Genomic DNA, 113,689 nt, shown 5'->3' with positions numbered 1-113,689 from the left:
TCATCCAATCAGAAAATGCTTCACCTTTACTGAGCAAATGCAAACAATCCCAGAATGGCACCAGTGCTGAGTGGGCAGCTTCCTGTGTTCTTCTTTATAGGCTTTAAAGAATAAGTACAGGTTAATCCAACATTTCATATTCCTGATATGTGCCTGGTGTACCATGTACAAATTGTGTCCTGTTCTCTTTGTATTGCTTCCTTTCTGTGAAATCCCTGGTGCTCCTACCATCGCTCTGCTTTTCTATTATAAATTGACCACACTAGGAAAGAAACAGCATGGTCAGTTTTCTAGCTGTCCTGGGAACTCAGCCTGCTCTCCTCAAATGACGCGACTTCTGCTTACACACTCCCCCTCTGCACAGCCATTCACTGGGAAGATCAGTGTGATGCTGTTTCTCCTCCTCCAGCTCTCTGAGCTGCTTATGCAGCTAAGAACAGAGATTATGCGATCACTTATAAAAAAAAAGGGAAACTATTTATTTATAATGTTTTCTTTTTATATGTATACACAGATGTTATATTTTTAATTTCAATATTAAACTGAATAAGTTGTTTTACAAAGTAAGGGTTTATATATTCTTTAAGAATGCCACTCAAAGCTTTCTGAAAGATTTGCTTTTAAAATTTTGTTATGCACATTGCTCTTGAAAAAGCTGAATCCCTTGGGTACCAGACCTATGATTTCTCATTGGTTTCTGGGTTCAACACCTGCTGCAGACGTTAAGGCCTCTTCACACTTATATTTTAAAATTTCACAGTACTTTGTAGGTACATGTGAAACTGCACTCAAAGGAGGAGATTTACTAAAATGGGTGCACACAGAATCTGGTGCAGTTGTGCATAGTACCCAAGTAGCCTCTTTATTGTCAAAACTTAAAGTGTTACTAAACCCAGGACCCTGCATTTACTATATCTGGTCTCTGTAGTAAATATACACTGCTAAATACATTTTCTCATCAGCAGTATATAGCAGTCTTGTGACTTCTATCAGTGTCTGGCTGAGCACTGGTTAAAGCTTTGTAGGAGAAGCTTTCATTCTCCTCTGACTGTCCTATGAGACCGCATGCCCCTGACCCTCTGTTTGGACAGAGCTGTCTGGCCCTGTGCTAATCACATACACCCTCTCTAGCAATACACACCAAACAGCATGTGCAGAGTGCCTCCAAGGCTCTGTTCTATCAGCAGATGGATTGGGGACAGTAAAAGAAGGGGAGGATCAGAGAAGACAGGATCAAACAGACTTTTTACACAATGCATAGGATTACCCCTAATATTCTACAGTGACTTTAACAAGCATGCTTTACTGCATATGCAGACTGATTTTACTGTTGTGGGTTTAGTAACACTTTAATTAAACAAGCTGAAGTTAGAAGCTGATTGGTTAATATGCACAACTACACCAGATTCTGTGTGCACCAGTATTAGTAACTCCCCCCAAAATTTATTTTGAGATCTTTGAGATATACAACTCGTGTCCCTGTATGCAAGGATGGCTTCATAGGATGCTGCAAGAAAAAGGATCCACCCTAAAACAGGAGACCTGGGGCACCAGCTTAAAGGCAGGATTAAGTTAACCACTTGCAGACCGGACCATTTTGCTGGTCAAAGACCAGACCACTTTTTGCGATTCGGCACTGCGTCGCTTTAACTGACAATTGTGCGGTCGTGCGACGTGGCTCCCAAACAAAATTGACGTCCTTTTTTCCCCACAAATAGAGCTTTCTTTTGGTGGTATTTGATCACCTCTGCGATTTTTATTTTTTGCGCTATAAACAAAAATAGAGCGACAATTTTGAAAAAAACGCATTATTTTTTACTTTTTGTTATAATAAATATCCCCCAAAAATATATAAAAAAACATTTTTTTCCCTCAGTTTAGGCAGATACGTATTCTTCTACATATTTTTGGTAAAAAAAATCGCAATAAGCGATTATTGATTGGTTTGCGCAAAAGTTATAGCGTTTACAAAATAGGGATAGTTTTATAGCATTTTTATTAATAATTTTTTATTATTTTTTTTTTTACTAGTATTGGCGGCGATCTGCGATTTTTATTGTGACTGCGACATTGTGGGGGACCCATCAGACATTTTTGACACATTTTTGGGACCATTGTCATTTATACAGTAATCACTGCTATATAAATGCAGTGATTCCTGTGTAAATGACACTGGCAGTGAAAGGGTTAACCAGTGGGTGGCAGTGTAGGGGTTAAGTGTTCCTAGGGGTGTGTTACTAACTGTGGGGGGGTTGGGCTTTCATTTAGTGTACACTGATCTCTGCTCCAATCACATGGAGCAGAGATCAGCATCACTAGTTGCTAGGCAGAATGGAGAAATGTTGTTTATACGGCCGCTTCGTGAGACGATCGCGGGGATGCCCGCGGCGATCGAGTCCGCGGGTCCCGCGACCGGACTCACGGGGGTCCCGACCAGCGTGGGAGCGCGCCGCCGGCGGCGCGCTCCCGATGGCAGGGCGGCATCGAATATTGGACGTACCTGTACGCCAATATGCCTGCCCGTGCCATTCTGTCGACGTACATCGTCGTGCGCTGGTCGGGAAGTGGTTAAAGAAGCTGTTTATTCAGTAAATGATTAAGGGTGCACTCACAATGGGCACGGTTGAATTAAATGGTGCCCAAGTTCAATTGTCCCCCCACCTTTCTTCTCTACTGGTCTGCACTCATACTCGGCTGTAAGTGTTCCCAGGCACACTTACATCATCACCTTTGCCAACCAGACCAAATAACTATACCAAATAATTACAGCAGAAAGCTACGTTTCGGAGCCATGCAGGACCTCTTGATCAGGCATGTCACATGCCCGATGAAGGGGTCCTGCGTGGCTCCAAAACATGGCTTTCTGCTGTAATTATGTGATCGCTGACTAAAGTTTTGAACCCAATTTTGCAGATCCTGGTGTGCTGGGGGACATTACTTCCTTTGACGTTGTCTGTGACCTGTGAGTGTTCCAGAAGATTAAAGGGAGGGAGTGGGAGGGGAGATCTTTCGCTTAAGTCGCCTAGTCAGCCAGAGCGGAAGTAGGAGCGGGTACCTGTCAAAACTAGGTACCTATTCCCCCACTCCCCAAAACAATTAAATGCCAAATGTAGCATAGAAAGGGGGAGAGGGGTTGCTTACAGCAGAACTTCCCCTTTTGGGTGGAGCTCCGCTTTAAATACTAATAATTTGTCAACTATGCAACAAATGTTCCAAGGCATTATTAACTTATATTTTGTACAGTTCCACAAACAAACTTTCTGTATGTTAAAGTGGTATTCTAGATTTTGTCAAAATCATAAATAAATAAATATCATAAATAAAATCTGATCATCATACTAATAAATAAATGTACATGAGGACCTACCTTACTAGTACTCTAATTATTGTTACAAAACCATATACAGGAAACTGCATCAACAATTCTTTTAAAATTGTGATATTTCAATACAATATGTCATTTTTGACTATTTTAATATATGCTTCTTTTCTGGCCTGTGCAGTCCGATACTCTTTTCTGAATAAATAAATGCAATTTAAGTAGCCTAAGTCTATATTGCTTGCATATTTGTGTAAAATGATTTTGAACTATTATGTGCGAGAATACCCACTCAATCCAAGAATGAATAAAATATCTGTGTCAGCAAATCTGAAATCTCTCTGTTAAGAGTTAATACTCCTAGTATGGTGCAAATGTTCAAATGTTGGCTGCAATCTGAGTGACTAATGTCCCCTAAGGGTCATGGACTGTGATCTCCTCCTCCCCTGCCCCTTCCTTTGACCTTTGGACAATTCTTTGTTCCTGTCTGCAATGTTACCCCTGATCAGACTGTGCACATATAACAGCAGCACCTTGCAAGCTTGACTTCATTTGAGAACTACCAACCAAGCAGGTGCAAGGCATATTGGACCTGCAACATGTCACGAATATACCAGCAGGGGGCTCTCTTCATCCAGATTGTACTTCTTTTCTCCAGCACTTATTGTGTGAGTATGAATATTTTTCTATAGGAGAAAAGCATATAATAAATAAATGCAATTAGAAAATCAGGAAATACATTAATATAACTTAGGTTAAAACCAAATTTAAATATATATTTTTAGTACAATTTATTGTAAATATACCAATACTAAGAAATTATGTAACAGATACAACAGAAAGAAAACAATGATAGATTACGTATATTAAATGTAATATATTAAAATGTCATTATTATTATATTTTTATTATTATTTGTCTTTTTTTTTTTTTTTTTTACAGCAATACAATTTACAACCAAACAGGGACAACTGTTGCATTTTAGATGAACGATTTGTAAGTATTCTTTACTATGTCTTCCCTAAGAATTTTAGAGCTTGGAACAACATTATCTTACAGATCTTTTTAATTGTAGGGGGAATACTGTCCAACTACATGTGGAGTCTCAGACTTCTTAGGCAGATATCAGTCAGAAGTTGACACAGAACTGCAATACCTCGAAGGACTGATAGGCAGAATCACTAATTACACCTCAGACACGACAGTAATTGTAGAGGACATACGGCTAATTGGGAGCAAGCCCGTAACATCTCCACAAAGTAAGCATTAGTACATTTAAAGTACATTTGTGTGCATACACAAGTTCATTTCATTTTTTGATATATCACTGAAAGAGTTAGGTGCATGTGTACAAATGTCAACTTTTGTTTTTCAGTTACTGAAAATCCAACTCAGAAATCCAGAAATATGTTGGATGATATTTCAAGATATGAACAGACAATTGTGCAGAATGAACAGAGCATACAGTGAGTGTTCCTGTGTTAATGATATGTTTGAATTTTTAATATAGTATATATATTTACACTATATTGTCAAAAGTATTGGAATGCCTGCCTTTACACACATATAAACTTTAATAGCATCCCAGTCTTAGTCTGTAGGGTTCAATATTGAGTTGTCCCACCCTGTCCAGCTATAACAGCTTTAATTCTTCTGGGAAGGCTGGCCACAAGGTTTAGGAGTGTGTCTATGGGAATGTTTATCCATTCTTCCAGAAGCGCGTTTGTGAGGTCAGGCACTGATGGATGAGTCTGTCTCAGCTCTAATTCATCCCAAAGGTGTTTTATCAGGTTGAGGTCAAGACTCTGTGCAGGCCAGTCAAGTTCTCCCACCCCAAACTCGCTCATCCATGTCTTTATTGAAGTGCTTTCCGCACTGTTGTGCAGTCATGTTGGAACAGGAAGGGGCCAACCCCAAATTGTTTCCACGAAGTTGGAAGCATGAAATTGTCCTAAAAGTCTTGGTATGCGTATGCCTTAGGAGCTCTCTTCACTGGAACTAAGGGGCCAAGCCCAACCCCTGAAAAATAACTCCACACCATAATCCTGATTTCAACCCGATAGAACCTTTGGGATGAATTAGAGCGCAGACTGTGAGCCAGGCTTTCTCGTTCAACATCAGTGCCTGACCTCACAAATGTGCTTCTGGAAGAGTGGTCAAATGTTCCTATGCCTTGTGGACAGCCTTCCCAGAAGAGTTGAAGCTGTCATAGCTGCAAAGGGTGGGCCAACTCAATATTGAACCCTACAGACTAAGACTAGGATGGCAGTAAAGTTCATGTGTGTGTAAAGGCAGGCATCCCAATACTTCCCAATACTTAAAACAAAATAGTATATATATATATATATATATATATATATATATATATATATATATATATATTATATTATATTATATTATATTTTTTGTATATTTTAGTATTCCTAATTTTATTGTTGATCAATGCAAGGATTCAGTAATATCATGTTTTATTTAGTCTTGTAAAGTCTAGTCTAGTGCACTTGTAAAATATGTTTTCAAGAGAAATATATTTAATTTTCAGGTACCATTCAGGCCTGGAAAATGTACTGATAGCCTAAGTAAAAAAGGATAAAAAAAATAAATCTGTATGTTGCATAGTTGAGCATTTTTCCTTATATGATCGATCAAATAATACAGAGATACTAGTTTTTCCAATTCACTTCATTTTGTCTCAAGTATGAATCATTCTCATTCATTGGGTTGATTTATTAAAGAGAATATAGAATATAATGTTCCCTTGGCTTAGAGAATATGGTGAAGCTGTTTTTACTTTGAGAACCCAATCATGTGCATGGGAGCTGAAAAAACAGAATTTGTGCTTGCACACAATTAGATGTTGAAATAGACATAGATCTTTTTTATTTACTAAGCTAACTGAATATTTACTCTGCAAAGCGAATATCCTTTAATTCTTTCAGTAAATCAACTGGATTTTGACCCACTGGTAGTATTAAAGTCCTTGTAGCAAAGTGAACTAGAGCTGATCTTTAAGGATGAGGTATTTTCAACCACCTCAATTTAATAAAAATAATAATACATGTATTATATTTATTGTGCTTGGTGGCATCACCAAAAGGCATTTCATCACTCTGGACAGAAATAAGATATGGTGCTAGATATTTCCCAGTCGTGGAACTAAAAAAATTACATTATTTTACATTAATAAAAAAAATAAGGCATATTCAAATTAATTGTATAAAAGCTGCAAGGAGCAATAGACTAGTATTCGTGTAACTAAAACTTTTTTTTTTTTTAGTTTTAGATACAATAGAAAAAGATTAGAACCCCCAGTAAAGTTTCTATTGCTTGGAAGAACATCCACCCAGCACCTTTAATTTTCCTGCCTTGCGGAACCAAAGACAAAAAAGGGTCACCACAAGAAAACAAAACAAATAGTAGATCTCACATGTTTACTGAAATCTTAGTAGCAAAAGGAAGCTTATATAGTAAAACACCAGTGTTTTTTGCTACATGTGTTAATTTTAGGTGCCAAGATCACAGCAAAAATGTGAGATTTTCTATTTTTGGTGTGCTAGCATATTTTGGTCTTGATTGCTGTCTGTGTCCTTGCTGGGTATATCTATTCTCTCCTTTTGTCCTGCTAGCCATTGTTACGGGGACAGAAGTAAATGGGAAATCCACAATTGTCATAAGAAAAAAGATGCAAATAAATATTTCAAAGAGGACACCCATTTCCTTTAATTACCTGTTACATCTCTGGGACAGAAAGTGAATGGAAATTTCCCCAGCAGAACACAGCTTACCAAAAAGATAAACCTGCAAGGGGTTTAGTTCTTCTCTGCTGTATCTAAAACATAAAAACGGGAGGTTTATGTGATAAGGCAATGGAGAAAAAAACAAATCAGACTTCAACTTACTACGGTCAGGTTGTTCAAAATGCTGCTAGGGGGTTGAATTTTGTGTTGCCTTAAAAAAATAAAAAAATAATAATTGATCCAAATCATCAGTGTGATACCGTGGGACAGGTCCCCATAGAGACCTAAATGCCTTGTTGACTATCTTTGCTGTAAGGCAAGGGAGTCACCGACATCTGGTGAGTGTGGTGTGTAGCCATTACAGCATGTGGTGGAATATGCAAAGGGATTAAATACTGCACTAAAGACTTTTTTTGCACTTTTATTGCACTACTGTATGTCACTTTATTTCTAATTTCTTGTCCCCAATGTGCAATATTTACTACTGATGTTTACAGTTTATCAATTGTAGCCCATATCAGCATATTTCTATGGTATAGCAAGCGCTGCCTGAGATTAATATTGATTAACCACTTGCTGGATATAATAGACAGCAGCTGCATAAATTAGTACCATTCAGGCGTGGGTATTTTTTCAACTTTTTTTGTGTGTTTTATGTTTTTTTTACATTTTTTATATCTATATATTTTTAGTATAGTGTAATTAGTAATGTCTATGTTTTTTAAACATTGAGGCTCTGCTTTCTGCTTTAGCCTAGTGCGACTTGTCATGCAATTTGACAGGTCCAAATCACATGACAAGCCGCACCTATCAGTGGAACTAATCAAATCAGCACGACTTACGACTTTGCGGTGCTGCGTCGATTCGAAAAAGATTCCTGCACTATTTTTTGCGATTTCAGGTGCGACTTGCATGAAGTCACACAGATGTCAGCCAAGTCACACCTGAAGTCGCGCTGACCTGCGGCTTTGAAATTGTGCAACTTCAAGTGAAGTTGCGTGATTTTAAAGTCAGATTCAATGTGAATGGGGGCATATAGTGCTACACATTAGGGTTGCGCTAATAAAGAAGTAGAGGCTCCTTTAGCAAAATGAATGTTAGTGAATAAAATGATACAGTGTTTATTCAATCACGTCCAAGCTAATTTCAAAACAAGATTTTTTTTTTTTTTACTACCACATGGTTGGGTATTCATAGTGAGCACATCTTCTCCCTATTTTTTACTTTGCAAAGAAAAACATTCACTTTGCCAAGAGAACAACCTCAACTCCTTTAGTACATCATCCCTAGTGTCTTCAATAGGACCTGTTTCACTAATACTGTATATTGGATTGCAGTTTCTGGTGAAAAACTCAGCTTTTGGGCCAATTGATCTTCATTATGTTATTCAAGTCAATTGAAAAAAATTCTAATGTGTGAAACACAACACACATCAAATGAATACACACCAAGAACACATGATCTCGTATATGGGGTGAACCCCGGCCTTACAAATAATTTCTTCTTTAGGATAGAGTACAGAAGCATCTCTTAGTAGTCATAATACAATCTCTATGGGAACGCTCAGACTGATGCAGCTTGTGCATCCATTAAACCTGTTGTGAATGAATATATCAGAACAATGTCATGGTCACTATGAAGCTCCCTTGAGAAAAGCTCTCTTGAAAAAAGAGAGAGTATATATTAAGAACATCATTGCTCTGTGCAACATGAAAATAGGATGAAACTCTGTATAAACAATACCTAAAAAAAAATGTAAAGCTGATATTTTTTTGATTTTGTTATAGATACCTGCAAGATTTACTAACTAGCAACACAGAAAAAATTGCCCTATTAAAACAGAAGATTGGAAACTTGGAAGTACAATGCCAGCAGCCATGCAAAGACAATGTTCAAATCCAGGAAATAACAGGAAAAGGTATGTATTCATTTTATAAAAGCATGTTGACACATGAATAGCATACAAGCAAGCTTATAATTTCCTCTACTTTGTTACTTTTTAACCACTTCAGCCCCAGAAGATTTGGCTGCTCAATGGCAAGGCCATTTTTTGAGAAACGGCACTGTGACGCTTTAACTGACAATTGCCCGGTCGTGCAACGCTGTACCCAAACAAAACCGATGTTCTCTTTTTCACACAAATAGAGCTTTCTTTTGGTGGTATTTGATCATCTCTGCGGTTTTTATTTTTTGTGCTATAGACAAAAAAATTCGCGAAAATTTTGAAAAAAACACAATATTTTGCACTTTTAGCTATAATAAATATCCCCAATTTTTTTTATAAAAGCCATTTTTTACCTCAGTTTAGGTCAATATGTATTCTTCTACATATTTTTGGTAATAAAAATCGCAATAAGCATATAATGATTGGTTTGCGCAAAAGTTAAAAATAGTGTCTGCAAAATAGGGGATAGATTTATGGCAGTTTTATTCATTCTTATTTTTTTACTAGTAATGGCAGTGATCTGCAATTCTTATCAGGACTGTGACATTATGGCGGACAGTTCGGTCACTTTTGACACATTTTTGGAACCATTGACAATTATACAGTGATCAGTGCTATAAAAATGCACTGATTACTGTGTAATTGTTACTGTCAGGGAAGGCGTTAACACTAGGGGGCGATCAAGGGGTTAACTGTGTTCCCTAGTGTGTGTTCTAACTGTAGGGGGATGGGACTGACCAGAGGAGATGACAGATTGCAGATAGTAGGAACTCACGATCTGCCTCTCCTCTTCTCACAGAACATGGATTTGTGTGTTTACACAAACACGTCCCTGTTCTGGCTCTTGTGCCCGCGCTGGCGCAAAGCTGGAGGTCATCGTGGCTGCTGGCCACCTGCATGGGCACCCCTGCAGTGCAGCGGCTTCCGCGTGCCTCCGGCAGCATCTGTGCACCTGCTATCCCACTTAAAGGAGCCAATGTATTGCTACTACGGCTTGCAGGATCGTACCAACCTGCCTCAGTATAATGACGGTGGCTGGACAACAAGCGCTTAATGCATCTTCACTTTATGCTATGGTTAAGGTAACTTGAAAGCAGAGAGTAGCAATTATATCATGGGAAGAAGGCTGCTCCGTCCCTGATACACTAGACAAATATATCTCCCATGGGACTTTGTTGCAGCAATAGAAATCACACAATTACTAATTGGTGTATAAAAAATAGACAGTGGAGCCCATGCTGTCAACCCATGCTTTGTGGCTTTATAGGGGATTGCTCTTCTTTTGCTGTGGTTGTCTACCGTCCAGCTTTGAACATATATTTTGTGGCCTCTTACTCCTCCATTAGTGAATGTGAGCAAGCCGCCTCTGTTGCCTTCTCCTTGATAACCATTGATCTTCTGTGGGGCTTGAGGTCTGAGTGGGGCTGAGACCTGTGTGGTGAGCCATTACCTGTTGTCTGGACATCCAGTCATGTTCATATCTTTGATTGCTTCCACTTCCGTATCCCCTGATGAAGACTTTATATAAGTTGAAATGCGTTGGGTTGACTTGGTGTATATGCAATTTATTTCAATAATTTCACATATATATGTCTGCAGTATATGTATATTGTTGAAATGGTATAGGATCAGGATGTGAAATTTCTAGACCGGCCAATTTTAAACCTGTTCAATTTCTATTTTTTATACACCAAATTGTAATTGTGTGATGTCTATTGCTTCAACTAAATATTTAAAACTTATGCTGGCCATACACTATTAGATTTTCAGACTAATGTTTGAATGTCCTTCAAATTCTCTCATCGCGATCAAACTTCGACTTGACCCTACTAACAATTTGGAAATGGAACAAACATTCCTTAAACAAACGTATATTTAATTAACATGTAATGAAAATGTAAACTTTTAATTTTTAAAAAAAGTTTCATGTTAATGGGGTGGGGGGGACCAAGAATGGCAAATATAAGTAGAATGACCTTCAATTTTAATCCAGGTGGATGAGAAGAGATAATAGACAAATGCAGTGTATTATGGCTACTGTTTCAGCAATATTGCAAGCTAGAAGATTTTATTGATAAAGAAATGTCTTTTGCTCCCCAGATTGCCAAGAAGTTGCAAACAAAGGAGCACGTGTCAGTGGTCTCTACTACATTAAGCCTCTTAAAGCCAAACAACAATTCCTGGTTTATTGTGAAATTGATTCATCTGGCTTAGGATGGACTGTTATACAAAGGGTGAGTGAAAGCATAATGTAGCTTTTGTGAAGTAGTTCTCCTCTTTCAACAAGTACATGGAAAAACATTTCGCTTGGAAACAATGTATAACAATAGGTGTCATATCACTTGAACCCCCATTGTTCTGTTTATATTGCTCTATTTCTGGGGTCAGTATGTACTTATGTTCAACTGAGAACACACTCATTTTTTTGAAAAAATATATTAAAATGATCTATCAAAGTGTTTAAGTGAACCTAGCAACTGTCTGCTGTGGACTTATGCTGTGGACACATTAATGAACATATGGAAATGCACATTTTTTTTTCACATTAAGCTTAGGATATTCAACCCTGTCATGTTTCATAACAAATCTTTTTTCTTCTTTTCTTAGAGGCTTGATGGTAGTGTGGACTTCAACAAGAACTGGGTCCAGTACAAAGAAGGATTTGGATACTTATCTCCAACAGACACAACAGAGTTTTGGTTGGGAAATGAGAAGACACACCTTCTAAGTACACAGAGTACAATTCCATATGTTCTCCGGATAGAGGTGGAAGACTGGACTGGTCAGAAAAGGTAATCTTAGCTGACAACATATTTTTTCTGGGGATTAAATCCAGATAAAAGACATAAAAACAACAACAAAAATTATATAAAATATATATTTCTAAAAGCTGCTATCTCTATAAATGGCAATAGCCTATACCGATCGATGAGAATAAAGCTTTAAGCATCTAGGAAAGATAAGACTACATTTTTTTGATAAAAAATAAAACTGCCACCATTTTAGTAATCTGTAAAAAGCCATATAGAGTAAATTCTGTGATTAACTAAAATCAATAATTTTTTTGATGTTATAATAGATTAGAAAATACATTTACATGAACTGAAACATACTGATATGAATTATCTTTCCTTTGTCTATCTAGCACAGCCGATTATGCCACGTTCAAACTGGGTGCTGAGAAGGACAATTACAGGCTAACCTATGCTTACTTCATTGGTGGTGATGCTGGAGATGCCTTTGATGGATTTGATTTTGGAGATGACCCCAGTGACAAGTTCTTTACTTCTCACAATGGCATGCAGTTCAGTACATATGACAAAGATAATGATAAATTTGAAGGAAACTGTGCGGAACAAGATGGCTCTGGCTGGTGGATGAACAGATGCCATGCTGGCCACCTCAACGGCAAATATTATCAAGGTAAGGATAACTTAAGAAACAGTTGTTGTGGATAGGTTGGTTTACTATTCAGCTTCTTACATCTGTCTCCCTAACAAAGATGAAAATTCTGCCCTAAATTCATGCTAGTAGAACTAATTGGCGGTTGTTGGAAACACCTTTGGTTGCATTGACAGAATATGAAGGCTGCTATTACTGACCTCTCCTTTCATGCTTTCTAACTTACTGACTTGAAGTAAGTATGCACATCAGGAGTTCTAAATTAACTCTGAAATTATAATATGCATGCTTGTTCCAGGTAAGTAACACTGAAAGAACTGTTAGGGACAGGCAAACAATTAGTATTTTTAGAAGGAGGTCAGCATTGGTAGGCCGCATATTTCTGTTAATACAGGTATCCTTAAAGTGGTTCTAAAGGCAGAAGTTTTTTTTACTTTAATACTTTCTATGCATTAAGGTGGCTCTCCCGGGTCTCCCGCTCCTCATTGGCTCCTGCTGCTGTCAATTACAGCCAGTGAGCCAAAGAGGAGAGAGCGGGGGGCGGGGCTGAGCCATGTTCTGTGCGTGAATGAACAATGTCCATTCACAAGAGCATGGCTCGGAAGTGAGCCTGCTCAAGTGCATCTATAGCAAGAGGCTAGCTAATGGGGGTCACTCTGCAGGGGGGAGGAGTCAGGGACACAAATAAAAAAGGTTCTGGGCTGCTCTGTGCAAAGACATTGCACAGAGTAGATATTTTCTTTTAATCGCAACCCTTAGAATCACTTTAAATGTGTACCTGCACTTTTGGTGCAGTTATACTTTTTTTTAACGTCCCTCCACCCCAAGCATCCCTCTTTGGTATTATCATACTCACTTCTTCTTGATCCTGTGAGATATCAGCATGTGGCTTTGTCAGTACAGCACAGCTGCTCTCTATAAATGCACTGTGCACTCCAGTTTAATCCTATGGAGGCCCCTGGCATGAAAACTTTTATTCCATACCAACAAGAAAAGTTCAGATTGCATTAGTAGGCCTGGCTTAGAAGACAAGCTGCTGTGCGGCACTGAAAAAGGCACACAGATGATATTTTGCTGAATTGGTGTAGTTAGACTTTAAACACTGGAGTTTCTGGAGGGTGCATTGTCCTAGTGTTACCATAGCTTGCTAAAGAGTCATTGAAGATCTGTGTGTTTTGACATCCGGTTCCCATCAGGAAGCCTATACGTTTTACGAAGTAAGGTATCAAAGTGCAAAAAGTATATAGGTAATTGTTTGTAATTTAGTTATTTCTTCTCCAGTAAATATACAGTATGTATCCAGATTATGTATAATATTACTTGTTTACGTTGTTCAGTCTCAGTGGCTGTATAAAATTAAACTGTTCCATAACTGTGTTTATATGGTGTTCCTTTACAGGTGGTACTTACAGTGAAGCTGACGCTCAACCTGCTGGCTATGACAATGGTATCATTTGGGTAACATGGCGGACCCGCTGGTATTCAATGAAGAAAACCTCAATGAAAATCATTCCCTTTAACCGATATGGAACAGATGGTGGACAGCAGTTTGTATCTAAGGGATCTAAGGTCGGGTCTGAAGGCCGAGGAGATATATAATATTGTAAAACACTGACATTTACAACACCCCACCTTGACCTTGTATCTACAGTCTATATTATTCTTCAGACTTCATGTTTTGCAGTTAACTATGTTTACAATAAAATACCCAAAGTATGTGAAGATATGCTTCATTTTGACACAACTGTGCGGATTGAGTCATGGAAAATTCAGACAAGTTTAATGTAAAATATTGTATGTTTGTGTTTGAGACAAAACCACTAAGAAAAATCCATACACATTGGCATTTATTTAAAAATGTATTTCCCTTCAAGCAGTTTTAGAAACTCAATAAATGCAGTACACATTATTTTTTTTACAACAGCTGAACATATTGTTTGAATTGTTTGAATAAAGTTTCTCTACCTAAATATAATCCAAGATGGACATCTGGCTGGCAGATGTAACACAACAAACTTTTCCCAATGACATTTATTTAACTTTTAAAAATTAAAATGTAAAGTGTAATAACAACATCCAAACATACTGCAGCTTAATTCTCCATCATATCTGTTTGATAGAAAATTAGGCAATAGGGGAGATTTACAAAGGGTTGCACTTATCATTTTTTTTTCATTCCTGTGAATTTGTTTTGCGTTCTTAGGAAACTACAGAGTATCTACAGTTTTTTTTCTCTTATATTTGTAGAATCTCTCGTAGCTATTAGGTGGTACATGTACAGATGATTAAGCAATTTGTACATAATTTACATAGATGACTCCTGTTTGAAATTACTGGGTAGAGATGTTAATACCTACAGAAACTATTAGTACATCAAGGCTGAAACATTTTAATTTGCCAAGCAATACTTTTATACTGACTATTATGACAGGAAGGGCTATTTTATATCTGATATGCAGATAGGTGCCTTATACATGGCAGGAAAACATTATTTTGGCAGCTAGTTAACAGCACTTAGTTGGTAATGACTATATATCCAACACTTAGTAATTAAGGTTTGATCATACAATGATATAATGAGGCACTACATGCAGGTAGCTTTGACCAATTGTATTATAGCTAACAAATGACTGACATTTTACGGGGCCTCCTAATGCTCAAACCTTTCCTATTATATAATTTTCTTGTACAATTTTCCTTTAGACTTACCAAAACCATATCATATGAGGTCATACCTAAACACTTTCAATTTGTATTTAGTCAGGGAAGCCCTTGCACTACATGGTTGAAGGTAAATTTAAAGGAAATTGAATACGAAAATTGTATAATGTATGACCAGTTTAAATCTGAAAAAGTCAGTTTTGAAAACCATGTGCCCACTCTATTTTCTCCAGCATGTGCATATGTTGCTTTATGTATTTTTATTTAACGTGCATCTTTAGCCAGTTTTTTTTGTTTTGGATTGAGTAGGGAAAGATTAAAAGTCCTGACAGTTTTTTTTTTCTATCTGCATACCATTGGTGAACTTTCCCTTTACTTCCTGTCCCAGAGACACAACAGGACATTAGGACATTTCCCTGTCATACAGTTTAGCCCCATTGGAAGATTTCCTTTTCACCTCTTGTTTTTGGGACAAATCTTAAATTTTGGATTTAACTTCTCTTCCTCAATAGTCACTGGTACAACTAGAAAAGTAAACCACACCTTTGGGAACACATTTTATTATATTCATGTATCACTGCAATCAGTTGTGATACTTTATAAGATTTAGGAGCTAGCTATGCAAGAATTTTGTAATGTGTTATTGGTAGATTTACTTCAACTGCCATATGTTACATACTATGTTTATGTGTTCCCAGAGTGGGGTTTTTGTTCTTTTCGTGGTATGGTGTATTAATTATTATTTTCTCTCATTGTAGGCTGGAGACATATAAACTGACAAATTTTAAAAAAAGCACAAGATTTGTGGGATGCGGAACATGCCAGATTTTTGCAGTCTAAACTTGCACTATGTTAAATAGGAAAACAAAACACATTAAATAACATATTAAATCCAAAATACAGTCTCAATATTTTATTCAAAAGAAAATGATTTGTGTTTTGCTATTTAACCTTTCCATCCTCTTTATGCTTCTTACCTACACGTTTTGCATAAAGACCAAAAGTCAACTACAAGTCATCTTCTGAAATGATCTGCCCTTGGTTCCTATATATAAACCTTTGTGAAGCATGGTAATTCCTGAACTGAGAAAGGTGTTTGTGGTGTAAGGTGTACCCAAAGGGACCATATCTCTAGATCATCATCTTAACTACTTAATCTAGAATGGGATTTTTTTAGGGGGGCAAATGTGAGTCAAAGACCATATATTAAAACCACACAGATATACAGTACTGAACTTTATTGCAAACATATAAGAATCAATAAAAAACATGCCATTGCCATTTCATACTTTTAATTTGTAAACAGAAATAGCATACACAAGTACATTTAAAGCTTGTCTCAAAGACACCACTGCTATTTATGGATGTGCTTATAATCTCTATCAATATACTTTACATCACATAATAAAATAACTATTGTTCCCTAACAAGTCCAGTCCATATGTGGTTTGCAGAGTGAGTGGCTGTATACTTGACATCTATCGCTATCTGCTTCCTCAAAAGGTCGAATTAAACAAAATCATAACATTTAATGTAGACGTAATTCATGCAATGATCATATAATGTGAAAGACTAAAGCCTTGTACACACGATTGGATATTCCGGCGGGAAATGTGTGATGACAGACTGTTGGCTGAAAAATCCGACTGTTTGTACTCACCATCGGACAATTGTCGGATTTTCCACGGACAAATGTTGGATAGCAGATTTTAAAACTTTCCGTGGACAAATGTCTGTTGTTGGATTTTCCCAACGTGCGTACACAAGTCCGTCGGACAAAAATCCAAAGTACAAACACGCATGCTCAGAACCAAGGACGAACCAGAAGCGGTCGGTCTTGTAAACTAGCGTTCTTAATGGAGAATTAACATTTGTGATGTGGCAAATTATGAAATCTCAAAATGCAGCGAACAATTCTCTTCTTCTCTAATGGAATAATAATTAAGCTGCTTTGCTGGTGATACTGATGGAGTTTTTGCAGACGAATTTTCAAAGGCTTTTTTTTCCTAGTGATATCAAGAATAATATTATTATGCTTTTTTTTTTTTGGGGGCAAGTTACCACAACACTATTATCCTGTAGTTTTTAAGATCAAAAATACAATTATGTTGGTGTCCCTTGTCAATTTTACATGTAACTGCCTACTTCCAAGCTGTCATTTGAAGTAAAACACATAGCCAAGTATTATTCGCCACAATTTTTTTATTGTGCACTAAAAAAAGAAAACAAATAATATTAGACATGCTATCTGCCAATAGAACTTAACCAAAAAGTGCATCCTATGCATCCAAAGATATAGAAAATATGACAAATAAAATCATTATTGTTAAACCAAAAAAAAAAATAAAAGCCTCATGCATGTGTCCTGCTTCTTAATATAGGGCAGTGATGGAGAACCTTGGCACCCCAGATGTTTTGGAACTACATTTCCCATGATGCTAATGCACTCTGCAGTGTAGTTGAGCATCATGGGAAATGTAGTTCCAAAAACATCTGGGGTGCCAAGGTTCACCATCACTGATATAGGGGGTCAACAATGCTAAGAGTTGGTGAAAGCAGGGGTCCGTCATCCGGAGATAATTCCAAAAATCATCTGGATTATTCTCTTGGAGCTCCCGCAGCAATGGCATATGACATAATTTGTCACGATTAATAAAGCAACCAATTTTTGGTCCAAGAAATCCTCCTCCTGTTCCTGGACTGGACTTGGGTCAAAGCAATAACTCCAAGGCTAATAATAAATAACATGTTATCTCCTCCGATTCTGCAACATGTCTGGTTGACGAACAGCCATTCAGAAACTAACTGAAAAGCGCAAACTGAAAAGCGCAAAGTGAAAAGCACGAAATGAAAAGCGCTAAATGAAAAGCGTGAATCAACACTCACCAAACTTCTACTAACACGAAATTAGCAGAAGGAGCCCAAAGGGTGGCGTTAAAGAGCTGAAACCATGTAGAATGTCACTATGTTCGTGTTTGTTGGCCGACAATTCCTTGCTGTTTGTATGCAAGACAAGTTTGGGCCAAAGCCCTTTGGACAAAAGTCCACGGTTTTGTTGGTGGAAAATCCGATCATGTGTACGTGGTTTTACACAAAGCGTAAAAACAAACTACAATGTAATGTAGCTAATTGGGACTTAAACACTGGATCTGAACGCTATTACATGTTAGATTTCTGGGATAGTTATACAAGTAAAGCCGCGCCTATGGAATAGGTCTTGATCAGCAGGAATATGTATAGGTATTAATTTATACCTGTGACCTTGTGTTATATATACTTTTTTATTGGTTACAATTCTTCTATCTAATTTTTGTCTTATTAAAAAATTAAGTATAGGCTTTCTTTATTTTATGAGGTTGCTGCCACCCTAATATGCGAAGGCTGCACTAAACAACCTGCATTAATGGAATGATTCTTGATTAAAGGTTATTGGCGCTACCTCCACCCAGTTAATTCCAATAGCACTCTTTGCTTACTCAAACCTTTTATGTCTATCTATCACCTTAACGTGTCCCCAGGGACTATGTGCATTAAACCCGTATTCCGTATTTTATCTCAACAACACCCCATATATCCAACACCTAAAACTCAAGGCAAAAACTGATTACACCCCACTTTATATCACCTAAGTGAAATAGTGCCACTATAGTTTCATTAAGAATCTCCAATCAAAAAGGTATACATACAAGAAATCAAAATAAAATAAAATAAAATAAAATAAAAAGTGATTGGTAGAGGCCTCTGCCGTGAAAAAGCCTAACTTCAAACAAAAAGCCAAAGAATACAGAAAAAAAACAAAAAATACAGAAAAAAACAGAAAAAAACACAGGAGAAAAGGGGGAGAAAAGAACCCCCAACAGTTTTAGTGTTTACCAGTGCCAAACCTCTTCCTAATTGGGGAAGAAAACTATCATATACATTCTTTGTGCTAGTTATTACATATTAAATACACCAGATCTCCTTATATTAATAAGTGTAAAAGGAGGAAGCACAAGGCTTCCTCATGCAAAAATATCCCAAAAAATTTTTTATACAATAAACAAAAAATCAAAAAAAGACAAAATATGCGAAAAGTCCAGTTATATCCGGTGGTCTATACACCAATCCACGAGCATGTGAGAGTGTGAAAGGGTCAAGTGAGCCCAATATATGTCAAAAATAAGCAGTATAAATATCAGTCCACATTGAGTCTTCTATAACCGTATCAATGCAATTACGCCTCTTCAGAATACAGGAAAGGTGACTTTCGTGAGATTGCCTGCGCTTTATTAGTGACTTTCGTGCTCGTTCCCCCTCAAGGATCCCCACTCACCAGATCCATTCACCCCCTAGGGGGTTAAACGCCTGTAATCTGTATCCTGTTTGTCCGAAGATTCCACCATCCAGTTATATCTCCAATAGGTCCTTCTCAAGGTCTTTTAAAGAGATGCAGGTAAGTCCTTATATCCAATAGTGATTTCCTCAAATAGAAGAGAATACCCTCATGGTGTAGTATTTTTGATTATAATTGGGAAAGAAGGGAGAACAATCTGATATTCTTCTTTAAAAAGCAGGTATTTTTAGTTATGTAGAAATTTTAGGAGGCTAATTTCCACTTAAAAATATTTTATTACAAAAAATATTTTATTGCAAAAAAACCTTTATACAACACTCTGTGCAGAAAAAAGGGGGTTTTTTTATGCAAGATGCAGTCTAACAGTCCATGCATCAGCATACACCGTATATAACTTGTGTTATACGGCTCAAAAAGATGTAATGTAACAACCCTTTTTCAGCAAAAAAAGAGACAATATAAAATATAAAAATAAATAAAAAGTAAAAAGAACAGATGCAATATAAAGCACTGATTCCGGAATGCAAAAAAGGATTTTCTTTATATATGTACCAAAAGTTCACCAATTATGAAAAAAATAAATAAATAAAAATCAAAAATGAAAAAACAGAATCTCCTACGGTCCTTTACATAAGTCTGCAGAGTATCTGCACTTAATCCCAAAGAGCCCTATTCCCCCAGTGCTACAGTCCCCTTACTACAGTGGGGTTAAATGATGGTCTCCTCTGGGGGCCGTTTATCAGGCTTAGTTTGGGTTAGGAATGGAGCTCCGTAGGTTAAAAAACCAAAAAGGAAAAACGTTAATGTTAAAAGAAATTTTCAGAAAGTTTATCGGGCTTGTTCCCACTAACTTCAGCCCAAATATTCAACTCGCCGGTCCGTCGTAGAGACAATTCCCCTGAACGCGCGGCGTGCGTTCCAGGCTGCGTTCCAGCGGATCCAGGCGCACCGGAAGTGACGTGTGTGCGTAATGACAGCGTGGGGATCCTTGAGGGGGAACGAGCACGAAAGTCACTAATAAAGCGCAGGCAATCTCACGAAAGTCACCTTTCCTGTATTCTGAAGAGGCGTAATTGCATTGATACGGTTATAGAAGACTCAATGTGGACTGATATTTATACTGCTTATTTTTGACATATATTGGGCTCACTTGACCCTTTCACACTCTCACATGCTCGTGGATTGGTGTATAGACCACCGGATATAACTGGACTTTTCGCATATTTTGTCTTTTTTTGATTTTTTGTTTATTGTATAAAAAAAATTTTTGGATATTTTTGCATGAGGAAACCTTGTGCTTCCTCCTTTTACACTTATTAATATAAGGAGATCTGGTGTATTTAATATGTAATAACTAGCACAAAGAATGTATATGATAGTTTTCTTCCCCAATTAGGAAGAGGTTTGGCACTGGTAAACACTAAAACTGTTGGGGGTTCTTTTCTCCCCCTTTTCTCCTGTGTTTTTTTCTGTTTTTTTCTGTATTTTTTGTTTTTTTTCTGTATTCTTTGGCTTTTTGTTTGAAGTTAGGCTTTTTCACGGCAGAGGCCTCTACCAATCACTTTTTATTTTATTTTATTTTATTTTATTTTGATTTCTTGTATGTATACCTTTTTGATTGGAGATTCTTAATGAAACTATAGTGGCACTATTTCACTTAGGTGATATAAAGTGGGGTGTAATCAGTTTTTGCCTTGAGTTTTAGGTGTTGGATATATGGGGTGTTGTTGAGATAAAATACGGAATACGGGTTTAATGCACATAGTCCCTGGGGACACGTTAAGGTGATAGATAGACATAAAAGGTTTGAGTAAGCAAAGAGTGCTATTGGAATTAACTGGGTGGAGGTAGCGCCAATAACCTTTAATCAAGAATCATTACATGTTAGATTTCTGCCTGCCACAGTGAACAGTAGAGATGGGCAAATGGTTCGGGCCAAACTTTCGTTGTTCAGACATTCAACGAACATCCGAACAAATGGGTAATTCGACCGTTTGTTTGCCCCCCCCTCGAACTGACCATAATGCATTGCGGCACTGAACAGTGCATTGCAAGCCCTGATTGGCTGAAGCAGTGAAAGCTTCAGCCAATCAAGGCACAGAGCACTGTCAGAGTCATTATTGGACACTGTCATCATGACTTTATCCAATCATGGCTCATTCCCGCCCCACAGTATAAAAGTATTCTTTCAATGGCAGCCATTTTCAGTGTTATTTTGGCGTGGAGAGATAGAACAGGGATCTGTTCAGTGCTATTAGAGTGTGTTCTATACTGTGCTATTTTGGGTCAATTGTCAGTGTAGAATATTAGTTTAGTGTCAGTCTAGGGATAGTGTGAGTGTAGTGAGGAGGACCATCATCAGCTTTGCATAGTGTGCAGCTAGAGTAGGGGCAGCTCAGATAGTTTCAGTGCGGTGTAGTGAGACCATGTCAGTAATCTTTACATTAGTGTATAGCTAGAGTAGGGACAGTTCAGATAGCGTCAGTGTAGTGATGGTTGAACACTGTCTATTTGAATGCGTTACTGCCAGTTTAACACCATATAGTTCTGTGTGCATTACTGCCAGTTTAACGCCATACAGTTTTGTGTGTTACTGCATTTTTAACTCCATTTACTTCTGTGTGCGTTACTGTAAGTTTAATGCCATTTCTTCTGTGTGCGTTACTGCAAGTTTAATGCCATATAGTTCTGTGCGTCACTGTACGTTTCCCGCATTATATTGCAGTATATTATAGTGTGCCTGTTGAGTGCATCTGTGTAATGTGAGTACTCAAATTAAAGTGCACCAAACACCACTTTACATTGATTAAAGTGCATCTACGTACAGATTTCCACTTCTTCTTTACATTTGCTTATAAGCACCGCTCCCTCCCTCCCAATAATGTCTGGGAGGACAACAAGGAGTGTCAGATGTTCCCTTGGCACTGTAAGGGGGCCAGCAACAAATATGTCCACAGGCAAAGGTGGACGTGGTGGTCAGTCCTCAGGCAGGGCATAATTTCATCTGTTTAGTGCGTTTGTCCGTGCTATCCAGCCGCAGCATACAGAGGAGGTGGTGGACTGGCTTACTAAACCTTCCTCATCCTCCTCATCTTCTGTCATGCAAGCAGAGACAGGTGTGCAGTCCCCTGAAGTGGTCAGAGTGGATAAACTTGCCTCCTTGTCCACATCTATTCCTGCCATAGCCCCAACATCAGCCATGGAGGAGTCAGAGGAGTTATTTGATCACAGCATCAGCCACTTGCTCCTTGATGATGCTCAGCCATTACTGGATTCAAATGTTGGTTCTGAGGTAGAGGATGACAGGAACACGAGCCTAGAGAGAGGGGAGAACACTAGTAGACAAATTGGCATTAATGTTCCCCCAGCCGCAGCGTATTATATTTGGAAGAAAGTATATTATATGTGTACAACCCTATATACTGTACACCTATACCAGTCCTTAAAAGGACCTTTGTGGACCTAATAGTAATAGCTAGCTAGTGATTAAACTGACTGTCCCTCCCTGCTGCACACAGCGTCCTGTCCCTCCCTGCACTGACAAAAGACAGGCTACTGCAATCACCAACAAGGCAGTGCACTGAACCCGATTGTCACGTACCTTACAGCGGAGTCAGACTGTTGAGGGTGGCCTCTTGCACGGTTCCGGTTTCCACACCCCTGGAGGTGGTAACAGGGAGCGTGAAGACAGCGAAAGGGTGCAGGTGACTGCAGGTGGAAGTTGAAGACCTGGAGACGCTGGGTCCTCACGGAGGAAGAGGTGTAGGTTGATCACGGAGGTAGACAGCAGAAGCTCAGCAGGTATACAGGAAACACTGCACGTCTGGAACAAGCGAGGTCGGCAACTGGCAGGCAATGCGGTACAGGAACGAGAGGCAGGTGCATAGTCAAGGACGAGCAGGGGTCTGGTAACGTGCTAGCAATGAGGTACAAAATCAGGAAGCAAGTCAAAGTCATAAGTCCAAGCCGAGGTCAGTAGTAGTCCAGGAGATCGTAACAAGGAGTATCCAAAGGAATGGGTATCAGGAACAAGGTCACAGGAACAAGATCACAGGAACAACGATCAGGTGTCTTAGGAGTAGCTGAAGACGATCCAGCACTGGTATCAGGCCAGGATCCCGTTTATATAGGGAAAAGTGTGCCAGGATTGGTGGAACATATGTTCAGTTTGCGCGGGTGCCTCCGCGTGTTTGGATTGGCATACGTCCACGTGTTCGGATTAGCGTGCGTCCGTTCGTTCTGGAACTCGTACGCCTCTGACGGGGACACTGCGCATGGCGCCTAGAACGAAGATGAACCGCTGCTATACGGGGACGGGCATTCACACGGTGAGTTCCCTGACAGGGCCCCCCCTTAAGGGCAGCCTCCGGGTGCCCCTTTGAACCCACCTTTGAGAGCGATGAAAAGCCCGTATGAGCCTCTGGGCATGAATATTCGCTTCGGGTTCCCAGGAATTCTCTTCAGGACCAAAGCCTTTCCATTTGATCAAGTATTGGTTTTGTCCTTGACGTTTCCTGTAATCCAAAATGGCTTTGATCTCGAACTTCCTTCTCCCCATCTATCAATACAGCTTCTGGAGGGCCTAACTCCCGATCTGGAAAGGAATTGGGTACATCAGGCTTAAGTAGAGAAGTATGGAATACAGGATGGATTTTGAATGAGCCGGGAAGTTCAAGTTCATAGGCCACTGAATAAATTTTCTTTTTGATTGGAAAAGGTCCCAAATATCTGGGTCCCAATTTTTTAGAGGGGCATGCCAGTTTCAGGTTTGCGGTTGAAAGCCATGCACGATCACCGACCTTTAAGTCCAACTCCCCCCTTCTTTTCTTGTCAAAAAATCTTTTATTGTCTTCCTGTGCCTTGGAAATGGTTTCTTTAAGTACCTGATTGTTGGTAGCAAAGAAATTTAGCCTATCCTGGATGGCTGGTACAAGAGAATCCAGTATAGATGTTGGCAGAAAAGAAGGATGAAAACCATAATTAGAATAGAATGGTGACTGGTTTGTGGCAGAGTGAGTAGAATTATTGAATGCAAATTCTGCCAAGGGTAATAATGAGGCCCAATCCTCCTGGGAAAAGGAAGTGAAACAACGTAAATACTGCTCCAACGTCTGATTAGTACGTTCGGTCTGCCCGTTTGTTTGGGGATGACAGGCTGAAAAAAATGTAATTTGATACCCAGAGCTTCACACAATGACTTCCAGAATTTTGACGTGAACTGGACTCCACGGTCAGAGACAATATCACTGGGAATTCCATGGAGCCTAACAATTTCTTTAATGAATATTCTGGCTGTCTCAGTTGCAGATGAAGTTCCCTTCATGGGAATGAAGTGTGCCATTTTGGAAAAACCATCCACCACCACAAAGATAGAGAAAAATCCTTCAGATGGAGGGAACTCAACAATAAAGTCCATTGCAATTTTATCCCATGGTCTTTCAGGGATGGGTAATGGTCTCAACAATCCCCAGGCTTTATTCTTGCTACTTTTATTCTGGAGACAGGTTGGACAAGAGCTGACATAGTTCCTACAGTCCTTTACAAGATTTGGGCACCAGAAGTGTCTTTGAACTAAATTCATAGTCTTGTGACCCCCAAAGTGACCTGCCAGGGGATAGTCATGACAAGCCTGTAGAACAGAGGTGCAGAGATTTTGAGGGATGAATAGTTTATCTCCTTGCCAGAGGAGACCATCTTTCTCTTGGAGGTTAGTATCTGGAGAGACTGATGCTCCTCGGGACGACTGACGAACCTGTGATAGAAAACTAGTTTGTGTTAGTAAAAAGTTTCCAGCTTGCAGAATAGTGTCCGGAGGGGATGAGGCTTCAGTTTCTGTGAACATACGGGATAATGCATCAGGTTTACTGTTCTTGGATCCTGGTCTGTAGGTTATATGGAAACTAAAGCGGGAGAAGAAAAGAGCCCGTCTTGCTTGCCGGGGCCTGAGGCGTTTGGCCGCTCTGAGGTATTCCAGATTTTTATGATCTGTGTAGATCAATATTGGATGTGTTGCCCCCTCCAGGAGATACCGCCATTCTTCTAAGGTCAATTTGATTGCCAGAAGTTCCCGATCTCCCTCATCATAGTTCCTTTCCGACGCACCTAGTTTTTTGGAAAAGAAAGCTACAGGGTGCATTAATGACTTAGGCCCTTGGCGTTGGGACAGAATGGCGCCTACAGCATTCTCTGAAGCATCCACTTCCAGAGTGTAAGGTAAAGTAGGGTCAGGATGTTTAAGTATTGGGGCAGATGTGAATAGTCCTTTCAGTTTATCGAATGCAGCTTGAGCTGCAACAGTCCATTAAAACCGGTTTTGTTTGCTGGTGAGTTGAGTGATAGGCGCTATAACACTGGAAAAGTTTCTGATAAATTTCCTGTAGAAATTGGAGAATCCAATGAAGCGGTGTACCCCTTTCTTGTCAGTTGGAGGTGGCCAGGACAAAATGGCTGAAACCTTCTGAGGATCCATTTCTACTCCCTCAGTTGATATCACCAGGCCGAGGAAGTGAATGGTCTGACGTTCGAACTCACACTTCTCGGCTTTAGCATAGAGCCCGTTTTGTCTTAGTCTGAGAAGAACCTGTTTTACATGGTCACGATGGGTTTCTAGAGAGTTTGAAAATACCAAGATATCATCCAAATAAACAATTACGAACAAATCCAAAAAGTCCCTGAAAATATCATTAACAAAATGCTGAAAAGTAGCTGGTGCGTTGCAGAGTCCGAATGGCATGACCAGGTACTCAAAGTGGCCAAAGCGTGTCCAAAAAGCCGTTTTCCATTCGTCCCCTTCACGGATTCTGATCAAATTATAGGCCCCTCGTAAATCCAGCTTTGTAAATATTTTCGCTGATCGAAGTCTCTGGAATAATTCCGGAATCAATGGAAGGGGATAGCGATTTTTAATAGTCACCTTATTCAAATCCCTGTAATCGACACACGGGCGGAGCGAATGGTCCTTCTTTTCAACAAAGAATATTCCAGCACCAGATGGAGAAGAGGAATGTCGGATAAACCCTTTCTTGAGATTCTCATCAATATATTCTTTGAGGACCAGAATTTCAGGTTCCGATAAGGGAAATATCCTTCCGAAAGGGATTTCAGCTCCTGGCAATAATTTGATTGGGCAATCGTAGACCCGATGAGGAGGGAGAGTATCCGCCTTTCGTTTGTCAAAAACGTCTAGGAAACTATGATATGTGGTTGGGACCAGTCTCTGGGCCTCAGATGTAGGGCTTGAACAGGCAATGACTGGGACCAGGTGGTGTGAGATCTTGAAGCAATTCTGGAGGCAGTAAGTGGACTGAAAAACCACCTCACCAGTCACCCAGTTTATTAGGGGATTATGAGCTTGTAACCAGGGCATTCCCAAAATGATTGGGAATAGTGGTGAAGAAATGACATCCAGGCGGAGTAATTCTTGATGATCGGATAGGATGTTGGCGGACAGTGGTTGGGTCTCATGGGTAATGGGGCCCGATCTGATGTTTGATCCATCCGCTAACCATATGGAGAGTTGACGTTGCTTGGGTATCAAGGGAATATTGTGTTGCAGAACGAGAGCATGATCAATATAGCAGCTACAGGCGCCAGAATCAACTATAGCTTGAACCTGGAGTGTTCCTTCTGGAAGCTGTAAGGAAAGGGGATGAGCAATATGAATTGATTTTGTCAAAGGTAATGTATTGGTTTCAAGAGATGAGTTTTTGAACTTACGGATCTTATTTGGACACGTATTTGCATAATGACCAGCTTCCCCACAATAGAGACAGAGATTGTTCTGGCGTCGGCGTTGCTTTTCTTCCGGAGATAACGGTGAACGAAGCAATCCTATTTGCATTGGCTCTGGAGCTTCGGAAGTGGTAGCCGGTGTGGGAATGGGAGGATGATTCGGGACCTTAGGTAACATCCATGTGGGACGGATCTGGCCAATTCTCTCAGATCTTCGTTCCCTGAGACGGCGATCGATTTGAATTGATACTTGTATTAGGTCCTCCAAGGAACTGGGAACTCCGATACGGGCCAACTCATCTTTTAGTGGCTCGGAAAGTCCAATGCGGAACTGGTAACGTAGGGCGGCGTCATTCCATTGAGAATCAGAACTCCACCGCCTGAAGTCCGTTACATAATCCTCCACGGGTCTGCAACCCTGCTGTAGAGCATGGAGACTGGCCTCAGCAGTTGTGGCACGCTGAGGGTCAATATATAATTTAACCATCTCGTTCAAGAAAGAGTCCATTGTATCAAGCAGAGGGCTGGCCTTTTCTAATAGGCGGTGGGCCCAGGTTTGAGGTTCCCCCTGAAGCAAGGAGACGATGAATCCCACCTTTGTGTTCTCCAAGGAGAAGGTACGAGGCTGTAGCAGAAAATATAATTGACATGCATTTCGGAAAGCACGGAAAACCTCTCTGGAGTGGGAACTCGAGGCTCGGGGGGTGGCACCACTACTGCAGGTACAGATGCTGAAGTTGCCGGACTGGCGGACCGTGATGCTGTGGCCCCTTGGGAAGCAGTGGTGCATGGTGTTAATGACTCCACTCTCTGCTCAAGTTGGTGATAACCATCTTGCAGGCCCTGTACTGCCTGGGTAAGGGCAGAGATCTGTTGGCACAAGGCTTTCAAAGGTGAGGCCCCCCTGTCGGACTCCATTTTTCTGGCTGGATCGTACTGTCACGTACCTTACAGTGGAGTCAGACTGTTGAGGGTGGCCTCTTGCACGGTTCCGATCTCCACACCCCTGGAGGTGGTAACAGGGAGCGTGAAGACAGCGAAAGGGTGCAGGTTCCTGCAGATGGAAGTTGAAGACCTGGAGACGCTGGGTCCTCACGGAGGAAGAGGTGTAGGTTTATCACGGAGGTAGACAGCGGAAGCTCAGCAGGTATACAGGAAACACTGCGCGTCTGGAACAAGCGAGGTCAGCAACTGGCAGGCAATGCGGTACAGGAACGAGAGGCAGGTGCGTAGTCAAGGACGAGCAAGGGTCTGGTAGCATGCTAGCAATGAGGTACAAAATCAGGAAGCAAGCCAAAGTCGTAAGTCCAAGCCGAGGTCAGTAGTAGTCCAGGAGATCGTAACAAGGAGTATCCAAAGGAATGGGTATCAGGAACAAGGTCACAGGAACAAGATCACAGGAACAACGATCAGGTGTCTCAGGAGTAGCTGAAGAAGATCCAGCACTGGTATCAGGCCAGGATCCCGTTTATATAGGGAGAAGTGTGCCAGGATTGGTGAAAGTGGCCGTCCGTGCGTGAGTACGTACATACGTTCAGTTTGCGCGGGTGCCTCCGCGTGTTCGGATTGGTGTACGTCCATGTGTTCGGATTAGCGTGCGTCCATTCGTTCCGGAACTCGTACGCCTCTGACGGGGACACCGCGCATGGCGCCTAGAACGAAGATGAACCGCTGCTATACGGGGACGGGCATTCAAACGGTGAGTTCCCTGACACCTATATACTGTACACCTATACCAGTCCTTAAAAGGACCTTTGTGGACCAAGTAGCTAGTGATTTGCAGACTGTACCTCAGTCCCTACACTGATAAAGTTATACAAGTATTATGGCGCTCATAAAAACACTCAACCGCCTATCACTATTTTTCACTTAATAAACACAATATTTAAAAAACATATTTAAAAGGCATAATGATAATGCTTGCCAGTAATAATGCTATAGGTACAATCAGCACAAGAGGGGGAATGGAAAGGGACGGGGGGAATGGGAGTGAAAGGGGCGGAAGTAAGGAGAGGACCCCTTCCTTAACTAGGTCTAAAATCCGACAGGTCCCTCCTTGCTGCACACAGCATCCTGTCCCTCCCTGCACTGACAAAAGACAGGCTGCTGCAATCACCAACACAGCAGTGCACTGAACCCTATATACTGTACACCTATACCAGTCCTTAAAAGGACCTTTGTGGACCTAATAGTAATAGCTAGGGATTGAACTGACTGTCCCTGCTGCACACAGCGTCCTGTCCCTCCCTGCACTGACAAAAGACAGGCTGCTGCAATCACCAGCACAGCAGTGCACTCAACCGTATATACTGTACTACACCTATACCATACCAGTCCTTAAAAGGACTTTTGTGGACCTAATAGCTAGCGGTTTGTGTCACTACAGTCTCTCCCTGCTCCACACAGCTTTCTGTCCCTACACTGAAATAAGACAGAATGTAAAATGGCCACCAGATCAGGTCTATTTATAAGGTAGGGGGAATGTCCAATTGTCCATGTGCTGAAATGTCTCAATTGGCTGTCCTGTACCCCATGATGGATGTGTAATCATGGGTCAAAGTTCTTTCACACTGTAAACACATATGTCCGCCGGGCGAACAGCGGCAATAGTCTGCCGATCAGGCGAATCGCGAACACGCAAAATTCGCTGCAAAACCACCGCCGGGCGAACAGTTCAGCCATCCCTAATTATTAATACCGGATTACTAACTGTTTCGTAGTCTGTCCAAAACTAGAAAAAAAAAACATTTGGGCTAAACTTGTTCCGTTCTCCCACTAATCGATGCAGCAAGTAGGATCACAACATACTCCGTCCTCCATATACTTTGAATGCCTGCCGAATGTCCATGCCCCTTGCCATACGGCAGGCATTTAAAATATACGGATTGTGTTGTGATCCGACTTGCTGCATCGATTAGTGGGAGAACGGAACAAGTAGTGGATGAGACGCTACCAGCTGGCACACTACCCTGGGTCTGCCATGACCACTATATATCGCTTTATCAGCGTGTGAAGTTTGTGATTTATTCACCTTGGCTTGTTTTGATTTTACACATGTGAGTGCAATTGTGTGAGTTTTAATAAATGTGCAGTGCTATATCACACTATTGGAAGCGCTTTTCTCTTACATGTGTAACAACTAACACTTGAGGAAAAGGGATTGTGTCAGTCACGATTGCTACCTGGAGCTCCAATTGAAGCCCTGATAAGCGTGGTTAGAAGCAAATCATGCCAAACACGAGAGTGGGAGGCAAATGCAGCTGGTGAGTGCAAGTCCTAAGTGGGAGTGGAATCACAATCACTGAGGTGTGGTGGATGTGCACAAGGACAAAACTAATTTTCGACAACATTCATCAAATCACTTGAGTGTTTATGAACTTTATGGACACTTATTATTTTTATTTTTAAATAAATTTTTAAATTTTATAATTATTTTAGTTTTTTTTCACATTCTTCACAGAAAGTGTGTTGCTCTTGTCTTTTGCTTTGGTTGTGTTGGCTTTTGATGTCTCTTGAGTTTTATCTCTATCACTTAATATGATATGAGGCATTTTTAAGTTTAAGAGACTTAGCGAATGTTTTGAAAGATCATTTGTTGCACATTATTTAGGTGATATATAGGAGGTCACTGTGCATGTACTACACTATTGATTTGGCCACATTAAAGTGCCGCTATTTATTCCCTTGTTTCAAGAGGTATAAATTCAGATAGATGTTTGTTGTGTTGTAGGCGGCTGCCTTAGTTTTAGTTTTTCACTTTTCACATATCTATAAGCGCAGTGGTGGTAACACGAGTTGGAGGGCAAGTGAATCATCAGTTTTGCAAAATCTAAAACATGCTTGGTTATATGCTTGGATTCTTTCACAGGATTTTGCCATGATCATACAAAGCAGAGTGCAGCTCCAGTGATACATTCTATGTTAGTGGGCCTACTTTCCTACCAAATGGGTTTGTAACAGACCACTAGGATCATATAGAAATTTTGACTTTTTGTAACTGGGCTCATGGTTTAGTATGCCTCAAGCAAGACAGATATTAATCACTTCAATACAGGGCACTTTCGCCCCCTTCCTTCCCAGCCCAATTTTCAGCTTTCATCGCTCTAGCGCTTTCAGTGACAATTGCGCGGTCGTGCTACACTGTACCCAAATGACATTTTTATCATTTTGTTCGCACAAATAGAGCTTTATTTTGGTGGTATTTATTCACGGCTCTGTTTTTTTTTTTTTTTGCAATATAAGCGCAAAAAAAGTGGAAATTTGGAAAAAAAACAATATTTTCTTTTTTCTATTTTAAAAGAAATCCAATAAAATCAAATTTTGTCATAAATTTAAGCCAAAATGTATTCTGCTACATGTTTTTGGTAAAAAAAATTCCGTTAAGTGTATAATAATTGGTTTGTGTGATCACGGACATATGTACGCAAATGATCATGTACATATGTGTGCAGGTGATCACGTACATATGTGTGCAGATAATCATTGAGACATGTGATTTTAGTGGGACATATGTGGGGGACATGTTTTTATTATTAGGGACATGTGTTTTTATTATTTGGGGACATGTGTGTTTTTTGGGACATATGTGGGGACTGTGTTTATACTGTGTGGTGTGTTGTGTGTTTACACTAGACTGGTGATCAGTGAGTAAAAAGCTGTAAAAAACAGCTCATACTCACTGATCATCAGCCAGCTGCAGCGATCTGCTCTCCTCTCCTCAGCGATGACTTCTGTGTGAGGAGAGGAGGAGCCGATTGCCTAGCAACCGGCTGTTTGTTTACACCACATGACGGCCGTGATTGGACACGGCCGTCATGTGATCAGGAGGGATAATCTCAGAGCCCTCCTGCCGATCTGAGATGCGCCGTGTCCGGGTGACACGAGCACATCAGGATCGCGCCGCTGCGCAGGCACGCGTGCGCGATCCCGCTCCTTCTGAAGGACGTTCCGAAGGTCAGAAGTAGACGGCTCCCACCCGGCCGTATATGCGCATTGGCCGGGTGGGAAGTGGTTAAGCAATCTATTCTGGGATAGGGAAAGCAGTGAGCATGTTTGCCCCATACCTGGAAGCTGTATATTTCTCAGCATATTGGGGTACATTGATGTACGAGGAAGGAACCCGAATTAGGAAGCAGTGCTAGGGGCACCTGCTATTCAGCTTGGCATTGTGGAGTGACATTTTGGTGGAGTGGGATTATTAAAGTTGTTCCGAAATTCTTCTCAGGGTAAGTGCGTTACCCCTTCAAGGAGTCCCTACTAAAGAAGTGGACTTCCCCTCCTGTTGTGGACCCTCCCATCTCTAGGTTGAATAAGGCAACCCTGATACTCGTGGAGGAGTCCTCTTCCTTTATAGAGGTTGTAAACTGCAGAAAAAAAAAAAAAAACCTTGCAAGATAAAGGCATAATATGCTAGTATGTATTGCATACTAGCACATTATGAAATACTGACCTTAGAGCAAAACCCCCTCAGCGGCGCCCAGTCACCGCTGAGAGAGCTGACATCTTCTCCTGTCCTTTCTTCCGGGATCACGCTGCCAGTGGCCATAGCCACGGTGACAGCACTCCCGGGCATATCCGTGGGAGCCCTCAGTTCTGACAAGAAGCTCTGAAGTTCCAGCATGGTACGCCGGACCTTCAGAGTGCATGCACCGCTGATGTCTGCAGCTGCATGCAGGGTGAATATCTTCTAAACTGTGTAGGTTTAGAAGGTATTCATATTACCTACAGGTAAGCCTTTTAATAGGCTTACCTGTAGGTAAAAATAACAAATTGGGATTTACAACCGCTTTAAGGATTCTGTGTTAAAGCGGGAGTCCACCGGGACTCCGCGTTTTTTTTTTTTTAAAAGCCAGCAGCTACAAATACTGCAGCTGCTGACTTTTAAAATAGTGACACTTACCTGTCCAGCGCGCCCGCGATGTCGGCACCCGAAGCCGATCTCTAGATCGGTACTCGGGTGCTGCCGCCGCCATCTTGGGTATGGGAATCAGGAAATGGAGCCTTTCGGCTTCATTTCCCGGTTCCATACTGCGCATGCGCGAGTAGCGCTGCGCAATAAGGACGGTTCCCTCTGCCTCTGGGATCTGTGTGTTTCCCAGCAGGCAGCGGGGCATTTGCGGAAGGGGGCGGGCACTTGCAGAAAGGGGCGTAATCTACGCCCCTTTCCGCAGAGAGCTATCCCGGAAGTGGGTGCAGTTACCTGGATTATCCAGGTAACTGCACCCCCCTCCCCCCTGAAAGGTGCCAATTGTGGCGCCGGAGGGGGGGAGGATTCCGATGAGCGGAAGGTCCATTTTAGGGTGGACCTCCGCTTTAAAGTTATTGCCCACACAATGTCTATTATTGCTGGTTTCGCTCTGCGTTTGGTTTTCACCACAGCTTTTGTGACTTACATGCTTACGGAATGGGTCAAGCTCTTATGCCAAGGTTTGGGTAAAGAGCAGGTGTCACTGGTTTATGTGGAACTGACAGATCAGTTGGTTCAGGGCCTCAAGTACGTGTGTGATGCGTTCTTGGATGCAAAATCATACTTGGGGGCACACCCTAAAAATGCATTTACATTCAAGATGGTGCTGCTATAACAAACAGTACAAAATAGATTACAGCGCACACATACAAAAATTACATTTAAATCATGCAAGGCTATTTAAAAACACCTGAACATATTAAAAAAATATAGGGATTTGGTCACACTATGTGGTTATATAGGGCTAAGGCCACTTACTGCGTCAAAGTACCCCATTATCAGTGGGTCCTACATTAGTAATAGAATGAAAGATCCTGTGTCTCAACCATGGGAGACAAAGTACTCTTTATGGAAGAACTGAAGATGGTGCTGCTATAAGACCAACAAACAGTATAAAATAGATTACAGTTCACACATACTTAATGTGATTGTAGCCGTATCTTCCAAATGAGATTCCTCTTTTTGCATCTTGAGAGAAAGAAGATGTCACTGTTGACCTGTGTTTCCTTTGTGATCAGGTTGGTAACTGCTTCTACATGCTGCCCAGGATTCACAAGCCAGGAAATCCAGGCAGACCCATTATAACAGGTATGAATACACTTACCGAACATATCTCAGGCCTTGTAGAAAAACATGTTAAAACCTTTAGTCATGAACACTGCGAGTTTCCTACAAGACACCACTGATTTTTCTGAACAAGCTTAACAATATACAACAATTACCTCCAAATACACTTATAGTAACCATGGATGTAGAATCTCTGTACAGTAACATCCCTCACAAGGATGGGTTGACGGCATGTCACAGATTCTTATCATCCTCACCAAACCAAAAATACATTGCTGAGGATGTGACACAGTTTATCGAATTCATTCTTACACACAACTACTTCACTTTCAATAATGACATCTATCTCCAGTGTATGGGTACTGCTATGGGTAGCAAAATGGCACCCCAATATGCAAACTTATTTATGGCTGACCTGGAGGACACATTTCTGAACAGCATACAACAAAAGCCATACAGATATTATCGCTATATTGATGATATCTTCATGATATGGACTGAAGGTGAAGAAAATCTAAACCAATTCTTCTCATTGATCAACACTTTTCACCCATCTATTAAACTAAAAATAGATTATTCAAACACACATGTCAACTTCCTACAGTATACACTACAGTATACATCAGAGATCACAAGCTTCACATGTCGATATACAGAAAACCGACTGACCGAGGCAGCTATCTTCACAGTTCCAGTTTTCACCCGCAACACACTAAACGGGCCATCATACACAGCCAGGCCATCAGATGCCACCAAATTTGTTCAGACCCAGAAGACAGAGATAAACATCTCAGAACACTGGCAGACTCCTTCCACAAGAAAGGTTACAAAGAGAAAACCATCAACAACAGCATAAACACAGCCTTGAAAACCCAAAGAGAAAATCTCCTCCAATACACAGAGAAAAAAAACAAATAACCGAGTACCTCTAGTCACCACATACAACCCAACACTAGAAGGGATCAAAAAGATAATCAAAGATTTACAACCCATTATAACAGAGGATGAAACTCTGAAAAGAATATTCCAACAACCCCCATTACTGGCTTTCAGACAACCCCCCAACCTCAGACACAAACTAATCAGCAGGAAACTTTGCTCTGATTATGAAGTCACAAATAATGAAAGCAAACCCTGCAATAAAAAGCACTGCAAACTATGCAACCAGATCAATCTATCCAAAAATGTCACACACACAAAAGGGACCTTCAATATCATGGGATCTTACAACTGTACCTCCAGCAATGTTGTGTACCTCATCCAATGCAAAAGGTGCAGCAAAGGATCTTATGTTGGTGAAACAGGACAGAAGTTGCAAACAAGGATGAATTTACACAGACTTACCATCAAGGAACATAAAGAAGACAGTTTATGCACACCTGTCGGACATCACTTCTCACAACCGGACCACACTATAGAAGACCTCAATGTTTTAGTTCTTAAAGGGAATTTCAGAACTATCCAGGAAAGGAAAACCTTTGAACTAAGAACGATAATTCTTTTTGACACAAACAATAATGGCCTGAATTTAGATATAGGTTTCCTTACCCATTATACTAAAGTTTTACAACCCCCTCTGTGACTAGCACCCCCCCCCCCCTCCACTCCATAGCTCTCCCTCTATCTTATCTCACTAACTCTTCTGTGATCTTTATTGCCATTGATTTGTATGTTTTTTTTTGTGTTTTTTTTTCTCTCCTTTCCCTCAGAGGTGTTTTTACATTCTGCTTAAAAATGTGTAAATCAGTACTGCTTGGACCTTGAAGAGGGGGACATACCCCGAAAGCTTGTACTGAAAAATTGTATGTTAGTGCAAATAAAAAAAGTATCACGGATAGTACTTAATTTTCTCAGTTCACACATACAAAAATTACATTTAAATCCTGCAAGGCTATTTAAAAACACCTGAACTTATTCAAAAAATATGGGGATTTGGTCACACTATATGGTCATATAGTGCTAAGGCCACTTACTGCATCAAAGTATCCCATTATCAGTGGGTCCTACACTAGTATTAGAATGAAAGATCTCAGCTGGGGTGCTTTGTAGACTCCTTTGGCTCAAGTGTTGGGCTGCAGACCAGACATCGAAGAAGGCCCTAGTGGACCTGCCCTTCTAGGGTGAACAGCTTTTTGGTGCTACCCTAGATAACATCATAAAGAATTCTACCAGTGGGAAGAGCACTCTTCTTCCACAGGCTAAAAAAGTGAAAGAACCACGCCTCAAACAAGGTCCTACTTTTCTCGGTTTTTCGTCCTCATGGCTCAGTGAAGAAGGGTTCTAAGTCCTTCAAGTCTTCCATGCGGCTCTGGTCTCACAAGCCCGCTAAGCCAATGGACAAGCTATCCTCAGCATGAAGGTTTGCCCCCACTCATTTCCAGGGTAGGGGGCCACCTTTGCTAGTTTGTGGACCCATGGACCTCCCTCATCACCGACAGCTGGGTCCACAAGGTGGTTTCTTTCCTATCCACCGGAGAAATTCTTTACCTGCAATCTTTGCCTCTCTCCAGCTTGCCTGCAGGCCTTTTACAGGGTGGTGCAGGACCTATTACTCCAGGGGGTGATTGCCCTGGTTCCAGGACCTGGAGAGGTTTTGGGGTTGTACTCCAACTTATTTACAGTTCTGAAGCAAGAGGAGGTTCATCCAGTCTTGAACCTCAAGGCCCTTAACTGCTTCATTAAGGTGCAAAAATTCAAAATGAAGTCCATCCATTTGGTGCTGGCATCTCTTCATCAGGGAGATTTCCTGAACACCTTAAACATCAAAGATGAATATCTGCATGCTCTCATTTGTGCCGGGAACCAATGCTTATTATGCTTTGCGGTCAAGCGTGTATATTACAAATCTATGGCACTCTCCCTTGGTTTGCCATCCACTCCTTGTGTTTTTACCAAGGTGCTGGCTCTAGTCCTGGTGTTGCTGAGACAGCAGGTGATTGGTTATCTGAACAAGCTTCTCCTTTGAGCCGAGTCCCATTCTGCACTGTTAAACAAAGTGCTGATCATTATACACATGTTGTAGGACTTTGGATAGGTCCTGAACTTTAAGAAGTCGGCTCTGACCTCGACCAGTGGCTAGAATATCTGAACTCTCAACTCGGCTCAGGTCAAAGTGCTACTTTCGTTGGACAATCTCTGGAAGACTGGCTATTCAGCTGCTACTGTCCATGTTTTCCTGCAATTCTGCATGCAGGTTCTGGGCCTCATGGTGTCCACTGCAGTTCCACATGAGGAGTCTGCAGAAGAAAATCCTCTGCAAGTGGGACAAGTCTTCACTGTCGGCTGACCCAGGGATCAGAGCTTCCCTGGTTTAGTGGCTCTGGTATCCCTCACTTCTGGCCAGGAAGTCCTTTCTTCTGCTGCTCTAAATGGTGGTCTTTACAGATGGTTAGCTCGGGGCCACTGGACACCAGAGGGGTTTCCGATTGCACAACGGAAAATTTAGTTTAGTTTCGGTTCGTTGTCATTCGTAAAATACATCATTTCGTTCTATTATATTCATTATGTTACGTTAATACGTTTTCGGATAATTCGTTATTATTCGTAGAGTGTCAAATTCATTCGTTCGTATTCATTGAAATTCGATATTTATGTATGTATAGACATTCGTGATAATGATTCGTAGTTTGGAAAGTCGTTTGTTTATTGAATCTTTTAACACACACAATGAAAACGTCTCTTCTCCTCGGCTCAAATACAATACAACACCCTTCTAGTTCTCAGGAATGCACTTTGCCAGTAATCCAACCTCCGGCACAAAATTAATTAGCTGATTGGACTATAAGATTTATTTTGAGCTGACCTTTTGTTTAATTCGATCTTTAAAGAATTACCAAATTCATTCAAATTCATTCGAATTCATTCATTATATTTATTTCGTATTCGTTGTTATTCGTTATTTTTTTATTCGGACATTCGGATGCATCCGAATGTCCGAAAGATGCAAAATTCGGCCGAATTTCGATTCTTTACGAAACGAATTGAACAAGCCTATTTCCAATATCAATTAATGTTCTGGAGCTGCAGGCAATCAGACTTTGTCTGCAGCAGTGGACAGACCTTTTTCATGGGTGCCCAGTCAAGATTCAGTCAGACAATGCCACGGTGATGGCCTATGTCAACCAATAGGGGGACACGATATGGGCAGCAGCTGTGCTGGAAGTTTTCAGAATCCTTTGGTGGGCATAGCTTAATGTACCAGTGCTCTCTGCCATGTACATTCAAGGCATAGAAAACTGTCAGGTGGATTACCTGAGTCGTCAGACGCTGGATTAGGGAGAGTGGTCGCTACACCCGAAAGTGTTTTGTCAACTTTGTCTATGGTAAGGCACACCAGATGTAGATCTCTTGGCCTCCTTTCTCAACAGGAAAGCCCCAGTGTTTTTATCGTGGATAAGGGATCCCCTGGTGGATGCGTTGGATGCCTTGGTGGCACCATGCAGCCACTATAGCCTCATTTATACTTTCCATTCTCTCAAGCCCCTCCCTCGTCTGCTCCACAGGATGAAGGTCGAAAGAATCCTGATCATTCTGGGGACCCCGGATTGGCCTTGCTGACCATGGTACACTGGCGTGGTATGGCTGGACAAGGATGTCCCTTGGCGGTTGCCTCTACTGGAAGATCTTCTGTCCCAAATGCTAATATTCCACCCTGCTTTACTGTTGCTGGCTTTGACATTATAGTTATTGAAAGCCAGGTCCTGAGAGACAGAGGGTTGTCAGACTCAGTGATTCCTACCATGCTGAAGGTCCATAAATCTACCTCACGGAAGATCTATCATCACACTTGGAAGAGGTGGGGTGTTGAGCACAAGTTTGCTTTGAGTATTGTCAAGGGTCAGGTTTCTGTCCTGGCAGTCTTTTTTCAAGGTCCGCTGGCCATGCACTTTTTTGATTCATACCTTTATCCAAGGGATGTGTCTTATAGCACCCCCTGTGCATTCTCCATTGTCACTGTGAGAGCTGAACCTGGTTCTTTTGGTTCTTCAGAAGCCTCCCTTTGAGAACATTAAGGAGATTCTTTTGCTTACGCTCTCTCAAAAAGTTGCCTTTATGGTCGTGGCCATTTCCGCACGCAGCATGTCACATTTTGTAGCTTTGTCATGTGAGTCTCCTTATTTGTGATTCAGGATGGTCTGTGACCTTTTCCAGTACCTTTTCTTGGTGGATCAGGCAAATGGTGGTTCAGGCTTATGCCATTGAGGGTCGGGCTTCTCCCTTCCCCGTTATAGGATACTGTACCTGGGGGATTAGTGCCTCTTGAGCATAAGGCATCATTGTCTCAAGTTTGCAAGGCAGCCATCTGGTCGTCTGTACATACCTTTACCAAATTTTACAATGTTGATGTTTTTGCATCTTTGGATGCTACCTTTGTCTGCAACAATTTGCAGGCGGCTGTTTGAGGTTCCTAGTTTCCCTTGTGGAGGTTCCTTATAGGTGGGCTACCTTTTTTTTGCTGTCTTTTTTTTTGTATGTGGGTCTTGTTTTGGTTTTCCCATGCCTCTTTGGGACACTGCTTTGGGACATCTCTGTGGTCAAGAATGAAAAGAAGTTGTGTCCATCAATAAACGTAAGAGAAAACTTGATTTTTTTTGTTACTCACTATCAAATCCCTTTCTCTGAGTTCATTGACAGACCCAGCACCCACCCTTCCTTGGATTCAATTTTTTTCTTGTGCTGCTTTGTGATTTACTGTTTGCCTATAGCAGAGAGGGGGCTTAGGGACTGCCCATAGATGGTGCTGTGTTTTTTTCTGCCAAGTGTCCTACTCCTGCAGATAGCGCTATAACCCTGTGGCCATGAATGAAGAGAAGCTGTGTCTGTCAATGAACTCAGAGAAATGGATTTTATGGTGAGGGACAAAAAATCTTGTTTTTATCTTAGATCAATCTTTTAGCTGACTAGAAAAAAAAACACTGGTTTAATCTACATCTGTCACAATGAACAATATTACTGTTTCGTTTTGGGAAACCTAAACACCCATTTACCAACAGAATTTATAGAATACATGACAATATTGAATCCATCTATGGCTGGCTTTAGGTACAATGGGATACAAGTCATATTTAATTAGTATTAACATGTGCCACCATTATGCTACCATCATCAGTCTAAAGCATGGGCAAAAATACAGGAGAGATCCAATAATTCCTACTGTGAGGATTATTTACTAAAGAACCTGTGACTGTTTTCAATTGGTTTCTATGTAGAAGTGAGCCTCATTTTGCACTTTCCAGCTTTAGTAAATAAACCCCATTGTGTACTTAAAAGTGGGGTATGCCTGTGCAATGTGTGTCTGCACAATAGTCTCCACTAGAGGCATATGTGACAGGGTAACAGCACTGAAGTATAACTGAGGGACAGTTATCACTCCGGAATAGGGATGAGCCGAACACCCCCCGGTTCGGTTCGCACCAGAACTTTCGAACGGACCCCAAATTCGTACGAACGTTAGAACCCCATTGAAGTCTATGGGACTCGAACGTTCGAAATTAAAAGTGCTAATTTTAATGGCTAATATGCAAGATACTGTCCTAAAAAGGGTTTGGGGACCTGGCTCCTGCCCCAGGGGACATGGGTCAATGCCTAAAATGTTTTTAAAATGGCCGTTTGGCGGGAGCACTGATTTTAATGACGATTAAAGTGAAAAAAAAGTGAAATATTCCTTTAAATATGGTGCCTGGGGGGTGTCTGTAGGATGCCTGTGAAGTGCCACGTGTTTGCCGTGTTTAGAACAGTCCCTGCACAAAATGACATTAAACGGAAATAACACCATTTAAAACTGCTTGCGGTTTTAATGTTATATCTGGTTCCTGCAATATGGTTGAAAATCATTGAGAAAAATGGCATGGGTAGGCCTCCCTGCCCATTACCAGCCTATTTGGGTCTTGTACGCATATTAAGGGGAACCCTGTACCCATAATGCGCATCCTAAATGCGTGTGGCCCCCAGGCCCTATATACTCAGAACAGCAGTATGCAGGCGGTGCAAACAAGACAGGGACTGTGTAGGTTTGTTGTGTTAAGTTGAATCTGTTTGTAATTTTCAACTGATACATTTTTAAAGTGTAGCTCCAGTCAAAGAAACTATTTTTAAGCTTTTTGGAAAACATAGGGAAAGGTTATCACCCCTGTATAATTTGTTTTGTCGTCCATCTTTTTTCACCTCACTTGCTGTTGTCTCCTTCCGTTTGCAAGTAGGAGATTTTTGTAAGTTGGATGTTTGAAAGTAGGGGCCTGCCCTATATGCTCTGCAGAAATGGCGGAACAAGGTGTTGGTTTTGCCACAACATTGTAAGCCCTCAAAATGACTCTTGGTGGGCGCTGGAGCGCCCTGCTGTGAACGATTATATCAAGAATTGTAATTACATGCCATTGTTGAACAGTGGTAGAAAAATTTACCTTTGGTGGTTGTGGTGCTGGTGCCACAACACTATAAGTCCTCACCGTTACTCTGGGTGGGCACAGGAAGGGGCCCTCCTGTGAAATATTATATCAAGAATTGTAATTACATGTCCCTGTTAAACAGGGGCAGAAAAATTTGGCCTTAGGCACTGGTGCTGGTGCCACCACACTGCAACCTCTCCCATATACTCTAGTTTTATTGCAGGAATTAGCCCTGCTGCAAAGCATTGCATCAAAAATTGTACTTAAACGCCCCTGTTAAACAGGGGCAGAAAAATTGGGCCTTAGGCACTGGTGCTGGTGCCACCACACTGCAACCTCTGCCATATACTCTAGTTTTATTGCAGGAATTAGCCCTGCTGCAAAGCATTGCATCAAAAATTGTAATTAAACGCCCCTGTTAAACAGGGGCAGAAAAATTGGGCCTTAGGCACTGGTGCTGGTGCCACCACACTGCAACCTCTTCCATATACTCTAGTTTTATTGCAGGAATTAGCCCTGCTGCAAAGCATTGCATCAAAAATTGTAATTAAACACCCCTGTTAAACAGGGGCAGAAAAATTGGGCCTTAGGCACTGGTGCTGGTGCCACCACACTGCAACCTCTGCCATATACTCTTGTTTTATTGCAGGAATTAGCCCTGCTGCAAAGCATTGCATCAAAAATTTTACTTAAACGCCCCTGTTAAACAGGGGCAGAAAAATTGGGCCTTAGGCACTGGTGCTGGTGCCACCACACTGCAACCTCTGCCATATACTCTTGTTTTATTGCAGGAATTAGCCCTGCTGCAAAGCATTGCATCAAAAATTGTACTTAAACGCCCCTGTTAAACAGGGGCAGAAAAATTGGGCCTTAGGCATCACCCAGAACCAGAAATGTTCTTCCAACATATCAGCGGAGGAGGAAGAGGATAGACAATCAACATAACAGGACAGTCACTCAGCATCAGCATAGGCAGTCTTGAAGGGATGTGATATTTCAAAACAAATTATTCTGTTACATCAGCTTCAGGTGCTTGGTAGCTGTGGGTGATCCAAGACTGATTCATCTTGATGAAGGTCAGTCGATCAACTGATTCGGTGGACAGGCGCACCCTGTGATCGGTAACAAAGCCACCAGCAGCACTGAAGGTGCGTTCCGAAAGAACGCTGGATGCAGGACAGGCCAGTAGCTCAATTGCATACTGTGCAAGCTCTGGCCAGTGATCCATCCTCAAGACCCAGTAAGCCAGAGGATTTTCGGTGGGAAAGGTGTCCAAGTCTGACCTTGCCCCTAGGTATTCCTGCACCATGTAAATCAGACGCTGGCGATGGGTGCTGGAACCGATCATACCTTGGGGCTGCGGATTAAAAAATTGTCTGAAAGCATCAGTCAGACGGCCACCTTCTCCACCGCTCCTTCTGACCGATGCCTCAGCAACACGTTGTCCAGGACCAGGAGTTTGTAACCTCCCAGTCTCTGGGAACGCGTTGCACAGACCTTTCTGCAAGGCCTCCCGGAGATGTCTCATCCTCTGCTCCCTCTGCGATGGCAAGATAAGGTCGGCAACCTTACCCTTGTACCGTGGATCAAGGAGAGTGGCCAGCCAGTAATGGTCCCTCTCCTTGATCCGAAGAATACGAGGATCCTTCCGCAGGCTTTGCAGGATCAGGGAGGCCATGCAGCGTAGGTTAGCTGAGGCATTCAGTCCGGAGTCCTCTGGGTCACTAAGGACAACATGATCCGCAGCTACCTCCTCCCAGCCAAGTACAAGTCCACGTGTTTCTTGGGACTGTAAATCATCCCTACAAGACTGCTGCTGCTGCTGCTGCTAAGTGCCAGCCTCCACCTCCATGCTGACACAATCATCCTCCTCCTCCTCTTCCTCCTCCTCATTCTCTTCCTGTGTGATGGGTGGCACAGCAGGAACACTGTCTGGATAAAGGGGGCCTTGAGAGGCAAGGAAGTCCTCCTCTTCCTGCCTCTGTTCTGCCTCAAGTGCCCTGTCCATTATTCCACGCAGCGTATGCTCCAAGAGGTGGACAAGAGGTACAGTGTCACTGATGCATGCACTGTCACTGCTCACCATCCTTGTGGCCTCCTCAAATGGTGACAGGACAGTGCATGCATCCCTGATCATGCCCCACTGGCGTGGTGAGAAAAAACCGAGCTCCCCTGACCCTGTTCTGGTGCCGTAGTCGCACAGGTACTCATTGATGGCCCTCTGCTGCGTGTGCAGCCGCTGCAGCATGGCCAACGTTGAGTTCCATCTGGTGGGCATGTCACATATAAGGCGGTTCTTGGGCAGGTTCAACTCCTTTTGGAGTTCAGCCAGCCGAGCACAGGCATTAAATGATCGGCGGAAATGCACACAGACTTTCCTGGCCTGCTTCAGGACATCCTGTAAGCCGGGGTACCTGCTCAAGAACCGCTGCACCACCAGGTTAAGGACGTGAGCTACACAGGGCACATGGGTCAGTTGTCCCTGTCGGAGGGTGGAGAGGAGGTTGGTGCCATTGTCACAAACCACCATTCCTGGCTTAAGCTGGCGTGGCGTCAACCACCTCTCGGCCTGCCCCTGCAGAGCTGACAAAACATCCGCCCCAGTGTGGCTCCTGTCCCCCAAACATACCAGCGCAAGCAAGGCATGGCATCGTTTTGCCTGCGTACTTGCGTAGCCCCTGGAACGCCTACGAAGCACCGCTGGTTCTGAGGACAGAGCACTGGAAGAGGCCATGGAGGAAGAAGAAGAGGAGGGGGTGGAGGAGAGAGGTGTGTCACAACCAATAGTAGCATTTTGGAGGCGTGGTGGCGGAACAACCTCCAACACTACTGCACCTTGTCCTGCATCCTTCCCAGCTGCCAGAAGAGTGACCCAATGGGCCGTGAAAGACAGGTAACGTCCCTGTCCATGCCTGCTGGACCATGAGTCAGCGGTAATATGCACCTTACCGCTGACCGCCCTGTCCAGCGAGGCAAGGACATTGCCTTCCACATGCCGGTAGAGAGCCGGAATCGCCTTCTGTGAGAAAAAGTGGCGTTTGGGGACCTGCCACTGAGGAACCGCACATTGTACAAACTCACGGAAGGGGGCAGAGTCTACCAACTGAAAAGGCAGCAGTTGAAGTGCTAGCAATTTAACCAAGCTAGCATTCAACCGCTGGGCATGTGGATGGCTGGGAGTGAACTTCTTTCGCCGGTCCAGCAGCTGGGGCAGGGACATTTGCCTGCTATAATCGGACGTGGGTGTACCGCGAGCAGAGTTCCCGGAAGCACTTGGCTGTGACACACCTAATTCTACACCTTCATTCCTCTCAGAGCAGGTTTCAGAGAGGACTGAAGGTCTAGTGGGGTTGGAGATGCCAGCTGATGAGGAGCAAGGAGAGGTCCGCTTTGTTCTTTGGTGTGGGTCTTTGAGGTTCGCTTGCCAACGAGCTGCATGGCAGGTCAACATATGTCTGGTCAAGCATGTGGTGCCCAAGCGGATGATGTTTTGGCCACGCGAGATACGCTTGAGACATATGTTGCAAATAGCAGCGGTGCGATCTGATGCACTCGTCTCAAAAAAGGCCCACACCAAAGAACTTTTAGAATAACGTGCAGAGGCAGCGCCCTGCACAGGCGGAGCTCTGCTGTGTGATTCAGTCGGTGTGCTGCCCCTAAGCTGGCCCCCGGAGGGCATCCTGCCTCGTTGGACATGTGCCTCCTCCTCCTCTTCCTCCTCCTCCTCTCTCCTTCCAGGCACCCACGTGGAGTCAGTGCCCTCATCATCCCCTCCCTCTTCATCGCTGTAGCAAACCTGGCAGTATGCTGCAGCTTGTGGAACATGACTGCCAGATTGCTTTCCTTCTTGAGCATCCCCTCTCTCTGCGCTCACGCTACTGCCTTCCTCTAGCTGAGTGTCATCATCAGAGCCCACAAAACACTGGGCATCCTCCTGGAGCATGTACCCAACACTGTGCTCAAAGAGTTCAGGAGACTCCTCAGGAGGACGTGGTGGGTCTAGGGAAGGAGTCACTGATGATGACATTGAGAGGAGGGAAGACGATGCATTGGCAGCTGCTTTGCTAGTACCCTGAGCCTGGGTGAGAGAGGATGAGGAGGATGAAGAGGGCTTGGTCATCCACTCTACCAAGTCGTTGGCATGTTGCGGCTCAACATGTCCAGCTGCCGAAAAGAAGGACAAGCCTGTCCCATGGCCACGTGCTGATGACAATGCACCGCGTCCACGACCAGCACTGTTGTCTCTAGACACAGAGCCTGCTTGCCCTCTTTTATCGGCCTGCGCCTGTCTGCCTCTCCTTGCTGGCCTTCCAGACATGGTAATGGCCTGAAGGGAGTTGGGTAAAAAAGCAGTTGGGTAGTGTATATTGTGCTAGAGGCACACAACACCCACTAACTCCTGCAGATGCCTTTATTATAGAACACCAGAGATAAAGGGGTATATACAGATGTATACTGTGCTGTGCTGGAGGCACACACAACTTCCAATAACTCCTGCAGATGGCAAGTGGGCTCAAATAGAGAACAGCTATGTAGGTGGATATAGCGGTATGCACTGGGTACAGAGCACGCAGACAGCACGCACAAGCTCCTAACACTACTGACTGCAAGCTCTATTATAAAAGATAGATCACTAGCTATATAGGTGAGGTGAATATAGTGGTGTATACTGCGGTCAGGGCACGCAGACAACAACCACTACACAACAGCAAGATCGAAAATCGGCTGAAAACGATCGGTGTGTACTGTGTTGAAGGTACACAGAACACCCACTAACTGCTTCAGACGCCAACACACTACACTAGGCCGCCGCGCTGGCGGCCTTTTATAGTGTGGGGCGTGCACTACACAGCCTGAGCTATGATTGGCCACAGGCATCCTGCCTGTGGCCAATCATGGCTCTCCTCGCTGCTGCCGCTGCGATTGGCCAAGCATGCGGGGTCACAGTGCATGCTTGGCCAATCATGAGCCAGCAATGCACTGCGCCATCGCAGTGCATTGTGGGCCGTGAGCGCCACACGAATTTGGCGCGAACGGACCAAAATATTCGGACTTCGCCGAACGGACGAACAGCTGATGTTCGAGTCGAACGTATGTTCGACTCGAACACGAAGCTCATCCCTACTCCGGAAGTATCTAAACAAGGACCTTTATGGCAGGATAAAATGATTGAAAAATTATTTTAGATTGCATTCATGTTAACCCCTCCATAGAATTTTAGTGGATGGGTTTACATACTGGGAGATGATTACTAAAGCTGGTGCATAGAGAACCTGGTGCAGCTGTACACAGTAACCAATCAGATTCTAACTTCAGCATGTTCAATTAAGCTTTGACAATACAACCTAGTAGTTTATTGGTTACTATGCACAGCTGCACCAGATTCTGTGTTCACCAGTTTTAGTAAATGACCCCTTGTTTATTTTAGGCCGGGTTCACACCGCTGCGATGCGGGAACGCCGCGAATCCGCGGCGTTTTCCCGCATCGCATGACTCCCGCCGGCAGTTCACACTGCCCTATGCGGACGGCTGGGAGTGTCAATGATATGTTAATGACACCCCCAGATCCGTCCGCATATCGCAGTGCGATCTGCCGACTCGCACAGGAATCGGATCGCATGGTGTGAACCCCCATGCGATCCGATTCTGTTGCGGACCAAAAAAAGGGTCCCGTGCGAGTTTGCTGCGGGAGCGATGCGAATTCAGCCATACTATCTGTATGGCTGTACTCGCATCGCTACGGAGATCGGATGTGATTTGCAGTGCGAATCACATCCGGATCTCCCCCCCGCAGCAGTGTGAACCCAGCCTTAATTCAGTATTTTGAGGTTTACTTGAAAATAGAAACCCATATAAAATACCAGCTGTCATTTTTCTATAAGTTCCAATAAAGTCTTATACTTTTTACATATTAGCCTCTGGTCTGTAATAGTGGCACCACCAAAGCACACTGAGTGCATTTTCTTTTGATCCCGATAAATATTTAGTGAAATAGTAAATAATTATATACATATATATATTATGTATTAAAATATTATATACATATTATAATATTTAGTGTTTAGTTTTATGTATTTTTCTGCTGTACCTGTATTTTTTAAAGCTGTAATGGTTTTTAACAATTATTTGACAATTAATTTTGGCTTAATATTATAAATTGCTCAGTATTGTAATCTGTTGTTTATTTTATCATTCGTACAAGGTACATGACAACATTTCGTTACCAGAAATGGCATGAATCTGAAATATTGAGAACATGGTAATCTGTGGGAGGATTTTACCGTAAAATGTTACATTACAAGGTACCCTGGACATTAATGTTCTTGTCTTCCCACTTGTTTGTCTCTGTCCTCCCACACAGCACATCTTAGTATTTTCATCATGGGGTCTAAGAACATCAGGTTATCTCACAGAACCTTGGATAAATTTGCTCAATGACTTGAGCAATACTGACCTGGACAGTAACATCAGGCCTGTGCAAAGGTCTTATTAGCTCAGTAAACAAAACATGGTCTAATGATTGACCCTATGCTGGTAGCCAGGCTTAAAAAGCACATCTAGTGACTTTAGCCTCACTATAGTTTTCGCTCGGCCAAAGAAAAAAGATGCTGAGAGCAACACTTGTGACCTTGTTGCTCTGCCTCGCAAGCACCGCATGGGTATGAAATATTCCATTATCTGCAATCTACATTATTTTCCTGCCTGAATTTTTTACAAGTTTCTTCACTGAATCTCTGTATGTTTTACTTAGTTTAAAAACTTATATTGATGCATAAGGTAATATAGGTTTGTACTTTTATTGGTAGTTACAATTATATTATATTTACGTTATATATTAGTTAAAGTGTTCCTGTTCCTCTCCCCTCCTCTTGTCTATACTGCATATCATGTATAAAAAAAGATCTGTGTACTTGCCAACAGAAAATGGCATAAGGATGCCATTTTTAATCCTGTCTGGTGTGGTCACATGATCCTGAAGCTCCGAAACCTCTGTATCAGTAAGTGGCTTGCTACATGGGAGAGGAGGAAGCGAACAACAGCTGGGCCTATGGGTGACGTCACGGCTCCCTATAGTGACTACAGGGTGTTGGGCCATTATTAAAACAGAAAAAAATTTCTTTAAGGTGATGTTTGCTTTGTTTTATTTTAGGCATAATATTTATAAACATATTGGGTTGATTTACTAAAGGAAAATATACTGTTCACTTTGCAAGGGAAGATGCACATTGCAAAGGAATTTTCCCTACAGCTTATTGAATAAGGTGAAGCTTTGGTGACTTCTATCCTGCAATCACGTGCAAGCAAAATAATTTTTTTTTTTATATTTTCCTTGCACATGGTTGGGTATTCTTTGCAAAGTGTTATTTTTACCGCATTCACTAAGCTCCTGGGGAATGTCCCTTGCAAAATACACCTTACCTTGCAATGCAGACAGCCTGTTTACTTTTATTAAATCAACTTCATTGAAACTGCAAGACACATTTTATGGCTTTGTGTGCAAATGAGTGGTTCTTAGATTCAGTATTGTATCATTCTTCATTAAAAGGAAGGGGGGGGGGGTGTATTTTGTCATAATAATAACTGCTTGTAATGGTTGTAAACTTTTCTATGCAGACTTCAATATCTCATAGTTGGTCCAAACCATAGCAAGGCTTTTTCTAAGTTTGTATCCATAGATGACAGTTCTGGCCTGGGGTATGCCTGTGGCACTGTGCACAGGCAAGGTCTGTCTACATATGGGGCGCAGAGAAGAGACTGAAGAGAAGACTTGTTGAGCACCTCAATTTTCCACTCTTCATAGTACACTTTATGGAAATTAATGTCACTGACTTGGATACACACGTTACAATCTTCTTTAGATTAACCACTTGTGTAGTGCAGGGTCCTTAAAACAAATCCATTTAGTTTATATGCAGTCAGATAATTTCAACCAATACATATGTTAGTAAATCTAAATAGGTTGTGCATTCAAAATTGGAACGTGTGAGGCCAGCCAAAGGTGGAAATGATGTGTATAAATTTGGTCACTCATAACGATTGCCAAATCTGTTGAATGCCTATACTGTGGGTTAGGCAACAAAAATAGACATGTTACCCAGCACCTATATGACTACATCATCCGTTCCGATCATTTCATATCAGAAGATATCAGTCATCCTCAAAAGTCAGGGTCAGTCCATACACAGGCCAACTACCAACAGTGCCTAAGGATACTTGTTGGATGGATTGGTAAGGGTGCTTGTTTGATAACTGGTTACCCCTTTATTAGATTTAAGACTTAAAGTAAAAATAAGGCAAAACACTTTTCCATTTAGGATAGATTAAGGAAGGGTTATAACACCCTGTTTTCATCAGGACTCGTGTCCCTGTTGGAAGATTTCCTTTTTATTCCTATTCTGGAACAACTCAATATTTGTGTATTTCCTTCACTTTTGTTGATATAGGTAAATATGACAAATAGAGAGGATGAATCTCCCTAACAGGGCACAGATAGCGATAAAAAGAAAAAAGATGTTTTAATCACTTTCCACTCTATTCAAAACTAAAAAAAAAGATTTGTTTATTTCAATGAAAAAATGGTGTGGGGGGGGGGGGGGGGGGGTGTTACCAGAAGACCTGTTTGCAATCCTAAAACCTATATCTGTGTTCATTGCCCTCTGTTTAAAGTATATGCCTATCCAAAACTAGTTTTTAATAGAGTAGGGAAGGATAAACACACCTGCCGATTTTGGATATCCTATTGGGAAATTCACCCTATGATTGTACTGGGTAATCTTGCCACTAAGATAAAAGGCGATGGTATACCCAGATTTTTACTTTTGCCATCAGAACAAGACGTGAGGGTAAATCTTCACATTTCTACACTCGTTCTGGTTACAGCTTTCTTAGAGTAGAATTTTGCCTGCTTGGAATACATTTCTTCTCACTTGACAGGAAGTGAAAAGAAATCTCTATAATAGAACTCAGACAGTAAAATGCAAACTTATAAGTGTTTTAAGTCTTCCTTTCTCTATCCAAAACTGAAAAGGTTTTTTGCAATACATACTATGCTATGTACAGGCATACTCCACTTTTAAGTATGCAATGGGGTTTATTTACTAAAGCTGAAAAGTGCAAAATCAGTCTCACTTCTGCATAGAAACCAATGAGCTTCCAGGTTTTATTACCAAAGCTTAATTGAACAAGCTGGGGTTAGAACCTCATTGGTTTCTATGCAGAAGTGAGCCTGATTTTGCACTTTCCAGCTTTAGTAAATAAACCCCATTATGTACTTAAAAGTGGGGGTATGCCTGTATACAGTGAATTATAAAAAGGTCCAATTACTTTGTGTAAGAATTGGGATTATGACTGTGCAGTCTTAAACTTGTAAAAAGTCTTAAATCATGATAAACTATTTATATTTGTGTCCTTATAATACGCTCTTTTTATTTAGTCTGGGTATGTTTATAATTGCAACATAACTTCATATGTTAGCACACAAAAAACATAGTAATAAACATGGTAATTTACGTTTTAACCACTTAGTACTTTATCACATTACTACTAAATTGATGCCCACTATATTTATCAGAGTTAGCTTAGATAAGCTTGGTCTTATCTGGTCATCTTTAGAGTCTCCAAAACATATAATATATAGCATTTCTAAAGTTAAGAATGTGTTTGTTTAGTATTTTGGTTAGAGTAGGGTAGAGTTAAAACTGATACAGGCATACCCCACTTTTAAGTACACAATGGGGTTTATTTACTAAAGCTGGAAAATGCAAAATCAGGCTCACTTCTGCATAGAAACCAATTAGCTTCCTGCAGAAGACATCCATCGGAGCTGGAAAGCGACCACGAGTCATGCGACTGGCCTGAAGACAGCTCAGAATCAATATTTAGAACACTTGTTTTTTAAAACTACTGACATAGTGTGCTATGCCAGCCTCTAATAGAGGGGTTGGCATAGTCTTATAAATACAGGTTCACAAACACTTTAAGATAAAATAAACCTTCTGCCTTTACAACTACTTTAAAGGAACCCTGACTTTATACTACAGTTTTCAGATCAAGCTGTACATGTAAAAGAAGAGATGGAATACTATCCTCCCCTGCTTTCCTGCACCACTGAAGTCTGGTCAATGTATCTCCATGGTTCCCCACATTTCTCATTGGTTCCTTCTGTTGACCCCATAACACTGCAGGAGACAGTGGTGACATGAAAGTCAACAGAAGAAACCAGTGAGAACTTCATTGGAAGCAGCAGAAGAGGTGCTTATTTTTACTCTTCTTTTACAGGTACAATTTGCCTTGAAAACTATAGTATAGGGACAGAGTTTCTTTGAAGGAAACTTGTGTTGAGAAAAAAAATGTAGCCAAAGCTTAATTGAACAAGCTGAAGTTAGAAGCCGATTGGCTACTATACACAGCTGCACCAGATTTTGCACTCTCCAGTTTTGGTAAATCAACCCCATGGCGTTGATGCTTTTGGATAAATCAGCCAGTACTCTTTAAATATAAATACAGCTAATAAGACTGCCATGGTTATGAACGGTTTTAAGATTACTTCAAATATGTTTAATGATCTTTATATTTGTTCAATAAATAGACAGCGGAGGATTTTGAAGATGCCGGTGCTACTGGTCGTGGCCCCAGAATTTTGGAACAGAAAGCTGCTGCTGGCTGCAAGCAAGAGAAAAACTGGCCTGTGTGTTCAGATGAGGATTGGGTAAGTAAGCAATGTTTTATAGGCATAGCCTTTGTTCCAGCAGTTACTATATTCCTACATACACCACATAATGCACGGTACTTCAGAATATACTCCCTAACCTTAATGAATAACTAATTTTGATAAAGGTATATGTAAACATAAGTAGGTAAGTGGCAAATTATGTATAGCAAAATGCACATTCAGGTTTCTTGAAAAAAACAAAAACAATCCCCTCTGCTCATGGCTCTGTTGATGCTAGGTGTTCAAGCAATGTGTATACTCTGTGTCAGAGCTTACACAGGGTTAATACTTTCTTGACAGTGTCCATGCATGTACAGGTACAAGTATTGCATCCTGGAAAGAAGGGTTGGAGATCACTTGCTCCACATATCCAGAGCTACAGGGTGTTCTCTGAGGACTCTGAGGATGCAAGGGTCATGAGTATCAGTTTGTGGGTGGGTAGTTTGTTTCATAAAGAGAGCCTGTCAGTGTACCCTAAATCAGCCTTAGAACCAACAAAATAGCAATGCCTAAGGTGGGGGCATGATTAATTGTTATGAGACAAGGCAAACAGCCCTCCAAGAATCTAGTGAAGAATATGGACCCATTCACACCTGAGCATTTTGTAGCTTGAAGCCTGAAGCTACAAAACGCTGGGGGGGGGGGGGGAATCTATTATTCTCAATGGAGATGGTTCACATCTCCACTCCAAGTCTCCTGAAGCCGAGTGCCTGAAGCTCAAACAAGTTCTGGACCCTTTTTTGTCACTCAAATCGGGCAGATTTGGGTGTTTTTTTCTTTTTACATTGGTGACCTTTTGCCCTGCACAAAATCGCAGCCAAATGCGGTAAAAAAAAACTCAGAAAAATCACTGTAAAAACGCAGCCAAAACCATCGCAAAATCGCAGTAAAATCACACGATTTTCTGACTGAAAACGCTATATTCAGGTATGAATGGGGCCTAAGAGGCAAAATCAGGAGACCAATAACTAATTAGCTGTAACTAAGAAAATATTCCAGCGCATTCTTTTTCTATTGGGTGCTCTTTTTTAACTTTGAGATTTGTGTTCTTTTCATTATTGAAAAGAGTAGTACTGAGGTACAAACAGTATATTACAATAGTACAAATACAGGGAGCTATGAGTTGTAACGAACTTCCTTTCTTTGTTTTGGGCTTGAGAATTTGCATGTGAATGTCTGCATTATGCTGACATCCATGCTGTATTAAAATGTCAATTTTGCTAGCCACAGACTGCCCATTTGATGGATCAAATTTCAGCCCGTACAGCAGTGACCGGCTGAATTTCAATCTATCTATGACCAGTCTTATTTGACAAACGTTGATATAGCAATCGATGTCTGTCATGCAGGACTGGTGGAAGACTTTTATCAACCAGTGGCTTACAGCCAATGGACTGCATCCATTGATTATCGTGTTCTGACAGCAGAGGGGTCCCACTGTCAGAACACAATTTCACAGCAGGAAGGATTCCTCTATCCACATAGTATGTGTAGATGGGGGAATCCATTTTTATTTTTCGATCAGACCGTTGGCTGGTAGGACATTTTTTTTATTGTCTATTAGGCATCAAAAAGGCAGTCTAACTGTATTACTGGATATTCTATAACATTAATATTTCATATTACCTGTAGGGCCCCAAATGTCCTTCTGGATGCAGGGTTCAAGGCCTAACTACACAAACTGACAAAGAATTTAGCAAGAGAATTGATGCCATTAAACAGAAACTAAAGGATGGAGAAAGCAACTATAAAAGCATTGACGTCAGAACCAAGGAAACATATGAGCTTGTCAAAGGAAATCTGGTGGCAGCACAACGTATGTATTAATCTCGCAATTTTAGCAGCATTCGGCTTATTGCATGCATGACAGTATATTGTTCCAGGCCATGTTTTGTCAATATAGTTTTTAACACAAAATATGCATTTCTTATGAGTATGTTTTATTTAAAGCTTTGTTGAACCATAAAAAATCCATTAGTGGGAACACAGATTACAATACATAATTTTTTTAATCTCAGGTGCAGTTGCCATTAGCAGTGTTTAGGGAATGTCTAGTAAAGTATCTATCTTCACCTCTGCAACATCTCTAAAATCTGCTCCTTTTTAACTAATGTAACCACCAAGCTCACGCACTTGTTATCTCTCGCCTTGACTATTGCAACTCCCTTCTCATAGGCCTACCTCTCCATAGGCTATCCCTCTTCAGTCTGCCAGACTCCTCTATCTTACCAACCGCTCAATGTCTGCTACCCATCTCCGCCAATCCCTACGGCTTCCGATTGCCCAGCGAAATAAATTCAAAATACTAACCACGACTTACAAAGCCATTCACAACTCTGCCCCGAGCTATATCACCAATCTTGTCTCCACATATCACCCAAACCATTCTCTTCGCTCCTCTAAAGACCCCCTACTCTCAAACTCCCTTGTCTCCTCCTCCCATGCTCGTCTCCAGGACTTTAGGCGATCCCTGAAAACTCATCTCTTCAGGAAGCCTACCACGCCTCCAACTAATCTTTTATTACTTCCATTAGCTCATCCTCCACAGTTAAAATCGTTTGTACCACTTGCCCCACCCTCTTAGATTGTAAGCTTTTATGAGCAGGGCGCCCCTAATCCTCTTATATTTTATTGTATTGCAACTGTACTGTCTCCCTTTTATATTGTAAATCGATGCGTAAACTGTTGGAGCTATATAAATCCTGTATTATAATAATAATATCTAACTATCTATCTATCTATCTATCTATCTATCTATCTATCTATCTATCTATCTATCTATCCTTTCAGTTGACCACAATATCAATTGTTTTGTATTTATTTTCTTTAAAAAAAATTACAGTTATTAAAAAAAAAAAATTCCTGTCTACAAGAACAAGCTTTAAATACACAAATAACAGTGTTTTTTTTATTCTAGCTGATATACAGCATGCCTGATGTGAAACTTTTCTAAATATAAGAGTATTCATTTGAACAGACAGAAAACAAAGACAGTCAGATTGACAATAACCAGGCATTAACAGATTCTTTTAAAATGTGATCTGTTACAAAAAGGAAACAGCTTCCACATCATGGAATGCTTTATTGTAAGCCAGCATGCTTTTGCTCACAGGTTGTGTACTAATCGAAAAAAGTGAAGCTGAGCATATTCAGCTTCCATTCCCTGGAATAGCGTGAGAGTAAAGCTAGGTTCACACTTGTGCACTCACAGACACCGCATGTGATTCGCGCGGCATTGCTGTGCAGATCACATGCAATGTCTATGCGATGCAAATTCAGCCAATCACATCACATTTGCACCAAAATGGTGCAGGACCCTTTTTTTGGTCCTCACTGGAATTGTATCGCATAGGTGTTCGCACCTATACGATCCAATTTCTACACCATTTGACAGTTCGCACTGCGATCTGTGAACTGATCTGGGGGTGTAATTAACTTTACATTGACACCCCCAGGGGTTCACAGATGTCAGTGTGAACCAGTGTGCGATTCAGGTGCGATGCGACAAACGGCACTAAATCGCAGGGTTTCCCGCATCGCACCAGTGTGCTTGTTATTTTAGCATTTAGGGGGCATAGCTAAAAGCATGATTGAGGTAGCAACTGCCACCAGGACCAAAGACCTGGGTGGGCCAGAGTCTCAAACTGATTTATTTCCTAGTACACTACTTCGCATTATCTTTGTATATATTTTTGCTATGTCTGAAACAGTGAGTCTGTTATGTTTTTTTTTTAATTTGACATTTAATGTAATACAGACAGGAACTTATCTATGCCTGTCACTAAAGGCCTGATTTTAAAAAGTCCTTTTTGTATGTTCTTTTGAGGATTCTGGCAAATTACAGTGACAATACATTTTCTGTTTGACATCTTTAGAGACTGATGGTGCATATAACCAGGTTACTGAAAACCTCAGGAGAAAGATTGAGTTCTTGAAAACTACAGTTACCACTCAGATTGACAGAATCAAATTGCTGCAAAAAAACATCAGAAACCAGGTGGTGGAAATGAAGCGCCTTGAGGTAAGAGAGCGGCTGTGTATTGAAGACCCACAAGCTGGTTTATTTAATATGCATCACTTAAGACACGTGGCGCTCTCTAATTGATTGCTCTTTTCCAGGTTGATATTGACATTAAACTCCGTTCTTGCAAAGGATCCTGTGCAAAGGGCGTTGAATATAATGTGGATTATGACAGCTATGAAAATATCCAGAAACAGCTCTTACAAGCCGAATCTACTGATCTGAGACCAAATGTCAATGCTATACCTATGATGAAGATGAGACCAATTAAAGATGAAGTTGTGACTGATTCCCGTTACAAGACACTTGCCCAGCAGAAAGACCAATATCCCATATTCTCTGATATTAGACAATATGCATTTGTACTAGAAGGGAAAAGTAAAGAGGTAAGTGGACAACCAGTGTCCACTTCGGGTGTCTCTGGTAGCACAAAAGTGCAACCCACCCAAACATTTGTTATTTATGAGGATAAAGGTACACCAGTGAAAGTATCTGGGGGAGATAAGACATCTGTCACTGACAGTCGAGTCATTACATGCACAAAAACCATTACTAAGAAAATAGTTCATGGGCCAGATGGACCTAGGGAAGAAGTTTTTGAAACAACAAGTGGAAATGAGTGTGATAAATTAGAAGAGCTAAAGAAAGAAGGAAAGGGTGAGTTTGACGCTGATGGCACATACACTGTGAAAGTAACTGGAAGTGGCAGTACAGGAGGTGCCCACATTCCAAGTTGGGAGGACTTTCTTAGTGGTAAACAGGTCAGTGGTAGCAGCTCTTCTACTGGAAGTTCAACCTCTAAAACTCAGAGTTCATCATCAAAAACTCAAACTTCATTAGCCTTCGGAGAAGATGAATTTGATGATTTTAGCCATACGGACTTTGGTTCTCCTAGTTTCCAGCCAGGTAAAACACAAAGCTCTTCTGGATCCACTACATATTCCAGGACTGTAGTGAGCAGTAGCAGTGGGACCACAAAGGATGGAACTGAGTGGGGTACTAAATACAAGAGTGGACCAGTATTTGAAGATCTCGGTCCAATACAAGTTGACCGCAGTGAAGAAGACGTGCCTGATTTTAGTGCCCGTGGTGTGAGACCAGGAGTGAAAAAAACATCATCTTACACTGGAAGTGGTAAATAAAAGAAAAAGCTACAGTTCTATATAGGCCAAAAACACATAATTCAGCCTTCCAAAACAATGCTACCAGGATAGTTGTAGGGGACTCAAATTATCTATGAAACTCTACGTTGTATAAGGCAAAGATCATAGTTTATTACATGTCACCTAAAAGTTACACTATCTTGCCCAGTATTATCACAGTGTAATTAAAAACATAAAAAATAATATAGTAGCTTTTACATTTTGTCTGCTGCCAATTAGATTGATACATGCCAGTTACATTTACTTATCAAAAAATTGTGTTAGTACACAAGTGCCTTGCAATGCTTTCAGATAAATATTGTCAAACAGAAAATAAGTTTAGGAGAACATAATTTCTTTAATTTTCCATCATCCTGGCAAACTTAGCAATGTGCAATAATAATCAAAATATGAATCCTAGCAAACAAGATAAAACTGCGTTTCTTTTTAGACTGTGCCGATATCCTCCAGAAACACAGTTCTGGTGGCAAAAGTGGCATTTTCAAAATCAAGCCAGAGGGATCTCAAACAGAGCTGTCAGTGTATTGTGACCAAGACACCCTGCTAGGAGGATGGCTTTTGATTCAACAGAGAGAAGATGGATCTGTGAATTTTAACAGGACATGGCAAGACTACAAGCATGGATTTGGATCTGTGGATGCAAATGGGAAGGGAGAACTTTGGTTGGGAAATAAATACATACACATGCTGAGCCAGAATGAGACAATTCTCAGGGTTGAGCTAGAGGACTGGTCTGGCAAGCAGGCTTTTGCGGAATATATCTTTCGCTTAGGGTCAGAATCAGAGGGGTTTTCTCTTCATGCTAGTAGTTATGAAGGTTCGGCAGGGGATGCTCTCACAGAAGGCTCTAAAGAAGACAGTGAAAACACCTCTCATGATAAAATGAAGTTTAGCACATATGATAGGGACAATGACAAATGGGAGGAGAATTGTGCAGAAATGTATGGAGGGGGGTGGTGGTACAATAACTGCCAAGCTGCCAATCTGAATGGGATTTACTATACTGGTGGTCAATATGATCCTAGGAATAATGTCCCCTTTGAGATTGAGAATGGAGTTGTTTGGTTGTCTTTCAAGCCAGATGATTATTCTCTAAAAACTGTGAAAATGAAAATACGGCCTGTGGAAACTGCATAATCATATTTTTTGTATAGTACTGCACTCCCCAAAATATTACTGTATTATGTGTTTTTTTAATATACTTGGCTTAATGTATAGACACTGTAACTGAGAAGAAAACTAAATGACTTACATTGACATGCCGTTGTTGTGTTTTTGTTATTACACTATGTCACACTGGTTCTTTTTCATGTAAGTAGTGCTTAACAAGTTGAAATAGTTAATTGTACAGCTCAATAAAATCAACACACTGGGGTTTATTTACTAAAACGGAACAGTGCAAAATCTGGTACCACTCTGCATAGAAACCAATCAGCTTCCAGGTTTTACTTCCAAAGCTTTATTGAACAAGCAGAAGTTAAAAGCTGATTGGCTACCATGCACAGCTGCATCAAATTCTGAGTGCCCCAGTTTTAGTAAATCTACCCCATGCTCTCATACAAGGTCCGCACTAGATCATTCATGATATAACATAATCACAAATTAACTTATTTATCACTGTCTGAAGAAAACGTGTTCTTGTTTCTCATAGTCCACCCTATCCTATCAGCCTTCAATTAATCTTATCAGGTTCTATGGGTGACGAGAATCACACTTTTTTCAAATACACTGATAAACAAAGTTCAGTTGGGATTGCATATAAAAAGCACCAGATACAAAAATGTGATGTTGTCTATAGCAACTAATCAAATGACAATAATATTTTGCTAGTAATATATAATTTTTTTTCTAACCCATTTTCTTACTGGTATAAATGATGCCAGTATTTTCCTTTAAACTCATTTTTATGTACATGCTACATCAGTTAGTCTTACTTACAGCCAAAGTGTGTAACCCAGTTAACCTGTAAGGTATCCCTTCACTGTAGTTAAATCACTAGATGATCAGTGTTGATTGGTTGCTTTGCAATAATTTTTAATGTACAGAGTAACCCTACATATTTGTTAGTACCTAGATATCTTTTTATTCTTCACAAACTACCAATAAACAAGTAATAACCAAATAGTAAAAGCACAGCAGACAGTTGGATCAGTACATATCTCTACATGTTAATAAGCACATTCTGAAAAAGGCAGAAAAGTGACCCAAACTCCTCTTATTAGCAGGTTACCAACTGCCCAAATGGGTGTAGGGTACAAGGCCTGATTACCAAATTTGAAAAAGAGTTTGTCATTCGAATGGAAACTGCAAAACAATCCTTGGTGACAAGTAACCCCCAACACATTATAATCTTTTCTGAAATAAAACATCTCCATGAAGTTGTACAGAGAAACATGCTTAAGGATCAAGGCAAGTACACACCGTTAATCTGACTTCGCAAAGATTAAATTGCTTCTACATAGCTAACCCCTTATAAACATAAACCATTAACATGATCACAAATGTTCCAACCTGGTTATACAATTTATGTGCAACCTTATATGGATTTACCAACAACTATCTAGGGCCAGGTCCTACCTAAACAATCCAATCAGTTTATTTTAAATCAGTTAGGCACACATACTATATAGTTATTGGTAAATCTAATAGAGATCGTATAGATTAAATAATAGCCTGATGAGATATACAATTGCAGGCAGTAGTTTTGTTAAGTGAGTCAGTTTTAAGAGAAATGATAAAATTCATGAACTATGCTTTAGTCCACACAATGAAAACCTCCAACAGTTATAGGGGAATAAAACACAAGTATATTCAGGTCTGGGGAAAGCTCATAAAAGGCCAAGTCATAGGTCTGCAAAATGGAATGGAGTTGCCAAGGGCCTATTAGCATTGTTGTCGCATTTATTTTTAATTCTAAGTGTATATAAGGAAAACAAAAATAAAACATATACAGTAAATCACTACAATAGATGCATATTTAGCTTTGTACGGATCCTGGCAGAGATGCATTCAACCCCTAATTTGTGTTGTGTGCCTTAAGAAGCAACAAATGATATCAGCCCTGCCCAGTTGTCTTTTGACAAACTACAAAACACTTCCCCTTCTCTTCATCTCAATTTGAAGAACTGTTTTTTAGTTCATGAGAAAACCAGGGAGGGCTGACAATTAGAGAAAATAGAACACAGGACAGCTCTGGATTTTCTGGCACTGTTTTTTTTTTGCACTTCTTGTACAGATATAACAAAACCCTTTCAAATCTATGTTTAAGAAGTCAAAAGATAGCAAATAAGAGAAGTACATTGTTAGGGTTTATTATTATTATTATTATTATTATTATTATTATTATATGCGATTTATATAGCGCCAACAGTTTACGCGGGGCTTTACAATGTATAGGGGGGACAACACAATTACAGTACAGTTCAAAACAAAAGGTACAGGAGGGCCCTGCTCGTAGATCTTACATTCTAAGCCCTTGTACACACAGTTGGACATTCCGACGGAAAAGGTCTGATTGGACCATGTTGTCGGATAATCCGACCATGTGTGGGCTCCATCGGACTGTTTCCATCGGAATATCTGACCGACAAAGTTTTAGAGCTGGGCTATAAAATTTTCTGACAACATGATCCGATCGGACTTTGTCTGATCGTTTGTAGAGAATTCCGATCGGACAAAGTGCCATGCATGCTCAGATAAAATTCCTAGACTAAAGCTATTGGCTACTAGCCCAAACGTAGTCTTATCGTAATGAAATAAAGTCATCACGTTACGAACGATTGGATTTTCCGACAACTTTGTCCGACCGTGTGTATGCAACACAAGTTTCGGACAAAATCCGACGGATTTTGTTGTCGGGATGTCCGACCGTGTGTACAAGGGCTTAAGGGAGGGGGTGGTGGTACAAAAGGTAATATCTGCAGAGAATGATTTGATGGGGGTGGCTCTGGGACAGTTGTTAGGTGGGTGTGGGATAGGCTTCCCTGAATAAATTGTTAGGGTTTACATACACTTTAAGACAACATGGATGAAATAAGAATGGCCTAATATTTCCATGCACGAGGTTCAAGTTACAAATCTTTAAAACATGGATATTTATTTTAACCATGTTAAAGCAATTTTCAAATATCACTGGGCTCAGTTAAAAGTATCCTTACCTTGGTGTGTTAATGAATTTAGCCTATGGAGATTAAATATATTTTATACAAAGTACGGTGTACCCACAAAAATCTATGGCCACAGGGTGCCAGAGTAAAATAACTGAGCACACATAAAAATAGCATGCCATGTTTAATCAATGCCTTTTGGCATAGAAGGACATTGCAGAAGTAAAATATCTAGCATATTCATCTATGATACTCTGTGTTTTCTTTCTTCTTCTTTCTTTCCTTTTCCATCACATACTCATAAAAATGGTGATGAGTATGTCAGGGAAAAAGCAATATGTTTATGCAGAATAAATAAAAGCATACAATGGCTTAGTCAATAGGACAAATATTGATGTGCCATGAGCAGTAAATAATAACAACTATTAACATTCATTTATGGCAGGGGTGCGCAAACTTTTGAAGAGTATAGGCCAGTTAAGTGATTTGGTAACCAGTCACAGGCCACAATTAACTATGGGGTTTTAATGCTCCCAAACCGCAAATGTAAACAAGCCCTTACTGTTCTGAGCCCCCTATTAGGCTGCTTTCACACTGATGTGCTGCAGGTTAAACGCACAAGGTGTGCAGCACAGTGCAAATGTGGCTTTCCTGCAGGTTAGCTGCACTGAACCATAGAATTCACAAAAAATTGCAGAAAGCTCACCAAACCCAAAGCAAATAATAGAATTAAAATAGAATAGGATAGATATAATAGAAGACTATGGCTCAGTGCAGCTAATCCGCAGGAAAGCCACAGTTGCACTGCGCTGAATCTGTGGATCAGTATGAAAGCAGCCTAATAACCCTTTTTTTTATAAATGCTAATATGCCCATTGCAAAAGTTCAGTGTGTGAACTTTTGCAATGGGCATATTAGCATTTATAAAAAAAAAGTTCAGTGTGTGTGATAATATACTGACCTTTTATGCTGTTTTATTACGAAAGCTTAATTGAACAATCTGGAGTTAGAAGCTCATTGGTTTCTATGAAGAAGTGAGTCTGATTTTTCACTTCCCAGCCTTAGTAAAGAAAACCTCATTGTGTACTTAAAAGTGGGGTATGCCAGTATTGCTCTCCAGGCTGCTAGAAAGGTCCCAGGTGAAATGCACTTGGTATCACTCCTCCTGGGACAGCAGCTGGGGGTACAGAGGAAGCAATATTTTATGTGGCTTGTGTTCCCTCTGCGGCCGCCTGTTTCCTCTGCTGCCGGTGCCAGCTTCTTGCACTCTGATGCTCTGGGATGGTGGGTCGGCAACCTGTTGATCTCAGTCTGGGTTTGTTGACCCACCATCCCAAAGCATGGACATGTGTTTCCCTGATTTGAGGTTGTGGGCCACATCAGAAGGTTGTGCACCCCTGATTTATGGTATGCCTACAGCTAACTGATATAGAATGGCCGCTAAAAGTTCCTGCACTTGCACCTAATAATACCTTATTTGGTATCCTATCAAGTGAGCTCAATAGTTTTCAATATAAAAATCCAGCCTTAAGATTAGTATGTCATCCACTCTAATAATGCCAAAGTGAGTAACACAAGAAACCTGACAAAATGGAAATACGGCAGTTGTACAAGCTCAGGATGTCATTCTGACCTTGTCTTCACTGCCTATTGAGTCACTTATTTGGAAGAAACATACAAGACTCAAACCTCTTCAGACCAAACTGGCTGTAGGCTTGTTCCAGGTTTGAGATTTGCAAGAGAGTGAAGCCAAAATGAGGGTGGCAGCCCTGGAGCCTGCGCCTTTAAAAGCTCATCATTCCTCTGCAAAGGCAGCTCCTATATTTCCATATTCACTTTAAATTAGTAAGTGTTTTCCTGCATTGCTGGCTTAAAGTACTGGTGTTCCTGGGATAGAGCTGCTACAAAAATATATATCTCCCACTAGAAAGTCATTTCATATGCCATTTGGATATTGGCTAAGCCGGACCTTGCAATGCACATTTATTTCCAGTTACATTTTTTTTAATAAGGTTAGACAAAGAACTTAATCAAAATATCAATAGGACTTTAAAGCTACAAAACATATTTAAGTTTATATTCTTGACAAATGTTTAAAACGTTATATAAAAGTATTGTATAGGTCAGTGCAGATACATAATTGCCATATTACCATACAACAGTTAAAATATTCTCTTGAAATTCTCACAACACCCCTGCATACTGTAGATAATATAGCCAATATGGATACACTGTACGTATCAATACATTGATGGAATTAATTTGCTTCATTGGAAGATTCATGAAAGGAAGATATGTAGCATGGTAGACAGGAATATCCATACAGTACATATATTACAGAGGGTTGAATTTCCCCTTTCTGTGCTGGAGGGGTGCTGCAGACTGGAATAAGCTGATATGCTGGTAGTTACGGTGAATACATATTGTCTACTGTGCTACATGTTTATGTCTTCCAAAATCTCCTGATGAAGCAAACTAATTGCCTGAGAATTACATGGAGAATTCTCCTCATTGCTCTGCAAGGAATCAGGTTAAAAGAATGTTAAAGTAATGGTTACAACAATATATTGATATTTACTGTATATTGATATAGCTACCTGCTCCCCATTCAGACCTGTAACTATAGCCAGGGCTAGTGCTAGGATTTTTGGCTACTTAGGCAAAGGTGTATTTTACCACCCATCCCATCCTGGCATCCTAAGGTGGCTGCCTAAGCAGCCTTAAGCACCTGGATATGCCCGAAACCACTGCAAACGGTCCTCACTTTTATAAGAGTCTGTGGTTGGGCATCAGTGCGAGTCCCTCTGCTAATCCCTACAGCTGGATCCTTCCTGAATAAAAAAACTTCTTCCCCCTTCCTTTTGACTTATTGTGTTAAACTTCCTCTTGTGTGGGATTCTGACTCCCTTGGGTGCAGATGGAGGTAGGAAGAGGAGGGAGGAGCATTGGTGAATCCCTCTCTGCTGCGATCCAGTAAAGTAATTTGTAAGGCCCCTTTCACAAAGGCCGAATCTACTTGCTCTCCAGTGGATCTGTCCACTGATCCCCCAGATGGAGGAGAATGGGTCCCCTTTTTTTCTTTTTGGGAAATTGTAACGGATTGGAGGTAGTTGGATGTAAATGGACACAAGTCTGTTTCCATCCACTACTCCACTGAGGAGAATGGAGGGTCCAAATAGGTCTGCCTGAAAAATGGACAGGTGGACCCGATCGGACTGATTGTGTAAAGGGGACTTAATGATCATACAGTATAGTGGGGAGTCAGCAGTTGTACTGAGCTCTGGTATATGGAGGTGATATGGATGTATAGTGTGGTATCAGCATTCCTAGTCAGGGATAGATGGTGTATGTTGTTCCTCCTGTCTCCTGATGTATCCCTGTTTAATTCACTCCCCCTCCTGCTCTCCTCCTATGCTGTGTATGCTTGGGGAGCTGTCCCTTGTCTGCCTGGTGTAGAGCACTCTAGCAGGCAAATATTTAGTGTCAGGTGTGAGAAAGAGAGGGGGTGACAGAGATAGAGAGAGTGGGAGTGATAGAGAGAGAGAGGGAGAAGGGGTGACAGAGAGTGATCGAGAGGGGGATGATGGACAGAGAGAGCTAGAGAGCGAAAGAGAGGGTGTGACAGCGAGAGAGTGGTGACAAAGAGAGAGAGAGGGTGACAAAGAAAGAGAAAGAGGGGGCATGACAGAGCGAGAGGGGTGACAGAGAGAGAGAGAGGGGCGTTACAGAGAGGGAACGTGACAGAGAGAGAGAGAGGGGGAGGGTGACAGAGAGAGAGAGGGGGTGACAGAGGGGTGACAGAGAGAGAGGGCAGTGACAGAGAGAAAGCGAGGGGTGACAGAGATAGAGAGAGAGGGGGTAGCAGACAGAGAAAGGGGGGTGACAGAGAGAGAGAGGGAGAGTGACAGAGTGAGGGAGTAACAGAGACAGAGGGGTGACAGAGAGAGGGGCTACAGAGATAGAGAGAGAGATGGGGTAACAGACAGAGAGAGGGGGTAACAGACAGAGAGGGGGGTAATAGAGAGAGAGGGGGATAGAAAGAGTGAGAGAGCAGTGACGGAGAGAGTGAGGGCGGACAGAGAGAGAGGGGGTGACAGACAGAGAGATAGGGGTGACAGAGGGATAGGGGTGATAGAGAGAGAGAGTCACCAACAGAAAGAAGCCTACAAGACAACCTGGAAGTGCTGGAGAAATACAGTGCCACATGGGCATTAACTATCAACTAAACCATTGTGTTCCAAAGGAAGAACACAAAAGAAAACAAATAGAGCCCTTCCTTTACATTAAACAACTGCTCCCTTAATGAAACTTACAGCTATACATACCTCGGCCTAGAAATTAACCAATTAGGAAGTTTCAAGTCAGCCATGGAGGCACTGAAAGACAAGGCATGCAGAAGCCATTAGGAGACAGCTGTACTAATTAAACCTCTGGTCAGAGCCTGGCTTAGAATTTTTTATAGCGTCATCACCCCTTCTTTATGGCAGTGAAGTTTGGGATCCTGTCACCAAGCCAAATGGAACTTCAGTCCAACAGAAATGTTTTCTCCTCAGCCCAGGGAGATACTGCGCAGCTGAGAGTCCCTGACAGTTGCAATCCTAAGCGGGCTGTGTGCCGGGCTTTAGAGGAACTCTGAAGCCAGGGTAGAAAGTCAAAGACAGACCTTGCTGACCCTGTGACAAAGATGGTTTCAGAGATGTGAGTAAACCCAAGCACCCTTCTGGATTAGGGTGTGTCCAGGCATACGCGACACACCCCCTATGCACGCCTATGGCTTCAAAGGAAGTTGATGCTGGAAGATGTGAAGATGTCCTTTAAAGAACAACTTTCACCAAGGCCATCGGTCATTGCCGCAGAATGTGAGACGTTTGTTGTGGTTTACATACAGTATAATTTCAGGATCAAGACACTGCTGTTAAACATTAATGGAATATAACATAATGTAAGCAATACAGTATATATAGTAAAGATGTCTGGAGGTTATTTACAGACCAGTAAAACTAACTGTAACACCATACTGATAAATACAAATGTTTTGTCACATACTGTACCTTTGCTTCCTAGATTTAAATAATTCGATATATTATACAACATATATGCAACAGCGGTATTTTAGTAGTTCCTATTCCTTTTAGACACACTGAAAACATTCGCACATGATGAAAATAAGTTCAGGAGGAAACTGATGCCACTAAAACTAAAGGTGAAGGAGCAAGCAATAAAAATCGAACAATTACTCAGTGAGCTTCAGGATCAGCTTACAGAGATGAAGAGGCTGGAAGTAAGTGTTTTCATTTCTAAAAAGTGGGGTTGTAAACCCTTGCATGCATTAAGGTGAAAAAACTTCTGGCATTGACCGCCCCCCAGCCCTCACCGTTTTACTTACCTGAGCCCTGGCAATTCACCCGGCGGAGACGCACTTTTCCTCTGCCCGGGGTTCTCGGCTCTTGATTGGATACATTCATAGCAGCGCAGCCATTGGCTCCGGCTGCTGTCAATCAAATCCAATGACGTGGGCGCGGCGTCGGGGCCATGTCAGACATTCATGGCTATGGACGCAAATGCTGGTCTTGGGAGCGCTCCTGCAAGGTAACCCCCCCCCCCCCCAGAAAGTGCTTCTGCTAGGGCAGTGATGGTGAACCTTGGCACCCCAGATGTTTTGGAACTACATTTCCCATGATGCTCATACACTCTGCAGTGTTATTGAGCATCATGAGAAATGTAGTTCCAAAACATCTGGGGTGCCAAGGTTCACCATCACTGTCCTGTGGGGTTACCTGATGTGGGGAGGAGCCGGGAGAGCCGCTGAGGGACCCCAGAAGAGGATGTTCGGGCCACTCGAATGCAAAATGAGCTACATAGTGGAGGTAAGTATGATATGTTTGTTATTTAAAAAAAAAACAAGCCTTTACAATCACTTTAAGGACTTGAACATACATACTGTAATTATGCAACTTTAATACACAGGCTTTTTTATATGAGATACATAGTTATATACAACGTGACTAGAACAATAGTGTATAACTTGCGCTATCCAATTGCAATCAATCAGCCATCAGATTACACTGATTTAGGTACAATGTAATCTGATTGGTTTCTAAAGGGTTATGCACTTTGTACAAACTAATCCTAATTTTAAAGGATCAACAACAACAAAAAATAATGTAAGTGGATACGAAATGTAATGATAGAATTTTTACACACGTTTTATTTATAAAAAGATTCCATCTATGTTAAAGGTCAGACCATCAATGGTTTATATGTAAAGGAGAATGTTTTCTTCATAATGGAAACAAGCATTTCACTAAGCCCTTGTACACACGGTCGGAAAATCCGTCAGAATGTGTACTATCGGACCGCGTTGTCGGATAATCCGACCGTGTGTGGTATGCATCGGACTGATTCCGTTGGAATATCCATCGGTCCCAATTTTCCAACATGTTGGAAATATTTTCCGACCAACTGGTTCGATTGGACATACTCCGATCATGTGTAGAGAATTTTGATCGGACCAAGTGCCACTCATGCTCAGATCATATTCCTACATCAAAGATATTGGCTACTAGTCCCATCGTAACGAAATTACGTCATCACGTTCTAAATGATCGGATTTTTCGACAACTTAGTCCGACCGTGTGTATGCAACAGTTTCGGACAAGATCCGACAGGCAAAATCCGATTGACAAAATCCGACGGATTTGGTTGGCAGAATGTCCGACTGTGTGTACAGGGGCTTACAGCTTTGAGTGAAATAACATTTACTAAAAGGTACCAGTGACATGGGACCAGTGTTAATTTTGTCAAATAAAAAATTTTCATTGACTAAATTAACACTATTTTAGTCGACTAATATATGACTAAAATGAAAACAATTTGGATGACTAAAATATGACTAAAACTAAAATGGCATTTTAGTCAAAAGACTATGACTAAAACTAAGTCGAAATTTGACTTAAAAATTAGCACTGCACTACCACATAAGAATAAGTAAGAGCATCTACTAAGCTGCTAAAAGAAAAAAAAAAAATAGGAAAAAGGCTTATCTTATTTTTTTTCTTAATATTTATTGTTGGTAATACATTCAGATGATATATGCAATGGCATTACAGCCAACAAAGTTTACAGTTTGTTTGTTTCTTTTAAATTTAAAGTTGCACTTCTGTTTGGCAAAAAGCAATATTTTTGTTTGTTTATGAAACTTGGTTTTATTTACAAAGACGTAATATATACCACTAAATCTGTGTCTGTAGTGCATGCTCCAACCTTAATACCATAAATAATAACATGTATTTAGATTTTTCACTCCAGGAGTATATAATGAGTTTGGCATTTCTAGAGAAATGCTTAAAAGGTAATTCCACTTTTGTGGGGGAAAAAAATATAGCAAATAAACAAAAAAATATATATCTTATACAATTGTGATACAAGCCATATTGCAAATTGAATGTTATTAAAAATTACTTTTCCTTTTCAATCTGCAGCCGCTGTAATTTTCTGAAAATGCAATGCAATATGGCTACCTGTAGTTGTTCTGTACACAGAATGTGTACTGACCACTCCCCAGAAACATAATTTCCTGCTTGTGTGATTGGCTCACTGATTTTCCCAGAAGTCTGTCTAAGATACAAGTCAGATTTCAGGTACCCCCTGGAACAAAAATGTCATTTTTGGTGAGATACTCCCAATAGGAACACTTCTAAAGGGATGCAGGCCCAGCTGATTTCCTCATTGGTGCTCTGCAGCTGCACAGCTGATTGACAATTATGAAACCACTCCCATTAGACCTACTTAGCACAGAGGCACATAGGAACAAACGGTGATTTCTTCAGAATAACAAAAGGTAGGAATCTGCATCAAAGGTTGTTATAATCCTTGCAGTGTACATAGATCACCCAGAGGGGAATGTTTTTCTCTCTACAAAAGTGGAGTTATGCTTTAAATAATGCATTACAATTTAACTAAACCTATTAGATTTTAATATACTGGAAATTTTAGTTGACTAAAATATGACTAAAACGAAAACAATTTAGGTGACTGAAATACAACTAAAGCCCTATACACACTATCAGTTTTTCTGCTGAGTTTTTCCTTCAGATTTACCAAAACCATATAATATGAGGTCAAACCTTAGGAGTTTCGATGTGTATGCAATCAGGCAGGCCCTTCTACTACATGGTTTTGGTAAATCTGAAGGAAAAACTCAGCAGAAAAACTGATAGTGTGTATGGGGCTTAAAACTAAAATGGTACTTTAGTCAAAAAACTATGACTAAAACTAAATTGAAATTTGATATCAAAATGAACACTGCCTAAGATGGTAGTTGTATTTGTAGGCAATCCAACCACCATTGGCAAGACTATCTGCTGGTTGCCCTACAAACCTTGTACATGATTGTACATGATTGGTTCTATAGGGTCTATAGAAAAGAGCAGGCAAGGATGGGAGGGAGGGATGGGAATCTTAGGATGAGCAGCTGTAACTGGATAAGTTCTTCAACACAGCGTGTGCTCAGGCTGTTTGTTGATATCATGGACATTAGATAGTTGTCTAACCCAATTGTTTTAAAATGTCTCATGCAACTGTTTCTCATTTGGAAGGACTATCCTACCTTCCCAACCAAATCCTCTTACCTTCGTTCCTCCTCAGTTATCCCATTTCGTAGCTTTTTGTATGGGTCCCTATAAAAATTCACTATGGATTGACCCATAATGCTCCATAGTCTGTATAATTGTGGGACAATTTATTTTTTATTTTTCTGCTCCAACCCCTCTTCAGAGAATTATCAAAGGGAGATACAGGACGTATGCCGTGTACACACGACCGGACTTTTCAATGGACTAGGTTCGACGGTCTTCCTTATGGACTTTCAGCAGAGGTCCCATGGACTTTCTGAACGAAACGGACTTGGTCACACACAACCTGACTAAGTCCGTTTGAAAGTCCATTAGTTTTGAACGTGATGACATAAACGTGACTAAACAAGGAAGTTCAATAGCCAGTACCAATAGCTGCCCTTGCGTCATATTTGGTCCGTCGGACTAGCACACAGACGAACGGTTTTCCCGATTTTTTAGTCTGCCGGACTTGAGTCCGTCAGATAGTTTTGAAACATGTTTTATTTCTAGGTCCATCTGACTTTTGGGAAGAAAAAGTCAGCTGGAGCCCACACACGATCGAATTGTCCAACGGTTTCCGGTCTGCCGGACCAAGTCAGCCGGAAAGTCCGATTGTGTGTACGCGGTATTACAGAGAGCTTTTAAGAGTTAATCCAGCGACTATTGATCAGTTACCATGAGATCTTCCCAAAACTGAAAAGTCCACTTTAATGTATAGCGAAATGTATTTAGGATTGTAACTTTAGTTGCCTTCTGACTTATTACTACTAAATATCCCATGGCCAGAAATACTAAAAACCATACACAAATACAGGTATGCTCAAAAGACAACACAGCGTACACTTAATATGATTATGCCTACTGCCTATATGTAACTATGTAACTATGTAAAACCTGTTAAAAACAAATTGCCACATTCACATTTGTGCTTTGCCGTTATATTTTAGGTAGACATTGACATCAAGGTGCGTTCTTGCAAAGGATCATGTAGAGATGTTCAAATTAACATAATAAACTTGGACAACTATGAGAGCTGGAACAAACTTTTGAATACAGTGAAGAATTGTCATCTAGCTGAAGATAAAGGAATGCGTTTTGTTAATCTAACTTTAGCAAATGTCACTGTTACTAGCTTCAATGAACTATTTCCTCTAATGCAAGGAAAGGGTTTGAGCCTCTTTGAAGATATACCTCAGTATATGCTAAAATTAGAAGATGATTATAAAGAGAATGAGAATGCATAGTAGCAATCTCTCCATGTATTTACTTTAAAGCAGTGGTCATCAACCCTGTCCTCAGGGCCCTCTAACAGGCCAGGTTTTATGTGTTACCTTGGGGAGATCCAGACTAGAATACTGGAATCACTGAGCAGCAAATTATATCACTTGTGATGTATTTCAGTTATCTTGCAAACCTGGCCTGTTAGTGGGCCCTGAGGACAGATTTGATGACCACTGCTTTAAAGAGAACCTGTACTTTTCCCACTAGTCAGAGTAAAGGCCCATACACACGATCAGACTTTTTGACAACAAACATGCAAATTAGCTGTTTTAAGGCAACATCCGACCATGTGTACGCTCCATCGGATTAACTTTTTGGTTTTCATCTGACTTTCAGCAACAAAAGTCCAATGGAGCAAAGTCCAATTGTGTGTATAGAAAACGATAGGACTTTTGTACAAAGTACAAACAATACAAGTTCACGGCTGACGCCCTTTGTACAAAAATCCACGGGAAAGTTTGTACAAAGTCCAATCGTGTGTATGAGGCTTAAGAGATTTTCTTTACAGAAGGAAGTGTCAACTGCCTTTACTTATTTTCCATTCACTTCTCCACTGATTCTATCTTGTGCCCTGTGCAATGAAGTTCTCTCTTAGTTTCTACTGAGTCTAATTCTATTGTGCTTACACCTTTTTCTCCCACATGACTACACTCGGAAATGGCAATTGAGCACTCGAGCACCTAGCATTACATTGAGGGGAGGCAGAAGAAGTGTCAGGTGTTCCCATCCAGCCGAAAGTGGTGGGTATTTTCTGGGCTGTGATGGGGAAATTGGGCAGGGAAACAAGTACCGTATATACTCGAGTATAAGCCGAGATTTTCAGCCTCTTTTTTGAGGCTGAAAGTGCCCCCCTCGGCTTATACTCGAGTCATCGCTGTCTGCCCGCTCGATCAGCGTGTCGAGCAGACAGACAGCGGCCATTCTGATTCAAAAGCCGCGCCTCCGGCTCCCCCTTCGCCTGTGATAGGCGGAACACTGAATTTCCCAGCAGCCTGTGTTCCGCCTATCACGGACTTCGTATCATCCTCGTACTACGGACGAGGATGATACGATGTACGTGATAGGCGGAACACAGGCTGCTGGGAAATTCAGTGTTCCGCCTATCACAGGCGAAGGCGGCGGCGCAGCTTTTGAATTTTACAATGGCCGCCGAACGAAGAGGGCACGGGACGGAGGCAAGGCACAGGACGGCACGGCACGGCACGGGACGGGACGGGACGGGACCGGAGGCAAGGCATGGCGGCGAGGCACGGCGGCGAGGCACGGAGGCAAGGAGGCTCGGCACGGGACGGAGGCTCGGGACAAAGGCTCAGGACACAGGTAGGCTGGACACACACACACACACACACACACACACACACACACACACACACACACACACACACAGGGATGGATGGATGGATGGAGACACACACACACAGGGATGGATGGATGGATGGATGGAGACACACACACACAGGGATGGATGGATGGATGGATGGATGGACACACACACACACACAGGGATGGATGGACGGACACACAGGGATGGACGGACACACAGGGATGGACGGACACACAGGGATGGACGGACACACACACAGGGATGGACAGGCATGTCTTACCCTCGGCTTATACACGAGTCAATAAGTTTGCCAGTTTTTTTGGGGGTAAATTGGGGGCCTCGGCTTATATTCGGGTCGGCCTATACTCGAGTATATACGGTAAGAGGAAAGTAAAAGCTTCCAACAAAGCCCTCTAGAAAGTGAAACTGTAATTTTACCTAGTATAAGCAAAGTACAGGTTAACTTTTATTATCTATTTTATTTTAATCCAAAATTAAAGTACAACTAAAGGCTCCTGTATGACAGTCTAAATAAGTACCAAATCCAGTTACTTTGTGATAAACTTCCTTTACCATTCCTGATTGAGCCAAGTCACTGCAGCAGCCTATAGGCTCCCTGAGGGTGGCAACTCTGCTTTTAATTCAGGAACAGTGCAGCATTATTGCCATTTCATCACAGGACGTTGGATTACATGGACTTTCCTGGCATGCGCAACAGGAACTAAGTGCAGATACATGTAAAATGAAGTGCTACAGCACATATGTTCTTTACTGAGAGCCCATAGTTTTACTTTAAGTTTGTGCAACTTGATTCTTGAAGCATATACATATGTACTGTGTTTTCTCTATTTCTATTTACCATATACACACCAAATGTTTGCTAATGAAGGGTCTCAAGTTATATAGTCATAGAGATTCCCGAGGAAAACTAGGCTGCACCTCTGTATTTGGCTGGCAGTCACACATCTGTCAGAGGTATAATGCATCTTTCTGAGAACAGGGTTGTCTGGGCTGTGATAACACTGACATGGTTCTCTTTTGCTGTTAATATCTGAAGTTGCCTTCACTGATAGTTGTCAAATGAAAACTAACACTTGCATTGCCCCAGAGCGATATATTGCATCACTGTAGGATGTGATTGGACCCTGCCTTTATCACCTTTGAGCGTGCACTTTTCCAGGCATCCATGGATTCTGCTGAACATATCCATGAGCACAGCACTACAGTGGCAGTCATTCCTGAATTGGAACATGGAAGAAAAGTGCCCTAAAGTGGCACCCGCTAGGGTTGAAATGCTACAAAATTCTCATCTTGCTTGTTGGGCTTACATTTTGTCTAATACAAAATGATTTAATACTGCACCACATTTCCTCAATATTCATTTTAGCAACCAAAAAAAAACTGTTTGTTGGGGTCTGGCTTATCAAGACGGTTTAGGGCAAGCATATCAAACAGGTGTGTTTTTGGGCCACATGTGGCTCCTGTAGTTCTTTTTTGCAGCCCTCAGTGTCAGGATTTAAATTGAAAGAGGCCCTAACTGATCTCCGGTTACTAAAAGCTACATTTACTTACCTTAGCTGTACCTGAAAGGGATTCCCCACTTTAACCAAAAGAAAAAAAAAGTTTTGGCTTTGGGTTATATTTTATGGACATGCCAGTATTGCAACACTCCTATGTTAACACTCTTTTGACTTAGCACCATCCCTTTAACTCCTACACAAAGCACTGCCTTGCAATAATAAACATATAGGTCAAGCGTAGAAAAATGGCGTTCCTACTTTCTTTTGGTCTCCTTTGAACTGGATTCCCTGACATACATCATCTAGTGAATCTAGTTAATCAAACAACTATAATGAACACATTTACAAAGCAATACTTCCAAGTAAACAATATATCCAGGGATAATACAGCTTTCAAATAAAGAGCTATATGCTGCTCCACAGGTACGGACCAAATGCAGATACTTTGATAAATAAGAATCACTGTATTAACTTTGGACAGACTTTTGACAGACTTCTAAATGCATTTTACATTATTACATATGTTTACAAAGTGATGTTGTTGTTCTCTCTAGTGATGGCACAGTCTGTTTGCCATCCCACGGTGCTGTCTATTTATTCTTCAAAAATATGCAATAAAAAATATTTTAAATGGTTTCTAATTGTGTGTCTTTTCATTTCTAAAGAGAAGTGCTATTGACAAGTTCTAAGTAAATGTATAATACAAATAAAGACACATAGAAATAAAGAGAATCCACAAATTTGCTAAATACTGTAGCCAAGTGTGGTGAGATACACTGGAATGGGTACACTGGGAAAAAAAAACATACACACATATGTACAACTACACAAAATAGTACCATTGACATTATGCATAATATTATTATTATTATACAGGATTTATATAGCGCCAACAGTTTGCACAGCACTTTACAACATGGGGGCAGACAGTACACTTACAATACAAATCAGTACAGGAAGGATCAGAGGGCCCTGCTTATTAGAGCTTACAGTCTAGAAGGGAGGGTCAAGTGGAACAAAAGGTAATAACTATGGGGGGTGAGCTGAAGGAGAAAATGAAAATACAGTTGTTAGGTTTGGGTAGGGTAGACATCTCTGAAGAGAAGGGCTTTCGGGGATCGTCTAAAATAGCTAATAGAGTAGGAGATAAGAGGACAGATTGGGGTAAGGCATTCCATAGGATTGGAGAGGCTTTGGAAAAGTCCTGGAGGCGAGCATGAGAGGAACGAAGAGACTAAGTAGGTTGGTATTTAAAGACTAGGCTAGTGATGTAGCTGGAGGCTAAATTGTGGATGGCTTTGTAAGTAGTTGTTAGTATTTTGAATTTCATTAGTTGGGTGAGCGGAAGCAAGTGGAGGGATTGACAGAGAGGGGTAGCAGACACAGAACGATTGGTAAGGTGAATGAGTCTGGCAGCAGCATTCATGATGGATTGAAGAGGTGATAGACTATGTAGCCAAGGTGAAGGGAGTTGCAGTAGTCGAGGCGAGAGATAACCAGAGAGTGAATTAGGAGCTTTGTTGTGTCATTGGTTAGAAAGGGGTGTATTTTGGAGATGTTCCGGAGGTTTAGGCAGCAAGATTTGGACAGTGATTGGACGTGGTGCTTTAAGGAGAGTTCAGAGTCCAGGACTACACCTAGAACCTTGGCACGCAGGGATGGGCTTAGAGTGGTTCCATCGATTTTAACAGAGAGATCAGAGGAAGGGAAAGGGGCATATGGGGGAGAAAAAATTATAAGTTTGGTTTTGGATAGATTGAGTTTGAGGAAGTGCTGTGACATCCAGACTGATATATCTGATAGTAAATTAGTGATACGTGAGGAGACCAAGGTAGTGAGCTGAAGAGTAGAGAAATAGTTTTGGGTGTCATCAACATAGAGGTGGTATTGGAAGCCATGGGAGGCTATCAGCTGACCCAGGGATGATATGTAGATTTAAAATAGGAGAGGTCCAAGAACAGAACCATGGGGGACCCCAACAGATCAAGGAAAAGGAGAGGAGGAAGCAGAGTTGTATGAAACGCTAAAGTTGCAGTTGGATAAGTAGGGAAAGAACCAGCGAAGAGTACAGTCACAGAGTTTTTTGAGGAGGAGGGGTGGTCAATCATATCAAAGGCAGCAAAGAGGTCCTGGAGTAGGAGTACAGTATAGTGTAGATTGGTTTTGTTTGTTAGTAGATCGTTTGTTAGTTTTAGGAGAGCAGTTTCTATGGAGTGTTGAGGACGTAATCTAGACTGAAGGGGATCAAGAAGGCTATTATCAGCAAGGTGGATGCTCAGTCGGTTGTAAATCAGACATTCAAGGTGTTTAGATAAGAAGGGGAGCAAGGATATGGGGCATAGGTTGTTAAGATTGTATGGGTCCAGTGAGGGCTTTTTAAGTATGGGGCTGACAAGTGCATGTTTTAGAGAGTTGGGGAAGATGCCAGAAGTGAGGGAGGGATTGAAGATGTGGGTTAGAGAGTGTAGCATAGAGCCAGAGTATGAACGTAGCATTTGCGAGGGAACAGGAACCAGAAGGCAGGTGGTAAGGTGGACATTAGCAAGTAGTTTAGTAACCTCGTTTATAGTGGTGGGGTTGAAAGAGGGAAGTAATAATGGTACAGGTGGGCATGAAGTGTAAAGCGTGCAGGGTATCTGAACAGTAGAGAACTCCTTGCGAAATGTATCAATCTGCTGTTTGAAGTGATTGGCGATCTCCTGGGCAGTGAGTGAGTTGGCCGGTGGAGGTGGTGGAGGGCGAAGTAGAGAGTTGAAGGTAGAGGAGAGTTGGCGGGGACAGGATGATCAGTTGCTAATGAGAGTGATAAACTAGGTCTGCTTGGCAGGGAGGAGGCTGGAATTGTATTTTTGGAGGGCAGATAATAATATCAGAACAAATGCAAAGAATGAGATCTTAGGTAACCAATGCAATCATGTATGCTCATGGAATAAGTAAACAAATGAAAGATCAAATTCTGGTCACTAAATAGAGATGGTTTGTTATTCTGTTCTCTTGAGGTCTAAATGTCTACATTGTTATTTACCAAAGAGTTCAATGGACTATGCGTAGGCTGAATCTGCTGAAAAGTGTCCTTGAAACAAGATGGTTTATCTGATATGATTGTGTAAGGAACACGGTATAACAACATCTGCACTCAAAAGCAGAGCTGCTATATGAAATTTAAAATTTGGGGGTAATAATAATAATCATTTCAGTGACACTGCTAATGCAGGAAAAATGTTTTCCTTTTAGTGACACCACCAACCCAAAGGCAGTTTTCCTTTCAGTGACACCACTGATACAGGGACATTTTTAGATTCTAGTGATACCATCATTGCGGGGACATTTTTCCTTTCCAATGATACCACCAATGTAGGGGCATTTGTTCTTTTAAATGACACCACTGACTCATGGACATTTTTGCTTTCAGTGACAATAATAATGCAGGGACATTTTCTCATATTCCAATGACACCACTAACTCAGGGACATTTTTTTTTAAGTGACACCTCAGATTCACGGACATTTTTCCTTTGAATTACACCATCTACTCCAGAGCGGGGGGCGCTCTAATACAATAGGTGTCACTGACTAGATCACCAGGGTAAAAAACAGTGGGGGGATTAACTAAAATCGATGCACACAGAATATGGTTCAGCTCCGCATAGTAACCAATCAGCTTATAGGTTTTATTGTCAAAGCTTAATTGAACAAGCTAAATTTAGTAGCTGATTGGTTGCTATGCACAGCATCATTAGATTCCCAATGTTCCAGTTTTAGAAAATCTCCCCCTAGTGCATCTAAATCTGCTAATCCATCTAACACTCCCTTCCCCCCACATTGACAATGCTAATGTCCAAATGTGCCCCCTGTGAGCCTTCATCCAGAGTGGGGGCACTCTAATACAGGAGGTGTGTTACATGCCAAATTACCAAGTGAAAACAGAGGGAAAAAGCCTAGTAAATGAAAATGAATGCAGTCAGCGCATCTAATAAATGGAAATCAATATATTACATTTTTTGGTTTGCGGTTTAATACCATTTTAAATGGTTTTCTCTCATCCCTGTAACAGATACTTCTGCAAGAGAGCCTGTTATTTTGTTATTTAAAAAAAAAAAACGGACTTACTAACTGGATCTCAAGATGAAAATAAAAGAAAGAAAGTCTAAACAAGGAAACAAATGCACCCATCACATCTAAGAATTTGTAAGCTGCATTCGATTAATGCTTTCTTATGGGTTTAATACCACTTTGATACAGATTTTGACTCCTGTTACTGACCATTTCTTTTTAGTACCGCTTTAATACAGATTTTGACTCCTGTTACTGATCATTTCTACCCCTTTCATACCTCATATCACACAATAACACTTCTATAGCAACTTGAAACTTTAATGTGTATCTGTGGTGAAAATGTAAAATCATATATTCCTTTCCACATTATATGTCATTTATCTCTAGCTTACTCTTATTAATCAAAATGATCTTGAAGTTTGCAAACTGACTTGATGAACCCCTCACATTACTTGCTTGAAATCTATGACGTAGTCTCTATGTTCTGTGAGTAGGCACTGTTGTGTCACAGAATTTAACCCCCCTGGCGGTATTCCCGAGTCTGGCTCGGGGTGGAATTTCAGTAGTACCATAAGCGGTAACCCCGAGCCAGACTCGGGATCGCATTGCAGGATACAGAGAGAGTTACTTAGCTTGTCCCCTGGATCCTGCGATGTCCTCCCCACTGTGTGTGCGAGCCGTCCTCCGCTTGATTCACACAGTGTCCGAGTGCCGCTGAGCTCCATTCCCTGCGACGTTGCGACGCATGGGAGCGGAGATCGGCGCCAAATTCAAAAAAGTAAAAACACACAATACACATACAGTACTGTAATATTACAGATTACAGTACTGTATAAAAAAAATTGCACACCCCCCTTTGTCCCTAGTGTTCTGTGCAGTGCCCTGCATGTAGTTTTATTAGAAATACAGTTTTTTCTGCCTGGAATTTGGAGATTGTCCATAGCAACCAAAAAGTGTACCTTTATGTCAAAAGTGGTTATAGACCAGCTAGAAAACAGCGATAATAAATTATAATCACTTGCAGAATTGAGCGATAGCGATTTGTGGGGAAATTCGTCATCAAACATTAAATCTAATGACAGCGACAATTCTGCAACTGAGCAACTTTCAGTGTTTTTGATTTGATTATATTATTGAATATTTTTTATTATTTTTATATTATTATTTGTTATAATTATTTATATTTATTTATTATATTATAATTTATGATTTTGTGTTTCAAACTGCTATCATACCTGTGATGAGTTATTCCTAAGAATTGCAGGCCTACAATATAAAACGCCAATTTCCATGCAAAATAATTGCACCGCTTTCGGCATCTAAAATCAGAAATAATCATACCGCCAGGGAGGTTAAAGAGCCTACCCACGGAGTCAGTAGAGGAATCAGTACTTGCAGACAGCAGGGCACTGCACATGACATGGTGGGCAGAGCACATTATGTGGTAGAAACCAGCAAAAAACTGTATGACCATCTGAGTGTATTATTATTTCAATGGTGTTCCCAAGTTAAAAACTCACAGTAAATATATCACAACATGTTCCAGTACTAGTTTAAGTTAATTATGTTTCATTAAAATTAGTATTCGTTTAAAGTAGTGATTGCCATGAATATAAGAAATTATTGGAACAGATTATGTTTAAAGCTAAGATGGTATCATGGAAAGAGTATAATGGAGAGTGAGCTTCTTCTACATGTAGCTGAATTAATGTCCGGTAACCCTCCGTGTAATGTCCAATTAATTAAAGAGTCAAGCTGTGTCATGTCCAATTAATTAAATGGATCTAAAGCTGAAAATGTCCTTTTGGTAAGGAGTTTGTATTCCTATCAGATTTTCACTGCTGTTCATTGCTTCATTGTTTTGGTTTTGGTGTATAGAGGGGAAATCTTTCAATATTGGAGAGATTTCTTCTCACTTCCTCTTGTCTCTACAGGTCAGGAAGTGAAGGTGAGATGCAGATAGAAAAAAACTGACAAGGATTTCACCATGTTATGATCCACTCAAAATGAAACACAACTTTTGCTTTTAGGTGAACTTTAATATTACCAAGTGTCACCACATTGCCTTCTTTTTGCATGGCAGCTTACACGGTACATACAATTAATATATATTTGTTTTTCTTCTGAGTTTTAACTCCTAACATAGACCATTGGTCTCAAAACTGTGGCCCATGGACCAGATGCAGCCCTTTTCTTGCCGTTATACAGCCCTTAGGGCACTATTCTTGCCCTGATACAAGTCACTATTTCTCCTACTCACATCAACACCAACCTACTAACATTATTCCTCCCATAGACATCAATGATGGGTTGCTATTTCTAATACCAATGACGGGGTACTATTCCTCATCCTTCTGATCATTGGCATTATGCCATTTATTCTACTCCCACTGACCACCAAGTCTGAGGCATTGGTTACTCCTACTGATGGTGTGGCATTTTCCACTCCCATTGGGCACGCTCCTGGCCCCTAAAAACTCAAGGACTGTAAAGTGGCCCTTTTGTTTAGAAAGTTTGGAGACCACTCATAGACCCATAATTTCTCTCTTTTTTATCTCTCTTTTCTATTTCCAATACATGCACTCGTGCAAATTGGAGTTTGTTGATGTGGCATTCCTTGTGAACATTCATTTTAGGTTTTAGGTTCAAGTTTTAGCTTAGAATTTGCTAAGCAGAAACTGCACAAAGGAATATGCACATACAAAGGCTACCAATTGAATGGACATACATATATATATGGCAAAGGTCAAACCCCTCATACAAAAAAAAACACTTGGGGCATATTCCCTCTACCATCCAGGTCCCCCCAAAGTTCTCCCTCCCCACTGCACACCCAGAGAAACCCATCCCACTCTTATTGCCCTGGAGCTACCCCTCCCCAAAAGATGGCCTTCCTCCCCACCCCACTTAAAACTTTGTTCCCGCCTTCAGGGCCAGACTTACCATTGGGCTTGACTGGGCTCAAGCCCATGGGCCCCACCCCATAAGGGGCCCCATCGAGATACATAGCCGAGTGTACATGGCTCGGCTTCGCTCACAGTCACTCCCAGTCCCACCCTATGATGGACATAACACAGGGATTGAGCGTGACTGTGAGCCGAGCCGAGTACACTCGGCTCCGCTCAGGACTGTGAGAGGACCCGAGAGCCACCGAGATGCACAGGACTCTGTATCTGGGCGGTGCCATTTTTAAACTTCAAGACTGCAAGGGCAAGGCTGCAAATGACACTGGACAAGGCTGCAGATGGACACTGATAAGGCTGCATTGATGGGCATTTAAATGTATTTTTTTTTCCTTAAACTTCCCTCCTAAACTTGGGGTGCGTGTTATACGCCGATAAATACGGTAATGTATAGAAGAGGTAGGGCCTGAAAGTGACTCAAGCCCAGGGGCCCCCACCACCCTAAGTCCTGCCCTGCCCGCCTTGATGAAGTAGTTGTCTGGTCTGTATAGGTTCTCTATGTGTAAATATGTTTGGCCTGTAATACAGTAAATATACCCTCACAACTAAGAGCCTAGTGTCCATGTAAGATGTACCTGATGAATTTGCTGAGGTCTAATTGCTTGCCTTCATTTTTCAATAGCTACATAAAGAGAGCAAATAGGACATGTACCATATAATTAAAGTGATTGTAAAGGCTCATTTAAAAAAAAAAAAAAAAAATAAATGAAACAAATCGGTTATACTTACCTCCTATAATTGACAGCCGTGGGAGCCAATGCCACCGCTGCTGTGTCTCAGCCAATCAGGAGTTTCCTGGATTAGACATTTGCGGACATCGCTGGAGAGAGATGGGGCCCAGGTAAGTAATTAGGGGGTGCTGGGGAGGCTGCTACACACAAAAGTTTTTTTATCTTAATGCATAGAATGCATTAAGACAAAAAAACTTCTGTCTTTATAACTCCTTTAAGTTAAAGGATAAGTTTACTTTTGTAAAAAAAAGTAAGAAATGCACATTTTTTTGCAGGTTAATGCAGGTTAAAAATGTGCATTTATTATATTTTTTTACTAGAAGCCTGCAAAGCATTGTACCCGTCGCGTTCAGCAGATCATGAGTGCAATGCCTGAATCCTGCAGACTGTCAGGGTATTTGTTTGCTTGTATCTCATAAGGGCAGGTACACAATGACAGGAGGGATCAATGAACTACCTATAGCGCTCATCAGCACCCTCGTAGTTCATTGAGAATTTCAAGCCATCAGCGGTATTTCTTGGAGTTCTCCCATTCACAGAACTCTGTAAATGAATGAGGTGGGCAGAGACCTGCACAGCTAAAGTTTTAAAAAAAATGCGACAGCGGTTGTGGGGAGAGGATCCCCAGGCTGCTGTCACAATGGGGAATCTGGAGGGTGCAGGGGCATCTGCAACTTATCTTTTAAAGAACTACGTATGTATTAACCCCCCTGACGGTATTCCCGAGTCTGACTCGGGGTGGATTTTTTATACCAAAAGCGGTATCCCCGAGTCAGACTCGGGACAGCGTCGCTGGATCCAGGAGGAGGTTTCCTTACCTTCTCCTTCGAATCCAGCGATGTCTCCCCGCTGTACGAGCGAGCCGTGCCTCGCTCGATCTATCACATCGGCGATCTCCGTGCCCTGCGAGCGTTGCGACGCACGGGCACGGAGATCGGCGCCAAATTCAAAAAGTGAAATAAACAGTATACATACAGTATAATGTAATCTTACAGATTACATTGCTGTATGTAAATATTTCACATCCCCTTTGTCCCTAGTGGTCTGCCCAGTGTCCTGCATGCAGTTTTATATTGTAAAAACTGTTCTTTATGCCTGGAAACTGGAGATTGTCCATAGCAACCAAAACTGTCACTGTACATCAAAAATGATTTTAGACCAGCTAGAAAACAGCGATAATAAATTAGAATGACTCGCAGAATTGAGCGATAGCGATTTGTGGGGAGATCCGTCATCAAATAGTGAAAAGTAATGACAGTGACAATTCTGCAACTCAGCAAATTTCAGTGTTTTTGATTAGATTACATTATTGAATAATTTTTATTATTGTTATATTATTATTTGGTACAATTATTTATAATTATTTATTATATTATAATTTATGATTTAATTTTTCAAACTTTATCATACCTGGGATGTCTGCTAGACTCTGGTTTGGACAGATTTAAGAGAGTTATTCCTAAGAATTGCAGGACTACAATATAAAACGCCAAATTTTCATGCAAAATAATGGTACCGCTTTTAGCACCTAAAATCCGAAATAATGGTACCGCCAGGGAGGTTAATAGAAGCTCAGATGTTACAGAGTAAATGTTCCATATTTTGCTTCTGGAATTGTTAAAATATGGTTAAGACAATTTTAAAATTGCACCTTCACTCATCCTATAGTTGTAACATCTTTGGTTCTTTCTACAGCTATTATATTCTCTAACTGAAAAGATGGACATGGACATCTTTGACTAGCCAAAGAGTATGATTCACAAGAAGCGCAAGGAGCTTTGGTGCTGATGTTGAAAAGCATACTGGAAAGAAGAACATAGCAGAAGTGGTCAGATAATGGTTCAATCTGTCTGCAGGGAGTTACTGTTCCCACAATGTGATCACAACAAAATATATTTGTATACATGTATACATACCTCCCAACTTTTGAACTTTGGAACTAGGGACACTTAAGGGAGGAAGTAATTTGCGGCGCACATAGCGCGCGGTCGAAAATTGTGGGTGTGGCCAAACTCTTAACAGTGAGAGGGGCTTAAAGAATGCGGTGGACAGGAATGGCAGAGGAGAAGGTCTGCAGGGCAGTGTACAAGGGTCAGCAGGGCAGAGAAGAGGCATTATAAGGGCAGAGGACAGAGGATAAGGGGTCAGTAGGGCAATGCAAAGGAGTCAGCAGGACTGGAGACAGGGTCCGTAGGACAGAAGACAAGGGGAGTCAGTAGGGCAAGGTACAGGGGTCAGCAGGACAGAGGAAAGGGTGGTCAGTAGGGCAGGGTAAAGGGCTCAGCAGGACAGAAGACAAGGAGTAAGTATGGTGAAAGACAGGGGGTGAGTAGGGCAGGTACTGGGGTCAGCAGGACAAAATACAGGTGGTCAGTAGAGCAGGGTACATGGGTCAGCAGGACAGGGGACCAGGGGTCAGTAGGGCAAGGTACAGGGGTCAGCAGGATGGAGGACCAGGGGTCAGTAGGGCAGGGTACAGGTTCCAGGACGGAGGACCTGGGGTCAGTAGAGCAGGGTAAAGGGGTCAGGATAGGGGACCTAGGGTCAGCAGAGCAGGGTACGGTCATCAGCAGGACCAGGGGTCAGTAGGGCAAGGAACAGGGGTCAGGATGGAGGATCTGGGGTCAGTAGAGCAGGGTACAGGGGTCAGCAGCACCAGGGGTTAGTAGGGCAGAGTAAAGGGGTCAGGATAGGGGACCTAGGGTCAGCAGAGCAGGGTACAGTGGTCAGCAGGACCAGGGGTCAGTAGGGCAAGGAACAGGGGTCAGGATGGAGGATCTTGGGTCAGTAGAGCAGGGTACAGGGGTCAGCAGGGACCAGGGGTCAGTAGGGCAGGGTACAGGGATCAGGATGGAGGATCTGGGGTCAGTAGAGCAAGATACAGGGGTCAGCAGGACCAAGAGTCAGTAGGGCAGGGTACAGGGTTCAGCAGGACTAGGGGTCAGGATGGAGAACCCGGGGTCAGTAGAGCAGGGTACAGGGGTCAGCAGGACCAGGGGTCAGTGCGGCAGAGTACAGGGGTTTGGACAGAGGATCTGGGGTGTGTACAGCAGGGTACAGGGGTCAGTAGGGCAGGGTACAGGGATCAGGACAGAGGACCTGGGGTCAGTACAGCAGGGTAAAGGGGTCAGCAGGGAAGGGTACAGGGGTCATGACAGATGACCTGGGGTCAGTAAAGCAGGGTACAGGGGTCAGCAGGACCAAGGGTCAGAAGGGCAGGGTACAGAGGTCAGGACAGAGGATCTGGGGTCAGTAGGGCCGGGTACAGGGGGTCAAGTCCCCCCCATTCCTCTTCTTAACCAAACTCTCCCCCCAGTCTATCCCTCTGTATGCTTACACACCTCCCTCCCCCCAATATTTCCCCACTCAATCTTTCTGCCCTTTACATTCCCCAATGATAGCCCCCCTCCCCCCAGTCACATAGGGCCCACATCCTTTAGGTGGACAGCAGGTAGCTGTATCACTGCTCTTGAGCCCAGCGATCAGTGGGCGGAGCATTCTGCCATGTGTCACACAGACCTCAGATTGCGGTTCTGGCAGAGTGGAGTGTGTGCTCCCCGCCTCCTCCTCTGTACAGGAGAAAAAATCGGAGGAGGAAGGGGTGGGGAGCATGCACTCCACTCTGCACTGTGCGTGTGTGTCAGAGAGGTAGGCGGGGAGAGATTACAGCTGGCGGCTGTGATACACAATGTACGGCGCGTGGAGACCTAGACACCCTGCACAGGCGACCCCGGGCTCAGCCCTGATTCATTGGGGCTCTGGGACAAGGACCAATTTCCGGGATGGTCCTGGCCAATCAGGGATGGTTGGGAGTTATGTACTGTATATGCTTACAAAAGTGAAGTAGCAACTCTCTGCCAAGCCTTATATGTTAATTTTCAAAACTACTTTGAGAAACTATAGTTGGGAGGCGGATTGCTGTTTTTAGGAAACAGATCATTATCCCAGAACTTATAAAAAATAAAACACCAAATAATGTATATGTATGCAATGAGCACAAAAAGACTTATCTCAAATATTTTTGAGATACATGCATTTGCAAATAGCTGACTTTCATTAAAAATGTTTTATTTTATTTTTAAACAAACTTAACGGATTCAGAGAATTCTTCAGTGGTTTTATTGTCATGAAGTTCATTATCAACAACAACTTGACAGTATGTTTTAAAAAGTTTAGTCGCAATGATGGATTTAAGATAGAGGATGTTATTTAATTTTGACTGAACACTCAGAGACAGATTAACAGCGACTAGTAAAAAGTGGAGCAGCCGTGGGCACCAACTAGCCAGGTTTCACCTCTCAGTTGAAGCAATGACTGGTCATTATAGATGATTACTCCAAGATTGCACAGCTTTCTTCACTACACTTTTTTCAATTGTCCCTATACCATTGCACTTTCATAAATATATATCATGGTGACTTGCTATGCATGTCTCTTGGAGTTAACTGCCTTGTCTTGTGTTCACTTTATGTTTCCAATGCAATGCTGTGTATATTATTATCAACAATATAAGCCACTTGAAGTTGATTCATGTGTTTTTGAAGCCCATTGGTATTGCTTAGGCTAATGGTTTGCTGGTTGGGCACAGCTCTATTTCTTCTCACTTATGGAGTGAAGAATGGTCTGATCTTTATGCTCATCTTCTTCATTGAGTACCAAGAACCCTTCCAGTTCATCCATACCACACCATCATCTGTTCCATGCCTTGTCATATCAAATGTGTAATGACCAAGCCAGTAATATCTGCCATTGGGGTTAGCGGAGTGGCATCTATTGTACCACCATCCACCACCATCTTCTTTAGAGCACTGTTTGTTTGGATCTGCAATCAACCTACAGATAAAACAAATAGTATAGATTACTACCAGATAAATTAAACGATCTGCGCAATATTTAAAGATATTTGAGGTGTCACAGAGGCTAATACTGTTTATCATTTCGGCCTTGCAATATTTTTGGTTGCTAGTTTTTTTTCACATCATTGGTTCTCTATGTAGTGCTGTTCTATTTCAATGTCAAATCCCCCAAAAAATAATGTAATATTTATTTTCGCCTGTCCCGACTGGTCCTAGAGTGTATAAGGTTCTGCTTCTATTTGGGTGCTAGAGGAACAAAATTGTAAGCTCAAGGTAAAAGCTAATATGATTGGTCCAACGTAGTCTGAAGAGCAACGCATTACATCTCTATATCTCAATGCATTACATCTCTATATCTCTCTTTGAGCTATATAAATATACACAAATTGTAAAAGAAAAAGGTGAACTTCATACGTACCATCCATCGTTGTCTCTGTCGTATGTGCTGAAGTACATGCCATTGTGTATTGTCATGGTTCTGTTTTCTCCTTTCAGTTGTGATGCCCCTTCTAGAAGTGCATTGCCTGCGTTTCCTTTGTAGCCACTGACAGACAGCTGATATTTATTTGCCTCATTTTGTACAGTAAAAGCGGTGTACTGAGCAGATACTTTTTGGCCATTCCAGTCTTCCATTTCAATCAAAGCTTCAGTGGGTCCCAGATTTGTAAGCTGGCTAATCTTGTCATTACCCACCCAGAATTCACCTAAGAAAGCAATAAAGGCTTAGTATGATTATAAAAACTTCCCTATGCAGCGTTCTGGTGTAGCTTAAAAAAACAAACGTAACCTTAAAGTAGTTTAGACATATTTGTCACTCATAGCTCTGAAAAGTTCTATAGGCTCTCACTTCGGCCAATCACAGCCAGTGAGGCAGGAGCGGGGGCTGGGGCTAACCCACGCTCTCTGTGTCTGGACACAGAAAGCTGGCTTGGGAACAAGCATGCACAAGTGACCCAACAGCAAGTGGCTTGCTAGGGGGGCACTCAGCAAGGGGAGAGGCCCAGAGCATGGATGGGGGACCTGAGAAGAGCAGGTATGACTTTTTTCAAAATTTCCTTTACAATCACTTTAACCCCCCTGGCAGTATTCCTGTGTCTGGCTCGGGATGGAGATTTTCTACCAAAAGCGGTTACCCCAAGCCAAACTCAGGACCGCATCGCTGAATGCAGGAGGAGGTTTACTTACCTTCTCCCTTGGATCCAGCGATGTCCCCCTGCTGTACGAACGGCTCGTCCTCCAATCGACTCATCATGGAGCCGATCTCCGTTCCCTGCAAGGGTTGCAACGCATGGGGACGGAGAATGGCGCCAAATTCAAAAAGTGAAATACACAGTATACATACAGTATAATGTAATCTTACAGATTACATTGCTGTATGTAATTATTTCACATCCCTTTTGTCCCTAGTGGTCTGCCCAGTGTCCTGCATACAGTTTTATATTATAAAAACTGTTCTTTATGCCTGGAAACTGGAGATTGTCCATAGCAACCAAAACCATCCATTTACATCAAAAATGATAATAAATTAGAATCACTCGCAGAATTGAGCGATAGCAATTTGTGGGGAGATCCGTCATCAAATACTGAAAAGTAATGACAGTGACAATTCTGCAACTGAGCAAATTTCAGTGTGTTTGATTTGATTACATTATTGAATAATTTTTATTATTGTTATATTATTATTTGGTATAATTATTTATAGTTATTATTATACTATATTATAATTTATGATTTCATTTTTCAAACTTTATCATACCCAGGATGTCTGCTAGACTCTGGTTTTGACAGATTTAACTGAGTTATTCCTAAGAATTACAGGACTACAATATAAAATGCCAAATTTCCATGCAAAATAATTGTACCGCTTTCAGCACCTAAAATCTGAAATAATCATACCACCAGGGAGGTTAAGGGAACCAATCAGTGGCGGATGGTGCTGTATATGTCGGGGGGTGGTAAACAAGACATCGCCATGCCCCCCGTCGCTTGGTCAGCCCCGCCCTTACCTCCTGAACCTTCCTGCGTCTCTGGCTTCTCGGGTCTCATCGCTTCCCTCCTCCTTCCCTCCGTGCAGCGGCCAATAGGATCGCTTCTCCTCTCGGGAAGAGAATCAGAAAGACAATAGCGAATATTAATTCGCCATTGTCACACAATTGGGTGGGTTCAGGGCGCAGTGCTCTACACCCCCGAGCCCACCCCTTTTTGAAGTCATTTAGAGCCTCTGGCTCTAATCACATGTTCTAAGAAAAAAAAACCTTATTGGAATCAATGTGTACGGCACCCTGCATGTAGATTAGGGGCCGGGCGCATGGATTGAGGGGCGGCATCCCTGTGCCCTTAATGGACGGATCGCCACTGCTAATGATGCATTTAGTAAGATGTTAAAGTGCATGGCTTTCTAGGTTTGCTCTGCCACAATTGGCCATCATTGGCATATATGCCCATATTTGGACCTATATTAAGCACTTATTTGGGCAGTAGTCCAAATATTCTAATTACATCACAGGTAGAATGCAAAATATCAAAATTTTCACAAAATGTTGTGTTTATCAAATCCACTTGTTCGTTTGCAATTCCCAGTTTGGGCAGATTGACTTACTCATCCCATGTGGTGTGTATTTAGAATAAAACAGATACCTCCAGTTTTCTCCTCTGTAACATATACTATTGGAAAAACCTGAAATGTATATAAATGAAGCATACCTGGCATGTCACAGATTCCTTTGCCGCCATCACGAGCAATATTTCCAAATCCATTCTTGTAGGAATCCCATGTTCTACCAAAGCCAACACTGCCATCTTGTCTGTTCTGGATCAGAGTCCATCCTGAGAGATTGTGTAAAATAAAAGATATTGAGTATACAGTATATGAAACACTTCTGTCTTTTCTACATGCCTCCAAAAGTCTTAATCCACAAAACATGTGCAGAGATATACAAGCAGCAGGTTAAAACTGATATTAGACAGCAGTCGGACATAAGCAAGCAATCCAATTGACTTAGTTAACCCATGCATTGTCTATACATCGCAAGATAACTAGTTCGGTTGTCTTCCCTCCTTGCCCAGCAGCATATACTCACCTTCTCCTCACTCCCTTAGTTCTTTATTCAGCCACTTCGAAGGAAGAGACAACACCTTATGTAGGTTCAAGATGTAATTAAGAGATTATATAGGGCTGAGGAAGTGGATGGAGAGTGTGCTGCTAGGAAAGGGCAAATTTATAGTGTGCCAAAACCCCAAAGTTAAATGTAATACATGCATGCCTCCCTTCCACTAAAACTTTTGATGTCCTCTTTTTTTAAAGCGAGTCTTTTATTGTGTCTAATTTTATCTAGCGATTCTTCCAGGAAAAAAACGGCATCAGTACTTTCTTTTGTAGGCATGAGTGTCTCACTGCAGAAGGGGTGTTGTTGCCCTCTGTAGAACTCCTGAGAAGAACTACAGGCTGAGATGCTGACACAGGGGGGTTGATTTACTAAAGGCAAATATACTGTGCACTCTGTAAGTGCAGTTGCTATAGGACTTAGTAAATGAGGTAAAGCTTCACTTTGCAAAGAATACCCAATCACGTGCAAGGGATATTTAAAAAAAACAGCATTTTTGCTTGCACATGATTGGATGATGGAAGTCAGCAGAGCATCTGCTCATTTACTAATCTCTGGAGCAACTGCACTTACAGAGTGCAACTGCACTTTACAAAGTGCACAGTCTAATTGCTGTTAGTAAATCAACCCATCAGTGCACTGGCATGCCCAGCTTGTGTCTCAACCAAGGAGACCTGCCTACTCATCACAGATTAGATGCAGGCCCTTGATGCATCATGGGATATATGGATCCATGGTATCTGAGAAGTGCTGTGCAATCGTAGCTATGGCATGTGCACACATATCAGAACCTGCACGCCACAGCTCCTGACATCATGCTTTGCTAACTCTGTAGTAGTGCATAATAATTTTTAGTGAAAGGCTTTACACGTACTTTAAAATAATATGTTTGTTTTCTTTGTGATCTGTTGTAGCTATATGTGCATATTAACCATCTACAAACGTTCTATTAAATATGTCCTATTACAATACAACCAATGCACTTTCAGCTTCTTACCTCCATCTTGTGTGGTCATGTCACAATAAACCTTGAATGGTCGGAAGAATCCATCTGGTTGAATGAGGTACATCTCTGATGCCTCTCCACCCTTCCTGTAGATTTCTTCGCACTCTGCAATAATACATGTACATTTAATTTGCTATTGACAGCAGAACAGCAAAGGAAGATGATTATTTACTTAAAGGGCAACTGTTATTTTATTATTGTGGAGCAGATGGGCAATACCACATGTAGTTTTTTTTTTTTAGTATTATGCTAGGATAAACAATTAGTACCATTGAGTTTCTATTGCAGCCAGTCAATTTACAGGGCTGTACTGCCAACGACATAGTACTAATTTGTTATATCTGTTTGATACGTTCAAAAAAATAAAACAGTGTCAGTAATTCAGAGCTGTCCTGTATCTTCTCCACATGTCCTATGTTATCTCCGAGAGCCCTCCTAGTTATCTTGGACTACAGAAAAAAAATAGTCTTTGTATTGTGGAGAGCTGAAACTAGGCATGGTTTAGTGGTTTAGCAACACTGGGCAAAACTAACAACACTGAGTCCACAAAAAAAGCAGTGTGTTGTCAGTCTAAAACAGGACTTCAGTTTTCTTTCCTGCAACCCTAATTGCTCGGTATCCCCATCAACACAGTCATTGCTAAATGGGGGAATGGCTCCCACAGTGGTATAGTGTTCTGCTGGTGGGGAGGGGGTCAGGGGCATTGGGAGAGGGTGGCTAGGGGGGCGAAGCTCCACATGTGATCCTGAAAACCCCAGAGTCTCAGGCATGCAGCTTCATTGTTAGCCCCGGGCGGCGAGCACCGGGACCGGTCTGATCCCAAGCGCCGCCGAGTGTGGCCGAGTGCAGCCGAGTGCCATATCAGGTCCTGCCTTCTGGAGCCCTGCAACGCCTATGATGGACGTCCCACTGGTCCATTGCGGGGACCACGGGATGTGTGACGTCCATCATAGGACGTGCCACTGGTCCATTGCCGGGACCATGGGATGTGTGACGTTCATCATAGGTGCTGCAGGCTCCAGAAGGTGGGAATTACAATGCTCCTCCCTGCTCGGCGCTCTCCTCTCCTCCTCGACTCCTCCTCTGATGACTGACTGACTGACTGCCTGCCTGGCTGCTGTGTCACCGCACACCCCGGCTAAGCTGAGGGAGGTCAGGCAGTGTATGTAAATGTCCGTTTATGTGGGTCAGGCAGGTCATTGCAGGTAGGTCAGTGTAGGTAGGTCAGTACTGCCAGTGTATGTAGGTCAGTGTATGTAGGTCACTACCGTCAATGTATGTAGGTCAGTGTAGGTAGGTCAGTGTATGTAGGTCGGTATTGGTAAGTCCGTGTAGGTAGGTCAGTGTATGTAGGTCACTACCGACAGTGTATGTAGGTCAGGTAGGTAACGGCACATGCAAAAAAAAAGCCTGCGTCATGTAGACCAACTCCCACCCCCCGCCTTGGACTTCGGGCTGAAGCCCATGGTCCTTTTGCCACCTAACAACGCCCCTGAGGTTGGCGCATGGAGCCTTCCCAGTCGGCAGAACACAATGGGCTTGATTTACTAAAACTGCCCAGCTGCACCAGATTTTGTATTCCAGTTTTAACAAATCAACCCTAATGATTACTGCTGGCAGCTATAGCCTCTAGCAGTAACCACATGCCAAAAATCTGACAGGTTGGTGGTAGTGAAGTTGATCGATGCATACACATGGATTGAATCTTGGCTGGTCCCTGCTCTGCTGAACCGGCAGAGATTCAATTCATGTATGGCCGGCTGAGTAGGAGCTGAGTGCATGTCTGGCAAACCAAAAGGCATCTTTAACACTAAACATGGGAAAATGTGTATGTATTGCAGACATGTATTGCAAATATTATTTTTTTGCCTTCGTATATGCTTTAACAGCATATTAGTACGTGTATGACTTGCAGTAATGCTTTAATTTCTTTAGGAAAAAAATAACTGGCTATAAAATCTAAAACTTAAAAAAAAATCTAATGCTGTTACTTCTACATTCTCCTCACTGATCTGGCTAGATTGTCTTCAGTAGCATAACATTACATGAAGGAATAGGATGAAGAGTACCTTTGCCAGATACCACTGGAATATTGCATGATGAAACACATGGAGACTTGCAGTTCTCCACCTGGGTGGATATGGTGGCTTCCAGTTTTTGAATTTTGGACCGAAGGTTTTCCAACACCTGGCGGAGGATACGGAGGTTGGATGGGATGTTGTTGTCCAGATTTTCTTTGATATAGGTATACTGCTCCTCCAGACTTTCACTGTATTCATTTACAACATTCTGATTATCTGATAAAGAAAGATGTCACAGGTAAACTATCACACATAGCCATAGTGATCATGATAAATTTCCAAGGTAATTACAAAAAAATGCCAACACAAACTCAAATGTTAGTTACCTTGATTTTGCTGCCGTCTTTCCTTCACTTTGTCTCCAAGCAGGGAAGCATACTTGTAGATATTCGTTGATGAGTGTGAAAGTGACTCTACTCTGGGACGTACTAAATTCAGGCCATCTTTCACAGTCTTCTCTTGTTTAACAAGTGTTTTTCTCAGTTCACAACCAGTTGGACATAATTCTCCCTATATAACAATGATGTAAGCAACAGAATATTAAATATAAAGGAAAAGTTGCCAAAACACCTAAATACAGGCTGTCCCAGGGTGTCTCACTCTGTAGAACGTTTGCTTTGTTATCAGACATAGCCATAGACAGTTCTCAACTTAAAGATAAAGATTGTTTTCTCTTTCAGGATCCTATAACTCTTTGTTGTTAATCTTTACATTTCCTTGTAAATATATCGCTGAAGCTTAATATATTCTTACCAATTCTTCATATGCATGTTTACAGCCTCCTTCATCAGGATATACGACGGCTTCCTTCTTCTGACCTTTTGCTGGAGGCTTGGTGGGACGTGCTCTGTAACCACCTCCACCTCCACTTACAGGAGGTGGAGGGGGTCTTCGGGTGGGACTTGGTTTTTGCCCAGGTTGAAGTGGGCGATGTCCTCTGGCATCAACTCCTGATTCTGACGTCACCTAAAATGTGCAAATATATATTCATTAAATCCATTCAATTCTAAAATCCTTCTAAACTTTGCTGCCACCCCCTCACACAATTTAGAATTTGCACTGTGCTTGAAACTGTATTTAATGTATTTACCTTTTCTAGGCTTATTTAAAAAAAAATCAGTGATGAGCAGCATTGTTTTCATCACCTTTCCTAATTGAGAGCCCAATTCTCCATGCACTTTTTTTTTTAGTCAAGGACTTCCAACAAACTTGACTATGACTCAAACAATAAATCATCTCCTAAAGAGAAACTTCACCCTTTTCAAAAAAAATTACAACACAGGCCTCTTAAAGACAGCCATACATGGAAAGAAATCTGGTCAGATCAGCAGGGACTGGCTCAATTTCAATCCATGTATCATGGGCACCCTGGTTGTATACAAGTTGATCCATCGATTGACTTGTGTACAACCAGCCTGTTTGGCTTTTCCTGAATGATTAGTGCCACCGACTATAACTGGCAACACTAATCATTGTGTTCTGCTGGCAGGGAAGGTTCCCTGGCAGCCTGGGGTGTACCTAGAGCATTTGGCTCCCAGGGTGGATCCTATATCTGCCTCCCCCCAAGTTAAAATGCAAAAAGACCCCACTGTGTCCCCTGCACACCTCTGCATCCCTCAATATCTCTTTGTCACTGCTGTGTACCCCCTCTCCTCAACTGCACCTCTGGACCCCTTTACATTACACAGCACACTGCATCTCTGGACCCCTTTGCAATACACAGCACCCTGCACCTCTGGACCCGTTTACATTACACAGCACCCTGCACCTCAGGACCCCTTTACATTACACAGCACCCTGCACCTCTGGACCCCTTTACACAGCACCCTGCACCTCTGGTCCCCTTTACACAGCACCCTGCACCTCTGGACCCCTTTACATTACACAGAACCCTGCACCCCTGGACCCCTTTACACAGCACCCTGCACCTCTGGACCCCTTTGCATTACACTGCACCCTGCACCTCTGGACCCTTTTACATTACACAGTACCTGCATCTCTGAACCTATTTAAATTACACAGCACCCTGCACCTCTGGACCCCTTTACATTACACACTACCCTGCACCTCTGGACCCCTTTACACAGCACTCTGCACCTCTGAACCCCTTTACATAGCATCCTGCACCTCAGGACCCCTTCACACAGCACCCTGCACCTCTGGACCCCTTCACACAGTTCTATGTGGGCAAACAGCTACCAATCTGGAACCCAAAAATGACAGTTAAAGAATAAAATTTGAATTAGTATATTAATGGTGTGGATACACAAATGGGCTTTAATTAGGCATTGCAAGTTAAATGATGATGATCATCACAGTAACTATTCAGATTGCACCTTTTCTGCACCTTTATGTTGATTATTTGTTGATTGATTGCTACAGGTCAGTGGCATTGCACCTATCGTATTTCCACTTACACTGGGGTTGATTTACTAAAACTGGAGAATATAAAATTTGTCCATGGTAGCCAATCAGCTTTCAGGTTTTATTGTCAAAGCTTAATTGAACAAGCTGAAGTTAGAAGCGGATTGGCTACTATGCACCAGATTTTGCACTCTCCAGTTTTAGTAAACCAACTCCACTGTGCACTAGGTGCCTTTAAAGGGCAGATTTTCCCAAGCTATATTATATATAGAACTAAAACTACAGCGCTTACTTTAACTGCAACCCACCCCATAGTATACTTGCAATTAAAACTTTTGTGCAATATGAAAATATTCTTCAAATAAATTTGGATCAAATTCACTAATTTCCTTAAAGAATGTTGCTGTCATATTGTTAATGTGTTACATAGATGTTATAATTAGAGATAAATGTAAGTACATTGTATGGTGGGGAGGGGGGTGTTGCACTTAAAATAAGTGCAGTATATGAATTGTTTTGGAACTGCCAGGTGTCAGGGGATCAAGGACAATATACATTGTATTTCCTAAGTGCAGTATATGTTTATGCTATTTAAATTAGCTGATGTTGCTGACTATTTGACTACAGCTGCTAGATTGGTATAACTAATTACTGTATATTCAGGTTTGGTTCATATCATGTAACTTAAGTTGATTTACTAAAATCGTAAATTTAATTGTTCTTCCATAATTTCAAGAAATAATTCTTTTCTTGACTATTTTTACTGAACACAAGCTAGGGTTAAAATTACTTTTTTAATCAAATGACAGTCTATATTTATAATTCGGATAAGAAAACAAAAGCATTAACAGTAAAACAATGCTTGCATAATTACCGTTTTCGCTGGGGTTTCCTGCAAGAAAACAAATAAAAAAAAGAAGAATTAAATGATAAACCATTAGATATTGTTTTGGATTATAATAATGATCATTATCAAACATTATCTATAACATATATACACGAAATGTTATCATTATACAATTACCCCATCTTCCTCATCATAATCGCTAGCGCACCACACTGCAGAGGTGCAGAGGACTAGTAACACGACCACCCTCATTAATTTAGCCATGCTTAGTTGTAATAGTCACTTAGAATCTGAACTTTTCCTCTTATAGCTCAATAGCCATATCATGTGATGTCTGTCTGTTTTCTGATAGGATGACCATTGCACAAAAATCTGTTAATAGATAATCTGTTCTCTTGCCCTGTTTACTGGAATTCTGAAGTTAGAAGCGGAGGTGGATTGAGCCAATGGAACTGAATCATTGCTTAAGAAAAAGTTTATGGACATTATGTTCTGAAACATGAAAGAGTCAAATAATATCTTTTCAAGATGGAGACACTACTTGGTTCACACTACTGTGACCTGATAGTCGCACGACATGCGGTGCGACTTTTATCAGGCGACTTCCTGGCAATTTGCTGCCGACTTGAGTACTGCTTTGATGAGACTTGATGTAACATTAGAAGCGACTATTGGAATGCCTAGGTAATCTTCTTGTAATGTTGGATCATAATCACATTAAAGCGAGAGTAAACCCACTGACTTTTTTTTTTCTACACCTGTAAGAGAAAAGGCATAATGAGCTAGTATGCACCGCATACTAGCTCATTATGAAATACTTACTTTGGAGCGAGGCGCCAGCATCTCACTCAGTCCACGCCAAGGGAGCTGACATGTTCCCTCGGCGTGTCTTCCGTTCATCACAGCTCCGGCGCTGTGAGTGGTCAGAGCCGCAACGTCGTCACTCCCCAGCGGGGTCTGGCGTCTGCCAGACTTTCAGCTGAGAATCCCCGGTGCGCATGAGCCTCTGAAGTCAGCGGCTCATTGCGAGGGGAATATCTCCTAAACCATACAGGTTTAGGAGATATTATTTTTACCTACAGGTAAGCCTTATTATAGGCTTACCTGTAGGTCAAAGTTAAAAATTTGGCTATACAACCGCTTTAACCTCCCTGGTGGTATGATTATTTCAGATTTTAGGTGCTGAAAACGGTACAATTATTTTGCATAGAAATTTGGCGTTTTATATTGTAAGCCTGTAATTCTTAGGAATAACTCACTTAAATCTGTCCAAACAAGAGTCTAATAGACATCCCAGGTATGATAAAATTTGAAATATAAAATCATAAATGATAATATAATATAATATATATATATATATATATATATATATATATATATATATATATATATATATATATATAAAATAAAATAAATAACTATAAATAATTCTAAAAAATAATAATATGATAATAATAAAAATTATTCTATAATGTAATCAAATCAAAAACACTGAAATATGCTGAGTTGCAGAATTGTCGCTGTCATTACTTTTAGTGTTTGATGATGAATTTCCCCACAAATTACTATCGCTCAATTCTGCGAGTGATTCTAATTTATTATCGCTGTTTTCTAGTTGGTCAATAACCACTTTTGATGTAAGCGGACACTTTTTGGTTGCTATGGACAATCTCCAGTTTCCAGGCATAAAGAACAGTATTTATAATATAAAATTGCATGCAGGACACTGGACAAACCACTAGGGGCAAAGGGGATGTGTAATTATTTGATACAGTACTGTAATCTGTAAGATTACAGTATACTGTATCTATACTGTGTATTTAACTTTTTGAATTTTGCGCCGAACTCCGTCCCTGTGCGTCGCAACACTCGAAGGGAACGGAGCCCGGCGATGTGACAGATCGAGAGGAGGACGGCTCACTGATCAAAGCAGGAGGACATCGCTGGATCCAGGGGACAAGGTAAGTAAACCCCTCTATGGATCCAGCGATGCGATCCCGAGTCTGGCTCGGGGATACCGCTTATGGTATTTAAATCTTACCCCACGCCAGACTCGGGAATACCGCCAGGGAGGTTAATATAGATTAGGATCCGACTTAGAGGTGACTTCCATTAAAGTCTATGGGCACAAGTCAGATAGAAGTCAACTTTTTTTGTCAAAGCTTAAAGGGTAACTCCACTTTCGTGGGGAAAAAAATAGTAAATAAAGAAAAAACAATAGGGCCTTTACAATTGTGACACAAATCATATTCTAATTGTATGTTATTAAAAATGACCTTTCCTTTTCAATCTGCAGCCACTGTAATTCTCTGAAAATGCAATGCAATATGGCTACTTGGAGGTGTTCTGTACACAGAATGTGCACAGAATGCCCCTTAGAAACATAATTTCCTGCTTGTGTGATTGGCTCACTGATTTTCCCAGAAGTCTGCACTAAGATGCAAGTATGATTTCCGGCATCCCCTGCAACAAAAATGTAATTTTTGGTAAGATACTTCCAATAGGAACACGTCTAAAGGGATGCAGACCCTTCAGCTTTTCTCATTGGAGCTGCCACAGCTGTTTGATAATTATGAAACCACTACCATTAGATTCACTTTCCCACATGGACACAGAGAATCACACAGTGATTTCCTCAGAAAAATAAAAGGTAGGAATCTGCAACAAATGTTGTTATAATCCCTGCAATGTACATAGATCACCCAGAGGGGAATGTTTTTTTTTTCAACAAAAGTGGAGTTACGCTTTAACTGAACAAGCTGAAGTTAGAAGCTGATTGACAACCATGCACAGCTGCACCAGATTTTGTACTCTCAGCTTAGTAAATCAACCCTACTATGGCTAGAACTCAATTTTGATGTCGAAATGAACACTGCACTACCGCATAAGAATAAGTAAAGGGCATCTACTAAGCTGTCAAAAGAAAAAAAATGATGAAAAATGCTTTTTTAATTCATTTCTTAAGTCTTTAATTTCATTTACTAAAATAGTTGTATAGCTGATTTTTAATCTGGCAAAACAAAATATAAGGGTGATTGAATACGTTGCGATTACAGAAATGAATTACTTTCCCTATTGTTGAAAATGAGTGTTAGCTGCTTAAAGCCGAGCCCTCCAGCCCCCCCCCCCCCCAATTTTTTTTTTTAAGTTAGCAGCTACAAATACTGGAGCTGCTAACATTTAATATAAGGACACTTACCTGTCTAGGATTCCCGCAATGCCGGCACCACAGCCAATTTTTCAATCGTCAATTATTCCTTCTAAAGGAAACCAGCAGTGAAGCCTTGCAGCCTCACAGCTGGTTCCCTACTGCGCATACGCCAAGCGCGCTGTGCTTTCTGAATAGCCCGGCAGCAGGGGAAGGAGGAGAGGGGCCTGCGGAAGTGGGAACAGGGTTCCTGTCAAAAATAAGTACCCACTCCCCCTGAAAGGTGCCAAATGTGGTACCAGAGGGGTTGAGGAGGTAGATAAAAGGAGCTTCTGCTTTATTTACTAAAGGCAAATCCACTCTCAACTACAAGTGCACTTGGAAGTGCAGTCACTGTAGATCTGAGGGGGACATGCAAGAAAAATAAAAAGCAGCCTTTTTGCTTGTACATGATTGGATGATAAAATCAACAGAGCTTCCCCTCATTTTAGATCTTCCCATCAGATCTAAAGTGACTGCACTCCTAAGTGCACTTGTAGTGCAAAGTGGATTTTCCTTTAGTAAATCAACCCCATAGTCTGGAAATCTACTCATCCAATTCAAACTTGTAATATAGAAAAATCTGACCACACTTCCAGGTATGAAGCAGTGATTATATTCTTTATTGAAAATAAAAATCCATCAAGATGCATCATAAAACATTATGAGACCTCTATGCAGGCATGGCAAGATTAACGCATTTCATGAATCAAGGTTCACTTAGTCTTAATCTTATGACTAAGCAAACCTTGATTCCTGAAACGCGCTCACACAGCAAAGCCGCAGCTGACAGCTCAGCGTGGGGTCCGGTCAAATTGGCCTCAGAAAAAGGTATGTATACTTATTTCCTCTTTAGAGGGCTAAATAAGTTAGTGTTAGATTGTGGATGTCTGTAGATGCAGGGATTTTAGTGTTAGTGCCGATTCACACCAGTGTGATGCGGGAACCAGCACGATTCCAGTGACAGTACCTGCTTTGCATAGAAATCGCAGGCAGTTCACACTGCCCTATGTGAACCGCTGCGGGTGTCAATAGAAAGTTAATCACATGCCCAGATGGTTTGCATATTCATTCAGACAGGAAATCGGATCGCATGGATGTGAACATCTATGCGATCCGATTCTGGTCCTGCGCGATTTTGGTCTGAATGCAATGCAAATTCAGCCATACAAGCTGTAAGGCTGAATTTGCATCATAAGGACATTGCATGTGATCTGCACAGCAGTGCGGTGCAAATCACATGCGATGTCTGACCTAGCAAAAGTGTGAACTGGCACTTAGACCTGATTCACACCTATGCAGGTTGCAGTTTGCATAATCCAGGTGCATCTTGCGTTTTTCAGTACACATTTTTGATCCATTGAAGTCTATGGAACCAAAAACCAGAACAAAATCCCTGTCCCTTTACATAAAATGCACAGATGTGAACTAAATCCATAGGAAACCATGGTAATGGACTGTAGTGTGTTTCTGCACAACTGAAAATGAACTAAAAAATGCATAGGGCTGAACCAGGCCTTAGGGTGGACTTTTACTTTAATCAATACAGGGCATTTTCACCCCCTTCCAACCCAGGCCAATTTCTGTTTTCATCGTTGTCGCACTTTGAATGACAATTGTGCGGTCATGCAACACTGTACCAATATTTCCCCACAAATAGAGCTTTCTTTTGTTGGTATTTGATCCCCTCTCCGGTCTTTATCTTTTGCGTTATAAACAAAAGTTTTAAAAAGTGACAAGTGACAAGTTTGCAAAAAGCATACTATTTTTTACTATTTGCTATAATAAATATCCCAATTAAAAAAATATATATATATATTTCCTCAATTTAGGCTGATATGTATTCTTCTACATATTTTTTGGTAAAAAAGAAATTTGCACTAAGCGTATATTATTTGGTTTGTGCAAAAGTTATAGCGTCTACAAAATAGGGGATAGATTTATTGCATTTTTATTATTTATTTTTTCTACTAGTAATGGCAGAGATCTTGGATTTTATTGTGACTGTGACATTGCGGCACACATATTGGACACTTTTGACACTATTTTGGGACCATTCACCTATAAAATTCACTGATTACTGTATAAATGTCACTGGCATGGAAGGGGTTTAACACTAGGGGGAGATCAAGGGGTTAAATGTGTTACCCAGGGAGTGATTCTAACTGTAGGGGGAGGGGACTCAAGGGGAGGAGAGCGATCGGTGTTCCTCTGTACAGGAAACACATGATTGGTCTCTTTTCCCCTGACAGGACGTGGATCTGTGTGTGTTTACACACACAGATCCACGTCCCTGCTCTGTTACCAGCAATGGCGGGTGCCCAGCAGATATTGTGGCCTCCGGGCACGCGCATTGGCTCCCAAGTGACGTGGCGGGTGCACACGCGAGTCCCCTAGGAGGCTGGGAAGCCGAGGATGTCATATGACGCCCGCCCAGGATGGGAGATCCCTCCTGCGGACGTCATTTGACTATGGGCAGGGAAGCAAGTGGTTAAATCTACCTCACTGTGAAAAGTGAAGTGTCTGATGGGAAAGAAGATGCTTACATTGACAATAAAGCTTGGTATATACAAGTGATAAAAGCAGTGTGCTATACGACTGATCAATACAGAAGGTTTGGATGTTAGGTGATATATCATTTTCCATATATCATTTTTGCTGTCTAATCCAAGTTTTTAAAACGTGTGATGCTTGTACAGCATATATTTGATCCTCTCATAGGTCTTTATATCTTTATTTATTGTTAATCTCTGCAACCCGGCATTGTGAATGGCTACTAAAGTTCACATTCTGACAACACCTGTGATGACAACAGGAAACAGTAAGGTGCCCCTGGAAGTCTGTCGCCTACTCCAAGGGGCAAAAAGTCATAAACCCTTAGTGCCACACGCATACGAGAAATGAACATCTTGGCCAACAACCAGGCAAAGGAAAACAGACACTCATACACAAACACACAGGATATCAGGTAGAGGATTATCTTATATCTAGAACAGAGACTGTTACGCCAACTATTATTTACCAAAGCAAATTTACAAACCAAACTGAGCGGGTGTAAAGGTCCTCGGAGGGTTTGGAAATAACAAGCTGATAACATTTGAACCCATGGATTAATATATTCTGATGTCTCAGTTTGCACAGTAACAAGATTCAGCATAAGAACAATTAATATTTATTTTAAAGAAATTCTTTCCCCAGAGAAACATAGAGGCCTTCTTATTCTTCAAATGCTAGTTGTCTGACTGCCATGTTGACTCACTCTGGGGTTGATTTACTAAAACTAGAGTGCAAAATCTGGTGCAGCTCTGCATAGAGACCAATCAGCCTCCATGTTTTTTTTTGTTTGTTTGTTTTTTTTCAAAGCTTAAAGTGATACTAAAGTCTTGTTTTTTTTTCATTTAAAAAAAATAAGCAGCCCAAATCCTCCACTTCTTGGGTCCCTCTTTGACGCTTCTGGCCCATTCCCCCCTGCTAAGTGCCCAAACAGTAAGCAACTTGCTATGGGGGCACCTGAGCCAAGCCACTGCTCTGTGAGTCTATTCAGACATGGAGCTATGGCTCGGCCCTGCCCCTCTTTCTCCTCATTGGCTCACTGACTTTGATTGAAAGCAGCAGGAGCCAATGGCGTTCTGCTGCTGTCTCAGCCAATCAGGAGGGAGGGTCCCGGCCAGCTGAGTCTCTCCTGCAACATTGCTAGAATGGGATGGGCTCAGGTAAGTATTAGGGGGGCTGGGGTGGGGGCTGCTGGAATGCATTAAGATAAAAAACCTTCTGCCTACACAACCACTATAATTAAACAAGCTGAAGTTAGAAGCTGGTTGGCTACTATGCAGAGCTGCACCAGATTTTGAACTCTCCAGTGCATCCAGTTTTAGTAAATCAACCCCACAAAGTATTAGGGATTAGTCATATTTTCACATTCCTGTGATTTGTGTTAACACATGTTCATTAGCTTGCGCATTGACATGCATTGCGTTAAGAGAGCACATTCATCTGAACAGGTCTCCAATGCACTAGCAGATTGCAGATAGGCACTATTTTTGTGACATGGTACACCACAATGTATAGGTACCCTTTATTAAGGAGTGCCTCAATGTAGGTACGGTGGGGTGCATTAGTGAGTTACTGCAACACAATGGTGTAAAAGGGACCTTGGGCCCTTTTACACCATTCAAAAGCACCACCTGTGAGTGTTTATATTCATCTGTCCCACTTCCCATTCCTAGTGTCAGAGCTATGGCTTTACACACAATCTACACATCTTATGCCGCCAGGGCCAGATTAAGAACATCATGGGCCTGGTGCAGAGGATTTTGGTGGGGCCTTTTATAAACAATAAATAAATAAAAATGCAAACTATTTTTTGTTATAACAAATTAAATTAAAGAGAGAGAGAAAAAGGGGATGAAAGAGGTGTGAGGGGTAAGGGAGGGAGGATGAGAGAGAAAGGGGGGGATGGGAGAGAGAGGATGCACATGAGGATGTGTGGGAATGACATCAACGCAGCCCCGCCAAAGCAAGTGACCGAAGGCACAGAACCCAGAAGGAAGACCGGGTGAAGATGGAAGTGCCCGGGCCCCGCCAGATTGATCACAGCACAGCACTGGAGGGCTCAGTCTGACAATTTAAGTGTACCCTAATGTGCTAATATGCTGGGCATACTTGTACATTATGGCATAACCTACCCCAGGGCCTCTAAAAAGTAGTAATGTTAGAAAAGTTTACTAACGCTTTGAGCAATATGTACAGGAGTGTGGAGGGTATGACAGTGGGCACTATGTACAGGAGAGGAGTATGGAGGGTATGACAGTGAGTAGTATGTATAGGAGAGGAGTGTGGAGGGTATGATAGTGGGCACTATGTATAGGAGAGAAGTGTGGAGGGTATGACAGTGGGCACTATGTATAGGAGAGAAGTGTGGAGGGTATGACAGTGGGCACTATGTATAGGAGAGGAGTATGGAGGGTATGACAGTGAGTAGTATGTATAGCAGAGGAGTATGGAGGGTATGACAGTGAGTAGTATGTACAGGAGAGGAGTGTGGAGGGTATGACAGTGGGCACTATGTATAGGAGAGAAGTGTGGAGGGTATGACAGTGGGCACTATGTATAGGAGAGGAGTATGGAGGGTATGACAGTGAGTAGTATGTATAGGAGAGGAGTATGGAGGGTATGACAGTGAGTAGTATGTATAGGAGAGGAGTGTGGAGGGTATGACAGTGCGCACTATGTACAGGAGAGAAGTGTATGACAGCAGGCACTATGTACAGGAGAGGAGTGTGTAGGATATGACAGCGGGCGTTATGTATAGGAGAGAAGTGTGGCGGTTATGACAGTGAGCAGTATGTACAGGAGAGAAGTGTGGAGAGTATGACAGTGGGCACCATGTATAGGAGAGGAGGATGAAGTAATCTGGGAAGGAAAAATGTAAAGGTTTGTGGAAGGATATTTAGGGACTGCGTAGCGGTTAAGCGGGCCATACATGGATTGAAATGACACCAATTAAGCAGAGACCAGCCATAGTGGATCTATGTATGGGCTAGCTGGTTTTACACAAGCCAACCTATTAACCGACTTGAGTACAACCAGCCTGTCAGGTTTTCCCCAAAACAATCAGTGCTGCCAGCTATAGCTAGCAACACTGATCATTGAATTCACTGGCAGAACACAATAACACTGCGGGAGTGATTGCCCCATTCACAGGTCAGCAGGTGAGAGGGTGTGTGGGGACAGGCTGGAGAGAGATACTAGTCAGTCCCTGGGTAGGTACTGGTTAGTATCAGAGCCAGATACACACAGGTTACATACGCCACGATCGTTAGAGCGAGAGCAATAATTCTAGCACTAGACCTCCTCTGTAACTCTAAACATGTAACCTGTAAAAAAATGTAAAGCGTTGCTTAGTACACAACAAAAAATTGTGCTAACTTTAGTGTTTTTTTATGAATGAAACAGTTTCTTTCCAAAAAAAACGTTTGCAAAATTGCTGCGCAAATAACGTGTTACATAAAAAATTGCAAAGACCACCATTTTATTCCATCGGGTGTCTGCTAAAACAATATATAAAGCTTGAGGGTTCTGAGTAATTTTCTAGCATAAAAAAATGATGATTTTTACATGTAGGAGAGAAGTCTCAGAATGGGCCTGGGTGGCAAGGGGTTAATTATCATAGGTAATATACAAATAATTATTATAAGCACTGTGAGGTCATCCTCTCAGTCTGCTGCAGAGTGTTAACCAGCTTGTATTTATAATGCCGCTCTGTATGTAGCTTCTGACAGGCTGTGCAAGCAGCCCTGCATCTCCAAAACCATAGATGATAGCAGCCCCATATTTTAAACAGTGCTGGGGTGGGTCTTTAGCTACCTACCTCCCAAATGTGGGGTCTCTGTGACTCCTGATCGCTGAGCTACAATCCTCAAAGTCGATCTTTTTTTTGTTTTTGTTTTTTGGGCAAATGGGCCTATCTTGAGAAAGGGGCCTGGAGCTGCAGCTCCAATAGCCCCTATGTTAATCCGGCCCTGTATGCCGCGTACACGCGACCGGACTTTTCGACGGACTAGGTCCGACAGTCTTCCCGACCGACTTTTGGCAGACTTTCTGAACGAACAGACTTGGCCACACACAAACACACCAAAGTCTGATGGATTTGAACGTGATGACGTACGACCGGACTAGAATAAAATGGTGCACAGGGCAAAGGAGCAATATAACTAATAGCTGCCAAGTGGGCATTACATTGTCTGCAACTTACTGAGTTAAAGCGACTTTGTCGCAGATATAAATCACTTAAAAAAGCACCACCTGTAAAAGAAGCATTTTTTTATTCACCTGACCCTCTGCCCATTTCTTTTATCATTGTTTTGTTAAAGAGGAATTCCTACCTGAAGAATGTTTATATCCAACACTTTTGGATGTGTTGGATGCCTATGCCATGCACTGTGGCTCCATTCACTAACCCCTATATCAATAAAGGATGCTATAATGGTGTAGGAGTTAGCCAGAGAAACCCAAGCATGCTTCAAGGGATACAGGGATCCAAAACACTCAGAAGTGTTATGCAGTGTACACACGACCGGACTTTTCGACGGACTAGGTCAGACAGAATAAATCTGTCGTATATTACGATCGTGTATGGGCTCCAGCTGATTTTTTTTCCCCAAAAGTCAGACAGACCTAGAAATAAAACATGTTTCAAATCTTTCTGACGAACTCAAGTCCGGTCAAAAAATCAGCTTGTCTGTATGCTAGTCTGATGGACGAAAACCGACGCTAGGGCAGATATTGGCTACTGGCTATGAACTTCCTTATTCTAGTCCGGTTGTACGTCATCATGTTCAAATCCGTCAGACTTTGGTGTGCTTGTGTGTGGCCAAGTCCGTTCGTTCAGAAAGTCTGCCAAAAGTCGGTCGGGAAGACCGTCGGACCTAGTCCGTCAAAAAGTCTGGTCGTGTGTACGCGGCATAAGATGTGTAGATTGTGTGTAAAGCCATAGCTCTGACATTAGGAATGGGAAGCGGGACAGATGAATATAAACAAATGTTTAAATAAGAGACATAATTACTTTAATATGAACAATTTCTATTGATAAGTGCCTATGATAACTCTCAATACTATGTAAAGCCATAAAAGCTTACATCTGCTTCCTATCTGAGAAAATTCCCCGTCCGGGAAGGCAGGAGTAGGAATCCCAAGGATCATAACATAAGCCTGTGAAAGAAGAAAGTATTACCTGTGCCATAGCTGGTGTGCTCCAACCAGGACACAGGAGTGACATGGTGGTGTTCCGCAGATTTAGAAGTGCAGAATAGTATTTGCAGGGAGAGCTCTGCAAGAGAGCAAAGCGTCAGCAAACCAGCTGATGGAAAGGTAATTATAAACCTGCTTCTTACATGGGCTTGTAGACAGGTTGAACTATGTTTGGTTGTGGCGAGTTACCCAGGCCGGGGGGTAATTCGGAGATGAAATCTCTTTTCCTCTAGGCGTAAAGAGTGCCCTATTGTCCTCTGTGCTGACCATAAAGTGAATAACTCAAAACCAAGTTCACTATATGGACTCCTTATATATTTGTACATGTTGATCATATCCTTCCTTAATCTCCTTTTCTCAAGAGAGAATAAGGGAGAATAAGCAAAGTTCATTGGAGAACTAGTCTTTGACAAGCCTGATGGGACTGACTCTCCAGGTCTGAAAATGTGGCTGTGAGAAGGGTCCTGCTAGTACTGGGACCGCGACTGAATCAGGGAAGTTTGTGGCTGGGTGTACTTCCAGGACTGTCACTTTGGTCTGGACATCAGACTGCTACAGATAAAGAGAAGACCAAGGAGTGCAGCTGGGAAATGGCCCTAGAGGTGGACTGCAGGGATATGCCTGTTGAGCGCTGGGCCTTGCAGTGGCTGGCGGCGGGAAGAGGAGCCTGAAGAGCTCTGCCTTCCTAGCCATAGCGGGGTAGGGAATGCCCTTGCATCTCAGCTCTGCTAAGAGTCAGCATATTGTCCAAAATATCTGATGAATTTCAAATTAACCTCCCTGACGGTATGATTATTTCGGATTTTAGGTGCTAAAAGCGGTACAATTATTTTGCATAAAAATTTGGCGTTTTATATTGTAGTCCTGTAATTCTTAGCAATAACTCACTTAAATCTGTCCAAACCAGAGTCTAGCAGACATCCCGGGTATGATAGAGTTTGAAAAATGAAATCATAAAATTATAATATAATAAATAATTATAAATAATTGTACCAAATAATAATATAATAATAATAAAAATTATTCAATAATGTAATCAAATCAAAACCACTGAAATTTGCTCAGTTGCAGAATTGTCACTGTCATTACTTTTCAGTATTTGATGACAGATCTCCCCACAAATCGCTATCGCTCAATTCTGCAAGTGGTTACAATTTATTATCGCTGTTTTCTAGCTGGTCTAAAATCATTTTTGATGTAAAGGGACAGTTTTGGTTGCTATGGACAATCTCCAGTTTCCAGGCATAAAGAACAGTTTTTATAATATAAAACTGCATGCAGGACACTGGGCAGACCACTAGGGACAAAGGGGATGTGAAATGATTACATACAGCAATGTAATCTGTAAGATTACATTATACTGTATGTATAGTGAGTGTTTCACTTTTTGAATTTGGCGCCGATCTCCATCCCTGTGCGTCGCAACGCTCGCAGGGAACGGAGATTGGCTCCATGATAGATCAAGCGAGACACGGCTCGCTCGTACAGCGCGGGGACATCGCTGGATCCAAGGGAGAAGGTAAGTAAACGTCCTCCTGGATCCAGCGATGCGGTCCCGAGTTTGGCTCGGGGTTACCGCTTTTGGTATAAAAATTCCACACCGAGCCAGACTTGGGAATACCGTCAGGGGGGTTAATCACACAAAATCAAAGGATATGGAATGAACATAACCTATAAGTAATTTTAAAGAGGAAGTAAACCCTTTCAAACCACTTTGACCTACAGGTAAGCCTAGATTAAGGCTTACCTGTAGGTCCAAGCAATATCTCCTAAACCTATATGGTTTAGGAGATATTTGCCCGAAAATGGGCACCGCTGTCTACAGCGCATGCGCCGTAGACAGCGGCGCGCAGGCGCACTAAACGCGGCAAATCCAAGAATGGAGCTGCCTAATTTGTCGACTCCCGTGCGCATGCGCGGGAGTGACGTCATCGCGGCTTCGCCGAATGACAGCGGCGGAGCTGCGAGACGCGACTCCCATGCGCATGCGCGGGAGTGACGTCATCGCGGCTTCGCCGCTGTGATTTGGCGGAGCTGCGAGACGCCACCAGCAAGATGGATGCGGCGGACTACAGGGGACAGCGGCGACTTCGCTGGCTCCTGTGTCAGGTAAGTGACACATAATGGATTACTATGCGATGCATAGTAGTCCATTATGCTTTACCTTTGCAGGGAAAAAAAGAGGAAGTAAACCCATCAGGGTTTACTTCCTCTTTAAAAAGAGACATTTAGCCAAGGTTCTCACTGAGCTGCGGGAATGAAGTCACGCGAGTTCAGATTTCATTCAGTCCCGATTTCGGCTGCGATTTTACAGACATCTATGTCTGTTTCTGCACGGATGTCAATGAAAATTGCACCACGAAATCGCAAAAAGTAGTACAGAAACTACTTTTTGGAAATCGGTGCGACTCCTTGGTTCACGTTGGCCCGATTTGACATGTCAAATCGACGGCAATTGCTGGCAATGGCACCGTCCTAATCGGTGTGACGCCGCACCAATTTCAAAAAGTCGTTTCTGTACTACATTTTGCGATTTCGGGGTGTGATTTCTATTGATATCTGTGCAGAAACCCACACAGATGTCTGTGAAATCGCAGCCCAAATCAGGACTGACATGTGGGAGTGAAATTGTGCGAGTTCAACTGAACTCGCACGTCTTCGTTCCCGCAGCTCAGTGTGGGCTCACAAACACTTATACCTAAATGGGAACAGTATGAGCAACCAGTACTTACAATTATTTACGTGAAGCAATTAGCTTGCTAACTCTAGCACATATAAGTAATTTCCAATGTGTCGTGCAACAGTCACAGAAGCCATCTTGTGAAGGTTATTTGTGATGACATTGTGCCTTTTATTAACCACTTCAATACCTGGCACTTTTACCCCCTTCCTGCACAGGCCGATTTTCATCATTCAGCGCTATCGCACTTTGAATGACTATTGCGCAGTCATGTACCCATATGAAGTTTTAAATTAAGTAGACAGTCTGGGGTATTTAGTAAGAGACAAAGGCGTTTTTTTAAGTTGTTATTTTTTTGTCACAATTTTTTGGAATTTTACATAAGTGCAGTACAGCATCATCATATAGCTGGTTTGAGGTGACAAGCAAAACTGACTGGTGACAGTATGCCAAAAAAAAAAAAAAATAACAATAATTTTTTTCTTTTATTTTTCTTAATTTCTTCCTTTAAAAAATAAATAAAACAATCACATACTGTGACCAGAGCAATACACGGACTGGACATTGCTGTTTTTTGTATGATGAGCCTTTAATGCATTTGTCACCTTGTGAGTATAATACTTACCACTTTTAGGCTGGGTTCACACTATTGTGAATTGGATGCGGGTTTCCCCTGGTGCAGAAAAACATGGTGTCACCCCCCCCCCACAACTATAGCCCCCCCTCCCTCAGTACAGACCCACCTCCCTCAGTGTAGACACCTCCCTCAGTACAGACCCCTCTCATCAGCACAGAACCCCCTCCCTCAGCATAGGCCCCTCTCATCAGTACAGACCCCTCTCCTTCAGTACAGACCCCCCTTCAGTACAGACTCCTCTTCAGTGCAGACCACCCCTTCAGTGCAGACCACCCCTTAGGTGCAGACCAGCCCTTCAGTTCCGGCCCCCCTTCATTGCAGACCACCCCCTTCAGTGCAGACCACCCCTTTCAGTGAAGATCCCTCTTCAGTACAGACACCCCTTCAGTGCAGACCCCCCTTTGGTTCAGATCCGCCTTCAGTGCAGACCCCCTCCTTCAGTTCACACTCTCCTTTAGTGCAGACCACCCTTCAGTTAAGACCCTCCTTTAGTGTAGACCCCCCTACAGAGCAGACCTCTTTTTAGTGCAGACCCCCCTTCAGTGCAGACTCTCCTTCAGTGCAGACCCCCCTTTAGTGCAGATCCCCCCTTTTAGTGCAGACCCCTCTTCTGCACAGACCCTCCTTCAGTTCAGATTCCTCTTTCAGTGCAGTCTACCCCTTCAGTGCAGACCCCCTTCAGTGCAGACCCCCTCCTTCAGTGTAGACTCCCTCCTTCAATGTAGACCCCCCTTCAGTGCAGACCCCTTTTAGTGAAGACCCCCCTTCAGTACAGACCCCCCCCCCCCTTCAGTGCATACCTCACATCTCAGGACATCCTGAGCAGTGTCCCTCCTCATGTGAGAATGTAAACAGAGAGGAGGAGGAGGCGGCTTCGCTCTGCTTGGCTGTGTGAGTCAGCATCAGCGGGGACAGCTCAGACAGCCCACAAGAGATGCGGATCGGTGCATTGGCTGTTGTCACCCAGGTATGGCCCATACCCCTCCCCCCCCAGCAACACCACTGTATGGGGGCAGCAAGGCAAGACTTATTCAGAAAAGCCAGGATGACAATATAACCAACTGTGTTCCTTGGGCCCACTTTCAAACGCAGGAGATTTTGTGTTTGGTATCTACTTGGATCAAACAGGATGAGACTTGTTTGCAAAGTTGAAATGTAATAGGTGGAAAAACCTCTAGATCTTAGAGCATGTACATAAGGTAGTATAGTAGTGATTAGTACTCTTGCCTTGCAGTTATTGGCCTGAATGGCACTCAGAAAAGATGAAGAGAGAATAGGAGATGAGAGAACAGAATAAAAAAGTATAGTCTCATCAGTGTTTTCACACCAGCTTAGAGTAAATCTATCATTAGAATTTTCAGTTTAGTTTGGTTCCCCATGTAGTGTTTTTTCCCTTTTTCTAAGTGCTTTACTGACCTGCCCCCCCCCCCCCCCCCCCCCCCAATTGTTGTGGCCAATCTGACAATAACTTGAAATGAGACAGTTGACTCATAGCTGTAGCACGGTTTTGCTGTGAACACTTTCCCCAGACAAGCAACAGCAAAAGGAATGCTTACAGAGGAGGGATGTGTCAGGCCTAAGAGCTTACCTCTTGTTGTGGCTTGTCTGGGGAAAGTGTTCACAACCGAGACAAGCTGCCGCTATGAATCAACTGTCTCTTTTAAAGCTGTTGTTGCTTCGGCTATGGGAGGAGTGAAGCAAGTTGTTTCTTTTAACTAGTGTTAGAAGGCAACGTGGAAAATGTGGAACAAAGTACTTTTCCCCATAGGGGACAGAAATGTAAAACACCAATTTCTTATTATAGATCTGGCTCATGATTTTCAAGGACAGGATTTCAAGGAAGTATAAAAATATCACCTCACTACCATCCCTAAGCAGGTCTCATTTATCAAAGCAACAGCAGCTGGAACTATCTGCTTTAACCTGTGGCAATTCGATTTACATCTGAACTAAAAATGACAATGGCAGAATCGAAGTTTAAGTGGAGGTTTACCCTAGAATTAAGCTGGGTACACACATAAATTATTATTTTTTTTCATTCAACCCAGTGGGCTGAATGAAAAAAAACTGAGAGGTCACTGTACTAAGTGTAGCGCCCTGCTCCTAATGAGCAGACGCTATTATTTTTGTAAATTTAAGTTTGTCTGAAGCTGCAATTTGGCTCAGACTAATTATGTCAATGTTCTGGTTTCTGTTCCTGGTTCAGCTGGTTCGGTTGTGCTAGTTTCCACTTGGCCGTGGGTGTCGCTGTCACCACCGGTAAGTTTTGGAAATGAAACAGGCTGAATGCATTGGGTACCCCTTTTATTCAGAAATAGCCCGGTGGGAGTGGTTTACCCGCTGTGCATTCTGGGTAAGGGTACTTAAGGTACAGGCGCCATATTTCTGGGGTTCGTTATCCTGACCTCATGGCCCTCCTGGCCTGAGGTGTGTGCTGCCTTTCTCTATACCTCGGGGGTCGGCTGGCCCAAAGCTTTGCAACTGAAAGGTGGGCCCAAAAGTCTTGGCGCCTACCAATCCGGGGGGTCCTGTGCTGTCTTGCCTGCAGGGAGAACCCAAGCTACTGGAGGATCCAGGGGAGGACTTTTTCAGGAGACCGCGCAACAAGGCTGGTATCTCTGTAAGAGCCTGGAGACTCAGTTGGAGGACGCATCCCTGGTCATCTACCACACAGTATCACCGGATCGGCTGAAAGAAACTGGTACTGTGTGATAGCTCTTTAACTCTACAACAAGTTCCATGGTTGTGCTTTCCTGTGGCAGAGGATTGCACAACGATCCTGTTGATTTGACAAGTCTGTGGCAGAGACTTTGTTCGAGCTTCTCACTGGCTGCTAGGTCTGTGAGAGAGGCCTAGCCAGTGTTGCTAAATCCAGCCTGTGGAAGCTGTTTGTCCTCTGGATCAAGGAAATACCTCTAACCCGCAATTACAAGGTACCTGAATCCCCCTTAACCCTCTATCCCTCTATCGTAAAACTTCATGTTCTTTCAAATAAATCTTTGGAAAAAGGACTAAATGTCGGGGCTAACATTCTTTGATCCACTCTACAACAGAACCCCTAAGACGGGCACAGTGAACAGGTGAGGTAATGGTAAGCCCAAGAAAACCAACAGCTCCTTTCTTGGTCAGTGCTACATAAGCA

At 41.9% G+C, this 113,689-nt stretch overlaps 4 protein-coding genes across 5 annotated transcripts; 3 read left to right on the top strand and 1 right to left on the bottom strand.

Annotated features, from left to right (window-relative positions):
* The first annotated feature begins 3,832 nt into the window (after nucleotides 1-3,832).
* Nucleotides 3,833-15,962, top strand: FGG (fibrinogen gamma chain). 2 transcript variants are annotated; one of them, XM_077477076.1, is made up of 10 exons: nucleotides 3,833-3,987; nucleotides 4,262-4,315; nucleotides 4,395-4,578; nucleotides 4,695-4,785; nucleotides 8,844-8,974; nucleotides 11,102-11,235; nucleotides 11,609-11,793; nucleotides 12,147-12,424; nucleotides 13,803-13,972; nucleotides 15,823-15,962. In XM_077477076.1, the coding sequence occupies exons 1-10, from the start codon at nucleotides 3,919-3,921 to the stop codon at nucleotides 15,835-15,837; spliced, it is 1,311 nt and encodes a 436-aa protein (XP_077333202.1). In that variant the 5' UTR covers nucleotides 3,833-3,918; the 3' UTR covers nucleotides 15,838-15,962. The 2 variants fall into 2 exon arrangements, with proteins under 2 accessions (XP_077333202.1, XP_077333201.1); XM_077477075.1 differs by lacking the exon at nucleotides 15,823-15,962 and having other exon boundaries at nucleotides 13,803-14,125.
* A 32,085-nt stretch (nucleotides 15,963-48,047) lies between these two features.
* LOC143975085 (fibrinogen alpha chain-like) lies at nucleotides 48,048-58,698 on the top strand. The gene is made up of 6 exons (XM_077477074.1): nucleotides 48,048-48,205; nucleotides 52,135-52,254; nucleotides 53,890-54,073; nucleotides 56,133-56,278; nucleotides 56,377-57,412; nucleotides 57,872-58,698. The coding sequence occupies exons 1-6, from the start codon at nucleotides 48,152-48,154 to the stop codon at nucleotides 58,576-58,578; spliced, it is 2,247 nt and encodes a 748-aa protein (XP_077333200.1). The 5' UTR covers nucleotides 48,048-48,151; the 3' UTR covers nucleotides 58,579-58,698.
* Nucleotides 58,699-58,835: 137 nt separating this feature from the next.
* Nucleotides 58,836-74,923, top strand: LOC143975083 (fibrinogen alpha chain-like). Its single transcript, XM_077477073.1, has 4 exons — nucleotides 58,836-59,850; nucleotides 66,683-66,828; nucleotides 71,110-72,234; nucleotides 73,152-74,923. Exons 1-3 carry the CDS (start codon nucleotides 59,739-59,741, stop codon nucleotides 71,404-71,406), a joined length of 555 nt encoding a protein of 184 aa, XP_077333199.1. The 5' UTR covers nucleotides 58,836-59,738; the 3' UTR covers nucleotides 71,407-72,234; nucleotides 73,152-74,923.
* An 11,209-nt stretch (nucleotides 74,924-86,132) lies between these two features.
* FGB (fibrinogen beta chain) lies at nucleotides 86,133-96,609 on the bottom strand. The gene is made up of 9 exons (XM_077477072.1): nucleotides 96,472-96,609; nucleotides 96,322-96,339; nucleotides 93,837-94,049; nucleotides 93,410-93,593; nucleotides 93,072-93,299; nucleotides 90,994-91,107; nucleotides 89,596-89,718; nucleotides 87,311-87,596; nucleotides 86,133-86,869 (listed from the first exon to the last, which is right to left on the bottom strand). The coding sequence occupies exons 1-9, from the start codon at nucleotides 96,556-96,558 to the stop codon at nucleotides 86,641-86,643; spliced, it is 1,482 nt and encodes a 493-aa protein (XP_077333198.1). The 5' UTR covers nucleotides 96,559-96,609; the 3' UTR covers nucleotides 86,133-86,640.
* Nucleotides 96,610-113,689: the final 17,080 nt, after the last annotated feature.

This window comes from Lithobates pipiens, unplaced genomic scaffold, assembly GCF_037356315.1.
Source record: "Lithobates pipiens isolate NorthernLeopardFrog02 unplaced genomic scaffold, aLitPip1_a1.2 Scaffold_13, whole genome shotgun sequence".
Lineage (NCBI taxonomy): Eukaryota > Metazoa > Chordata > Amphibia > Anura > Ranidae > Lithobates > Lithobates pipiens.
This window is presented reverse-complemented; position numbering and strand designations above follow the sequence as displayed.

Bases quoted from the DNA above. Each gene is read 5' to 3' on its own strand.
- FGG (XM_077477075.1), top strand. From the start codon at position 3,919: ATGTCACGAATATACCAGCAGGGGGCTCTCTTCATCCAGATTGTACTT. The intron at 4,316-4,394 runs GTAAGTATTCTT...TTTTAATTGTAG, and splicing joins GCATTTTAGATGAACGATTT to GGGGAATACTGTCCAACTAC. The intron at 11,794-12,146 runs GTAATCTTAGCT...TTGTCTATCTAG, and splicing joins GACTGGACTGGTCAGAAAAG to CACAGCCGATTATGCCACGT.
- LOC143975085 (XM_077477074.1), top strand. From the start codon at position 48,152: ATGCTGAGAGCAACACTTGTGACCTTGTTGCTCTGCCTCGCAAGCACC. The intron at 52,255-53,889 runs GTAAGTAAGCAA...TATTACCTGTAG, and splicing joins TGTGTTCAGATGAGGATTGG to GGCCCCAAATGTCCTTCTGG. The intron at 56,279-56,376 runs GTAAGAGAGCGG...GCTCTTTTCCAG, and splicing joins TGGAAATGAAGCGCCTTGAG to GTTGATATTGACATTAAACT.
- LOC143975083 (XM_077477073.1), top strand. From the start codon at position 59,739: ATGGAAACTGCAAAACAATCCTTGGTGACAAGTAACCCCCAACACATT. The intron at 59,851-66,682 runs GCAAGTACACAC...TATTCCTTTTAG, and splicing joins AAACATGCTTAAGGATCAAG to ACACACTGAAAACATTCGCA. The intron at 66,829-71,109 runs GTAAGTGTTTTC...GTTATATTTTAG, and splicing joins CAGAGATGAAGAGGCTGGAA to GTAGACATTGACATCAAGGT.
- FGB (XM_077477072.1), bottom strand. From the start codon at position 96,558: ATGGCTAAATTAATGAGGGTGGTCGTGTTACTAGTCCTCTGCACCTCT. The intron at 89,719-90,993 runs GTAAGAAGCTGA...ACAATCTCTCAG, and splicing joins CATGACCACACAAGATGGAG to GATGGACTCTGATCCAGAAC. The intron at 86,870-87,310 runs GTACGTATGAAG...TTTTATCTGTAG, and splicing joins GACAGAGACAACGATGGATG to GTTGATTGCAGATCCAAACA.